The 142,082-nt window shown below is 47.9% G+C and overlaps 4 protein-coding genes across 4 annotated transcripts; 2 read left to right on the forward strand and 2 right to left on the reverse strand.

Annotated features, from left to right (window-relative positions):
• Nucleotides 1-27,414: 27,414 nt before the first annotated feature.
• On the forward strand, nt 27,415-39,845 carry SRP9 (signal recognition particle 9). The gene is made up of 3 exons (XM_049776638.1): nt 27,415-27,597; nt 33,552-33,620; nt 39,165-39,845. Exons 1-3 carry the CDS (start codon nt 27,526-27,528, stop codon nt 39,282-39,284), a joined length of 261 nt encoding a protein of 86 aa, XP_049632595.1. The 5' UTR covers nt 27,415-27,525; the 3' UTR covers nt 39,285-39,845.
• A 32,367-nt stretch (nt 39,846-72,212) lies between these two features.
• EPHX1 (epoxide hydrolase 1) lies at nt 72,213-88,844 on the forward strand. The gene is made up of 9 exons (XM_049776520.1): nt 72,213-72,400; nt 76,635-76,822; nt 77,089-77,269; nt 81,773-82,000; nt 82,415-82,544; nt 82,917-83,125; nt 85,117-85,225; nt 87,814-87,939; nt 88,632-88,844. The coding sequence occupies exons 2-9, from the start codon at nt 76,640-76,642 to the stop codon at nt 88,831-88,833; spliced, it is 1,368 nt and encodes a 455-aa protein (XP_049632477.1). The 5' UTR covers nt 72,213-72,400; nt 76,635-76,639; the 3' UTR covers nt 88,834-88,844.
• An 863-nt stretch (nt 88,845-89,707) lies between these two features.
• Nucleotides 89,708-121,252, reverse strand: TMEM63A (transmembrane protein 63A). Its single transcript, XM_049776441.1, has 22 exons — nt 121,002-121,252; nt 119,399-119,478; nt 116,518-116,581; nt 114,924-114,961; nt 109,648-109,790; nt 108,670-108,721; nt 108,268-108,376; nt 107,059-107,132; nt 103,952-104,032; nt 103,606-103,729; nt 103,384-103,517; nt 102,012-102,149; nt 100,242-100,395; nt 96,203-96,309; nt 95,982-96,068; nt 95,613-95,675; nt 94,296-94,458; nt 93,498-93,603; nt 93,217-93,384; nt 92,295-92,410; nt 91,944-92,006; nt 89,708-89,999 (listed from the first exon to the last, which is right to left on the reverse strand). Exons 1-22 carry the CDS (start codon nt 121,191-121,193, stop codon nt 89,823-89,825), a joined length of 2,433 nt encoding a protein of 810 aa, XP_049632398.1. The 5' UTR covers nt 121,194-121,252; the 3' UTR covers nt 89,708-89,822.
• A 9,048-nt stretch (nt 121,253-130,300) lies between these two features.
• LEFTY1 (left-right determination factor 1) lies at nt 130,301-133,916 on the reverse strand. Its single transcript, XM_049776546.1, has 4 exons — nt 133,673-133,916; nt 131,758-132,004; nt 131,416-131,661; nt 130,301-130,664 (listed from the first exon to the last, which is right to left on the reverse strand). The coding sequence occupies exons 1-4, from the start codon at nt 133,914-133,916 to the stop codon at nt 130,301-130,303; spliced, it is 1,101 nt and encodes a 366-aa protein (XP_049632503.1).
• Between the last annotated feature and the right edge of the window lie 8,166 nt (nt 133,917-142,082).

Here is a 142,082-nt window from a genome sequence, read left to right on the forward strand (position 1 = left end):
GCAAAAAGAAAAACCTTTGCGGGCCCGGAGAGATAGCACAGCGGCGTTTGCCTTGCAAGCAGCCGATCCAGGATCAAAGGTGGTTGGTTCGAATCCTGGCGTCCCATATGGTCCCCCGTGCCTGCCAGGAGCTATTTCTGAGCAGACAGCCAGGAGTAACCCCTGAGCACCGCTGGGTGTGGTCCAAAAACCCAAAAAACCCAAAAAAAAAAACCCAAAAAAAAAACAAAAAAAAAAACCTTTGCAAGAAACACAGATTAAAGGACTGGATGTTGTATGTGTATTGTATATATACAATTGTATTTATGTCTTTGTGTATATACCAAGAATATTTATGCACTTATTGCATGTGGTAGATCCCAGTCAATTCCCTGGTACCATCTAGAGTTCCCCATTATCACCAGGGGTCATTTCTAAGCACAGAGTCAGGCAGAGCCCCTGAGCACAGCTGGGTCTGGACCAACCCTTCCCGCAAAACAACAACAAACTCCACAGATTTGAGTGAAACTCAGATTAATAAAGTGACCAGACAAGGCTCTCCAACTGGCATATGCCCCAAATTTTACCTTTTCCTTCAGTCATTAAAGGGTGAGATTAAAAGTGGGAAGCCTGGGGTGGGAAAGGGGGGGGGAAAAAAGTGGGAATCCTGGGCCTGGAGCGGTTACGCTAGAGGTAAGATATCTGTCTTGCAAGCGCTAGCCTAGGATGGACCGAGGTTTGATCCCCTGGCATCCTATATTGTCCCCCCAAGCCAGGAGCGATTTCTGAGCAAATAGCCTGGAGTAACCACTGAGTGTCACCAGGTGTGGTCCAAAAAACCAAAACAAACAAACAAAAGAGTGGGAAGCTTTATTCCTTTCTGACCTTCATCTTGTTCTGATCTCTAGCTTATCAGAGAATCATTTTCAGGGAGTAGGGGATGGGGGGTTTAGCAGGGCTTTCCTGGGTGCCTCACTCAGCCCCACCACCCTGCTGGTACCCTTTTTCTAAGTCCAACCCCAAAGCTGCATGCATGGACCTTGTGTGGAGGGGCAGCTGCTGGCAACAGTCCTGTCCCCATGGTCATATGCAGGGAAGCAAATCACAGAGTGTCAGGGCCCTGACATTTCTGCGGAGTGTCTTGCTTCTCTCCCCCAATCCCACACTAAGCCTCAGTGGCAGGGTCCTTGAAATTTTGTTTCACAACTGCCTGGCTCATCTCGGGCAGAAGAGAGTAAGCCCTAGTGCTGGCGGGGCTCCCGAACAGGCCCCAGTGCTTCTGGCTCCCAGCAGACTTCCTCCTCCCCAACAGCGTTGCCAAGCCAGCAGGCTTGTAATCTTGGTGGTGAGCTCGGAAACCTTGCCAAGGAGTCTCTGTGGGACCTGGGAAGACAGAGTGGGATAGTGAATAAACTCAGAAGGGCTCCCAGCTCCCCTTTCCAAGCAAATAAATCCTCCTCCTCCTCCACTGAAACATGTATTGTAATGGTCCCGAGACAGCAGAAGATTGTGGACATTGGGATGAAAGAGAGAAAAGAAACCTTGTGAAATCTGTACAAGGAGACAAGTAAAGAGGGACAGATGAGAACGGAACTGTTGTGAGTTTTTTTTGTTTGTTTGTTTGTTTGTTTTGGTTTTTGGGCCACACCCGGTGACGCTCAGGGGTTACTCTTGGTTATGAGCTCAGAAATCGCACCTGGCTTGGGGGACCATATGGGAAGCCGGGGGATTGAACCGCGGTCCGTCCTAGGCTAGCGCAGGCAAGGCAGGCACCTTACCTCTAGTGCCACCGCAGGCCCCTGAAAATTTTTTTTCAAATAGAATTTTATTTTGTTTTGTTTTGTTTATTTATTGTTTTTTTGTGTGTGTGTGTGTTTTTGGGGTCACACCCGGCAGTGCTCAGGGGTTATTCCTGGCTTCACGCTCAGAAATTGCTCCTGGCAGGCACGGGGGACCATATGGGACGCCGGGATTCCAACCGATGACCTCCTGCATGAAAGGCAAACACCTTACCTCCTTGCTATCTCTCCGGCCCCTCTTTATTTATTGTTATTATTATTATTTGGTTTTTGGGCCACACCCAGCGGTGCTCAGGGGTTACTTCTGGCTCTGCATTCAGAAGTCGTTCCTGGGAGGCTTGGGAGACCATATGGGATTCGAACTACCATCTGTTCTGGGGCTGCTGCATGCAAGGCAAATCCCTACTGCTGTGCTATCACTCCGGCCCCTAAAATAGAATTTTTAATTTATTGTTTTTGATTTGTTTGCGGACCATATCACCATATCCAGCTATGCTTAGGTTTTATTCCTGGCTCTCCACTCAGGGATCACTCTTGGCAGATTCAGGAAACCATATGTGTGGTGATGGGGATCAAACCCACATCAGCAACTTGCAAGGCAAGAATCAGGCCTGCTGTACTATTCTCTGGCTCTAATTGGGCTCTGTCTGAGCTGCCTTCAAAGTTCAAATGAACAGGTGGAACTGATAAGATACTTCTGAAACATACTATTAACTTGGGCCTTTATGTACTAGAGAGATAGTATAGTAGGCAGGGTATTTACTTTGTGTGCTGCTCATCCAGATTCAATCCCCTTCACCCTACAAGTTCCCCTGAGCTCTGCCAGGAGTGATCCTTGAGAGCAGAGCTATACTATCCTCTGAGCACTGCTGGTTGTGGCCCCCAAACAAACTAAATTTGGACCTTGAATTGGGCCAACTTTAAGGTGCCTTCTAGAAGTCACATTTACCAGTCTGTGGCCTTCTCCAGCAAGGAGCCCTTTATCTCTCCCTCTGTAGATTACTTTCTGCCACCTGCAAACAAAGAGAAACAAAGGAATTTTCTAGACTGCTACTGTTTTTCAGCTAATCCTAAACCCTGTCTTAAGTAGATCATGGCCCACTCCTCTACCTTTTCCTGCTAATTGAATTGTATGTTTTTACTGCCATGGTGTAGACTCTCCCCCAATAAAATAATGTTGTCATTATAAGAACTTGGCTTGAGTCCCAAACTGAAAAACATTCAGATACAAAGAACAGTTAGAAGCACTCTCAGGATTCAAACTTTCTATTATAACTACCTCCGTGTACACACTCGAGCTGCACGCAGGAGCCTTGCGGAAGTGGCGAGACACAGACAAGCTCATAAAATGCAGAGGAACCTGGTCCTGCTCTGGGGAATGTCTGTGCTTAACGTGTCTGATCTCATGACTCTCAGAGGCCAAGTTGTGGCCTCTGAGAATCTCAGCTCATCTGAATGTGCTTTTGATGCTCCCAGATCCTCCTTCTGCACAAATCACCAGTTTCCGATGAGGTCACGAGCTTTAGTAGTCAGCTTGAGAAAGTGCACGGTGTAGAGAGGTGATGAATCACATGGAAGTAGAACAGAGCCCCAGCAGAGTCTGCGACCATTAGTCAGAAACAGAGCCTGCCTTTTCTGGCAGCTGTCAGTTGCCTGTGCTTTGGCCCAGGGTGGGCAAAAGTGGAGCGGAAATCCACTACCCTGTGTCTTGTCCATTTAAAACACACTGGACTGGAGAGGGAATTCAATGGGCTGAGTGCATGCTGCAGATCCAGGTTTGATCCCTGTCACTGCCTGATCCCACAGTACAGACAGTAGGAGTGAACTCCTAGCATAGAGCAAGGAGTTAAAGTCCCTGAGCACCACCAGGTGAGGATTACTCTCACTTTACAAAGGAGCAAAATGAAGCCATAATTAATTATTCAAGATAAAATGCTTCTATTAGTGCCAGAGTAATAGTACAGTTCTCTTGCACCCAGCCAACCCGATTCAATCCATGGCATCCCATATGGTCCTCCAAACCTGCCAAGAGTAATTCCTGAGTGCCCCTGAGCATCACTGGGTAAGCCCTGAGCCCTGCCCCCACAAATTGATTAATAAATTTAATCTCCATAAAACACTAAGGCAGGTCTAATCATTATTCATATCCTACAACTGAGAATACTGAAGCACTGTGTTTTTGCAAACCTTTTCCCTACACTGATGTAGCAGAGCAGGAACCTGAGCCCAGTGGTCTGTCTGGAAGTCTGGGCTCTTGGTCACCACATGACACCAGCTCTTTTATTGTTAGTTTGTTTGTTGGGTTCACACCCAACAGTGCTCAGGGGTTACTCCTGGCTCTGTGCTCAGAAATTAGGGGACCATATGGGATACTGGGAATCAAACTGGGGTCTGTCCTGTGTGGGCCGCATGCAAGGCAAATGCCCTACTGCTGTGCTATCGCTCCAGCCCCATTACACCAGCTTTCATTTGCTAAGCTTTGGTTCTGTGTGCAGGTTTTTGCAGTGCCAGCAACTGAACCCAGGGTATCATACATGCGAGGTTAGTGCTCTACATTCAGCTGCACCCCCAGCCCTCTTTCTCACTTTGTTATTCAGGCATACCAAATTTTAGTTCACTTTACATCACTGTGCAATTATAGTTTGAAGATTTTACTAATATTTCAAACATTTACAATAGTATTTCATTTTTATGGCAGTTTTTGATCAGGGATCTTTAGTTTTTAGTTTGCTTATTTTGGGATCTCTCACCTCGGGGTACTCAGGGCTTACTCCTTGCTCTGAGCTCAGGAATCACTTCTGGCAGGTTTCATATAGTTTCCTCAGAAAATTATATGGGGTAATCAGGAATCATATTGAGTCAACTGTATGCAAAGCAAGTGCTTAGCCCACGGTACTATCTCTCTGGCCCCCCATGATACTTTGAAATTACTATTTTAATTGTTTTTTTTAAATTACAATTACTTTATTAAACACCATGGATATAAGATTGTTCATAATACATTTGTTGTTTTTCCACAGTTAAAGTCATACAATATACAATACCCTTTACCAGTGCACATTTCCCACCACTGATGTCTCCAATTTCCCTCCCATCCTCCTTTATGCCTTCTCCCCTGCCTGTCTCTGGGACATACATTTTTTTCTTTTCTCTCCTCTCCTCCACTCCCCTACTCTCTTCTCCCCTATTCTCCTTCTACTTCCTCCCTCTCCCCCCATCCAGAATGTATGGACTAACTTTAACTAAATTGAATCATCCAGAGGAAATAAACATAGTTTTAGAATCTCACAGCCATTCAAGACTAATGGAGCAAATAGCAAAAAACACCAACAGACATATTCAATTAAAGATTTAGAGTCGGGGCCGGGTGGTGGCGCTAAAGGTAAGGTGCCTGCCTTGCCTGCGCTAACCTTGGACGGACCGCGGTTCGATCCCCCGGTGTCCCATATGGTCCCCCAAGCCAGGAGCAACTTCTGAGCACATAGCCAGGAGTAACCCCTGAGCGTTACTGGGTGTGGCCCAAAAACCAAAAAAAAAAAAAAAAAAAAAAAAAAAAAAGATTTACAGTCAAAGGAGCACTGTTAAAACAGTGTTAGAATGGCAATTATTGTTTGCATAGGCCCACCAAAGTATGGGGGACATGGAAAGGAAAAACATTGGCCTAAATACAAGAAGACCTTACCCCTGAAGTTTCCTGACATAAGTCCAGTTCTAGGCTCCTGGCAAACTAGTTTGTCCAATCCAGGTCATTGTCTGTAGTGCCATTACAGTTTTATTTTTCACACAGTTTTTGTTGTTGGTATCATGTTTCTGTATTGAAGATCCTGAAATCTGTATATCCTACATTGAAGTTAGGATGGTGCGTAGCATCATCTAATTTCAACTCACAATTAAAGGGCAATGCAGAAAGCCCTGTCCAGTACGCAAATCATTGTTGTTGTTTAAATCTTCTCAATATTAAGGGAAGACTCTTTTGAGTAAATTGATGTCAGAGCAGCAGTAGGGTCTTCCCTGGTAGAGGATTGCTTCCAGGTGATGTCATAGACAACTTTGGATTTTCATAGATGGCTTCCCTGGTTCAAGGGTGAATGGAGAAAGCCCAAACCTCTGAAGCCTGTGCCAGGTCATCATGTCAATGTTCAGGGTGTAAGGTCCCATTGCACCACAGAATTTGTGTGTTCCTATCTCCATTAGATAAGAACTTATATGTATGTATAGTATTTTCCATTTTAATGTGCCCATGCAAACAAGGAATAATGCCACCTGGCATTATCAGTGTATAAGGGGAGCCACAAGAACATGTCCAACAATCCCCGTGACCTGCTTCAAACATAAGCATTAAACTGAGGGACTCTTTCACCAAAATTCCTTATTGAACAGTTCACAAAGAGAAAAGAAGATAACAAGTGGGGAAAATAAGCAATCTAACTTAAGACAGTGGACACAATTGTCACCATTTAAGGGGATATTCAATAATAGTTATAGCAGTTGAGGGAATATATCTACAATATTCAAATATGGTACCCCCACCTGAATTGGTCTCTTTTCAGCCGGAGAGTCCATCCTCCCATTTTTATTTTAAATATAAATGGGGGCTAGCGCCCCTGCACGGTTTTTGAAATGGAGACCAATGAGAAAAAAAAAATACCAGTGAATGTCACGACATAATGTCCCAACATACACCAGTGCTATATCGGCCCGCCATCCACCCCATGTGTTCCCCCCCCTTAGTGTAGGGAGAGAAAGGAGGAAAGTCTGAGGACCACTATAGTGTCCACCTGGGCCAGCAACTAGGGAAAGCCTGGAGTAGGAGAGAAATAGGGGAATGGCTGGGGGCCTGCCAAGCCTCCCAACACCCCCCCAAGCTAGGGAGTAAGCCTCCGGAATGGGGTGTCCCCTAACCCCATACCTGGGAAGAGCTGGCTTCCAGGATCAAGGCACTAGAAGCCAGCTATCTGCCCGGCCCCTCCCTATTGTAATTGTTTTTGAAGCACTATAAACTGAGTGGTTTTAGTCAATAAAAGACTGATTCGTCTATCTCCCTCTCCTCAGACTAAAACATACAGTTTTGTAATTAGGCCAGTTAAAAACCCCATCATGGGCCCAGAAAGATGGTTTGAAAGACAGGAGGGTATGCTTTCCATGCCTTGGGTTTAATCCCAGCACTGCATAAACCCCCGGGTACTAGCAGGAGCTTCCCCTGAGCTGGGAGTAGCCCCTGAATGCTGCCAGATATAGCCCAAAACCCAAAAGATAAAGGGAGGAATAAAACAACCCTCACCAATAGTCTCTAAATGTTCCAATAAGAGGCAAGAGTCACATGTGATTCTCTCATTCAGAATCAAAAGCTAGAAATTATTAAGCTCAGTGAGTAGGATTGGGCCTCTTGCCTCAAAAAGCCAAGCTGTGAATACAAAGAAGAAATTCTGGAAAGAAATTAAAAGGGCTATCCTAAGAGGACAAAAATGATAAGAAAACGAGCCTTAGTGCAGAGCTGGGGGAGTCTGAGTGGTCTGGATAGAATATCAAAACATCCACAGCATTCCTTTAAGTTGAAGCTAACTCAGAGCAGAGCCCTAACTCTCTTCATCCCAAGGAAAACTGAGGGAGGTGAGGAGGCTGCCAAAGAGAAGTTAGAAGCCATGAGGTTAGAAGAAAGAAGCATCGAAGTGTCAGCTGAAGCAGCAAGTACCAAGGGAGAAGCTGCAGCGAGTCAGCCAGAAGTAACGAAGACGAAACAGGTTTGAGATGTCGATGAAACAGCCATAGTGAAAATGCCTTCTTTTTTTTTTTTTTTTTTTTTTTGGTTTTTGGGCCACACCCGGCGGTGCTCAGGGGTTACTCCTGGCTGTCTGCTCAGAAATAGCTCCTGGCAGGCACGGGGGACCATATGGGACACCGGGATTCGAACCAACCACCTTTGGTCCTGGATCGGCTGTTTGCAAGGCAAACGCCGCTGTGCTATCTCTCCGGGCCCGAAAATGCCTTCTTTATAAAGAAATCCAAGTAGGACTTCCACAGCTAAAGAGTAGTCAATGCCACCCTCAGGTTTCACGGGCTCATTCTCCTGTTAGGGGCAAATGCAGTTGGTGCTTTGAAGTTGAAGCTAATAACATTTATAAAAATCCTCGGAACCCTGAAAAAATGGTGCTAAACCTGCCTTTCCTGTTTCTATATAAATTGAACCATGAAGCATTAGATGACAACACATCTGCTTACAACATGAATCATGGACTATTTAGGACCTATTCCTTAGGAAAGGGGAAAAAAGTGTTCAAAATATTACTTCTCATGGGGCTGGAGAGAGCTCAATGGAGAACATGACTAGGTCCAATTCCTGTCACAGCATATCATCCCCCAAATTCCACCAGGAATGACCTCATAACACAGTCAGAAGTACTCCCTGTGGATCCAGAAAGATAGCATAACAGTAGGCCATTTTTCTTGCAAGAGTCCGATTCAGGACAGACGGTGGTTCAAATCCTGACATCCCATATGATCCCTATACTTGTCAGGAGTGATTTCTGAGCACAGAGCCAGGAGTAACCCCTGAGCGCCAACAGTGTGACCCAACCCCCCAAAAAAAGTACTCCTGGGCACCACTGAATGTGTCCCCCCAATCCCTCAAATAAAAACAAATATAAGTAAAAATAAAATATTACTGCTTGCTGACAATACTCCTGGTCACCTGGGCTCTGATGAGTATGTAAAGATAAATGTTTTAATGCCTAAAACACAATATCCATTCTGTGGCACATGACTCAAAGAATAGTTTTGACTCCCAAGTCTCTTTTATTTAGAGGGAAGGGCCTTCCAAATGGTGTTAAGGGGCCCCAGAGCCAGCCCCAGTGATTCAGCCAACCAGCCAGAAGTCTCAATGAGAAGGTTCAGGGATGAAGTGGTTCTCTGGCTCTGAGGTGCTAACCCCCCAGGGTCAACCCAGTAGTGTGTGAGGGCCTCTGAGACTATGCCCAGTGGTACTCCAGGGACCACATGGTACCAAGGCTTGAACAATGAACAGGTACATCCTAACCCCTGTAATATCCTCCTAGTCTCTCAAGTCTTATTATTTAATAAGTCTTCTAAGAATATAGGGCTGGGGTGATAGCATAGCATGTAGGGTGCTTGCCTTGCAAAGCCAACCTGGATTCAATCCCTAGCATCACATATCGTCCTCTGAGCACTGCCAGAAGCAATTCCTGAGTGCAGACCCAGGAGCAACCCCTCAGCATTGCTGGGTGTAGCCCCCAAAACTCCAAACAATAACAACAACAACAACAACAACAGCCAAAAGAAGACTATCTCTCCCATAAATAGTGATTATTCTGTTGAAATAGAAAACAATTCACTATTGTTGATACCATTAAGAATATCTGTGGGATCAAAGTGATAGTATAGCAAGCTGGTCACTTGCCTTACACAAGACAATCTGGATTTAATTCTCAACATTCCAAATGGTTCCCTGAGCACCACTAAGAGTAATTCCTGTATGCAGAGCCAGGAGTAACCCCTTTTCCTTGCATGTGGCCAACCAGCCCAGGTTCCATCCCCAGCAACCTATATGGCTCCTCAAACCTACCAGGAGTGATTCCTGAGAACAGTCAGGATGCCCCTCAAAAAACTCACAGAAAACAACATAAGCATATATATTCATAACCCTAGATTGATCAGTGACTTCCTTTTGTGACTAAGTCATGAAAGGAAAAGAGGGTAAATTGGACATCATCAAAATGAAAAAAAGTTTGTTGTTGTTTTAAGGCTATATCCCTTGGTACTCAGGGACTACTTCCTAGCACAGTGTTCAGGGGTCCCTTCTAGTCATCTGGGGATCAAACCCAGGCCTCCTACATGCAAAGTAGGTACTCCAGCCTGTTAAAATAACTCTATTTCTCTGGCCTCCCAAATAAATACTTTCAATCTCAAAAGATACAATCAGAGGCTGGATAGAGAATAAAGTAGAGTGCTTGCCTTGCACACAGTCAACCTGGGTTCAATCCCCAGCATCCCATATGGTCCCCTGAACCCTGCCAGGAGTGATTCCTTAGCACAGAACCAGGAGTAAATTCTGACCACATTTGGGTGTGACCCAACTGCCCACCCCAAAAAGGACACGTTAGAGAGATAATATAATGGGTACGTCACTAGCCTTGAATGTGTCTGACCTGAATCCAATTTCCAGCATCGCATACGCTCCCCTGACCCTCACCAGGAATGCTCCCTGAGCCCTTGGTCATAGCATCTGCCAGGGATCACACACACTTTCTCCTTGCAGAAAATTAAATTCTTGTCCTGGTGCTTGCACAAGTTAAATTGTTGTGCTAACCAGGAGTCAAAAGCTGTGATGCTCTTACATCTTTGTAGTTGTGAGGCTCACCAAGGGTGGCGCACTTTTATTGTCATTTCATAAACAGCCTGTGCCAGTGATGGCTAGGCTTTGGCAGAGAGTGGAGAGAGCCCCAGAGCCACTGCCAACACTTCCTTTGTTATGCAGGATGGAGGAGGGGATGCCTCCTTGTGAACTCCTGGCTTAACCATTTAGTAATCCCCTGAAGGTCCCTTTCAATAGATATTTCTTGGATAATATTTATAAATATCCAGTAAGCGGGGAGGAGGGAGATTCTGGAGACCAGTTCTTGCCAGGTATGGGGTTTCAGGAGGCCCCATACCAAAGCCCTTCTCCCTGCCCTGGGGAGTGCTGGGAGGCTTGGCAGGCCCCCAGCCATCCTTGTCTTTGTCCCCTGACTCCAGGCCTTCGCTGGATGCCAGCTTAGATGGCCAGAAGTGGGTTCAGGTGGACTCTTAGTGGTCTTCAGGCTTCTTCCCACCCTCCGTACTCTAGGAGGAAGGTACATGGGGAGGAGGGCAGGCAGACATCTGGCCTCTGGTTTCTTCTTTGATTCTGGAGACCAGCTCTTGCCAGGTATGGGGTTTGGGGAGGCCCCATACCGGAGCCCTTCTCCCTGGCCTGGGAAGTGCTGGGAGGCTTGGCAGGCCCCCAGCCATCCTTGTCTTTTTCCCCTGACTCCAGGCCTTCCCTGGGTGCCAGCTCAGATGGCCAGAAGTGGGTTCAGGTGGACTCTTAGTGGTCCTCAGGCTTCCCCCCTACCTCTCCCTACACTAATGGAAATGCGCTTTGGGAGGAAGGTGGGCCATTTTAGTAGTGGTTTATGTTGGGACAGTCACTGGAATTTTTTTCTCCTTGTTTTCCTATTGATAGTATTGTATGCATATATTTTATATATCCATAACATCCATCTTGTATTGTGACCTTGATACCGCCCTACAAATCTCATTTCTAATATTTTACTGCCTCAGTCCCAACCCTTATTTCCCCGCATCTTCCCATGTAGGTGCAGCTCATGACATGAAGCTCACAACATAGAGTGATAAGTGCAGTTAGAGAAATAACTACACTGAAAACTATCATAACAATGTGAATGAATGAGGGAAAAAGAAAGCCTGTCTTGAGTACAGGTGTGGGTGGGGTGGGGAGTAGATAGATCTGGGAAATTGATGATGGGAATCCTGCACTGATGAAAGGGGGTGTTCTTTACATGACTGTAATCATACAACTACAATTATATTTGTAATCACGGTATTTAAATAAAGATAATTTATATAAAAAAAGCAAATATCCAGTAAGCATCATCCACCATCATAAAAATGTAAATCAAAACCACCATTTCACTCCACACCTTCAAGGATGGCTGAAAGCAGAAAATAATAGGGCTGGAGTGATAACACAATAGGTAGGGTATTTGCCTTGCACACATTCAATCCCCAGCATCCCATATGGTCTCAAGTACTACCAGAAGTAGTGCCTGAATGCAGTCAGTAGTAAGCCCTGAGGGTCACTGGGTGTGGTCCAACAACAATAACAACAATGACTCCCTCCAAAAAACAACAGCAACCAAGTGAAAGTGTGGAGATAAAGGAACCCTAAGATGCTTCCAATCAGAATATCTAGTCATCCAGTACCTTTAGGAAAGTATGGAGATTCTTGAAATGGTTCAACAGTTAACACATGCCAAAAGTTTCACTCAGGTATAGAGCCAAAGGGAACAAAAACACATGTGGAGGAAAGAATCCATAAAGGAATGTTTACAGCAACATTTTCCAGAAGAGCCAAAATGTGGGAAAATAACTCAAATTTTCATCCACGCATGAATGGATAAATAAAATGTAATCAACTCATACATAGAATACCAAATAGCTATAAAAATGAAAGAAGTTCTGGGACAGGCTCTAGCCTATGGGTGAGACTCAAGTACATTTTGTAAAAGTACAGAAGCCAGGGCCCGGAGAGATAGCACAGCGGCGTTTGCCTTGCAAGCAGCTGATCCAGGACCAAAGGTGGTTGGTTCGAATTCCGGTGTCCCATACGGTCCCCCGTGCCTGCCAGGAGCTATTTCTGAGCAGACAGCCAGGAGTAACCCCTGAGCAACGCCGGGTGTGGCCCAAAAACCAAAAAAAAGTACAGAAGCCAGTCACTAGGAATTACATACCATTTCTAGGGAATGCCCAGATTGGCAAAGGCTAGATAGACCAGGGGCCGGGCGGTGGCGCTAGAGGTAAGGTGCCTGCCTTGCCTGCGCTAGCCTAGGACGGACAGAGATTCCATCCCCCGGCGTCCCATATGGTCCCCCAAGCCAGGAGTGACTTCTGAGCGCATAGCCATGAGTAACCCCTGAGCGTCACCGGGTGTGGCCCAAAAACCAAAAAAAAAAAAAAAAAAAAAGGCTAGATAGACCATAGAGGCCAGAGCAATAACACAATGGTGGGACATTTGCCTTGCATAAGGCTGACCTGGGTTTGATTTTCAACATCACATATGTCCTCTAACTCCTTCCAGAGGTAATTCCTGAGCACAGAGCCAGTGGTAACCCCGAAGCACTGCAGGTGTGACCCTAAAACAAACAAACAAAAAAAAGAGGAAATAGACTGTAGATGCTTGCTTGGTTGCTAGGCCTTTGTGTATTAAGAAATTGGAGAATAATTCCGGAGGAAGTGGAATTTCCACGGAGGAGTGAGAAAATTGTCCTAAAGTTCATTATACTAGTGGGAGAACAAGTCTGACTGTACTAAAAAACTCTGGATTATGTGATTTGGGTGGACAGTATAGTATGTGAGGTATTTCAAGAAAACCATAAAAAATTGAAGATAAATAAATAAGTTTCCCCAGTCAGCCATCCTTTAGCAACCCCAGCTCTGCCCTCTGTCCATAGCATTTGCCCAGTAAGAAGATTCCAACCAAGCAGTATTTATTTATTTATTTATTAGACAATAAAATTTATTTTAATACTAAGATATGTTTCTTCTTTATTTTGTTTGCTTTGGGGACAAAGTATTGTTTTATGTTTAATAGTCTACAGTGATGTATAAGTGTAACATTGTTTTTGTTTTTTTTTGTTTTGTTTTGTTTTTTGGGCCACACCCATTTGATGCTCAGGGGTTACTCCTGGCTAAGCACTCAGAAATTGCCCCTGGCTTGGGGGGACCATATGGGAAACTGGGGGATCGAACTGCGGTCCTTCCTTGGCTACCGCTTGCAAGGCAGACACCTTACCTCTAGCACCACCTAACCGGCCCATAACATTGTTTTTGTTTGGGGAACCACACCCTGAAGAGCTCAGGGGCTACTCCTGGCTCTGAATTCGAGGAGAAGTCTGAGAAATGCACAGGAGACCCTTTATGCTGATGATTCATATTGGGCAACTACATGCAAGGCAAGAATACGTATTATACTCCGTGTACCCACTTCTCTAACCCAGCATAATTTTTAAGTGTTCTGTGTGACTGGCTTTATTGTGGTATTTGCTTTATGATAGAGACTGGAACAAAGCCTGCTGCGTTTTGAGTGATTCCTGTGTCTGCCTATCTCAGACATTAGTCAGTAGGACCCTGGAAGGTAAGATTGTTTTTTTATTCTTAGTCCTGAGCACTGAGCACAATGTCTGAAACAGCAGCAACTTAGTCACAGGATAAACCTGAGCTGGGGAAGGAAGGCTACCAGAGGTAGCTCTTCTCTATATCCTGAAATCTCAGAGCTCAAACACTCCAAAACTCTTTGCACTGCTCTTTCCTACTCCCATTACTTAGTTTTCTCTTAAGCCAGTCAAATTGAGCAGTGGGGGAGTTATATATCAACTTTTGTGATACTAATGTTAATAAGTTCTGATAAACCATCAGACTAGCCTCCTACTCCCATTATTGTATGAACTTTGAGTAACTAATTTTCCCAAAGGCAGAACTAGCTTGCTGGGTCCTTTGGACCCCCCAGAAGACCCCCAGAGTTTCTTGAGAAGGGCACTTCTGTATCTTGGCTCTAGACTAAGAGTGTCTTCAGGGGTTGAAGAGATAGCACGGGTAGGGCGTTTGCCTTGCAGCCGACCCAGGATGGACAGTGATTCAAATCCTGACACCCCATATGGTCCCCCAAGCCTTTCAGGAGCGATTTCTGAGCGCAGAGTGAGGAATAACCTCTGAGCACTGTCGAGTGTGACCCAAAAACCAAAAAAAAAACCAAAAACCAAAAACCAAACAAACAAACAAAACCTATCTTCACTTAAAATAGAAACAAACCTGCAGCTTTGGAGCTCACTGGCCAAGGGAAATCAAACAGTGAGGGCTTTTCAGAACATGCGGGTAAGTCAGATGGTCGGGTTGGACAAATCTAGAACATGTACCCCTCAAAAGGGTGACTAGTTGCAAATTGAGCTCTAATATGAGCCATCTGGTCCGGAGGAATGGCCAGCTGGAGGGCACTGAAAATTGCCCAGAGAGCAGACTTGGGGGTGGGGGGAAATGAGTCATCTATGCCCAGAGACAAAAGCCTTGAAAAAAGTCTCTGTATGCTGCCCCCAAACTCTTTATAGAGCAACCAGATCAGGGTATCCAGGCTCCATTTATCATTGGGGTCACTTCTTCTGAGAGGCCCAAGTTCAGCAGGAACATAGAGCATGGACATAAGAGCAAGCTTACACAGTTGGTTGGGGATAGCCTGGGGCTCAGAGAACCTCTTAGCCAGAGGTATGCTAGGTAAGGCACTGGTGCTAAGTAAGCCCTGGACTGCATGGGGCAGTTTCATGTTGGTCCTGAGGACAACTTTCTTCCTTTTCTTCCCTTGGTCACATCATTCTTCACAAAAAGTCAAAAGCAAACCAATCGCCAGATCAAAAGATCTGCCTCAGTCTTCTTCCTGGCAGCCGCTTCACCAAAATGTTGCTTCACCAATACCTGACCCCCCAAGTCCCAAGTCAGTGAGAAGACTCAGCCCCATAGGAGCAGCTGTAAGGCTTCCTCACAGGGCACAAGGGTTCAAGACTAGAGCTTCAAAGACACCCCTTCCCTGAGAGCTTTGGCCCTAGCATCTGGATGAGGTGAAATAGAGGTGCTGACCCACTGGACCAGGTCCAGAACATGACACCATGGCCTTCGGCATCCACTGCCCTAATTGCCACCCCCACCCCAGGAAGTTCCAGGCTTCTGAAAGTTCTGTTAGAGCTTGTAGTGGGAACTCCAGGTCAGCGAGCTCCTCTGCCATTTCTGTCTGGGCTTGTTTACAGTTGAGCAGTTTCCAGCTGGGCCAGAACATAGCTGAGGGGCTCCTGGGAAGTTTCTTGGATAGAGGATTCTGTGAGAAAGGGGGTGTCTATAGAGAGGGGAACTCTGAGGCAGGGGTTGAGAGGAAGGGGCTCTCTGAATGTGGGGGGCCATGAGGGGAGCTTTGAGTGAAGAACTTTGAGGGGAGAGGGCCCTGCGGTGGAACACTGAGTGGAGGGAAACTTGGAGGAGAGGGGGCCCTGAAGGGAACAGGGCTCTGAAGGGAGAAGAACTCTAACAGGGATACTGAGAGGGATTTTAAGGGGTACTATGAGGAGAGAGAGCTCTGATGGCGTTCTGAATATCTCTGAGGGTAGGAGAATTCTAAATTCTCTGAGAGGAGAATTCTAAAGAGCTGGAACTCTCTGTGTGTCACTGTGCACTGGTACACTCGTGACTCTGCCCTCTGATGAGGCTCTCCAGCCTCAGAGAAGAAGGCTGCTGACAGCGCTCCCGGACCTCTCTGATGGCTTCATGTTGAGTCATTCTCCAAAGCTCCCAACCACACTCCATCCACTGTGCAGTGCCAGGAAAAGGCCCAGGCACAGTTCCCTGGGCAGTTAGGAAATCCAGGAAGCAACTGGGGTGAGGCTGGGATAAAGTTTTCAGAACAGGCAGGTACTGAGAAATAGGGCACAGAATACTCCCAGTTCCACACAGATACAAGCCAAATTTGTGCCAGGAGAGCCTTCCAGCAAATGGATGGGTTTCAGCTGGAATAGATGGAAGGTGATCTCATAAGCATGTTGGTGATCCAGACCCTACAAAAAGGAAAATCAGAAGTTAAGGACACTCAGAAGTTAAGCTGGCTGTGCTTCCCAGTCTTCACCCTAGTGTTACATCAGCCTCAAAGATCTCAATACACTAAAGTGTATGTATTACCAACTGAGATGTGTGCTGACAAAGGGCCTGCCATCCCAGAAGACAGAGTATGAAAGCACCTTGCTGAGTAGGGGACTGAGCCACCAGGTCACCAAGCCACCAGTCATTTGGGCTTGCCACTATTCAAACCCCAGATACTTTATTCGCCTTCTTTGTGCTGGAGACAAAAGCTCCATGTTTTACTTTCTCCACCTCACACTGGCTGGAACACTGGAAAGGGGAAGATGGGAAGAGAAGCAAAGGAGAGATATTTGGTGAGAGTATAATGAGACCTGGGGAGAGTGATAATGGAGTAAGAGGCAGGGAAGCTGAGGACTAGTTTGAAGACAGGAGGGAAAGGAGAGGCCATAGGCCATTGTCTCTATTCTGACCTAATCTTTCCTTCTATCCTCCTGGTCACCCTGAACTCTGGGCTTCTACTTTCCATCCCCTTCACTTGGAAGATTTTACTGTTGTCCTGGTTCCTCCTGCTCAGGTGGCCACACAAAGCTCCAGGCCCTTCCCTTGCATCCTGTCCTCTATCAAGGATGGAACCGATGGATGGGAAAGATCTTTCCTGACCATGTTTCCTGTGTCACTGACAGCTTTGATACCCTCTTTGTTGACCAGTCACACTAAGACCACCTTAGTCCTGGGATCCCCAAATCCCCATCTGTGGGTGGGTAGGGGGCTGCTCCTATTCCTTATAAGCTTATTTCTGTGTCTGTTCTTTCACTGTCTGCTTTGGTGGACTTTTTTGAGAGGGAAGGATCAAAAATCATGCTCAAGACTGAACCTAGCATTTCATGTAAGGATTATTTGACTTGTATTTTCAAATTTGGATGCAGAGAAACAGTGTAAGAGCTATAGCTAACCCTGGTTTGGTTCTCTGAGCATCACTGAAAGGCGACAAATGTGGCCCTGGGGTTCCCTGCGTCCCTTAAGGTGGCCCAGGTGTTCCACAGGGCCCAAGCAGCACTACATTTTTGGGTCCCCATTCCAGTTAGCTGAGAATGCCTGGGAGGAGTCCATATGCCTTCTGAGCACCACTGGAAGATTCCTACCCACCCACACTCAAAGAAATTTCTTTTAGTTTAAATTTGGGGGGGGGGTCACAACAGGAATCGAACCCAGGTCTGTCCCAGGTTGACTGTGTATAAGGCAAACATCCTACCGCTGGGCTATTGCTCCCGCCCCTCTTTTAGTTTAATTTTAAAACAAAACAAAATTCAGCCAGGGGATGTGACTCAGTGCCAAAGTGCATGCCTTTTATGCACGAGGCCCAGGTTAAATTCCCCTCTACCCCAGTACCACAAAAACAAAGGAAACAAAACAAACACCAACCCCTCAGTGTCTTGTCTGGATTCTCAGCCTGTACTCAGGAACAGGCACTTCACTCAATGGGCTGTGTCCTCCACCAGCACGTCCAGACCAGGTAGATGCCTCTGGAGGAGGCAGAGCTGATTGACATGTTGGATGGAAGGAATGAGGACGTGACAACTGTGATCCACAGTCCCCCATTTCCCAGGCCACCCGGAGAGTTCTCACAGGAGACCTGGCTGCTGACTGGAGATGTCATCGCATTTATTAATTAATGCAAACACCGTTCATCCCAGTGCTCTGGGGCATGGTTAAAAATAAAAGACTCAGAACATTTAAAAAGTGATAAAAATAACCTCTAGCAGCCTAGAAACCACTGAAGTTTAATTCCACTTCAGAGCCTTTTGTCCCAACAGGGAGTCCCACCAACCACCCCTCAACCCCACTTTCCCAACTCCCCACTGGGCTGCTTTGGGATAAATAGAATGCCTGCTAGTGATCGCTAATTGGGTTAATGGAGTGACTGTGTAATTGTTCTCACACAGCCCAACCCTCTGCACTGGCCCTCTTCCCAACTACCTGCCTCTCCTCCATTCCAGGATCACTAAGATACAACAACTTCCATTGTCGTCCACCTCTGGGACCTTGGGACTTGAAGTGAGTCTCCCTGAGGCAGAGAACAGAAGATGCTGCTATTTTGGTTTGTCTCAGCGACAATGGAACCATTCTCCGGTGTTTCTGGGCAGTTGGGGCTGGCCCGGGGAAGAGGAAATCTGAGAGGTGAAGGGGACAGGCCAGGGAACTGTGCGCTGGTGGGTGGGGGGCGATGGTGAAAAATTCTGACCTTTTCTAACCAGCTACTTGGTTTGCATTTCATTTTAATCAGTTTCAGATGAGACTCACAAGTTGAGAGCTTCTGGAATTTGGGTGTCCTTGGCCCCTCCTGATCTCTAGAACAGCCAGCAGCCCTCTGGCTTTGGGCAGATCTGACCTGATCTGACCCCACCCCTAGCCCCCAGAGGAGGCAGCATGGAGATGGCCTTTCAAGTCCCCACGGCTCAATGGGAGCTGGGGCCAATCTCAATGCCCTTGGAAAAAACAAAACCTTTTCTTTTCTATTGTTTTTTGAGGTGTGTTTTTGTGCTTGAAAACCTGTCTCACTTTAAAGGGATTATTACCTGCCCAAAGTGTGGAAATGTCAGCATTCTTGGAATAGGGTGTACTTGGGACAGGGAGCCGCCTCCAGGAACTTGGAGACTCTGTTGGGGGCCCTTGGCTGGGGGAATGGAATAAGGCTGCAATCCATTACACCCTTATGTCTCTGAAAAGGAGTTTTATTTTTTATTTTTGTTTTGTTTGGGGGCCACCCCTGGAGGTTCTCAGGACTTACTCCTGGCTCTGCACTCAAGAATCACTCCTTGCAGAGCTGGATCAGTGGGGCAAGCAGTAGGGCGTTTACCTTCCGTGCACTAGCCAGGTCAGCCATATGCAAGGCAAGTGCGTTCCTTTACTATCTCCCTGGCCTCAGAGGGGCTTTATTTCAAAAAGAGTGATTTCTATATCCACCTTGACCCTTATTTCTCTCTAACTCCCCATCATCAGGCTCAGTCATTCTTTCTGGGCCGAGCCAGGATTTCTCATTTTAGAATCTGAAGTGCTAAAAGTAGTTCATAGGGAAGGATCTCAGAAAATGTCCAGAGAACTGGTTTTGGTACTTCTTACCTTCTGTTGTTTTTCTCTCTAAGTCACCACTTTCTAGCCAACCCCTCCCCTTCCTAAGAACCCTAACACCTGAGTGGTCAGGGATGCTTTGACCTACATGATTTTACCCAATGTGATTTGTCCCCTTACTCCATGGTAGCTATTTCTGTCTTCAGCTTTGATTTGCAAACTTACCCGACTTCTATCACACCATGCCTGGCTTTGTCCTCACTGGAATACGCTGAGAAAGGAGACGGAAGGGGAATTTAGATAAGTCATCGTTGAGTTAAACAGGATTGGGAGTACCTGGACATCAAAGAGAAGCCGAGGCACTCTGGAATGCAGCTGAGACTGAGCAAAAGGTCACCAAACGCACCCACGCCTTCCCCAGCAGAGCTGGAGGCAGAGCAGACTGAGGTGCGTTTCTGCCCTTTGTATAAGAGCGCTTATGAACGCGCACCACTGCCCTCCACTGGACACGGGCCGAAGTGGCCCCAGACCCGCTCGGGCTGCTCTAGGCACCTTCAGGCTTCTGGTCGCTCCGGACACAGATCCTGGACAAACCCGGTTTCTAGATTGTTTCTCTTAGCAAGTTCGATTCACACACACACACACACACACACACACACACACACACACACACACACACACACACACACACACACACACACACACACGACAAACCCGGTTTCTAGATTATTTCTCTTAGCAAGTTTAATTCACACACACCACACACCACACCACACACCACACACACACACACACACACACACACACTTTGCCACCCCGGAATGTTTCACACTGAATCCGTGAAACCTGGGACACAAACCCGCAGCATCTTTAACTCCTGGCATAGAAAGAATCCCACAGGGGCCGGAGAGATAGCACAGCGGTGTTTGCCTTGCAAGCAGCCGATCCAGGACCTAAGGTGGTTGGTTCAAATCCCGGCGTCCTACGTGGTTCCCCGTGCCTGCCAGGAGCTATTCTTGAGCAGATAGCCAGGAGTAACCCCTGAGCACAGCCCGGTGTGGCCCAAAAACAAAAAAACCAGAAAGAATCTCACAAATCCTTTTTATGTCAAGTTTGAGAAAAATTTCACCCTTGTACCTGGTTCGTAGACAGCGTGGACAGCACCGCTCACTAATGTGAAGATCTGTGGCTCGCTGACAGGACAACCTGGATAAGAACCAAACCTGCTCTCTGTCTGGACCAGCAATGGCCCTGCAGTTTTAGAAGTGAAAGAAGGGGCCGAGCCTGCCAGGAGCAATTTCTGAGCATACAGCCAGAAATAACCCCTGAGGCAGCCAGGTGTGACCCCCCCCCCAAAAAAAAAAACAAAAATCAAAACAAACAAAAAAAGAAGTGAAACAAAGGAGTTTCCAGAGAACAAAGAAACAAGTAATTTCTATATAAGCAAAGAATTACCCCTCTATCTAGACTCTACAGTAATGACTTTTCCTCTGGGAGAAGAGATATCTCTCTAGGGGAGGAAACACTCGGATTGCCAACCCTGTTGGATTTGGTGGCTCTCATGAAGGCGATGACTCACAGTCTTCAGGTATAGGTCTTTGCAAATGTGCCCTGTTATCTCATCCTGTGAACCTCATTTTACAGGCCACTTTGCCCCACCTAAGTTGCCCTGTAAATACTCTAGTTATTGAATCTCTGGCAATCAGATAAACTGTGTGAGTGCGTAATAATCTGCCAATGGCACTAGTAAAGTAAGTCTAACAAAAGAAATAAAACAACATTGTATTGATTACTTATCAATTGCTTCAGCTTGCTGGATTAAATGTTTTCATGACCCACAATTCACACTGGGATTTGCCCTGAACTTGGTGGGCATTTATTAGTATACATGGATATTTGAGGACCCATAACTAATGTAGGAAGGTAAACTTAAGCTGAGATCTAGGAAAATCTCAACTTGAGCAGAGGTTCCCAAATTTATGCAACCTACCACACACCCTTTTCAAAAAAAAAAAAAAAAAAAGGAAAAACAAAAATCTTTGTGTTTTCCTGGAAATCTACCATCTATAAGCAAACAAAAGGATAGTACCACCCCTTCTCAACTGAATGCATGGTCACTACGGCATCCTGCTGGATCATTCCAGCACTTCTTCCCATGGCCAGTGTTGCCCAGTTTGGGAAACCTCCACAGTGAATTCAAAACATAGAAGTGGGGGATACAATGCTGAAGCCAAGATGGTAAAAGAGGGTCTAAGACAAGAGAGGTAGAAGGAGCAGAGAATAGTGTCACAATAGCCAAGAGTCTGGGAAGGATCACACTGGTCAGTGGTCTCAAGAAAGCTGCATGATTTCATCAAAAGACTACTGGGGAGTCAGAGAGATAGTGCAGCACTTGCATTTAAGTGGCATTTGGATCGCATACAGTTGCAATGCATACAGTTGACTTGGGTTCCTGGTATGTTACAAGGTGCCCTGAGCCCAACCAGGGGTGATCCCTAAGCACAGAGCCATGAATAAGCCCTAAGCACAACTAGGTGTGACCCCCAACTGCCCTCTTCTGCAAGAGAGAGAGAGAGAGAGAGAGAGAGAGAGAGAGAGAGAGAGAGAGAGAGAGGAGCCCTTTGTGAGGCTCATTGGCAGAGACCTGCATAAGGCTGAGAATTCCATCTACGGCAGGCCCCTCATCTCCAATGGCCAGTGCCAGCACTGTGGCTTTATTCCCAGCATTCCCACAAATGCCAAATTTCCAAAAGCAGGGGCCGGGCGGTGGCGCTAGAGGTAAGGTGCCTGCCTTGCCTGCGCTAGCCTTGGACGGACCGCGGTTCGATCCCCCGGCGTCCCATATGGTCTCCCAAGCCAAGAGCGACTTCTGAGCGCATAGCCAGGAGTAACCCCTGAGCATCACCAGGTGTGGCCCAAAAACAAAACAAACAAACAAACCAAATTTCTAAAAGCAGAAAGCAGACCAGGTATACAACCCCCATGCTGGGAACTGCTGAGATGGGCAAAACAAGTCTGTAGTTTCCTTATAAAAGAAAGCAACTATTCTAGGGAATATAGTTCAGCAGGGTGCATGCATGCATGCTTTACCTTTTTTGTAACCAAGAAAAAAGACTTTATTGCTCTTGTTTCTATTAATTCCCTTTTTCCTCCTTCCCACCACCTCAAAGGCACTGGCAACTCTTCCTGTTTCAATTCAGCTATGCCTTTGGTTTTTCTTTTCTTGCTTCCCAAGATCTTTCTGCCTCTTGTATTTTTAGAGTCTTTATCTCTCTTTTATTACACACTCCAACTCTCTAACTTTTGGGACCACACACCTGATGATGCTCAGAGGCCATTCCCAATGGACAAAAAGGACCATGGGAGACCAGGAATTGAACCCAAGATTCCCACATGCGAAGTATGGACTCCAACTCTTTGAATTGCTAGCTCTCCTGCCTCCTTATCATTTATAATTCCTTCTCTGAAAGTTGTAAACAGATCTAAGGCTTATTCTATCATTTTGTTTTATTTTGTTGAGCCATACCTGTTGTTGCTCAGGGCTTACTTCCAGCTCTGTGCTCAGGGATCATTCCTGGCAGGTTTGGGGGAACCTTATAGGGTACTTGAGATCTCATATAGTATCCCAAGTCCTCCTGGAGTGATCCCTGAGTGCAGAATCAAGAGTAATTCCTGGGGCCAGAGCAATAGCACAGTGGTAGGGTGTTTGCTTTGCATGCAACCACTTCAGGACGACGGTGGTTCGAATCCCAGCATTCCATAAGGCCCCATGCCTGCCAGAAGTGATTTCTGAGCGTAGAGCCAGGAGTAACACCCGAGCGCCGCTAGGTGTGGCCCAAAAACAAAAAACAAAAACAAAACAAAACAAAACAAAAGAGTAACTCCTGAGCACCGCTGAGTATGAACCCAACACCTCCAATAAATAAAAACAAATAACACTCCAGGGTGAAGGAGATGGTAGACCACTAGGAGTAGCCCTGAGCACTTCCACATATGAGCCCAAAACAAAACCCAACTAAAAGATGCCCCACTCTGCCTGTCCTTCTATCAGCTTATCACTCCCTCTTCCTTGAGCACTCTTGAAAATGAGTTTTTTCTACCTTTTAAGGCTCTTTCAGGTGATTCTACTCGACCCCTAGCCTGACTAATGAGATCATGCAGTATGTTCCAATGACTTAGTCCATTGATGTCTCCATTCTCTGTACTTGTGGTCCAACAGCCCCTGACATAATGAATGCTCCGTTCTCAAAACCTACTACTCCCTACATTGCCCTGAGAATTCTTTTATTTTTATTAATATCTTTATTTAAACACCTTGATTACAAATATGACTGTTGTTGGGTTTCAGTCATGTTAAGAACACCTTCCCTCACCAGTGCAGCATTCCCATCACCAGTGTCCCAAATCTCCCTCCTCCCCACCCCTCCCCCGCCTGTACTCTAGACAGGCTTTCTACTTCCCTCATTCATTCACATTGTTTTTTGTTTTTTGTTTTTTGTTTTTTTTTTTGTGGTTTTTTTTTGGGGGGGTCACACCCGGCAGTGCTCAGGGGAAACTCCTGGCTTCATGCTCAGAAATTGCTTCTGGCAGGCACGGGGGACCATATGGGAAGCCCGGATTCGAAATGATGACCTTCTGCATGAAAGGCAAACACCTAACCTCCATGCTATCTCTCCGGCCCCATTCACATTGTTTTTTTGTTTGTTTTTGTTTTTGGGCCACACCTGGCAGTGCTCAGGGGTTACTCCTGGCTGTCTGCTCAGAAATAGCTCCTGGCAGGCACGGGGGACCATATGGGACACCGGGATTCAAACCAACCACCTTTGGTCCTGGATCGGCTGCTTGCAAGGCAAACGCCGCTGTGCTATCTCTCCGGGCCCATCATTCACATTGTTATGACAGTTCTCATTGTGGTTATTTCTCTAACTGCACTCATCACTCTTTGTGGTGGCCCTCTGAGAATTCTTCTTTGCACAGACACCATGCCCTTTTTCTCCAATCCTTTTGCAGCTGCTTTGTCTTTTCTTAGGCATCATCCTCCCTCAGGAAAATTCAGTTAAGGCTTCTCTGCAGATAAGCTCTTTCTCATAGCACTCCTGGAGTCTCAACAGAGATCACCAATTAAGCTATCAGGCAGTGCCTGATATCCAGGATTTTGATAACCATCTTCCTCGCCCCACGATCTAAAGGCATCCACACATCTCTCAGAAGTCATTCTCTTTCTTCTCTTGCATACTTCACACCTTTCATAAGTGAATCCCCTCCTTTTGTCTGCAAACAACTTTATTCTTATCCATATCTGATTCACTCCATATAATCTTAAGAAGTTTTCCAACCTCTAGCGTTATACTACTTCATTTCAGTTTTGATGTGCAACTGGAGCCCTATAAAATTAAAATGTGCTTGAAGCCTTTCAATAGATAGAGAAAATAGTAACAAAGAGCAAATCACTGATTGGGGGCAAAAGGAAATGGGGTCAAGGTAATTGAATATAAAGACACATGAGGGAACTTTCTGGAGAAAAAGTAGTGTTCTAAATGTTGGAAATTTAGGGGCTGCAGCAGTGGCGTGGAGCCGTAAGGCATCTGCCTTGCTGGCCCTTGCCTAGGATGGGCCACAGTTTGATCCCCGGTGTCCCATATGTCCCCCAAGCCAGGAGCGATTTCTGAGCACATAGCCAGGAGTAACCCCTGAGCATCACCGGGTGTGGCCCAAAAACAACAACAACAAAAAATGGAAATGTAGTATATAGTTTATACTCAACGGGTATAAAAATACTGCCAAATTTCTTCCACCTGTATGTTTAAACCTGCTATTTTATTTTTTTGTTTTGTTTTCTTGTTTTTGAGGGGCCACACCCAGTAACACTCAGGGGTTACTCCTGGCTATGTACTCAAAAATTGCTCCTGGCTTGGGGGACCATATGGGACACCAAGGATCGATTGAACCGTGGTCTGTCCTAGGTCAGCCATGTGCAAGGCAAATGCCCTTCTGCTGTGCCAACACTCTGGCCCCTAAACCTGCTATTTTATTATACAAAAATATACATCAGGGGCCAGATAGATAGCATGGAGGTAGGGTGTTTGCCTTGTATGCAGAAGGACAGTGGTTTGAATCCCGGCATCACATATGGTCCCCTGAGCCTGCCAGGAATGATTTCTGAGCATGGAGCCAGGAGTAACCCCTGAGCACTGCCAGGTGTTACCCAAAAACAAAAACAAATAAACAAATATATATATATATATATATATATATATATAGTTATAGGAGTAGAGGGAGGGAGGGAAGGAGGGAGGAAGAAAGTTACCAGGAGACTTGAGGAATAATAAATATAATAATATGGGGCCAGAGCCGATAGCACAGCAATAAGGCTTTTGCCTTGCACGTGGCCAACACAGGACAGACCCTGGTTCGAATCACAACATGGGCACATAATATAATAGGGGCTGGTGCAATAGCATAATGGCAGGATACTTGCCTTGCATATGGCCAACCTGGGATGGACCTGGGTTCGATCCCTGGCATCCCATATAGTCCCTTGAGCCTGCCAGGAGCGATTTCTGAGCGCATAGCCAGGAGTAACCCTTGAGCATCACCGGATGTGGCCCAAAATACAAAACAAAACAAACAAACAAAAAAGAACTTGTGAGTCTCAACCACGAGTGTGAGTCCTGGTGAATATGTGTGCAGGAACTGCAGCTACAGGATGCAAGTCTCAGTGAGCATCACTCTTGTGTGAGCACCACAGCTTGATGTATAACCCCTGGTGAGCACAATAGCACCAACTACTACAAGGAGAGAGGCAACAATATTAAGGATAATAAAAGTTATGTCCCACCATTAAATTATCTTTTGATGTCTCCCTTCCTTCCTTCCCTCTTTTTCATTCCTTCCTTCCCTCCTTCTCCTTCCTTCCTTCCCTCTTTTCATTCCTTCTTTCCCTCCCTCTCCTTCCTTTCTTCCTTCCCTCCCTCCCTTTCTTCCTTCCTGCCTTCCTTTCCTCGTTCATTCCTTCCTTCCCTCCCTCTCCTTCCTTCCTTCCTCCCTCCCTCCCTTCCCTCTTTTTCATTCCTTCCTTCCCTCCCTCTCCTTCCTTCCCTCTTTCATTCCTTCCTTCCCTCCCTCCCTTCTTTCCTCTCTCCCTCACTTCCTTCCTCCCTCCCTCCCTTCCTTCCTGCCTTCCTTCCTTCCCTCATTTTCATTCCTTCCTTCCCTCCCTCTCCTTCCTTCCTCCCTCCCTCCCTTCCTTCCTTCCCTCGTTTTCATTCCTTCCTTCCCTCCCTCTCCTTCCTTCCTTTCTCCCTCCCTCCCTTCCTTCCTTCCCTCTTTTCATTCCTTCCTTCCCTCCCTCTCCTTCCTTCCCTCCCTCCCTTCTTTCCTCTCTCCCTCCCTTCCTTCCTCCCTCCTCCCCTCCCTCCCTTCCTTCCTCCCTCCTCCCCTCCCTCCCTCCCTCCCTCCCTCCCTCCCTTCCTTCCTTCTTTCCTCCCTCCCTCCCTCCCTTCCTTCCTCCCTTCCTCCCTCCCTCCCTCCCTCCCTCCCTCCCTTCCTTCCTTCCTTCCTTCCTTCCTTCCTTCCTTCCTTCCTTCCTTCCTTCCTTCCTTCCTTCCTTCCTTCCTTCCTCCCTCTACTCCTGAACTGCACACATTCTACACCTGAACTACATCCTTGACCCTGAGAATAAAAAAGGAGAGAGAGAGAGAGAGAGAGAGAGAGAGAGAGAGAGAGAGAGAGAGAGAGAGAGAGAGAGAGAGAGAGAGAGAGAGAGAGAGAGAGAGAGAGAGAGAGAGAGAGAGAGAGAGAGAGTGAGTTTCCGGTTGCAGTCTTCTGTTGATGTCTATCTCTCCTTTGGTGTCTGTGATCACGGAACCCTGTTGTTTCCATTCTGTCTCTCCTGCACTCATTCAATCTTCCTGAAAAGAACCTGCGCCAGGCGCCCTAAGTCCCGCGGGAATGCCCTCGTCTCTACTCCAGTCCTACAGGGGGCGCTGTGCTAGCAGCTCTCCGTCTTCCGACTCTATCGCCTTACTTCAACTCCTAGAGCGGCACGCTCAGGACCACGCCCCTTTGGCAACATCCCCTCTCCTCATTGGGCGAGAGCGAGCGGACGTCCAATGACGCGTGGCGTTGCTGCGAGGCGGCACCACCATCTTCGGCGGCGTGAATCCGGGCATCAGGCGGCGGCGGCTGCGGAAGATAGGTAGGTCAGTCGGTCGGTGGGGTCGGCCGGGTCGCACCGCTCGGGGTCCCGGCTGGCCTGGCCGCCCAACTCCTGCTGCTGCCGTGGGCCACCACCATGCCGCAGTTCCAGACCTGGGAGGAATTCAGTCGCGCGGCGGAGAAACTCTACCTCTCTGACCCCATGAAGGTAAATGGACCAGGGTCTGAGTCCCTGGCCTTGGCAGGGTGCGGATGGGCAGAGACAGGCCCTGACATTGACATTGACGTTGACGTTGGTGACAGTCGGGGTCACTTGAGTGTCCCGAGTGGCTCTGCAGTCGGTCTCCTGCCCCCCATCCCGAACCTTCCTTGGGGCCTCTGTTGGTTTACGTGTCTCTCCACCCGAGCTCCTCCCCCTGCAGCCTCCACCTCGTGCCCCTCAATTGTCTGGGTGCCCTTTTTTTTTTCTTTTTTCCCTCCTGCCAGGACCAAATGTGGAAAGGTAAAACGGTGTTTACTCCCTCCCCGCCTCCTGTCACCCGATGAGACGTTTTTTCGAGGGAAAAAATGGATTAATTGGGCGCCACTCATACTCCTTAAGGTTTAGAGAATGGGACAAAGTATGAGAGGAACGACATGGTTTTTGCAGCCTTTTCTCTCTCCTCACATGGGCTCCTCACCAAGTGCACACTATTTAAGGGGAATCTTGGACACAAACACACCCTGGGAATTTTTTTTTCTCTTGGAACAAAAATTGGAAGTGAATGCCAGGGATCAAGGTTATTTAAAAGCAAAGGAAACCCTGGAATTTAGCATTCACATCTTTTTTTATATATAATTATCTTTATTTAAACACCGTGATTACAAACATGATTATAGTTGTATGATTACAGTCATGTAAAGAACACCCCCCTTCACCAGTGCAACATTCCCACCACCAATTTCCCAGATCTCCCTCTTCGCATCTTAATTTTGTCCTCCCACCTACGTTTTTTTAAGTTTTACAGTTTTATACAAATTGTTTGAACCAGCTAGTTAAAAAAAATAGTGCTAACTTCAGTTGAATAATAAGACTCCAAAACATGCTTAGTTCTATTCTTTACAGTAAAATGGTGGTAATAAATTAACTAGAAGCTTTGGAAATGGAATACTTTGCTTACAACACGCAAGATTACTGCCTCCTCCATTTGATTGTCTTTTTATTCCTGGGGCCATTTGTTACTTCATCCAATTAGTAGATCTTGAAAAGAGAACAGGATGTTTTCCAGAAGTGCCACGGTATGAACTGAAAAATATTTGAAGAAGGGCGATAGCACAGCGCTAAGACATTTGCCCTGCCTGCTGCTGTCCCAGGTTCAATCCCTGGCATTCCATATGGTCCCCTGAGCACTGCTGGGCATGATTTCTGAGTGCAGAACCAAGAGTAGCTTCTGAGTGTCACCTGGTGTGATACAAAACAAAACAAAAACATAAAATGAAAGAGAATAGGTGAACTCACATCAAGTATAATTGTGTTTGAGACAGATATTATAGGGAAGATGAAAACAAAGTGGTAATTACAGAGCATGTAATTTTTAATTAAGCATGCCAGAATAAGCACAGAGAAAACCTTTCAGCTCTTTACCCAGTCAGTAGATCCCAGGGGTCTGAATTCTCTTGCGTCCTTAAGAAACCTACTGGAGGGGCTGGAGAGATAGCATGGAGGTAAGGCGTTTGCCTTTCATGCAAGAGGTCATCGGTTCGAATCCCAGCGTCCCATATGGTCCCCCGTGCCTGCCAGGAGCACTTTCTGAGCATGGAGCCAGGAGTCTGAGCACTGCCGGGTGTGACCCACAAAAAAAAAAAAAAAAAAAAAAAAAAAAAGAAACCTACTGGAGGGGCAGGAGTGATAGCGCAGCGGTAGGGCATTTGCCTTTCACGCAGCTGACCCAGGGTGGACCTAGGTTTCAGCCCTGGCATCCCATATGGTCCCCCAAACCAGGAGTGATTTCTTTTTTTTTTTTTTTTTTTCTGGTTTTTGGGCCACAACCAGCGTTGCTCAGGGGTTACTCCTGGCTGTCTGCTCAGAAATAGCTCCTGGCAGGCACGGGGGACCATATGGGACACCGGGATTCGAACCAACCACCTTTGGTCCTGGATCGGCTGCTTGCAAGGCAAACGCTGCTGTGCTATCTCTCCAGGCCCCCAGGAGTGATTTCTGAATGTATAGTCAGGAGTCACTCCTGAGTTACCGGGTGTGGCCGAAAAACCAAAAATAAAAGAAACCTACTGGGAGGGAGGGTAGTCTTAACAGTTTCATTGGATGCCTTCTGTGTACAGGTATTTTCTATCATAAGTATTTGTGTTAGGTTTTTGTAGATGTATAATTTTTATAACAACTCGAGTTACATAAGTAATCATGTTTATTAAGTGATTTGCATAATCACTAAGAGAGTAAGCTAAAATTTGAACCCAGTCCTCTCAAGCTAAAATTTGAACTCAGTTCTCTCAAGCTTCTTTCTTTGGTTTTTGGGCCACATTCAGCAGTGTTCAGGTCTTACTCCTGGATCTTTGGTCAAGGAATCACTCACTTGGGACCATATGTAATACTGAGAATTGAACTCAGGTTAGGCATTTTCGAGGCAAACCTACTGCTATACTATCATACTGAACCTAACTATAGAATATCACATTAATTATGGAGTCCTGGATGGGGATGGATGATGGTGAGATGGATGGAGAGGCCTTTCTCTGCGCCAGGCCAGTCCTCCAACTCCCTCCAGGAGGCCAGTCTGAGGGTTCAGGATAGCCATGAGGTAATGATCCACAGTCAGTCAGATTTCAGGAGACATCAGCTTTATTACGGCCCTAGCCACCACATGTGGCTCCTAAGCTTTAAAACCTTTTACTGGGGCCGGGCTAGAGGTAAGTTGTCTGCCTTTCCTGCACTAGCCTTGGACGGACCACGGTTTGATCCCCCAGCGTCCCATATGGTCCCCAAGCCAGGAGCGACTTCTGAGTGCATAGCCAGGAGTAACCCCTGAGCGTCACCGGGTGTGGCCCAAAAAGCAAAAAAAATAAATAAATAAAACCTTTTACTCCAGTTCCATTCTCAGCCCTGACATCTCAACCTCTTTCTGTCCTCTCTTCCTCATCTCCTGCTGAATCCTTGAATCAATCCCCTTCCTGCCCCTGAGGCAATCCTTTTGTTACCTCGCAAGGACCCTTCCCAGAAGTGGTAAGGTTACACAGGAAGAATGAGGGATGGGGTAACACCTAACTTCTGCCAATTCTTTCTGGCAGGGCTAAAGAAGAGGAATGTCTGAACTCTTTTGAGACCTATTTTAGAGTATTCTCTGTCTTCTCTTCCCACTCCATTGAATCTGTTGGTTGAATCCATCAGGGATCAAATATATAGTGATATATGATTTTATTTATTTATTTATTTGCCTTTGGACCAAATGCTCAGGTTAATTTTGGCTTTATACTCAGGAATTTATCCTGGTGGTATGCAGTACTTCCAGGCCCCCAGAGAAGCCCTCTCAAAACGACTTTTAGAAGATCTCTTTGGTGTATCATTTCTATACACTCATAGTACAACTACTAATTCTCTCAGTTTTCTGCTTAATTAAGTCTCCTGCTTATTCTGTGGAGACTGTGGAACATCATATGGGTGAAACACTTATAGACATACACATTTATAATATATATGCATATATTATAAAATATAGTAAATAAAAATGTTTTCTTTTTTTGGTTTTTCGGGTCACACCCGTTTGATGCTCAGGGGTTATTTCTGGCTACATGCTCAGAAATTGCCCCTGGCTTGGGCGGACCATATGGGACACCAGGGGATCGAACCGTGGTCCTTTCCTTGGCTAGCGCTTACAAGGCAGACACCTTGCCTCTAGCGCCACCTCGCCGGCCCCTAAAAATGTTTTCTTAATAAACTTTCTTTTTTGTTTGTTTGTTTTTTTGGTTTTTGGGTCACACCCAATGGTGCTCAGGGGTTACTCCTGGCTCCAAGCTCAGAAATCGCTCCTGGCAGGCACAGGGAACCATACGGGATGCCGGGATTTGAACCAATGACCTGCATGAAAGGCAAAGCCTTACCTCCACCCTATCTCTCCAGCCCTAGTAAACTGCTTTCTTACGGACAAGTGCAAACTGCCAGCTTACTGCCTGACTTTCTCCTTTCTGGCTTTCCTTTCCCATCCTCCTCAGCTTCTAGATGCTTGAAGCTGCTGAATTCTTTGTACTTTATTCATCCAACTACTTCAGCCTTTCACCTTCCTTCTTCCCTCAGGAAAGTTATTTCCTGGGCATTTTTAGAATGGGAAGTCTTTTACATTGCTCTTTTCCCTCAGTCTGAAGGACTTGCTTTGCCTGAGTCTTGCCTTTATTCATCTTAGTTCATGCTGTCATACATTTTGGTTGTTTGGTTTGTTGAATTTCTAAGAAACAAAGAATCTTGAAATCTTAAGTGCCATTCTCTGTCTCTGTCTCTCTCCCCCTCCCTCTCCCTCTCTCTCCCTCTCCCCCCCTCTTCCCTTCTTCCCTCCTCACCCCTCCTGTGGCATCTGATATAGTAACTCAAGTGCCCCCTGAGTTACAGAATGAACTCTTTGGTGACACCATACCTTTCTGTGCTGTGCCCCCCCCCCAATATACAGTCAATAAGGATTCTCTTTAACAGTTAAAACTTTGCTTGCAAGCAAACACCCTTCCTAGTTCTCCATCACTCTGGGCCAACTTTTTTGTTGTTGTTTTGTTTTGGTTTGGTTTGGTTTTTGGGTCACACAGGCAGCGCTCAAGATTACTCCTGGTTCTGCATAATCACTCCTGGCAGGCTTGGGGACCATATGGGATGCTGGGGAATCGAGTGCAGGTCCGTCCTGAGTCAGCTGCATGCAAGGCAAACAGCCTACCACTGTGCTATCTTTCCGGCCCCTATTTTTTTTCAATCACAGCAGCACAGAGAATAGAATCAGGAAAATTATTAAAATCCTAATAGTCCTTTAAGTTTAGTTTCTGCTGTTGTTTTGAGGCTTCTGGTTTATGTGAAAATCACGTTCCTGGGTGCTGAAGGTGATATAACAGTGAACACATATATGTTTTATGTACATGAGGTCCAAGTCTGCTTCAATACACTATTTTGAATGTGTCGTTAGAAAACTTCCTGGAAGATGTAAAAATCTTGGGAGCTAGCTTCTTTGAAATATGCTGCTATTTGAATCATTTTTTTTGGCTGCCTAACTCTAAACTATGGAACAGTAGGTATAGCACGAAGCGCTCTGTAAAAGAGATTAATCAAGCTTTTGGAAAAGTTTTTTTGTTTTTGTTTTTTTGGTTTTTGGGCCACACCCAGCATTGCTCAGGGGTTACTCCTGGCTGTCTGCTCAGAAATAGCTCCTGGCAGGCACGGGGGACCATCTGGGACACCGGGATTCGAACCAACCACCTTTGGTCCTGGATCGGCTGCTTGCAAGGCAAACACCGCTGTGCTATCTCTCCGGGCCCTTGGAAAAGTTTTTAATAAAGACTTCATCAAGACAGTTCTGCCTTGGGGCCAGAGAGAAGCATAACAGTAGGGCATTTGCCTTGCATGCATCTGGCCCAGAATGGACCTGGGTTTGATTCCCAGCATTCCATATGGTCCCTTGAGCCTGGCAGGAGTGATTTCTGAGCACAGAGCCAAGAGTAACTATTGAGAGCCGCCGGGTGTGATCCAAAAACCAAAAAATAAATTAAAAAAGACAGTTCTGGGGCCAGAGAGATAGCATGGAGATAAGCTTTTGCCTTGCAGGCAGAAGGATGGTGGTTTGAATCCCCGCATCCCATATGGTCCCCTGAGCCTGCCAACAGCGATTTCTGAGCATAGAGCCAGAGTAACCCCTGAACACTGCTGGGTGTGTGTCCCCCCCCAAAAAAAAAAAAAAAACAAGACAGTTCTGCAATCTTATTGTGCCATTAGGATAAATAAATGTTCTTGCTGAATACTTGCTTCCTACAAGCTTCTTGAAAGCCAGAGGAAAATGTCATGTCTTAACTTTGTATCACTGTTTCTTGAGGATTAGATTTGAATTACTTTGACTATTCTAAAAGTCATTTCACCCGAAGATTGAGCTATTTGTGAAGAATGTCTTCTAACTTCATGTTTCTGAATATGTATTTTTATTTCAGGCCCGTGTGGTTCTAAAATATAGGCATTCTGATGGGAGTTTGTGTATGAAAGTAACAGATGATTTAGTTGTAAGTATACATTTTTATTTGTTGCATACTTTTATATTTTGAGTAAATTGTTTAAAATTATTTATGTATCATTTATGCAATTCATCCATTAGGATGCATATTTTGCATTTTGATTTCAAAATCAATATCTTCATTTTAGAAACTAATTTCATAGGCTCTTGGAGAAGTACTTGCTTCAGTATTGCAGTATATAAAATGTAGTTTAAAGTTTACTCTTTTAAAATATTAAGCAAAAAAAAAAATACCGTGTATTTGGAGCCATGGCGATAGTAGAGCTGGTAGAGCGCTTGCCTTGAATAGGGCCCACCTGGGTTTAATCCCTATCACCACATGTCCCCCAAGCCCTGCCAGGAGTGCTCCCTGAACACAGCCCCTAGCACCCCAAAACAAAGCAAACAAGTGAATATTTCCTTACAAGCTTATGAGAATTAATGATAGTACTTGTACACAAGTTCTTAGATCTCTCTCCATCTCATTTTGCTTCCTCTTATTTTTTCTTTGTTTTGGACCATACCCAGAAATCCTCATGGATTACTCCTAGGTCTGCACTCAGGACCTTATAGAATGTAGAGCCTTATATGCAGCACTGTCTCTCCAGCCTCCATTCTCATCTTATATTTGGATTTTGTATCACACCCAGCAGCGCTCAGGGGTGACTCCTGGCTGTACTCTCAGAAATCATTCCTGACAGGCTCGGAGGACCATATGGGACTGCGAGATTCGAACCACCGTCCTTCTGCATGCAAGGCAAACACCCTACCTCCATGCTATCTCTCCGGTCCCCTAATTTTATATATATTTTTGTTGTTGTTGTTTGTTTGTTGTTGTTTTTTGGTTTTTTTGGGGTCACACCTGGCAGCACTTAGGGGTTACTCCTGGTTCTACGTTCAGAAATCACTCCTGGTGCATTTGGGGAACCATATGGAATGCTGGGATTTGAACCACCAACCTTCTGCACGAAAGGCAAACGCCTTACCTCCATGCTATCTCTCCGGCCCCTCATTTTATATTTTTAAAAAAGGCATATAGAACTCATTTTTTGGCATAGATAGATCTTATCTGGGTGTTTTGGGTTTTGTTTGTTTTTTGGATTTTGTTTTCTGATTATTCATATTCAGCCCTTTTTCCGGTCATTAAGCCTAGTACTGCATGTATTTATCTATTTTGTTCTTTCTGTTTCTTTTCTCATTTCTTGATTAGCTCTGATCTGAATACTTTACCTCAGGCAGTTGTCACCATTTAATTTGTCTAGTGTGGAACTCAGCAGCTTTTCTCAAACTGGCCTTTTAAAAATTGTCCCTGTCTCTGATGCCAGGGATTGAACTCAGGGCCTCAGGTAGCAAGTGTCCTACCACTGAGCTATATACCTGGCCCCTCACTTTAGTTTTCACTGTCATCCACCTACTCAAAGAAATCGGAGGATTAAGTCAAGAACTCTTAAGGACTGAGTGCATACTTTGCGTACTGGAAATAGGTTTTTGATTTTCACACTGCATGACCCTCTGGGCAACTCCAGTGGTCACTCCTGTGTACAGAACCAGGAATAGCCCCAGCACTGCTGGGTATATTGGGTATGGCCAAACTCCTACCCTCCTCCCAAATACACTTTGCTGGGCATATGAATTACTAAAACATACTTCATTATCTCATTCCTGTTACTAATGTCTTTAGTTTAAGATATCATCATTAGACTATATAGTCTCCCATGTCCCTATTTCCAGTTAATGACTATCTCTCTCTGGCCCTCTATTATTGCTTTTTTAATTTGTTTTAGTTTTTGTTTTTTTTTCCCATATCTTGAAGAACTGAGTTTAATGTAATTGAAAATGTGAAAAGAAAAACACAAATTGCACTGTAGAATGTTAGGTTTAGGGATTTGAATCTTGGGTTAGCCCACTTATCAGTGTTTCAGCCTGAGGAAAGTTTAGCCAGGAGTTTGACTTTGGGGCCTTGATTTTTTTTTTTTCCATCTATATAGTGTATTGTGATAATCTTTCTGTATTCCTAATTGTAAAAAGTCCACAAAATATATGAGAAGTATCTAGCATTTGTGCTTGCACTTAGTAGATTCAGTAAATGGAAGCCGGGATCCTGAGCAAAGTTTACATAGAGGGAAGTCTGAGTTTCAAAGTAGATATATCTTAAAGAGAAACTTTCTCTTTTAAAATATACTTTAGGGACCAGAGTGATAGCACAGTGGGTAGGGCATTTGCCTCACACGCAGCCAACCCAGAACTGACCCAAACTGACCTGGGTTCAATCCCTGACATCCCATATGGTCCCTGAGCCATCCAAGAGCTATTTCTGAGCACAGAGCTAGGAGTGACACTTAGCGCTGCCAGATATGGCCCAAAACATCAGCAAAAAAAAATATTTGGGGGGTGGCCACCCCCTAGTGACTCTTAGGGGTTACTCCTAGCTGTGACTCAGAAATCACTCCTGGCTTGGGGGACCATATGGGACACTAGGGCATCGAACTGCGGTTCGTCCTGGGTCAGCCATGTGCAAGACAAATGCCCTACCACTGTGCCATTGCTCCGGCACCAACAGCAAAAATTTAAAATGCACAATTTTGTTGAGGTTATTGTTGTTTTTGTTTTTGGTGTTTTGAGTACACCCGGCAACAGTTGGGTTACTCCTGGCTCTACGTTCAGAAATCGCTCCTGGCAGGCTCCAGAGACCATATGGGATGCCGGGATTCAAACCACCATCCTTCTGCATGCAAGGCAAATGCCCTACCTCCATGCTATTTCTCCCATCCTAAAATGCACAGTTTTAATACAAAAGACTTTTTTTTTTACAAAATATTTTTATCTACAAATGTAATTGTAATGTTAATGTAATTCAGGAGTCCTACTAGGTAATACTAAAAATAATTTGAGTTAACATTGATGATTCCCTTGACAGAATCTAAATCTTGGAAAGATACTTTTTATTTTCTTTCTAGAACTACTGATAGTTGACTCTGGAGCAGTAGCACAGCGGGTAGGGTGTTTGCCTTGCACATGGCCAATCCAGGTTTGTTCCCCAGCATTCCATTTGGTTCCCTGAGCCTGCCAGGCATGATTTCTGAGCAAAGAGCCAGGAGTATCCTAACCTTAAGTGCTCCCAGGTGTGACCCAAAAACCAAAGCCAAAAAAGATAATAGTTAAGCAGTTATCTGAAAGGACCAAAGATGCAGTCAGCCAATCTTTCTAATAGTAAATCATCTCCAGCAGGATAAATTTATTTTCTGATCTTTCATTAAAAACTTTGTTTTTGTTGTTTTTTGGTGAGGCCACACCTACTGATGCTCAGGGGTTACTCCTGGCTATGAATTCAGAAATCATCCCTGGCTTTGAGGGACCATATGGGATTCCAGGATCATACCGAGGTCCGTCCTGGTTCAGCCACTGGCAAGGCAAAGGCCCTACCACTGTGTTATCGCTCTGGCTCCATCTTTAACTAGAAACTTTCTTTTGGGGGGGGGGGGGGCACCCGTTTGATGCTCAGGGGTTACTCCTGGCAAAGCGCTCAGAAATCACCCCTGGCTTGGGGGAACTTTATGGGACGCCGGGGGATCGAACCTTGGTCCTCCCTTGGCTAGCGCTTGCAAGGCAGACACCTTACTTCTAGCGCCACCTCACTGGCCCCATAACTAGAAACTTTCTACTAAAAGAAAGATTTATAGTCTTCCCTCACTTTTTTTTTTTTTTTTTGGTTTTTGGGACACACCTGGAGCCCCTTGGGTACTCCCAGGTCTGCATTTTAAAATCGTGCTGGGAGGCTTGGGGACCCATATGGGATGCTGGAGATAGAACCCAGGTCTGTCCCGGGTCGCCATGTGCAAGGCAAGTGCCCTGTTGCTATGCTCTTGCTCTGGCCCCTTCCCGTACTATTTTTTAAAATCAAAATAACCCTTGGATTATGAGATATATATGTATTTATATTTAAAGTATTAAGTCATTTTAATAGCTTAAGAAAACTCAGCCTTAGAGTTAGTTTATTTTATTGTTATATAAATTGGTGTGGGTTTTTTTTTTTTTTTTTTTTTTTTTTGGTCCCCTGAGCCTGCTAGGAGCAGTTTCTGAGTGCTGAGTGCTGAGTGCAGAGCAAAAAATATGACATGGCATGCAATAATCTGATATGGTTTAAAGTTGTAAATTCAGGGACCAGAGCAATGACGCAAGCGGTAAAGTTTTTGTCTTGCGGCTAACCTAGGATGGACTGAGCTTTGATCCCCCAGAGTCCCATATAGTCCCCCAAGCCAGGAGCGATTTCTGAGCACAGACCAGGAGTAACCCATGATTGTCACTGGGTCTGGCCCAAAACTCAAATAAATAAATAAATAAATTGTAAATGCTATGAATATATATGAATATTTTGGAAAATTAAGGTTGGACAGTTATATTTTATTTAATTTAGATGATGACCAGCTCTAGACTTTTGTTTTTGTTTTGAGTCACAGATTGCTAAAGAGTTGTTACTTGCTCTGCACTCGGGAATTACTCTTAACAATGCTCTGGGATGACTGGGATCAAATCCAAGTGAGCTTTGTGCAAGAAAAGCATCCTATTGACTGTACTATCACTCCAGCGTGGGAGGGATTTTAGATTTAAAAAAATTACTGGGGCTGGTGCAGTAGCGCAGCGGTAAGGCATTTGCCTTGCACATGGCTGACCCAGGACAGACTTCGATCCTCAGTGTCCCATATGGTACCCAAGCCAGGAGCGATTTCTGAGTGCATAGCCAGGAGTAATCCCTGAGCATCACCGGGTGTGGCCCAAAGCCCCCCCCCACCCCAAATCACTGTGGGGCCTGAGCGATAGCAAGCAGGGTAGGAGGGCCTTTGCCTTGAATACAGTTGACCTGGCACTGACCCTGATTTGTTCCCCCACATCCCATATGGTCACCAAAGCCTGCCAGGAGTAATCTCTGAGCACCACCCATGTGGTTCAAAAACCCAAAAGAAAAATATTACAAATAAGAGAGGTTAAGATTTCTGTGGTCTTTTTCTAAGATAGCCTGATTTCACTCAGGGAGAGAATATCTAACTCTAACCCTTGAGTTCTCTTCAGTTCATAGCAGGATTTAACCGAATACTTACTGGTCATTTTTGAGAGAATTCTGAATTGCTTTATCCAACAGCAGTGGTGTTTAAAGGTTCTCTAGAGGATTGAAGCAATAGAAAAGTGTGTGTGCCTTGCACACAGCCTACTTGGGTTCTCCTGGCATCCCATATGGCTCCCTGAGCACCACTGCGAGGAGTGATTCTGAAACAGAGCCATGAGTAACCCCTGAGCATCGCCAGGTGTGACCCCAAAATTAAAAAATAAAAGAAAGGTGCTCTAGAATTATTTAAGAAGTGTAATTCTTGGAAACTTGTGTCATTTCTTTAGTGTGACTACAGAAAAGCGGCATAGCAAAACACCAATAGGAAGGACTCCTGTTTTTACCTGTAGATTTACTAAAAAAAAAAAAAAAAAAAAAAGACTCACAGATTTACTAAATGGTCAGTAATCTAGTTTTATATAGCTAATGTTTACTTTCAACATTTTCTGACAGTGTTTGGTGTATAGAACAGACCAAGCTCAAGATGTAAAGAAGATAGAAAAATTCCACAGTCAACTAATGAGGCTTATGGTAGCCAAGGAATCCCGCAGTGTTGCCATGGAAACGGACTGAATTGTTTGAAATGAAGACTGCCATGTTCTTAGGAAATAAATATCTTTTTGAATTTGAGAAAGTTCTGGGACAAAAATACTTTATGTAACTAAGTGAGCTATTCAAAAGCCTAGAAATGGCTTTTGGAGGAAAAATGTTTACTCTAGAGAGCTAGGAATGTAAAAGCTTTCCGTTAGAAAGCCTTTATTTATTTTTGGAACTAAAACAAGAAGAGCATCTATCTTGGAAACGTGTTGCAGATTACCTAATGTTGGGAAAATTATAATTATTTCTCAAATTTGTATTAGTTATTTGAAAATTAGATATCAAGAAAAGCCAGTTCTATTAAATTAGTTTTATCTGATTAGAGAATTTATTGTAGCCTCTTTTTTTGCTGGATTAATATTTTTGGAGTATAAAATTTATGCTGATGATGACCAACAAATATCAAACAGCAATCAAAATTAACTGTACAGCAGTTATCTATAATAGTATAATCCAACTATATGTGAAATTATGAAGACAAGTATGCTTTAAACCTTTCAAATTTAAACTATATTTTTAATATAAGGGATTCGTTGAGCGAAGACTTACTTAAAATTTAGTTTTCAGTCCTCAAAAGCAGCTGCAGTCACTTTAAATGCATGAATAGAATGATCGCTGATGGGCCGAAGCCCCACAATATTATAGAAATCCTTGCCGTATATGTCCTGTGCTACCTGTAATGTCGCAGAAGGGCTAAAGATCATTCAGACTATTGGATCTTTGCATACCTCTAACCCCCCCCCCTTTCTCTACTTAACCCTGGGGTTAAGCATGACTGTTGCGACTGTTATATGTTCATAAAAATGTAATTTTTTCCTATTTGTTATCTGACTAAATGTAACAATTTACCACCCAAATGTCATATCCCCATGTTGATTCTTACATTAAAATATTCTTACATTAAAATATTTTTTTGTTAGGAACCTATATTGAGCAATGTGCTTTTTTGTTTTGTTTTTTTGTTTTGTTTTTTTTGGGGGGGGGGCCACACCCAGTAACTCTGAGGGGTTACTCCTTCTCAGAAGTTGCTCCTGGCTTGGGGGACCATATGGGTCGCCGGGGGATCGAACCGAGGTCCATCCAAGGCTAGCGCAGGCAAGGCAGGCACCTTACCTCTAGTGCCACCGCCCGGCCCTAAGAGCAATGTTGTTTTAACTTGGAAATTTCCATTTAACCAAATGAGTTTTGTCATGTTTCACAAGAGCTCAGTAAATAAAATATTATATACATAGTTTCTCTTTGAAGTCATTAATTTCTCAGTAATTGTCATTCTCCTGTACTTGATTTAAAAATTACCAAAAAGCTGTGGCTGGAGCAATAGCACAACTGTAGGGCTTTTGCCTTACACATGGCTGACTCAGACCCAGGTTGGATGTCTGGCATCCCATATGGTGCCCCGAGCTTGCCAGGAGCGATTTCTGAACACAGCCAAAAGTAACCAACCCTGAGTGCCATCGCCGAGTGTGTCCCCAAAACAAACAAAAATTACCAAAGAGCTAGTAAGGGTTTTTTTTGTTTTTATTTGGTGGAGGGGCGGGGTCATGCCGGGAAGCACTTAGAAGTCGCTTCTGGCAGGCTCAGAGGACCATATGGGATGCTGGAATTTGAACCAGGGTCTGTTCTGTGTTGACTGCATGCAAGGCATGCTATTGCTCTGGCCCAAAAGCTAGTAAGTTTTGTGTGTTGATTTTTGGTAGTTTTTTAAATACTCCTGGCTCCATGCTCAGAAATCACTCCTGGCAGGCTTTGGGGACCATATGAGATGCTGGGAATCGAACAGCATTTGGCCCCGGTTGGCCGCTTACAAGGCAAACACCTTACCGCTGTGCTATCTCTCTAGCCCCTAATTATGTCTTTAAATGCAGGAAATGTTCTTCTAGTCCTCTAGTGTGTGACACCAGGGGAAATCAGATGTCTATACCTTACCTGCATGAGATTCCTGTCTCTAGCACAGAAGCTTTGAGGGGCAGTGCAATGCTAACATCTCCTGATCCCTACTTGGATGGCTTAAAATTTTTTTTTGTGGGGCCGGAGAGATAGCATGGAGGTAAGGCGTTTGCCTCTCATGCAGGAGGTCATCGGTTCGAATCCCGGCGTCCCATATATGGTCCTCCCGTGCCTGCCAGGAGCAATTTCTGAGCCTGGAGCCAGGAATAACCCCTGAGCACTGCCGGGTGTGACCCAAAAACCACAAAAAAAAAAAAAAAAAAAAAAAAATTTTTTTTTGTTTGTTTTTGTTTTTGGGTCACACCTGGCGGTGCCCAAGGGTTACTCCTGGCTGTCTGCTCAGAAATAGCTCCTGGCAGGCACGGGGGACCATATGGGACACCGGGATTCGAACCAACCACCTTTGGTCTTGGATCAGCTGCTTGCAAGGCAAACACCGCTGTGCTATCTCTCCGGGCCCTAAAATTCTTTTTATAACATAATCACTTAGAGCCAATGGAAAAATAACATCTATTTGTTTTAAGCCAGTCAAATTGAGCAGTGGGGGGAGGTGGTTATATAAAAAAAAATCTTTTTAAAGAATATAATGAGGGCCCGGAGAGATAGCCAAGAGTAACCCACCTGAGCACCGCCGGGTGTGGCCAAAAACCAAAAAAAAAAAAAAATCAGGGACCTCTCTGACATCAATGATAATGCTTCCCTGTCCAGCTCAAGGAAACACTCAGCATAAAAGATCTCAGCCCAACAATCTTCAGTAGTGATGCACTTGAAATAATTTCCTCTGAAGACATCACTGTCACTCTGGGCCAATGTTCTTATAAGTTGAAAATGAGGATAATGGGACCCATCCCCCAGGCACAGTAGGTTTCATTTTAGGAAGAAGTAGCCTGCCTGTTAAAGGCATTATTGTTCATATAGGAATCATAGACTCGGATTCTCTTGGAGAGATTATTGTGGTTTTTAACGATGCCAGTGACCTGGACTATACAAAGAGGGAGAAGCGATATCTCAGCTGCTCTTACTGCTGTATATAATGCCTGGGAAAACAGAAAGAAAAAGAATTGGTGATTTTGGCAGTACCAAGTACCAATCCTGAGCATCCACTAATCTTTTTTTTTTTTTTTTTGGTTTTTGGTTTTTGGGTCACACCCGGCTGTGCTACTCCTGGCTGTCTGCTCAGAAATAGCTCCTGGCAGGCATGGGGGACCATATGGGACACTGGAATTCGAACCAACCACCTTTGGTCCTGGATCGGCTGCTTACAAGGCAAACACCACTGTGCTATCTCTCCGGGCCCCTACTAATCCATTATTAACATTAATTATCAAGCTGCCAGATGAAAACCCAATGCTAACACTTGAACTTCAGGGCAAGACTCAATGGTCTTGTAGCTACAGGGCACACATTACTGTAATTTCTCTAAAGGACTCGCCCCAAAACTGGCCTCCTCAAGAAATTCCATATTCTTTGTAGAGAGTAGCTGAAATTATAAACTCCTCACAACAAAGTACCAGGTTCATGGTATGCAAAGGTCCTGAGGAACAGCAGGCTATAAATAAAACACATGTGGGCCCAATTCCTTTAACTTTATGGGAAAATGGTCTACATAGGTAGTGGTGTGCAAATTTTATATCCTTCTTGCTCCAGCAAATCCCAACCTACCCTCTAATTTAAAGACTCAAATTTTTTACTAGGGCCACTACCATTAAAGATACCGCACCAATAAAGATAGAGTGAAGGTCTAATGACTTGGTATGGACAGATCAGTGTCCCCTAAAACCTACTAAGTTAGAGGTGCTGAAAAAAATTATTGGATGAACAGTTAAAATTGGGACATATTGAGACCCTTTTCTCAGTGGAACTCGCCTATCTTTGTAATCCGGAAAAAATAAATAAACCAGGGAAATGGCAATTTTTCATGAATCTTAGATCTGTGAATTTATCCATGATCTCCACTGGTAAACTGCAAACTGGCCTACCTTCACCTGCAGTCATCCCGAAGAATTGGCCCTTGATAATAATAGATTTAAAAGACTGCTTTTACCATATTTCTATACAACCATATGACAGGAAATATTTTGCCTTTTCTTTTCCTTCTTACAATAATCATGCTCCAGCTCGCCATTATCAGTAGAAAGTGCTCCCTCAGGGCCCAGAGAGATAGCACAGCGTTGTTTGCCTTGCAAGCAGCCGATCCAGGACCTAAGGTGGTTGGTTCAAATCCCGGTGTCCCATATGGTCCCCCGTGCCTGCCAGGAGCTATTTCTGAGCAGACAGCCAGGAGTAACCCCTGAGCAACGCCGGGTGTGGCCCAAAAACCAAAAAAAAAAAAAAAAAAAAAGTGCTCCTTCAGGGGATGACCAATTCCCCAACAATATGTCAGGTTTTTGTGGATAAGATATTGAGCCCTGCTCTTGAAAAGTTTCCTCAGGCTCTAATAAATTATTACACTGATGACATCTTGTTAGCCAGGCCTAGTCAGAGAGACTTGCAAAATTTGTATTCGTTTATTACTGACTTCAGGGTTAAAAATAGCAACAGAAAAACTCAAACATTGCTACCGTTCCAATATTTGGATTTTATAATATATTGAACTTTGGTACACCCTCAAAAGATGTCCATAAACCAGAAAAACCTCAGAACTCAATGACTTTCAGAAACTCCTGAGGGACTTGAATTGGGTTTGCCCATCCCTTGGTATTTCACATTCTGAGATGACTAATCGTTTTCAAACCCTGGAAGGAGACCCCCACCTTGAATAGCCCAAGGTACTTGAATCCTGCAGCTCAGAAAGAATTGGACTTTTTCTTGGACAGACTTCAAAATCTTTCCAGGTTTATACCTGGAGGGAAGATATATCCTTTGATATTTCCAATACCTGATTTGCCAATAGCAAATCAGCTCTCACTCAGCTGTCTGGTCCTTTGGAATGGGTTTATTTACATAATAAACAATATTTTTTGTAATGCCCCATTTAGCACAGATTTCTGCCCTTATCATCAAAGCAAGGCTCAGAATGGTTTCTTTATTAGGTTTTGACCCAGACACAATAATACTGCTAATACCTAAAAAAGAAATTGAATCAATTTTTCCCCTCAGTGAGCCTCTTCAAAGAGCTTTTTCAGATTTTTTTTTTTTTTTTTGGTTTTTGGGTCACACCCAGCAGCACTCATGGTTACTCCTGGCTCTACGCTCAGAAATTACTCCTGCCATACTCGGGGACCATATGGGATGCCAGGATTCAAACCACTGACCTTCTGCGTGAAAGGCAAACGCCTTACCTCCATGCTATCTCTCCGGCACCTTTTTTTTTTCTTTAGATTCTTTTTTGGGGGGGGGCACACCCAGTGACACTCAGGGGTTCCTCTGGCTATGTGCTCAGAAATTGATCTTGGGGGCCGGGCGGTGGCGCTGGAGGTAAGGTGCCTGCCTTGCCTGCGCTAGCCTAGGACGGACCGCGGTTCGATCCCCCGGCGTCCCATATGGTCCCCCAAGAAGCCAGGAGCAACTTCTGAGCGCATAGCCAGGAGTAACCCCTGAGCCTCACAGGGTGTGGCCCAAAAACCAAAAAAAAAAAAAAAAAAAGAAATTGATCTTGGTTTGGGGGACCATATGGAATGCCACAGGATTGAACTGTGGTCCGTCCCGGGTCAGCTGCATGTAAGACAAATGCCTTACCACTATGCCATCACTCTGGTCCCCTTTTCAGACTTTTCAGGAGAAATATTTTTCTATTACCCAGCAGGAAATTCATGGGATTTTTTTCAGAAAAAAAATTTATATTGTTATTTCCTTAATTATTCGGTCCTCACCAATACTTGATGCCGCATATTTTATACCAATGGATCATTATCGGGGAAAGGTGATATCTGGATATATCTGGATCTTCACTAAAAACAACATGTTTTTTGTTTTTGTTTTTGTTTTTTGTTTTTTTGGACCACACCCGTTTGACACTCAGGGGTTACTTCTGGCTAAGCACTCAGAAATTGCCCCTGGCCTGGGGGAGACCATATGGGACGCAGGGGATCGAACTGCTTGCAAGACACCTTACCTCTAGTGCCACCTCTTCGGCCCTAAAACAACGTTTTTTTTTTTTTCCAGATTATAAATCTGCTCAGCAGGTGGAGCTTGATACCCTGTTCTATTTACTGTTCCATATAACAGGACCAAGTAACATTGTAAGTGACTCAGCTTACATGGTTGGTTTGTTCCCTGGTATACTTACAGTCTGCCTCAATGCCAATAACTAGATAATACAGAATTTACTCAAACAATTGCAGTATATTCTCAAGAAACATTCTGAGCCCATCTTCATCACTCACCTAAGAGCCCATTCAGGTCTTCCAGGACCAACAGCTCAGGGGAATAAGATTGTAGATCAATTGCAGTGGCTATATATATATATATATATATATATATATATATATATATATATATATATATATATATATATATATATATTACTCTTGGCTCCACACTCAGAAATCTCTCCTGGCAGGCATGGGGGACCATATGGGATGCAGAGATTTGAACCAATGACCTTCTGCATGAAAGGCAAATGCCTTACCTCCATGCTATCTCTCCTGCCCCAGGCAGTGGCTATATTTAAAACACTTTCTGGGGCCCAGAGAAATAGGATAGCACAGCAGTAGGGCATTTGCCTGCATGCAGTTGATCTAGGGAGGACAACAGTTCGAATCCCAGCATCCCATTTGGTCCCTTGAGCCTGCCAGAAACAATTTCTGAGCACAGAGCCAGAAGTAACCCCTGAGCGCCACCGGTAGTCCCCAAAACAATAAATAATAAATAAATAGATAGATAGATAGATAAATAAATAAATAAAACACCTTCTGAAGAACATATAGCTCTTCATACAAATGCCCTCCATCTATATGTGAACTATCATATTCCATGGACGCATACCAGGTAAATTGTAGAAGAATGTACCATTTGTGCACCTCTAAATTAAAAAACTCATGTAGGGGGCCAGAGTGGTGGTGCTAGAGGTAAAGTGTCTGCCTTGCAAGCTCTAGACTAGGACAGACCACGGCTCGATCCCCAAGTCCTATATGGTCCCCCCAAGCCAGGAGCTATTTCTGAGCGTATAGCCAGGAGTAACCCCTGAGCGTCAACGGATGTGGCCCAAAAACAAACAAACAAAAAAACCTTATGTAGTTGGAACAAATCCTGGAGGTTTACAGACTAATGAACTTAGGCAGATGGATGTTACTTATACAGACTAAAGTAGTAGAATATTCAGTATTTTTCTGGGAAGAAGTGGCTGATCTATTTCATTGGTATTTGGCCTGGTTCTTCTCTGGGGCAGCTGCAGGGGGAGCAATTTTTACCATCCTAAAGTATTAGATAATGGAATCATGGTAGAAGAGAGTACTCAGTGGTCACTCTGTCCTGTGTCTTTAGTTCACTGAAGCAGGCTCTCTGACGGTGGTTTCTTGTCACTGTCTGTAGTTCTGTCCCTTCTTTGTCGTGATGCATTGCCCTGAATTAAGCATGGAAGGAGAAATCATCATGTCTAAAGTTATTCTAATTGTGGCTCTTTCTCTATCATTTGATGCATATATGTAACTATAATATGTATGACTATCTGGGGGTTGTTGGGTTATGCCCAGAGGAGTTCAAGGAATATTTGTGATCCTGAGTGGTACTCAGAATCTATATCTGGTAACAAAGATTGAAACAGGGTTTCACAGTGGCATGCCAGACAAGTGCCTGGCCTCTGCACTATATTGCTTTAGCACCATAATATATATGCTATCCCTTGATTCTTCAACCATCCATTTATATTCTCATTCTACCAAACTTTAGGTCATTCAACAAATTGTTACATACAATACATTCATTCATCCAGTACTATCACACCAGACCCAATATTCATGATTTTTAGAACTTGAGAAGTCTTTGTACCCAAACAAAAAGAATCGATCAAAAGCCAGCTATAAAGGCTCCTCACGCTGTAATCCCAGCTTGGGTCTGGATCAGGGGTTGCCACAGGAAATAATCCAAACCAGGCTGAGGGAGTAAAACATGTAGTCTGATAAGCTTTCTGCCTCATTGAGCAGAGAATGAGCTGCCTGCCGGAACTGCAGTTTTTATTGAGCACAGAGAGCAGCCCCCAGTAGTGGTCTAGAGACAAAAAAAAACCTATCCTGAGCCAGTCCCATACAGGTATTCTTGAGACAAGTAAAATAAGATGGTAAGGAAATCTGTTTTAGGGCCAGCATGATAGCGCAGCAGTAGGGTGTTTTCCTTGCACGTGACAGATCCAGGACAGACCTGGTTCAATCCCCAGTGTCCCATATGGTCCCCTGAGCCAGGAGCGATTTCTGAGCGTATAGCCCGAGTAACCCCTAAGCTACACTGGTTGTGGCCCAAAAACCAAAAAAAAAAAAAAATCTGTTTTGGCTGAAAGTAAGTTGTAAACAAACAGTACAAAGAAACCAGGGATAATCTGTTTTGGGTGAAACCAAATTGTAAATTGTGAACCAACAATTATAATTACTAATCTCAATGACTACAATGATGTACTTCACGATATGAAGCATCAATTTATATGAATTAAAATAATTAAGAACATTGGAGTTCAGGCATGACCAAAGCCCAGTGCTCTGGAGACTGCCTGAGAGAATGCTCCAGGACTAGAGCAAAGGCCTTGGAACAGCATTTGATGAGTGACTCAGATAAGCTGCTCAGGATCAGACAATTCTTTGTGTGCTGGCAACCTATCTTCTTTCCATCTTCTTGCAACAGATAAATATCCTTATTTTTGTGGGCCCCCTTTCCTGCTATTTCTATTTTTTGTTTGTTTTTGGGGTCACACCTGGCAGCGCTCAGGGGTTACTCCTGGCTCTATGCTCAGAAATTGCTCCTGGCAGTTTCAGGGGACTATATGGGATGCCAGGATTTGAGCCACCGACCTTCAGCATGCAAGGCAAATGCCTTACCTCCATGCAATCTCTCTGTCCCTCCTTCCCCTGCTATTTCTCAGAATGCCACAGAGGTATCAGCCAGGACCAGACTATGTGGGAAGTACCAGTAGCCATTATTTTCTTTTCCATACAATATTTTTAATTAATGGATGTACTGGAAATGCTTCAGAAATTTGTACAGGAAGTCTTTAATCCTTTTTTTTTAAATTATGTCATGTGCCACAGAATCCCAATGTACCTAGCTTTTTTTGGGGGGTGGGTAGAGGTTTTGGGTCATACCTGGCAGTGTTCTGGAGTCACTTCTTATTCTGAACACAGGAATCATGCCTGGCAGGCACATACGGGGTATGAGGAAATTGAACCCAACTGGGTCACATGAAAGGCAAACTTCCTACCTACTGCACTTTCTCTCTGGCCTCTGTGTACTTATTGTTATGCTCCATAACACATGTCAATGGTTTTGATCAAACACAATGGAAACCTGACTTTCTAAATTTTACCCTGTTAAATTGGACTAGGATTTATATAGTCACTGAATGCCCTGATGTAAATTGAGCTTTAAAATATCTTGTACTGGGAGCCAGAATGATAGCACAGCAGTTGGGTGTTTGCCTTGCACATGGCTGACCAGGACGGACCTAGGTTTAATTCCTGACATCCCATTGTTAGGGGAAAATTTATAAAATAGATATTGTAATAACTAGATCTGTGATAGATACTTGTTAAGCCCTTCTTCACCCCCACCTTGACCAGATATAGATGCCGGCTAAGCCTTTCTTTGCCCCGCCTTTTTGATCCCCCTTGATCTGGTATTTCACCTTGAGGCATCAGGCCTGCTGCCATCAGCCAATATTCCTCCTAAGAGGAACTTGACGTATTTGAGTCTTATTTGAAAAAGGATAAGCTTACCATCTGATTGGACATTGTGTTTAAACCTGGAATAGGGACAGGCCTAAGGTTCCTTAAACCTATAAAAGACACCTTCCTAGATTACCTGGGGCTTCTGGATTCCTCTGCATGGTTGTTCCTGGAGCCCCAGAGCTCTGGAATAAACCCTGCTTTGCTTTTGCATTCTCTGAAGGTATGTTTCGTGATCTTTATTGAGGCAATGGGCTTCCCTGGACCTTGGGCCTCCCCAGGCACTATGCTTTCTTGGTCCCTTTTAACACCATATGGTCCTCAGAGCCTGACAGGAGCGATTTCTGAGCATAGAGCCAGGAGTAATCCTTGAGCAATGCCAGATATGCCCTCCCCCAAAAAGAAATGCTTTGTACTATTTACTATTTCATATTCCAGTTCTGGGTGATGATCTGAACAAGGAGGGAAACATTACACTATAGCAGTGAGGAATTAATTTATAGCCTCACTTCAGCTTTTAAATACAAAACAACCTTGTTGAAATAACCCACATATTATAAGATTTACCCTTTTATTTTATTTTATTTTTGGTTTGTTTTGGGGCCACATCCAGAAGTGCTCAGGGTTACTCCTGGTTCTGTGCTCAGAAAATGCTCCTGGCAGGCTCGGGGGACCATTTGGGATGCTAGGTATTGAACCCGAGTCAGTCCCGGGTTCGGCCGCTTGCAAAGAAAAATGCTCTACCACTGTGCTATCACTCCAGCCTTAAGATTTACCCTTTTAAAGTGTAAAGGGGTCTGGGGAGATAGTGCAAAGGACTATGGAAGCCCTAGGATCCATCACCAGTATCAAATGCTTCCCTAGACACTGTTGGTAGCAAATCCTAGGCACTGCTCTCAGAGCAACCTAACTGGGGGTCACACCTGGCAGCACTCAGGGTTTACTCCTGGCTCTATGCTCAGAAATTACTCCTGGCAGGCTCAGGAGACCATATGAGATGCTGAGATTCGAACCACTGTCCTTCTACATGCAAGGCAAACGCTTTACCTCCATGCTATCTCTCTGGCCCCACTGGCTATATTTTTTGTTTTGTTTTGGGCGTTCTTTTTGTTTGGGGGCCACACCCAGCAGTATGTAGGGTTTATTCTTACTCTGCACTCAGGATAAAACCCTCACTCAGAGAATAATAATATGGTATGCCAGGGATAAACCCTTGTCAGCTTCATGCAAGGCAAGTGTCCTATACTTTACTGTCTCTCTCACCCTCACCAGGACCCAAAACAAACAAAAAGTGGCCAAAGGGTTTGCAGGTTTTGTTTTTGTTTTTGCCTGTTTATTTGGGCCACACCTGGTAGTACTCAGGGCTGTCTAGAGTTCTGTGTTCAGCTGCCAGACTAGGTTTTCTGCCTGCTCAGTGCATTGAGCTTCCTCTCTAGCCTTACAAAGATTTTTTTTTTTTTTTAAGTTTTTGAGTCATATCCGGCAGCGCTCAGGGGTTACTCCTGGCTCTATGCTCAGAAATCGCTCCTGGCAGGCTCGGGGGACCCTATGGGATGCCAGGATTCGAACCACCATCCTTCTGCATGAAAGGCAAATGTTTTACTTCCGTGCTATCTCTCTGGCCCCTACAAGGATTCTAAAATAGTTACAGAGCTGTGGTGCTGCAGCTATTACCACTATCTAATTTGAGATCATTGCATCAAACTTCTTGGTTGCAGGGGATCAACCAGCCCAGGGCCTCACATAGATAACGAATATTTTCTAGCACGAAGCCACATCCTGTCTCACTGCACTTTTACAAAATTTTAGTTCTTTGGGGAAATGACCAAAGAAAAAACTATGGACAAGATTGTTAGGTTACACCTTATTTTACCTCAAACAAAGATCATTCCTAGTTCCTTTGTATATTTGTTTACAACTTGGATTTACCCCAAAATAGAGATTGTCTTACTTGTAAACCTGGGTGGAATTGGCACAGGATAGCCAGAATGTTACCCCTCCCCAACTCCCTGTGTATCCCACCTATATGGGCAGACCCACCCACACCTGGGAGGGGCTGCTGTTTGAGATAGAGGATAAGAGGGCTGGCTATATTTTATATTTTAAATTAATATAACACCAGGCCAACAGGTTTGTTTTCTTTGTTTTTTTGGTTTTTTGGTTTTTTGGTTTTTGGGCCACACCTGGTGATACTCAGGGGTTACTCCTGGCTATGAGCTCAGAAATCTCGCCTGGCTTGGGAGACCATATGGGATGCTGGGGATCGAACCTAGGTCCGTCCTAGGCTAGCGCAGGCAAGGCAGGCACCTTACCTCTAGCGCCACCATGCCGGCCCCAGGCCAACAGTTTTGAGGGTCAGAAGATCAGGTACTGCTTGAACGCTCTGGTGTCTGGGATAACCAGGACCTCCAGGACTGCACCTTCTGATACTTGGAGATTCATGTGGTGCCAGGGATGGAGCAGGGTTAACTATATGCAAGACACTCATCTTAGCCCCTGTTCTATCTCTCTGGCTTACCCATGTTCGGATGCAGAAGGACATTTGAGTAGTGACATGGAGTGGAGTGAATTGAGTGTCTCCTCTCCAAAATGGAACGCTCTTGGACATGGAGATCTCCAAGGTTTTAAGCCAGTGAGGGTGAACTTTTTCCAGAAGGAAAGCGCTCATTCTCAAGTCTTTCTCCACTAAGCTGTTTTCCTTCTTTGAAATAGGCTTGTTCCAAACAGGTGGGATCCTGGCTTGAGTGTTGAAATTCCTGAGCCCAGTCTTGTACTGGACTTATTATGCAGGATTATTTCCTGCATCTACATTTGTTTCCAGACCTGCGTCTTTCCAGGTTCTAGTTTTGGAGCCTGGGGCTCCACTTATATCTTCTTTTTTGTTTGTTTAGGTGCCACACATGCAGCATGCAGGGGGTTTCTCCTGTGCTTATAAATCACTCCTGACAGTACTTGGGGGATCATATGGGATACCAGGGATTGAACCCAGGTGGGCCACCTGCAAGACAAATGCCCTACTAACTGTGCTAACACTCCAGTCCCAGTTTTTCCCTTCTTTCCTTCCTTCTGGTCTAGTGGTTGACACATGTTGCAGAGGTCAAGAGCCCCCGTATCTACTGGCCTGGGCCCCAACAAGCTCCTTCTTGAGAAGATTTACTAAGCAGCTATTTTCCAAGACCAAAATCCAAATCGTGTATCATCAATCTGTTGCTGGAGATCAGTTTCAGGAGATCAGTGAGTCCCCTGCTCTTCATACATGATGACCTGTCAATCTTATGTGAATGTCCATCAGGCTCCACCTTAAGTCCTCTTGAGCTGCATGGCCTGAAAATTAGCCTTGCCACCCTAAGTATTAGGGAGCCTAGAAACTTAGGCTGGCTGACATGAGAGTTAACCTTTTACTGCTGCATAAAGAGAAAGGGGCTTGAGAGATTATATAGTGCGTAAGGTGCAACCAACTTGTTTAACTAAACCCTGACACCACCTATGGTCATCCAAACCCTACAAGAAGTGATTCTGGAGCACAGAACTAGGAATAAGCCCTGATAACTATCAGTTATGACCCCAAAACTAAAACAAAGATGATAGGAGAAATAGGAAAGAAGCACTAACCCAAATTGTTCATGGTGGTGTCATTCCCAGATGGCAAAAGCAGTGGAGATGAAAGAAATTCAGAGACCTGGTGAGCTCTTTCATAGACCTGGGTAAATCCCAGCCAGCTCTGTGTGGGCAGCCATCAGACTGCCCACACCCCATCTGAGTGCCACTTGATCCACATGGTTCAGGAACAAGTTCCTGCCTCTGAGATTCAGGTAGCCACTAAACTCAAGCAGAGGCAAGCTGCTGCTCTTGATGGAGGTAAGAGAGCCAGGGGTCTCAAACTCAATTTACCTGGGGGCCGCAGGAGGCAAAATCAGGGTGATCCTTGAGTGCAAAGTCAGTAGTAAGCCTTGAACATTGCGGGGTGTCACCCAAACAACTAAAACAAAGCAAAACAAAAAAAGATTCCTCTAGGGCAGGGCCACAAAATGTTGTATGGAGCGCAGGCTGAGAGTTTGAAACTGAGCTCACCTGGAATGCAGGCTTTTATCTTCACTGTGGGAAAACACTGAAAGAAAAGAGTATAGGAGAAAGCAGGAGAATTGAAGATGCATGCACTGAAGACATGGGTCTAGCAACTTTGAAAGAACAGTCTCTGGGGTGCTGGAGTCAAACTTTTCAGACATGATTTAGCAGCAGATTTAGGGGGAGGACTATGCCTACGGGGCTGGGCATGAGTAGCATGGTTGGGGTGGTGCTATAGATTAGATAGATGTATGTAAGACTACATGCTTGGGGCCGGAGAGATAGCATGGAGGTAAGGCGTTTGCCTTTCATGCAGAAGGTCATCTGTTCAAATCCCGGCGTCCCATATGGTCCCCCGTGCCTGCCAGGAGCAATTTCTGAGCATGGAGCCAGGAGTAACCCCTGAGCACTGCCGGGTGTGACCCAAAAACCACACACACACACACACACACACACACACACACAAAGACTACATGCTTGCTCATATATCACATAAATTATTGTGTCTTCTTATGCAGCCAGGGGCATGTGAATTATTATGTATCTTGACCTCAGTGAGGAGGAAAGTGAGTCTAAGCCTGGGTGGGGTCTGGATTTCAGGTCTCCACTATCAGGATATTGATAATTCCAAGGCTGTTGAGCTCAGGACCTCAAGGCCTTTCTCACTTCAGTCACATTTTGCTGCCCTTGGTGCTTCTCACAGCTGTTTCCCATCCTGCCCTTCCCCCACATCACCTTGTGCCTCCTACTATCTTACTGTAGAACTTTGCCAATGTGGCTCACCTGTGCCCAGTGCTCTGCCCTCAAAGGCTCCTGCTCATCTTCAGATTTTATGTCACAGCCACCCCCCTCAGGCAGCCACTCCTACCTATCCTGTGTACCCCTCATTCCTTGTCACTATCACCTTATGCAGCAAGAGACTTGTGAGTTATAATGCATTTGACCTTAACAAGAAGAAAATAGGGGCCGGAAAGATAGCATGGAGGTAGAGCGTTTGCCTCGCATGCAGAAGGACAGTGGTTCAAATTCCGGCATTTCATATGGTCCCCTTAGCCTGCCAGGAGCAATTTCTGAGCACAGGTGTATGACCTAAAACAAAACAAAACAAGAAGAAAATAAAATTGGGTTCAGGGTTCTCACCAGGCATTTTCAAATGAAGGGTAGAACTGGTTTTTAAGGTCAGCTTTATTTTTCCTTTTTCAAATTCTGAAGAGATTTTATTTATTTATTTATTTATTTATTTATTTATTTATTTATTTATTTTGGGCCACACCCGGAGGCGCTCAGGGGTTACTCCTGGCTGTTTGCTCAGAAATAGCTCCTGGCAGGCACAGGGGACCATATGGGACACCGGGATTCGAACCAACCACCTTAGGTCCTGGATCGGCTGCTTGCAAGGCAAACACTGCTGTGCTAACTCTCCGGACCTGAGATTTTATTTTAAAGAAGGAAGGAAAAGATGGCAGAAAGAACCCCATAAAGTACTAGGGTCTGCTAAGCAGGATTGTCCAGAGTCCTTTTTTAATCAGGGATTTGATGACATCCAGGCTGTTGGGTTCAGGCCTCAAGCCTTTCTTCTCTCTATTACTATCTGTCGCTTTCTGTGTGTGTCTCTTTCTCTCACTGCTGAGAATCAAACACGTAAAACTAGAATTCTAGGGCTCTAGAAATAGTTAAGCCAGTAGGGTGCTTGCATAGGGCAACCATGTGCTATGCGATTTCTGTATGGGGTCCCCTGAACATTACCAGGAATGGTCCCTGAGCACAGACAGCAGTAAACCCTGAGCATCACCACCAGGTACGTCCCAACAACCAAAATAAAAGAGTTCTTCCACGGAGCTGCTCTATCTTTGGCCCCCAAGGCCATAATTTCTTTGGTCATTAATCCCTGTAGACAGCCCCTACACTGCCTCCCCCCATCCTTACAGCAGAGAGCTTTCAGCAGGTTCTTCTTTTGGTTTATTTCAGTATTTGCTGTGCTCTCCAGACATCTGGAAGCAAGGCTGGCCTTCAGGTGCATGAGGCCTTGTACTGCACTGCCGAGTCACATCCCAGGCTCCAAGTACATCAGCTTCAAGTTGAGAATCAAGTTAATGATTTTCAGACTGTGATAACACAATCTTTTTCTTTTTACTAATCTGGTAATTTTTACTAATCTGGTCCTCAATGTGTGTTACATACCCTCATAATAAAATATTAGAAAAAAAAGTATGCTACATCCAAACTTGGATTTAATTGGCAAAGTTACTTTGTCAATTATTCAATTGACAAAGAGCTTTTAAGTGGGACTAGAGAGGTAAAGTGAGTGGGGTGTTTGTTGTGCACATGACCAACCTGGGTGGATCCCTGGCATTTTATATAGTTCTCTGAGCACTGCCAGTGCAGAGGCACAGGTAAGCCCGGAGCACTGCCGAGAGTGCCCCCAAACAACAACAAAACAACAGAAAGAGTTCCCAGGAGTGGTCCATGATAGGAAGCTTGCTGCAAAGGGGATGAGGGGAGTGTAATTAGGACAGAGAAGGGACCACTATAGATCCTGGGCTGGAAATAGAACCTGAGTTGGAACTGATCATCTGGACAAGAACTGGGTGCTGAAGGAAGATAAAGTGCAATGCATGGTACTCCTTCAGTAACACTGCTGCAAACGACAAGTGAAAAAGTGTCTATGATAGAAGGCAGGCTTGGGAGGGAAACTGGGAGTTTTGATGATGGGAAATGTGCACTGGTGAAGGGACAGGTGTTGGAACATTGTATGACAGAAACTCAGAAACTCAGTCATGAACAACTTGTAACTGCCTAAGTCATGGGATTCAATTAAAAGAAAAAAATTTTTTTGTTTGTTTGTTTGCTTTGTTTTGGGGCCACACCGGGCGGTGCTCAGGGGTAACTCCTGGCTCTGAGCTCTGAAATCGCTCCTGGCAGGCTCCGGGAGGCCATATGGGATGCCAGAAATTGAACCTGGGTTGGTGTGTGCAAACGCCTTACCCGGTCTTTTTTGGGGAGAGGGGGGTTTGGGTCACACCCAACGATGCTAGGGATTACTCCAGGCTCTGCGCTCAGAGATCGCCCCTGGCAAGCTCGGGGAACCATATGGGATGCCGGGGATGATAGAACTGGGATCCAGGGTTGGAGCGTTTGGGCCATTTGGGTTCAACCCCAGATACCCTAAAACGCTCTCTGAGCACTGCCAGGAGTGACCACCACCGAGCCTATAGGCGCTGTGAGCGCGGGAGGAGCCGGCAGGCGGACTTTTCCACATCACCCCGCCCCGGCCCGGCCCTCGCGACTCGCCTGCGCCTTTTTTTAGCGCCCGCCACTTGCAGTAGAGCTGCGGGAGCCCCGGGAGCTGGAAGGAGCGCGTCGCACCGGAGCCGGAGCCAACACTGTAAGCGCCCGGGGCTCAGCTTCCAGGGTCCCCGGGGTCCCGGCTGCGGAGTCGGCCCTGGATCCCTGGGGTAACTAACTGCCTGGAGACGCTTCGGGGGGCTCCCTCTTGCCCTCCGTCCTTTTCTTGCAGCTCCATCCCCGCCCGAGGGGTCTCCGGAGTGGCGGGAGGCTGGGAGGGATGGGACGGGGTCGTTTCCGAGGTGCATCTCGCTCCCCTCTCCAAGTGGGCCCAAAGCCCCCAGATATTGGTCCAGTCTTTGAGCTGCGCGCCCCGGGGCTGCCCTCCCCCGAACCCCAGCTCCAGCGCCCCGCCTCTGGATGGAAAGGAAAGTGGAGACTCTCGGAAGCTGGGCCTGGGTTTAGAGTTCGCCGGGGACGCAGAATTTGCCCAGCAGCGGTGGAATTTGAACTTTTTTTTGTTAGGGAGCCACTCCCGGTTTTGCAGGCAAAGATCAATACTCCAGACCGTCTGGGGTGCCAGGGATGGAACCCAGGCCAGCCTTGTGCAAGGAAAGAGCCCAACCCGCTGTTCATTCTCAGGGCCCTTGAACTTCTCCCCTCAACTCAGACCTTGGTCTTGTGGAAACTCTGGTGGTGGGGTCCTAGCAACGTTCTGATCCCATTTTTGGTTTAGTTTTTTTCTTATTTCCCATCCCCCGTTTTCCCAACCCCTACTTCTGTGCTTTAGATAAACTTCTAGGCTTTGGAAGCCTGGATCCACCCCCTGGCTGGCTCATGAAGGCCCAGACAGCCTCTCCCCCCAACCCCCTCCTGACACCAGTCTCTCTCCACTCTGGCAGAACCACCTGCGGGCTCAACAAGCATTGAGGGGGAGAGGGTTGGGGAATGAGAGTGGCCCACGCATTCGGTCTCTCAGCCCACATAGCCCCCAAGACGGTAATGTTTGTACCCATTCTGATGTCCTCCATATTCTCTCTGAGGGTTAGTTTATGCTATCAATTTTGGGGGGTGGGTGGGTTTTGGGTTTTGGGCCACACCCAGCAGTGCTCAAGCCTTATTACCACTGACTCTGGGTTCAGGAATCTCTGGCTGGCTCAGAGGACCTTATGGAGTACCAGGGATCAAATCTGGGTCAGCCAACATGCAAGGCAAGTGCCCTATCCATGGTACTATTGCTCCAGTGTGTCAGTTTTTAAAAACTGTTTCTAGGGACCAGGAAGGTCGAGCAGTGGGTAGGACATTGTCTTACACATAACCAATACAGGGTCCAATCTTGGCACCTTATATGATCACCTAAGCCCCGAGTCATCTCTGAACACAGAGCTAAAAGTAATCCCTGAACACAATTGGGTGTGGCCCAAAGTCTCCCCGCACCCCAAAATAAGATAAACATTTCCAGGGCTCAGGGAGATGGACCCACAGTGGGAACACACACTTTACATGAAGGAGGATCTAGTTGATTTGATTCTCCAATATCACATGGTCTCGTGAACTTGTGAGGACAAGCCTGTACATGCCCAATAACTGGGCACCAATTGGGTGTGTCCCCTAAGCAAATAACATTCTGGAAGCTCTGGAACTTCAGAGAACAGCTTTGCCTCCTGGTGTGAGGGCTGCTTTCTCCAGGGTCTCAGGCCTTGGGAGACATTGTGGGGAGCCTGCACAGGGTCTAGCTTTGCAGGAAGCGGTGGAAACATCCTTAGATGGCTTGGCTTCCCCACTGTTCCTGGGCTGACTTCCTGGGTATCAGGGGCAGTGTGGCCCTCAGTATGTAAGTTCTGCCCAGCACGGTCTTCCACCCATTTTGGGGTTCTGTTGGGGAAAGATGACAAACTGGAAAGGGTGTAAGTGAGAGAGCATGATAAAGCAAAGTGTGCTATGGAGAAACACAGCACTGAGGTGGGAGGTGTCAGAAGGACTGGGTCTCCAGAGGTGACATGGGAGAGATACTACTGGGGCACAAGGCTGAGGGGATTCCCCGGGACAGGCAGGAAGGAGCTGGTACCTGAGCAAAGGACTGTGCCCATGGCTGCCCCTGTGGTGTGAGACCTAGGCAGATACGCCCTTCCTCCCCCATGCATATGCACACACTGGAAAGACACACACATACCACACATACTCAGAAAAGACTTTCTCACAGAGACAGGAACAACACAGGAAAGACTTTCACACACACAGGAAAAACTTTTCTCTCCTCTCTCTCTCTCTCTCTCTCTCTCTCTCTTTCTCTCTCACACACACACGCACACACACACACTCACTCAAAATAACTGAGCAGTGGGGCCACCAGGGTGAACCTCAGCTCCATCTGGTGCAAGTCACAGTCAACATGAGCCGGGGCTGGCCCAGTGCTGCCTCTTGCCCGTGGCTGTCTGTGGATAGCAACTAATAATGGGCTCTTCAGGCCTGACACCTCTAGACAAAGAGAAAGTGAGGTCCTTCCCCTGTCTTCTTGTTCATGTCTAATATCTAAATCTAGCACTGTGGGAGTCCCCACATATCTAATGCACAGAAGAGCCCCCAGACTGCCCAAGCTCTGTGACTGCTACTCTTTCTGCACCCTGGTCTTTCCTGACTCTGCTGTGGGGTTGCAGATTCTCTTCCCCTTGTAACTGCCAGAACCTAGGCAGGATTACTGTAAGGCAAGCCTTTGAATCTTGTGCAGTTGAGTGGGCTGTGGGAGAAGCTGCCCAAAGCACAAACTTACAGACATAGCTGACAGAGCTGGTAGTGGGTGGTTATGGGGCCTTGAAGCCGGAGAGATAACTTTAGCAGAGTTTAAGGTACTTCCCTTGTATGTGACTGTGGCATCACGCATAGAGCCCCTAAACACCAGCACATGTGTCCCTGAGTACAGAGCCAGCAGTGACCCTGAGCACCACCAGATGTGAGCCCCGCAAGAAAGAAAGAAACCCATTTCTGATGGCACTTTAAGATGACTCATTCCTTCGATTTTTTTTTTTTTTTCATTTTTGGTTTTGGAACCATATCCAGTGGTGCCCAGGGCTTACTCCTAGCTCTGTGCTCAGGGATCACACATGGTAGGGCAGAGGGGACCCTGTGGGATGCCAAAGTGAACCTGGCAGCCATTAGCAAGGCAGCACCTTTCTACTACTGCACTGTCTCCAACCCCTTAGTCATTCCTTTGGAAGTGAAACAATGTGTAAAGGGCATTGGTTTAGAAAGAAGCCCTGGTTTCTGGTTGGTTTTTTTCTGGTTGAATTACACAGTGAAATTCCTTGTGGTCCCATCTGTCAGGAGCCCAGGCTTCGGGCATCCCAAAGAAACTCTAGGAGAGGGAATGTGTGCATGTGTGTGTTGTGTGTGTGTGTTTGTGTGTGCAGTGGAGTTTGATGGTACATGAGTGAGCCAGTGCTCTATTCATCAAGGGAGGTTCAAGGGGACCAAAGGACCTGCCTGGTCCCCAGAGGTCAGGAATTCAGGGTTGAGATAGAAGGGGTCACTTTCTGTCCAGATTCCTGGGATCACCTATGCAGGACCTGGGACTATTGTAGGCCTATAGCTGGCAGTAGTGGGGTGGGGCAGTGGGGGAAATTGCAGCCAGGAAATGTACCCTAGCAGCTCCTCCAGGAGGGAATCAAATTTTACCAGTGATTTAGCGACCCAGTGGTCCTCAAAAAAAAAAAATTTTTTTTTTTTTTGGTTTTTGGGTCACACCAGGCAGTGCTCAGGGATTACTCCTGGCTGTCTGCTCAGAAATAGCTCCTGGCAGGCACTGGGGACCATATGGGACACCGGGATTCGAACCAACCACCTTTGGTCCTGGATCAGTTGCTTGCAAGGCAAACGCCGCTGTGCTATCTCTCCGGGCCCGGTCCTCAAACTTTTTAAACAGGGCCACTTCACAGTCCCTCAGACCATTGGAGGGCTAGACTATAGTAAAATAAAAAACTATGAGCAAATTCCTATCCACACTGCATATATCTTATTTTGAAGTGAAGAAACAAAACAGGAACAAATACAATATGTGGGAGGAGGAGTGGGTGTCCTAGAAGAACTCCCTGTGACAAGGTGAGTATGTCAGGCCTTGTCTGGTTACATAACAGGCATAAGGTTGTCCAACTCAAGCTCTGGCTGAAGCAGGCTCCCCCTCTGCTTTGTGTATTTTCCCAGGACTGGGCATAGTTTGTCCCTCCAGGGAGAGTGGCTCTGGGTAGTTTCTGCAGCCTAACCACAGCTCTCCTCCCCATAGACTCAAAGACCTGATGTAAGGTCTCTGTGCCCACTGAACTCCACTTTCTTCTTCCCATTGCCTGACTGGTGTTGGTATAGGGGTTAGTGCTTTTTTTGATGCTGCAAAGCCACACCTATCAGGTTCCCCAAGGCCAAACTAAAAGTGGGGTGGGGGTAGAGGGATTAGAGGGGAAGTACTACTCTCTGAGGAGCTAATGATGTTCCAGAAGATACTCTCTCAAACTCACAAATAAGGACCATGTGCCTTGTCTTGGTTGGGAGCAAGAGTTTTGGCTGCCTTTAGTACTTGGGAAGATTGTTTAAACAGATTGAATTTGTATGTTCTCTTGGCACAGAACAGCTGGGTTATGCAACTTGAACAAACTATGTAGCCTTTCTTTGTTGTTTTTTAAATTTTGGGGTGTTTTCTTAGTGGTAAGGGGTCACTCCCAGTTTAGTGCTCAGGGTTTACTCTTGGCAGTGCTTGAGGGACCACAAGATATTGGGGACAGAACCCAGGGTTCCTACATGTAAAGCTTGTGTTTTGGACCTTTGATCTCTCTCTCATGCCCTTTTCATGGTGTGTTTTTGTTTGTTTTGATGGGGAAGGAACCACTTCCATTTGTGCTCAGGGCTTACTCCTGCTCTGTTCCCAGAGGTCACTCCTGGTGGTGCTCAGGAGACATAATGGATTCCAGGACTTGAATCCCAATCAGCTGCATGCAAGCCAAGCACCCTATTCACTGCATTATCTCTCCAGCCCTCTTCTTTAGTTTTATTTTTTTTCCTCACCATTTTTCTCTTAAACCTTTTTATTTAAAGGACTGTGATTCACAGAGTAAATGGTAGATGAGTTTTAGGCATATAATATTTCAACACCCATCCCACCTCCGGCATCAACTTCCATCACCAATGCTCCCATACTCCATCATCTACCCCCACCTCCTGCCTGCCTTTTTGTTTTTAAAATCTCTTAGTTGTCAAGGCTATAATAGTACAGGAAGGATGTATGACAGAATCTTCCCTCCCTGGCTTCCATCCTGGGCTTCTCAGGTTTTCTCATGGGAGCTTAGGTTTGTCAGTGACCCGGAAGAGGTGCCACCCTCTGTGGCCTGTCCTACTGGTGGCTAACACCAAACTGTGGGCCTCTGAGTGCTTTGAGAGGCTGAGGACTAAGAGCCAGAAGTCCAGATACTTCCAGAAACTTCATGGAGCCATGCAGTATCCTCCCAAGGGGTGGAAACAGGCCCTGCCCCTTTCCCACAGCCTCCCCATAGCTGACCTGGGACTTGGCATGAAGTGCCCTTTAATCCACCGGGTGTGACTCTCCCACTGCATTCTTTCCTCTTCTCATTGGAGCTGAGGGACTTGTAACTTCTGGAAAATAGAGAAATAGTTGGGCTCCAGTGCCAAACCTCATGATTAACCCATGTTGTGACAAGGGAAAGATAAGGAAGGGCAAGTTCAGAAATCTTATTTATCCTTGGGGAGAAGGGACATACTCTCCACTCACCACTTTTGTTGTGTTCATTTTATTTTATTTTGTTGGTTTTTTGGGGGGTGGGGTTTTGGACCTCACCTGCAATATTCAGGGGTTACTCCTTGCTGTGTACTCATGAGCTTCTCATATAGGTAACTATATGGGATACTGGAGATTAAACCCAGATCACACTGTATACAAGACAAACACCCTGTTCACTGTGCTATTGCTCCAGTCCCTTGTTTTATTGTTTTGCCTGTGGTAGGACCTACTTGCTGGGCCTCCTTTCCCCGTGAAGGGCAGGGCCAATCCCCAACCTTTTGCTGATCTCTTACCCCCTGATCCCTGTTCTTAGAATTTCTCTGGTCCGAAACACACTGGCCCCTGCATGGTCTTTCTGACAAGAAACACTATCCAAGTTACTCAGCTCAAGTTACTCAGCTAGCAGCACTCTCCTATTAAGAGACTGAGAAGGGGGGCCGGAGAGATAGCATGGAGGTAAGGCGTTTGCCTTTCATGCAGGAGGTCATCGGTTTGAATCCCGGCGCCCCATATGGTCCCCCGTGCCTGCCAGGAGCAATTTCTGAGCCTGGAGCCAGGAATAACCTCTGAGCACTGCCGGGTGTGACCCAAAAACCACAAAAAAAAAAAAAAAAAAAGAGACTGAGAAGGAAGTTTTCAGACTCTGGAGCTACCCTAAGTGTGGTGATTGGTGGGAAGGAAATAGAACGGTGAATTCCCTGCCCCGCCTGTTTATCTCCAAACATGAATGCCACATGCTGAAATTCCACAGGTAATGCTTCTACCACAGGTTTGTATCTGCTCTCACAATGAGCTGTTCTCCATGGTCCCAGTGGTCCAGTGTCATGGGAGACTGTCTCTGGTGTGCGTAGAGCTGTCTCTGGGGTCTTAGAGGTGCTCAGGAGTCAAACCCAGGCCTCCTGTCTGCCAAGCATGTTCTTTGTTGAGCTCATTATCTGGCCCAGACCCAGTGGAAAACTGGGTGGCTCTTGTTTTCCCTGGCAGCACATAAGGACAAGCAAGGCATAAAGTCTAGCATGAGCATGTGAAGCTAGCAATGAGAAAGCAAGGCCCTGCACACAGCCCTCAGGGAAGATTCTGCGCATGAGGTTGGGATGGGGTGTTTGCAGCATCCCCTGAATACTCTGGGCTGATTGTTCCATCCCAGGAACAAGTCCCCAGGGCTCTCCCTTCACTCACCAACTTTCCACATACCCCTACGCAGTTCCTGATCCAGCACCTGCTCCTCCTCCCACTCTACTTTTCACAGACTACTTCTTCCCATGTTTTCCCTGTCCAGACATAGGCATCTTGGTTTCACTGCAGCTACTCTCAGCAACAATCTCTTAGGAGGCCACTCCTGAATGTCCTCTTGGATTCAGGGCAAATTCCCTCTGCTTCACTCTAAACCGTGATACCCCTCCTTTAGCATTCTCAGCATTTAAAAACAAAAAGTAAAAGCAGTGCTTATGGCCAGTGTCTGGCTTTTTTCTCTAAATTAATGTATTTATGTACCTGGGCTACAGATAGGGAGACTGAGGCCTACAAAGACAGTCTGGCCCAAGATAAGAGGATAGGCACATAGTAGCAGAGCTAGGAATCAATCACCAGCATCCAGGCTGGCCTCAGAGCATTTTTATCAGGCTAGAAATCACTTGTGAGGTTTCTTTATGGGTAAAAACAGTAAGTGCAGGACCAGAGAAACAGTATAGTTGTCTTGCTGCAGCTAGCATGGGTTCAGGTCCCAGCGCAACATATTTCCTGCGCACCACCAGGAGTGACCCCTGAGAAGAGCCATTTCATGGCTTCCCAAAAATAAAAAATAGGGCAGGGGCAATAGTATAGTGCTTGCCTTGCATGGAGCTGAGCCCTGGTTCTATCCCCAACATTCCACATGGTTCCCCTAACCCTGCCAAGAGTGGTCCCTGAGTACCAATGAATGTGACAATCCAAAACCAAATTAAATAAATAGAATTGAAGAGATGCCCCCACTCCCAACACACATACACACACTTCCTCTCCCTCCCTTCACTCCCCCCTCTCTCTTCCCACTCCCCTCCCTTTTTTTACTTCCCCTTTGTTTTTGCCAAGAAAGAACATTTTCCTTTTCCCTGGGGTGCTGCTCTAGGCTGTGTGCCCAGGACTTGGCTAAAGGAAGGCCCAGGAGATAAGTAAGGCCCTGCCTGGTCCGGTCCAGCTGGTCACCTGATCAGCTCTGGTGGGCACTGGGCTCCAGGACTATAGCTGAGGGATAGAGGCTGACCACATGCACTCTGGGCAAGTGCAGGGTCATGGAGCCTACCACCCACTCACCCCGAGTGACCACTGCTCCAGGGCGCAAGCCAGAGAGCCTTACAGCACAGGCACTGGAATGATTTGTTCCCTGCTCTGCTCTTCATGTTTCTCTCCAGAGAAGGGTGACAAGCTTGGAGGATGGTGAGAGGCTGGGTCTGAGGAAGTACACCAACTCCTAGACCCCAAGATCTGACTCAAGATTTGTGACCTGACCACAATGTTCCCCACAGTTTCTACTACAGAAAGACATCTGCTATGAGCTGAGTGCTTGTGAGTGAAGTGTCAGCTCACTGAGGAGGGAAGAGAGGTCAGGAGCAGGAAAGGACTGCCCATTCTCTGTTGTTGAGGAACACTTGCACGTTCCACCTGGGACGTCCTTGGTCCGGTTCAGGCTCACTCTGAGTCCCCAAGCACCTGTCTGCAATCTGAGTGTCATGTTCTGATATACCTTGCCACTTGCCTGGCTTTGAGGGAGACTCACCCCTCATTTTGTTGAACGTGATCCTGAGTCTGACCTCATTCTTTTAGTTCCTGAAGCTGACTTTGTGGTGAACCTGGGATGTTGGCTTTTCAGTCTTCCTTTATGAGGGAACTTGTCACAGTACTGCACGTACCTCACCCGTACTCCTGAGCCTTGGATTATTTTCTATAAACTGGACCAGAGGTCCTCAAACTTTTTTTTTTTTTTTTTTTTGGTTTTTGGGCCACACCCAGTGACGCTCAGGGGTTACTCCTGGCTATGTGCTCAGAAGTCGCTCCTGGCTTGGGGGACCATATGGGACGCCGGGGGATCGAATCGCGGTCCGTCCTAGGCTAGCGCAGGCAAGGCAGGCACCTTACCTCTAGTGCCACCGCCCGGCCCCTCTCAAACTTTTTAATCAGGGGGCCAGTTCACTGTCCCTCAGACCATTGGAGGGTCTGACTATAGTAAAAAAAAAAACTTATGAACGAATTCTTATGCACACTGCATATATCTTATTTTGCAATGAAGAAACAAAACAGATACAAATACAATATGTGGCCCGCGGGCCATAGTTTGAGGACCACTGAAAGTTGGAGATATATTTTTCCATAAGGAGAATTTTGCCAGCCTTTTTGTTCATGAGTACTCACAGTTGTCAGGCAAATATTTGTAAAGTTCATTTATTCATTCAATAGTACTACTAGGCGGCCCATAGATGCCAGGGACTAGGGAGGTCACAGAGGGTGAACACTTGCTTAAAAGTAGTAGATCAGGGGCTGGAGAGATAGCATGGAGGTAAGGCATTTGCCTTTCATGCAGAAGGTCATTGGTTCGAATCCCAGCATCCCATATGGTCCCCCGAGCCTGCCAGGAGCGATTTCTGACCCTGGAGAGCCAGGAGTAACCCTTGAGCAATGCCAGGTGTGACCAAAAAAAAAAAAAAAGTAGCAGATCAGAGGCTGGAGTTAAAATGTACAGATGTTAAAATGCTTGAATGCTTGCCTTTCATGAAACCAACCTAGGTTTGATCCCAGCACTCTACAAGGTCCCTAAGCCTGCTAGGAGTGATCCCTAAACACAGAGCCCGAAGTAAGCCGTGAGCATAGCAGGAAGTGGTCCAGAGACAAACAAGGCTAGTAGCTAATTTCCTGTGTGGAGCCAGGAGCTCCCTGATCTCTAGACCCAATTCTGGTCTCCAGTGACAGTACCCTGGAACATGGGAGTTTGGGCTGCAGTGGGATACAGGACTTGAAGGCCACGTGAGCCAGTGTTTCTTCATCCTAAAGAGCTTGTGAAGCCTGGCTAGAGTCCAGGACAGCCATAGGAATCAGACTAGAGGTTCATGGCAATGGAGATGAATTTGGAGATAAGAGGTAAAGATTTGAACGCAGGGGTCTCAAACTCGCGGGCCGCAAACTGCCCTCCATACAACATTTTGTGGCCCTGACTTAGAGAATCTTTTTGTTTTGTTTTAGTTGTTTGGGTCACATCCCCCAATGTTCAAGGGTTTTTTGCACTCAAGGATCACCCCGACTTTGCCTCCTGCGGCCCACAGGTAAATTGAGTTTGAGACCCTTGGAAGGAGAAGGAGAGGAGGTTGGTTTCAAGATACAGTCAAGTGTGTATGTAGTATGGCAGAAGGAGGGTAGTGAGTGCCATTTAGTGGGAACCTAGAAGAAGTCAATACAATTCCAGTTGCACTCCACAGTACAGTCTGGCTGGCAGGTGGGAGCTCAAGTCTGGAGCTCTGAGGTTCAGTTGAGAGACAAATGCCTGTCATTTGTACACAGTGGCTAAAAGCACAGCCCAGTTAGATCTTTGGAAACTGCTGCTTTACTAACAGCTTCACCAGCACATGTCCTGTTTCACCTTTTTACAGTCTCTGGCACTCAGATTTGTGGGATTCTAGATTAACCCTTGTCCCAGCCATTGCTTGGCCACTGGAAAGTCTTAGCTGGCTCCTAGTCCCAGATGCTACAGCACTTTTAGTGGGACTGAGATGTTCTAGGGCACCTTATTGTTGAAATGGAATCACCCATTGTTTGTGGGTTTTGTTTTTGGGCCATACACAGTGGTGCTCAGGTGTTATTCCTGGCTTTACACCCTGGCTCAGAAACCATATGGGGCATAGGGAATTGAATCTGGGACAGCCATGTGCAGGGCAAGAGCCCTAACCACTGTTCTCTCTAGCCCTCCTCCTTATTAAACAAAACAAGTAACTTTCCAGACAAAATTCAAATAAGAGCTGGTTTGAACTTTTAGTGTAAGTCTTAAATTGTTTTTTAAAAAATTGCATTTTTGCTTCAGATGTAACAAATATTATAGTTAAATTATGGGACTGATTTTCCTTTGAACAGTCAGAAAAACAAAGTACCCTCTTGACTACTATATTTAAAATTGTCCTTTGTAAGCCAGACCCTGAAAGACAATAGAAAACTAATGAATGCAAGGAAATGATTTACTCTTTTAACTTTCACTTGTCACTTGTCAAAGGTTTGACATTTTAGTCACTCTCTAAGGGTAAAGGTCACCTAAATACACCCTGACTTGCTTAATTCATTGCTGATTTCCCCCCAAGTTTCATACAGGCACGCTCAGATCAGAATTTCTTTAGAATTGGGGATTAGTCTGGTTTAGAATCTGATTTTCCTCTCAGAGTCAGCTCTGCTGCTAGTCAGGCTTCTCTCTAATCTCAGCACTAACCATTAAATGACCTCTAGCCTCCAGTTACACTTTAAAAAAAATCAGTCTGCTTTACAGTCAAATGAATTATCCTCATTAGGCAAGCTAATCATTTTTAGGAAAGGTAATTGCAATTTCCAAGATAAAAAGAAAGGTCCCATTGAGACTAAATTTTGTTAGTATGGGGCCAGAGTTGCCACAGAAGCAGGGTGTTTGTGTTGCCAACCCCGATGGACCCCAGTTCAATTCCCAGCATTTCATAAGGTCCTCTCAGCCTGCCAGGAGTAATCCCTGAGTGCCACCGAGTGTGACCTCTCCCCAATTTTTTTTCTTGGTATTTGACAACAGTGAAATGAGGAAACAAACCTAAAAATGTAACACAACATTTATGTTAATATGAACAAAAAAACGCATATAGGGAGTAGGCCTACCCCTGTTCAAATCCCAGCAACTCTGAAAGTGATCTCTGAGTAGGAAGTCTGAACTTCACTATGTCTTATCATCCCTTTAAAAAAATTGGGACTAGAGCAATAGCACAGCAGTAGGACATTTGCCTTGCACATGGCCGACCTGGGGCCACCTGGGTTTAATCCCCGGTATCCCCTTGAGACTGCCAGGAGTAATCGATTTCTGAGCACAGAGCTCAGGGTAACCCCTAAACACTGCTAGGTGTGGTCCCAACCACTCTCCCTCAAATTGTAATGAAACCATAAAAAACTGATATACATGACTCCACACACATCCTGCCCCACCCTCCCTCTTCATTTTACTTATTGTTTGGTTTTGGGATCAGAAAGAACTCCAGTATGGCCAGAAGGGCAGCACCTCAGCCACTGCTGGGAGGCAGGAGCTCTCCTTTTACATTGGGTTACCTCCGATTTTCTTAGTGTTTCCACTACTGTTGATATTTTGTTTTTGTTTTTGTTTTTAAGTGATTAGAATGTTTTTTACCTCAGCAAGAACTGACCACCTGGAAGAGATAGAGCTGCTGGAAACATGAAGGCCTAGGAAAGAGAATTTTGCCTCCTAATGCTCAGAATACAGCTATAGCTCTTCAGAACAGAGAGGAAAGGCTGCCTCAGACACAGATTGCAAAAAGCTGATAGCCAGACTCGTGCATGGCCTTCTGCTTCCCTTCCTCTTTTCGAGCCACTGCCATGTCCTTGATGAGAACGGTAGATGTGCCCAAACCACAGATGGTCATCACACCATGCCTTTTTCTGGTTCCAGCCTGTTTATATTCACAAAGGCTGCAATGGGGTGCTGAGGCCTGGCCTCAATAATCTGATAGGGTCGTGGGCTCCTCCAGGGTCTCTTCCGGAATGAAGAGTCTCTGTGTTAAGAATGGATGTAGGGGAAGAGGAAGTAACAGATCTTGATTGAAGGCCAGGCAAGCCTCAGGAGCACTCCAAGGTCACCATTATTATCTTTAATCCTTAAGATCAAACACAGAGAGGCCAGAGATAGCATGGAGGTAGGGTGTTTGCCTTGCATGCAGAAGGACGTTGGTTCAAATCCTGGCATCCTATATGGTCCCCCGAGCCTGCCAGGAGCAACTTCTGAGTGTAGAGCCAGGAGTAACCCGAGTGCTGCCGGATGTGACCCAAAAAACGAACAAACAAAAAATCAAACACAGAGCTATTTGATGACTTGCAAGATGACAGAGCTGCTCATGGAGCAATTCACTGGGAGTAGTATAAGGAAAGAGCAGGGCTACAATAGGTAGGAATACAGCAGGTGCTTGCCTTGCATGTGGATGACCCAGCTTCTGTCCCCAGGACTCCTGATGGTCCCTGAGCACTGGAGTGATTGGTCCCTGAATACAGAGCTCTATACCTTGAGTATACCCAAGTGTTACCTAAGTCCTCCATCAAAAAAAGGGGGGGATTTTTTGGAAATCTGGAAATGGGGTCAGAGAGATAGGACAAGGCATTCACCCTGCATGTGTTCAGCCCCAGTTGGACCCTCTGCAACCTCTCTCCTATGCATAACTGGGAGTAAGCAGAGAACTAGGAGTAGCCCTTGAACAGCCACTCTACCCAATCATAGATTACTTCCTAGTTGACTTTTAGTAAAAATAGTCCTAAGGAGAGAAAGCAACAAAAAAGACCCTTTCATAGTTCTAAGAGGTCATGTCTAAGCAGGAAACTTTTTTTTTTGACTTGAACATGCTTTTATTTTTTTAATATCTTTATTTAAGCACCTTGATTACAAGCATGATTGTAGATGGGTTTCAGTCATAAAAAGAACATGCCCCTTCACCAGTGCAACATTCTCATCACCAATGTCCCCCAATCTCCCTCCTTCCCCCCCACCTGTATTCGAGATAGGCATTCTACTTTTCTCACTCATTGTCCCCATAGTTGTCAGTGTAGTTATTCCTCTAACTGCACTCACCACTCTTTGAGCTTCATATCATGAGCCGGTCCTTCCGGCCCTCATCTCCATTTATCTGGGCATTAATGTCTTTTATTTTTCTTAAAACCCATAGATGAGGGACAGCACAGTGGCACAAGTGTTAAGGCATCTGCCTTGCACGTGCTAGCCTGGAACAGACTGTGTTTTAATCGCCTGGTGTCCCATGTGGTTCCCCAAGCCAGGAGCAATTTCTGAGTGCATATCCAGGAATAACCAGAGTGTCACTGGGTGTGGTCAAAAAAGAAACAAACAAAACCCATAGATGAGTGAGACTATTCTGTGTCTGTCTCCCTCAGACTTATTTCACTCAGCATAATAGGTTCCATATATATCCATGTATAGGAAAATTTCATGACTTGATCTTCTTGACAGCTGCATAATATTCCATTGTGTATATGTACCACAGTTTTTTTAGCCATTCATCTGTTGAAGGGCATCTGGGTTGTTTCAAGAGTCTGACTATTGTAAATAGCACTGCAATGAAAATAGGTGTGAGGAAAGCATTTTTAAATTGTATTTTTGTGTTCCTAGGGTATATCCCTAGGAGTGGTATAGCTGGATCATATGGGAGCTCAATTTCCAGTCTTTTGAGGAATCTCCATATTATTTTTCATAAAGGCTAGACTAGACAGCATTCCCACCAGCAGTGAATGAAAGTTTCTTTCCACATCCCCACTAGCACTGATTGTTCTTGTTCTTTGTGATGTGTGCCAGTCTCTGTGGCATGATAGTACCTCATAATTGTTTTGATTTCCATCGCCCTGATGATTAGTGATGTGAAACATTTTTTTTCATGTGTTTTTTGGCCATTTGCATTTCTTCTTTGAGAAATTGTTCATTTCTCCTCTCCATTTTTGATGGGATTAGATGTTTCTTTTTTTTTCTTGTTAAGTTTTGTCAGTGCCTTGTATATTTTGGATATTAGCCCCTTATCTGATGGGTATTGGGCGAATAGTTTCTCCCACTCAGTTGGTGGTTCTTGCATCCTTTGAGGTGCAGAAGCTTCTCAGCTTAATACAGTCCCATCTGTTTATCTCTACTTCCACTTATTTGGAGAGTGTTTCCTCCTTGAAGATGCCTTTAGGGGGCTGGAGAGATAACACAGCAGTAGGGCTTTTAAGCGCTGATACAGGACTGACATTGGTTTGAATTCTGGCATCCCTTATGCCCTCCCCCCTCCCCAGCCTGCCAGGACCGATTTCTGAGCACAGAGCCAGGAATAACCCCGAGTGCCACTGAGTGTGCCCACCCTAAAAAAAAAGATGATGCCTTTAGTCTCAAAGTCATTGAGTGTTTTACCTACCTGTTGTTCTATATACTACCTTATAGTTGCAGGTCTGACTGATATCAAGATCTTTAATCCTTTTGGACTTGACCTTTGTGCATGGTGTTAGATGGAGAACTGAGTTCGCCTTTTTGCAAGTGGCTGAACCAGTTATGATAACACCACTTGTTGAAGAGGCTTTCCTTGCTCCATTTTGCATTTTATTGCCCCTTTATCAAAAATTAATTTGATTGTATGTCTGGGGGAACATTCTGAATACTCAAGTCAGTTCCACTGATCTGAAAACATTGTGTGCTAGTAAAATGGGAGTCAGTTCAGTCCACTCTTCTTCGCAGTGTCAGGAAGAAAGGTCATCCAGGGGAGGTTACAGCCTCCTCTCCAGCCTGCTGGGCGAATTCCAGAGTGGGGGGACGTGCCTCTACATCACAGAGGATGCAGTTGCACTGAAGGTATCCCCATGGTTACTAAGTCGTCAACCAAGAGCCCAATGGCGGTGGGAAGAATGCGGTTGGCTCCATCCTCTGAGGACGCAGTTTTAGGAGCTGGATTCTAGGTCCTGAGCCTCAAAACTTCACTTTCCTCCTACTCTAAAACTAAAGCAGCAGCCCTGGCCGGAGAAGAAGGGGTATGGGGTGCTCCCGAGGCCTGAAGACAGGCTTGACTCCCCCTGGACGCCGACTAGCGAGACCTTAACGCAGCTGGATGTGAAGACCAAAGGTGGTTTCAGTCACCTGAGTCCTGATTGGTCGAGCTCCTAGGAGGCCCCGCCTCTTCCGGGGCGTGCTGGGCTTCCCGGAAGGCACTTGCTTCCGGTCGGGGGCGGGCTCGTTTCTTCTCTAGACGAGAAAAGTACTTCGGGGGAGACCCGGATGTAAAGGTCTGCGTCTGGTGCGAGAGGAGGCCAGCTGGAGGCATGGAACCGCCTGGATGGGAAATTGGGTTTTGCTCAGTTTTTTTCTCTTTCTTTTTTTAAGTTAAAAGCAGATTTTATTCGAAGTACTGAGGAAGGGCAGGAGAAGATAAGAAAGGGAGAGAGTAACGCGCTTTAGAGGGAACGCAAGCTTCTCAAAGGTGGTGGGAGCCCAGGTATATGCATGAAAGGAGAGTCCCAAATCAGGGACAGAGATGCGAGCTCCATGTGCATGCGGGCACCGAGGAGCAAATAGGCTTTTTGGTCCCATTTTCATTTTTTCTTTTGCTTTGAGATCATGTTCTGCGGTGTACATTGGCTGCTACCTTCTTGGGGGATAGTGGATCCAGGCCTCCTGCCTGCAAACCTTGCGCTCTAGCTCAAAGAGCTGCTATCCTGCAACCCCGTGGCTAACAAATTTTAATCCTCGTGGTTAGATAGTGTAGTGGATAGAGAACTTACCTTGCTTATAGTCGACCCCGGTTCAGTTCACAACACCCCATACAGTTTCTTGAGCTACTAGGGTGTACAGGGTACAGGGATAAACTCTGAGCGACACCAGGTGTGGTCCCCCCCAAAAGACAAATTCACATCTTTATTGTTGAGCATGGGTACTCTGATTCTCGCCTTACGTAAATGAAGAAACTGGAGTGATAGTATAGTAGGTAGTGTATTCTAATCCAGTTTTGATCCTCAGCATCCTGTATGTTCCCCCAAGCAACAAAAGGAATAAATCCTGACCATTTCAGGGTGTGCACCCCAGAAAAGGGAAAAGGAAAGGTTAGTTTGATGAGGTGTGGTACCTACGTGGGTAACTTGTGCATATGTACAAGCTATAAAAGTCCACATTGGGGACCAGAGCAATAACAAAGCGGTAGGGCATTTGCCTTGCATGCCACAGACCCAGGACAGAGGTCCCGGACATCCCATGTGGTCCCTCAAGCCTGCCAGGAGCGATTTCTGAGCACAGAGCCAGGAGTAACCCCTTGAACACCAATGGGTGCAGCAAAAAATAAAATCCACCTCAGACAGTTCCATCCTGCTAGTTAACACCATCAACCTCAAACACCATACTTTGCCCACTTTTAATTCTCACTATTTCAAAATGGGCAGTTTCTAAGTGGCAAATAAATAGTCACTTTGTGTTATAATCTGAGGCAGTGACTCTAAAACATTTAAGAGCCAAATTCTGATAGTCTCATGACCTTAGTTGAATGTAAGAGAAAGGACATGAACATTTCTTGAATCGGGTACTTTCACTGTAATGCTCTGCTATAATGCTCTGGCATTATGGTGATCTTTGTTCAGGATTCCCTGCAAGTAGAAGGTATACTCTGGCACCATCATTTCAACAGTTTCTGGGTCAGCCCTGGTTTATTTTGCTGTTTGAAGTACACAGTTGAGAATCATGTTGTACTTACAAGATCAGTTGAGTTAGCAGAGCCTTTAACAACCCACTGATGCCACCCCACCCCTCCTGCAGGCCAGTAGGCGATCAAAGGGCAAGATGACTTGACTGTGCTCCTGTGAAAGTACTGGGATCATCCTGGTCAGAGAAAGGGAAGTTAAGCATTATTTGTACCCCAAAAGCAAAGACCAGGCTCCTGTAGGTCTCTGTGTGTGAGTCAGGTAAGGAGCTGGTCTGTAACAATCATGTGGAGACTGGAGAGATTGATGCTGGTTAGGTTTTTTTTTTTTTTTTTTTTTTTGGTCATACCTGGCAGCGCTCAGGGGTTATTCCTGGCTCTGCACTCAGAAGTTGCTCCTGGCAGGCACGGGGACCATATGGAATGCCAGGATTCGAACCTCTGTCTGTTCGAATCAGCTGCGTGCAAGACGAATGCCCTACCGCTGTACTATCTATTCGACCCAAGAAGTTGGTTATTGTTGATTGCACTTGCAACTCTCTTGACAATGTACAAAATTGGTCTCCTTTGTTCCTACTGTTTCACTGCACAAATACCATAGCTTTCTTGTTGGAGGTATTATACTGGCCACTAAGTCTCCAGTCCCTGCTTTCCTATGATGCCACTGCCATGTGAACCGTGTCGGTCTACTGCTGCTGCTGGAGGCCTGACTCATTCTGCACCCCTTCCCATGTTCTTTTTCTGGGGGGGGGGGGGCACAACTGGCAGCATCCAGTTGTTACTCCTGGGGTTGTTACATCCAGGGGTTACTCCTGCTCTGTGCTCAGAAATTGCTCCTGGCAGGCTTGGGGACCATATGGGATGCCGAAGATTGGACCCAGGTCCATCCTGGGCCAGCCCCATGCAAGGCAAGTGCCCTACCGCTGTGCTACTTCTCTGGCCTCTTTCCCACAGGTTCTTTTTGTTTTGTTTTGTTTTTCGGGCCACACCCATTTGATGCTCAGGGGTTACTCCTAGCTAAGCGCTTAGAAATTGCTCCTGGCTTGGGGGGACCATATGGGATGCCAGGGGATCAAACCACGGTCCTTCCTTGGCTAGCGCTTGCAAGGCAGACACCTTACCTCTAGCGCCACCTCGCCGGCCCCACCCATAGGTTCTTAAGGTGCTCCCAGCACCTATCCTAGTTCTGCCTTCAAGCCCCCTGGGTGGGTCAGAGAACTCTAGGGCTAAGCACATGCATGCTTTGCCTAACAGAGTTTGGGTGTAGTCCCTGGCACCTGTGGTTCCCCAAGCATCTAGCAAGGATGAACCCCTGAGCACTGATATGTGGCCCAAACAACAAATACTACAGTGGCTTGGAACTCACTCTTTAGATTCTCAAAGGAGAGGATTTCCGTGCTGCGTACCAATTATTTCTCTGGGAAAAAACGTGATCTGAGTGCTGAGACCAGGGGATGAGCAGAGCTGATGAATGTATATCAAGATCAGGGATCAGAGGGGACTTTAGGGAAGGACTGGTAGGGCCAGTGTGGAAATGGGCAGAAACAGTGTATCTTCCTCGTTATTGAAAACGGGTGGGGAGGGTGCCTGTGGAGTCTGCACCAAGTCTCAGTTTACAGCTCAGATTTTAGCCCAGAAGGGCTGCTCTTGACAGGAACAAATCTGAAAGTCTCAAGAAGGCCCTGGTGTGGGGAGTGGAGACCACTGGGGTGGGCTTACGAACAGGGGCTTCTTCCTGCCACCAAGACAGGTGGAGGAGCTTAGCATGTTGCCGAGATTCCTCATAGACACCAGTCTGTCCTCTCCGATTGGATCCCCATCCTGCCACCCACAGACCCCCATGGGCTTTTACATAAGGCCCGTGTCTGTATTTGTGCTCTTCTCTGAATGAAAGTTTGGGGTCAGTGCCTGAGGAGCTTAGTAACAGAACATGACACATGCTTTCTGCTCTTGGCTGCAGGCCTCATCTCAGTTCTTCTCTGCTCCCTTGCTGGTTGAAGGTGAGGAAGGTACACAGGTGGAGATTTAAAGAGCTGAGTTTATTGGAAATGGAATTAGCACATGTACAGAGGCAGAGTGGGTTAGAAGGTGCAGAGCCTGGGTAGGTGGGCCCACCAAAAGAGATGCAAGCTGAGGGGTGTTTCTGTGTCTGTGACTAAGAGTCTTAGATTGTAGACTTTTAAAAAGTTGAATTGTAGAGTATGTGAATTCCATATTTAATTTCTAAAAGTTATATAAGATTAACCACTAAGGGCCGGAGAGAGAAAAGATTGGGCTAAGACATTTGCCTTGCATGTGACCAATGCAACTTCTGTCCCTGCCACCACGTAGGATGTTCCCTGAGCACAGAGACAGGAATAGACCCTGAATGTCAAGAGATGTGGCCCCACCCCATTACCTCAAAAGAAAATAAGAGATAGCTCAATGGATTAGTGCAAAAGGTGCAGTTCCTGGTGCCACACGATTTCTGAACACTGAGTTAGTCATGTCTGAACAGTTGAAGGTATAACACACAAACCAGACCTAATGAGTAAATCTGGGGCATGTCACCATATGGGAGCTACCTCATCCCCCAACCCACTGACCTTCATCTTAGATCTGCCCCCTTCCTCTTGTTTACATTCTGACAGACTCCCCCTCAAGCAGCAGCACTTAAGGAGCTAATTTCAAACTCCTGAGCCCACGATTCAGAGAAGTTCTCGGAGTGGGGGGGAGGGGGATTCAGGGTTTGAGAAAAGCTGTTGATATACCTGGAGCAAAACTACTCAGGGAAATCAAAAGCTCATAAATGCAGCTCCTCCCCACAAGCCAAAACACTTCCTTACTCAGTTTAGTGAAGGAGTTCCATAGCTCCCTGGGCTGATGTGAATTTTGGTCTCCTATAGTTTGCCCAGTTTTTCATACAAGGTGGTTTGTTCATTTTTATTTTTTTCCAGACAAAGTACATGTAAGCAGAGTCTATGTTTGACTCTCTGCCCAGGAGGTCGGGGTCTAGGCCTGGTAGGATGTCCCCTGGCTCATGGCATGCATTTTTCCTTCCCAGGAACCATGTTGCTGGAAATTCTCCTCACCGGTGTGCTGGGCTTTGCCATCTATTGGTTTCTTTCCCGGGATAAGGAGGAGGCATTGCCGATGGAGGATGGGTGGTGGGGGCCTGGGGTGAGGCCCACAGACAAGGAGGACGAGAGCATCCGGCCCTTCAAGGTGGAAACGACAGACCAAGAGATCAAGGTGAGGTATTCATGCCAGATAGGGAGAATTAAAGGATGTGGGGAGCCCAACCTCTGTTTCTTCGGGCCCATAGGCTGGGAGTAGAAGTAAAAAGGTTCCAGTTCCCCACCCTACCCTTTCTGCCTCTGTTCCTCCTCTGGGCCCCATCGGTGCCAGGTGGGGCCTGCTTTGCACTTCAGGGGTCATAGAAAACAGTGCGGTTTGCTCTTCTGGAAACGAACATTTTCCTTTTCTTTGCCCATGGCCTCTCTCACCTTGGGCCCCAGGATTTACAGGAGAGGCTGGAGAAGGTTCGCTTAACAGCCCCGCTGGAGGACAGCTGCTTCCACTATGGCTTTAACATCAATCATCTGAAGAAAGTCATTGCCTATTGGAAGAGCGAATTTGACTGGAAGAAGCAGGTGGAGATTCTCAACAAGTACCCACACTTCAAGACCAAGATTGAAGGTACGTTTCCTCAGTCTACGCCCGTGTGCATGCAGACACACACATACATACACGCATGTACACACACACACACACACACACACACAAACATCCCAGCATCACATAGAAAGAACCTGGTCCATGTAGGATTTGATTGTTGGCATTGCAATATATTTGTAGGTATAACCACGGGGTTGCAAAAATAATTCCAAGGCCAGAGTTTAAGGCTCTTACCTTGCACATAGCTGACGCTAGTTCAAATACATGGCACGATATAGAGTCCTCCAAGTACCAGCCATCATGAGTGATCCCTGAGTGCAGAGCCAGGAGTAAGCTCTCAGCACCGCAGGATGCTTCTTATGACCGAGTTTATAATACCATGGTGTTAACACTGTCATCCACCTAACTATACTCAAGTCCTAACAAATTCAACTACTTTTAGAGAAAGAAAAACGTCGGGGCCGGGCGGTGGCGCTAAAGGTAAGGTGCCTGCCTTACCTGCGCTAGCCTAGGACGGACCGCCGTTCGATCCCCCGGCGTCCCATATGGTCCCCCACACCAGGAGCAACTTCTGAGCACATAGCCAGGAGTAACCCCTGAGCGTCACCGGTTGTGGCCCAAAAAAACCAAAAAAAAGAAAAACGTCAATATTTTCTAAACCAGGGCCAGAGAGATAGCATGGAGGTAAGGCGTTTGCCTTGCATGTAGAAGGACGATGGTTCGAATCACGGCATCCCATAATGGTCCCCTGAGCCTGCCAGGAGCAATTTCTGAGCACTGCTGAATGTGACCCAAAAAAACAAAAAAAAAGTAGGATACAGCTCAGTGATGGGACAGTCTTTGTGGGACCATCAAGACAGCTCAAAGGTGAGCCCAGTGCCACAGGACAAGGAGCTCCTCCATTGCTAGCTTATAAAATGAAAAGTTGGGTCTGCAGCAGAAGGCCACAAGTCACAGGGACTTCTAGCATGTGGCTGTAGCATGCAGCCACTGTAGTGGCTATAATTCTTTTTTTTTTTTTTTTTTTTTTTTGGAGGGGGGTCACATCTGGCAGCACTCACGGGTTACTTACTCCTGGCTCTATGCTCAGAAATTGCTCCTGGCAGGCTCGGGGACCCATATGAGATGCCGGGATTCGAACACCGTCCTTCTGCATCTAAGGCAAACGCCCTACTGCTGTACTATCTCTCCGGCCCCTCTCAGAACTTGAAGTATGTGGAGACATTTCAGTCAGGTCACAAAACTTCTTTAAAATGTTTTTGAAATAATAAAGTATTTAAAAGACTGTCCTTGAGCAAGTTAAGAAGTGCAGATGCCATTAATCAATGGTCACTGGAGAAGAACTCAGCATTTATTAGACAAATTTATTAGACAGATAGGACAGGATTTGTAAACTGGACTCAAATGCCCAAAAGAAGAACTAGACTTTTTAAATGTGCAGTTTCAGTTAAGGAACATAATTTTGGAAGCCAATGCAGTCCGGGAATATCCTCTTTTAAACATTAAAGTTGCACCAGAAGGGCCAGAGAGATAGCATGAAGGTGGGGCATTTGCCTTGCATGCAGAAGGACGGTGGTTCAAATCCCAGCATCCCATATAGTCCTCCGAGCCTGCCAGGAACGATGCCTGAGTGCTACCGGGTGTGACCCAAAACCACCACCACCACCCCCCAAAAAATTAAATTGCACCAGAATTGCACTCACATGGGTAGTATAGATGTTACATTACTGTGGTGCTGGGTGTTGTCTGGCCCTTGTGGTTGAGAAGAGATGATTTATTGCACAAGTGGAAAAGAATAGGGACCTCAGAGTACCAAGGTTGCTTCTGACCCTTGTCTTCTGAATAGGGAGGTTGGGGCCTTGGAGAGCAGGTGGGATGGGAGGAGAGCGGAGACACAACATGTATCCCAGGTGAGAGCACTTTCTAAGCTCAGCCTGCAGCAGGAGGGAAACATGAATCCACGGATGCTTGCCTAGCTCCACTGAGATCCACTCTACCCTCATGTTAGAGGGTAACATTCATAAAACTTTGCTGTATTATGTTAGGAGTTTAAGACATTGGATTTGTGTTCTTTAAGCCATATTGAAGTGAGTCTTTGGTGGTATACACAATGTCAGTGTGCTACTGAGAAAACTGAAGTCATTCCAACCAGCTTCTTGTATATGTCATCCCTAGAGCACGGATCCACTTACATGTTTTTTTGTTTTTGTTTTTTGCCCCCAATAAATACAGTTAGCCCTCTATGTCCTTCACAGAGTAAACCAAACCTGCCTATTTGGATGGTTGACTCTGTGGCTACAGAGTGAGGAAACTAAGTTGCTGTGGATTCTAGTATCCATCATGGGGACCTAAAATCAAGATAACTAGTTTAGTATGGTCAGCAGTTAGATTCATATTTTGGGTGGAGGGCATGGGGGTAGGACCACACCGTATTCAGGGATTACTCCTGGCTCTGCATTTAGGGATCACTCCTGATAAGCTGGGGATTGAATATGGATCAACTGTGTCCAAGGCAAATGCCCTACTCACCAGACTATCTCTGTGGCCCCATCAACACCTTTTTGCAGCATAAAACCTCTCTCCAGGGGCAACATCCAGCATTGAGTTCGCCCTAGATAGCAGTAGCCTGATATAACTGAATCCTGTCACTGAATCCTGTGTCTGTCACTTTTGCAGAACTTAGGCTGTCTACCCAGGTCTCTCAACCTAAACTCCACCGCCAGCTAGAACCCCCCACAGGTCTTCCCTTTCCCTGCCACTTCCCTATTGTGAAACTTCTAGCTCTCACCCATGTCCTGGGCTCCATCCCTAAGGAACAATGTCTGTTAGAGTCTAAACCTGTGGTCGCCCCAGAGGTCTTGGTGTGCAGGGTATGGCCCATAACACAGGGTATAGGAAGTTACCTGGTGCACAGGGAAGTGGAGACCTCACTCTCTGCACTCCCACCTGTCCTCCTCCATCCCTTTCTGCTATTGTCCTGTCCAGCTGGGGCTGTGACCTCCTACCCAGCCAGGTCCAGTGCCACCATTAGGGTCCAATTAGGCTCATCAGTTCTGCTCAGGCAATGTGGACTGCTGGTGGGAGGCAGGATGCACTTCTCCTCCTTAATGCAAAGGGGACCCAGTGGGCACATTGTGAAGTTTGAGTTCAAGATGTTACTTTTTTTTTTTTAATTTGAAGAATTCAAATATTAAAAATTCTGAAAGTATAGGGGAAAGGGCAGTTAAAATGCCAGTGGAAAGGCAGGCAGCCTCCTATTGGAATCCCCCCACCCCCAAGCCCCAGTTTCCGCCCCAGGCAGGAGAGTTAGCATGCATATACAAAACAGAAGTGAGGTTTGGGGCTAAATTTAAACTCAGATGATAATGTGATAGAATTTGAATTAAAAAGAATCGCACATCATGCTGTAAGTTCCAAAGGAGATAAGATTACCCATTGGAATAAACTTTGGAACTGGCATAAATTTAGCAACAGGGAAGGACACCCAGGATGTATTGTTGGGGGGAGGGACCTAAGGTTCCAAAATAGAATGTATGCTGGGTTCTGTTTTTGCTTAGAGAGAAGTTATGTTCTCCAAGTATTTCTTGAAAGCTTGAACTGGCACAAACCACCAGGAACTTAAGGAACCATGAGAGGTCACTGCTGTGGCTTCCTGTGGGATCCTGGGAGGAAATAAACACTGTGGAGAGAGAGCAGTAGTATGGTGGTTAGGGCAAATGGCAATGTTCAGGATTCTTATGATTTTTGTTTTTGTTTTTGGGTCACACACAGTAGTGCTCAGGGGTTACTCCTGGCTCCACGCTCAGAAATCGCTCCTGGCAGGCTCAAGGGACCATATGGGATGCCGGAATTCGAACCAGTGACCTTCTGCATGCAAGGCAAATGCCCCACCTTATGATTTTTTTTAGCCAGAGATGATTAAAAAAAAAAAAAGAGTTGACCACATGCAAGACAAGCATCTATATATACTTCAGCCCCTGAACGCTCTCCAGTCTCCTTTATTATCATTTTAAATCTTTATCATAATTCCAGTATATTTCATTTTTGGGCTATACCTGGTGATGCTCAGGGGTTACTCCTGGCTCTGCCATCAGGAATTCCTCCTGGCATTGCTCAGGGGACCATAAGGTATGTCAGGAATAGAACCCTAGTTGGCTGCTTGCAGGCAAGTTCCCTCCCCATTGTACTATCTCTCTGGCCCTCCAGTATACTATTTACTTAGTTTCATCCTCTGTTGCTGCTCAGAGCAGGTTTTCCCCACCTACCTACAGATCTAGACTTTCTCTGAATTTCTGGAGCCCCACGATAATCTAATAAATGTGAGGTGCAGACCTGTCTTGGTCTCTTGGGGCTCCAGTTCTGATGTGATGGGGCAAAACAGCCAGCCTGGCCATGGGCTCTGTGATAAGTGCTCTGGGCACATGGAGGGAGCCGGGGCTACTGAGCCTGGTTAGACCCTGGGACTACATGTTTCTCCATTCAGGGTCCTTCTTCCCACCCTATATGTGTTCTGCCCCCCCTCAGGACTGGACATCCACTTTATTCACGTGAAGCCTCCCAACCCCCCTTCTGACTGTACCCCGAAACCCTTACTGATGGTGCATGGCTGGCCCGGCTCCTTCTACGAGTTCTATAAGATCATTCCTTTCCTGACGGACCCCAAGAGCCATGGCATGAGTGATGAGCTTGTGTTTGAGGTCATCTGCCCATCTATCCCTGGCTACTGCTTCTCAGAGGCATCCTCCAAGAAAGGTAAGGGGGCCTCAGGAGGGTTGTGGGAGGCTGTGTTGATCTAAGGGTGAGGCAGTGAGACCAGAACAGTATCCCTAGAACCTGGGAAAAGGGGTTGGGGAGGTGGGGGGTGGGACTCCTTGTTCTGCCCCGGGGCCAGCATGACACGTGGGGGAGAAAAATCCAGCTACTCAGGGCTGGTCCCTCAGAAACTGGGACCACAGAACATTCCAGGAGGACCCAGAACCTCACGGAGACTGGCCTCTCCAGGTCCCCACTTCCTAAGGCATGCTCAGGGCAGGTCACTTTGGGGCTCCAGGACTCTTGCTCCTCCGAGCTCCATCTACCTCAGCCACAGACTTGGGGTGTTGAAGTATTTCCTGGAGCCCAGATGGCCCCACCCAGTGCCCTGTTTTCTCTCCTCCTCACCACCAGGCATGAACTCAGTGGCCACTGCCAGGATCTTTTACAAGCTGATGAGGCGTCTGGGCTTCCAGGAATTCTACATTCAAGGCGGTGACTGGGGGTCCCTGATTTGCACCAACATGGCCCAGCTGGTGCCCAGGTGAGGGTGTCTTTGGGTTCTAACTGACAGGTCTGCACCTGGGGATGCCCCCTGACCAGTGTTCAGCCAGGTCCCCAGCTCTTTGGCATCTGTCCTTCTGTTCATCCTATTCTGAGCTGGAACTCAAGTTAAAGGGCAGGGTGGATGGAAGCAGGAAGATCAGGGATTGGACCTTTCTGATAGGAGAGACAGTGGAACTTTCTAGAAACTTTTTTCTTCCAGTCCCCTCCTCTAATCCATGTGGACAGCCCAGAGGGACAGTTGTGGAAGGGGACTGGTGTGAGGCTCCTCCATGCTGGCCCCACCTGCTCCCCCATCCCACCTCCTCTCCACACCAGCCCTCTCTCACCTGGCCCCTCTTTCTGCCCTCAGACACGTGAAAGGCCTGCATTTGAACATGGCTTTCCTTTCCAAAAATATCCACTTCTTCACCCTTCCCTTGGCCTTACGTTTCCCGAAGCTTTTTGGCTACACGGAGAGAGACATGGAGTTGATGACCCCCTTCAAGAAGAAGTATTTTTACAGCATCATGCGGGAAAGTGGCTACATGCACATCCAAAGTACCAAGCCTGACACCGTGGGTGAGCAGAGCTGGGCTGGGCTGGGCTGGACTGGGTGGGGTTGTGAGCTTCCAGTTGGAGCTAGAACAGGTCCCTGTATGCATAAATATCTCATGCAAGGAACCTGGAACTCTTCAGCCTCTTGAGCTGTAGTTCCACCTGGCTGACCCCCTTAGAGGCTCAGTATTCTACCGGTGACCATTCTGCCATGCTGGTGCTGATGTGCCCCTGGGGAAGCAGAAGATGGGGGTGTTGACAACTCTGGAATTGGTGTAGGGGTGGGAGTACCTGAATAGTCCCACACAGAGTACAGGAGAGCTTAAGCCACATTTTCTGTCATCAGGGGCATTAAAGGATAATTTCCTTTTTTAACTTTATTTATTTTTTGGATTTTTGGGCCACACCCGGTGATGCTCAGGGGTTACTCCTGCCTATGAGCTCAGAAATTGCTCCTGGCTTGGGGGACCATATGGGGCATTGGGGAATTGAATTGTGGTCCATCCTAGGCTAGCACCAATAAGGCAGACGCCTTACTGCTCTGCGCCACTGCTCCGGCCTCTATATTTTTTATTTATTTATTTTGGTTTTTTTGGTCACATCCGGTAGCACTCAGGGGTTACTTCTAGCTCTATGTTCAGAAATCGCCCCTGGCCGGCTCGGGGGACCATATAGAATGCCAGGAGTCAAACTACTGTCCATCCTATGTTGGCCATGTGCCAAGCAAACACCCTACTGCTGTGCTATATATCTGGCCCCTCTTTTTTTTTTTTTTTTTTTTTTTTTTAATTAAAACGTTAGCCCAGAGCTGTAGCACAGTAGGTAGGACACCTACCTTGCATGAAGCTGACCCGAGTTTGATCCAGTTAGTTCCCACTGAGAGTGATTCCTGAGCACAGAGCCAGGAATAAGCCCTCAACACTACCAGGTGAATCTCCAAAGCCCAAGGAAACAAAAATATTAAAATGCTAATATCCTAGATATATAAATGATTTTGTTTCCTGTAAAGGAACCAGTAAAATCTGAAGGTAAACAGGGTGAGGGCTGGGAGAACTGAGCATGTTGGATTCCAAGATTTTGCATGCTGGAGGTCAAGGGTTCACTTCCTGGCACTGCACCACTAAGAACATCCCCCAAGCATGGAGCAAGGTGTACCTCAGAAATGCTGGGTATGGCCTAAAATAAATAAACAATGCCAAGGCAATGAGGATCCTTAAAATAAAATAAGCTTAATTGGGGCTGGAATGTGGTGCAAGCAGTGAGGCCATCTGCCTCGAGCATGCTAGCCTAGGACAGACCTTGGTTCGATCCCCCTACGTCCCATATGGTCCAAGCCAGGAGCGATTTCTGAGCGCATAGTCAGGAGTAAACCCTGAGCATCATTGGGTGTGGCCAAAAAAAAAACAAAAACAAAAATAAAAAAGTAATAAGCCTAATTACTGAAGAAACAGTACTGGCTTAACTTGCTTCCCTTGCATGCAACCCACCCCAATTCAATCCCCTGATCACTTCAGTAAGTTCTGATACCACAAGGTCTAGGCCAATACAAGACAGTGCTAGCCACGGAGATATGAGAATCTTTAAAAAAATAACAGTCATGATGGGGCTGGCAAGGTGGCGCTAGAGGTAAGGTGTCTGCCTTGCAAGCACTAACCAAGGAAGAACCACGGTTCGATCCCCTGGTGTCCCCCCGAGCCAGGGGCAATTTCTGAGCGCTTAGCCAGGAGTAACCCCTGAGCGTCATATGGGTGTGGCCCAAAAAACAAAAAAAATAAAAATAAAAAATAACAGTCATGGGCTGCAGCAATAGTCCAGTCGGTAAGGCCTGGATTCGGTCCCTTGCACTGTATATGATCCCCAAACACTGCCAGCAGTGACCCCTGAGTGCAGAGCCAGGAATAAATCCTGAGCACTGTCAGGTGTGGCCCCCTGAAACAATAACACTTAAGAGGATCAGAACTATCCCAGAGTTGATCACCAGACCTGAGCCTTTCTCCTTCTACTTTCCTCACCAGGCTGTGCCCTGAACGACTCTCCTGTGGGCCTGGCTGCCTACATCCTAGAGAAGTTCTCTACCTGGACCAATCCAGATTTCCTGGCCTTGGAAGACGGGGGACTAGAGAGGTGAGCGTGTCTACCCTTCTTCTGCCCTGGGTCAGTAGTTGCCACACTCTGCTTCATTCCCCTGTGGGGAGGCAGCCAATTCCCTCCACTGTTGGGTGATCCAGAAATCCTCATCTGGAAACCATGCAACCTCAGTTTCTGGATGATGAGTCTGAGTCAGCTCAGTATTATGCTGACTTACCCTAGGTTCAAGAATAGGGTGCGGGCCCGGAGAGATAGCACAGCGGCGTTTGCCTTGCAAGCAGCCGATCCAGGACCAAAGGTGGTTGGTTTGAATCCCGGTGTCCCATATGGTCCCCCGTGCCTGCCAGGACCTATTTCTGAGCAGACAGCCAGGAGTAACCCCTGAGTACCACCGGGTGTGGCCCAAAAAACCAAAAAAAAAAAAAAAAAAAAGGAATAGGGTGCAGGGCCAGAGCCATGGTACAGTGAGTAGGACCACGTGTCTTGCACATAGCCAAACCTAGTTTAATCTCCAACATCCCAGATGGTCCCAAGTAAGGCCAGTAAGTAAGTGATCCCTGTGTGCAGAGCCAGGAGTAATCCCTAAGCACCACTGGGTATTGCTAAAAAAACCAAAATCATGGGATGCAGGGACTGGAGACCTGGACAGGGATTAAGGCACTTGCCTTGCATATGGATGACCCCAGTTTAATCCCTGACATCTGTATATGCTCCCTGAACACCACTATGGTTACCTACTCCCTTTACCCCCAACAACAAAAATAGGGCACTTGTGGTGAACAGCCATTTCCTGGGGTCACACAGTACAGAGGGCAGTGGGCACCCCTGGACTGCCAAGTCTCTCCCTTAACCTTCGAGGTCTTGGCAGCATGGTCACCAGATTGTGAGGGTGACCAGACAATGGCTGCAGAAAGCCTGGGCGGGGGGGGGGGGGGTGGTCAGGGGCACAGAGACCATAGGTGCCTGCTGTGCTATGGCCTGCTATCTCTGCTGTCTGTGGCTCAGACGTCAAGTTAAACATGGCCTTGGCACCTCTTTTTGAGTTTTTGTTTTGGGGCCAAACTCAGCAGTGCTCAGGGCTTTCTCCTGCCGCATGGATCACTTCTGGCAAGGCTTGGGAGATTGTGAGTGGCACTGGAGATTAAAGTCATGTCTGCAAGGCATGTGGCCCCCTATCCTTCCTGTACTATCTTCCAGCCCCTTTTTATCCCTTAAGGCTACAGCAGCAAGTACAGGATAGGTACGAGCACATATCTTGGGGCAGGACTTAGTCTAGGCACTGGAGCATCATCAGGCAGGAAGTAAACACACTATGATGGATGGACTCAGAGACACATGCAGAGGACTTTCCCCATCTGAAGGGCAGGGAAGGGAAATGGCTGGAGAGTCTGTTTGAACCCAGCCTTTAGGAACGAATAGGAGTTAGCCAGATGAAAAAGTAAAGAAAGGGAATTTAAGTAAATAGAAAACCAAAGACTAGAATGGTTTAAAAAATAAAAAAAGGGGAGTGCTGGAAAGGATGGCAAAAGCTAGAGGTCACAGATGAAACACAGTCCTGCAGGCAAGAATCTCTCTTAGTGACACAGCACTGGGAGCACCTCAGCCAGGGACTTGCACAGAGGGAGGCTCCACTGCACCCTCCTCCAGTCTCCCCACAATCCTGCCCAGCTACAGGGGTAGCCAGGGCAGTCAGGACCAGATCCATGTTCTAGAAAGTTCACTGCTAGCAGCAGGGTGCAGAAGGTCATGTTTGTCTTTAGGCTGTAGTCAGCTGCATTGGAGAAGATACCCAGGGCCGCTTGTTACAGGCTAGCCACAGGCTTTAACTTGATTGAAAGTGCTCATTTTTTATTTTGTGTCCAGTTCTGGGGAGGAGACTTGAAAGCAAAACAAACAAACACTTGCTTTGCATATATGAGGAAGCCCTGACACTATCAAAGAAATATTAAAACCAAGTTATTTGTTTTATGTCAGAAATTATATTTAATTCATTTTTGCTTTCGGGCTACACCTGATAGTATTTGGGGATCTTGTGTTGGTAGGTATCAAACCCAGGTCTCCCACACTCAAAACACATGCTCAGCACTTTAAGCCATCTTCCAACCCTAGAATCACATTCCCGAGGTTCAGTTTAACTGGGTGCCTGTTTGCTGTAGGCTGCTGCTGTAGGTTTCGGGACAGGAGGGACTGAGGATGAAGAATAGGTTCCTGACTTGTGTTCAGGAACCTTCCAAAGCTATGAGGATTGACCAGCAAGCCTGCCTCAGTCCAATTATACTATCTACTCTTCTCACCTGGGCTGTACCTCAAGTAGCAGACCCCACCCTAGGAAGGGAGCTACTGACCTTGGGCTGAGCCGCCTGCAACCAGGGATGGGATAGCACGTCCAACCTGGCAATGAGCCCTGCCTGCGTGGGGCCTGAGGTGGTCCTGGTGTGAACACACTGCCTGGGAGGACAGCTGCTGCTTACTGTTATTTTTGTTTGAAGCCCCACCCTGTGGGGGATCAGAGATGGCTCCTGGGGATGCTCAGGGAACCAAGTGGGACCCAGGAAGTGCCAAGTCTCCTGTTTTTCACCCTGGCACTGGCGCTGAGGGTGGGCCTTCTGATTCTGCTTTCCCAGGAAGTTCACCCTGGATGAGCTGCTGACCAACATCATGCTCTACTGGACCACGGCCTCCATCACCACCTCCCAGCGCTTCTACAAGGAGAACCTGGGCCAGGGCTTCATGACCCAAAAGCATGAGCAGTAAGTCTGGCAAAGTGGGGCTCCTGAGGAGGCACCTCCTTGGCCGGGAACAGGCAAATCATTGGGGCTTAACTCCTGGGAGGGCAAAAGCTGCCTCTCCTGCCTGTGCACAGGGTGTGGGATCGCACACACTCCTTAAGGGGGAGACAGTTCAAGGGCTGAGCACACGCTTCACCAGCTTTGGCTCCTGGCACTGTATGGTGCTCCTAGCACAGAGTTCTGTCCCAGGTGCTACTGACAGCCATTGCCCCGCCCCCCCTTGCCCCAAGTAAGATCCGAAATCATCAGGACTCGCTATGCTCCTGATAAACTCCCTGTGCACTATGGAAGCAGTCCTCTACCATGAATAAAGAAAATGCTGGGTGTTTGGGGGAAGTCCCTGTGCTTTTAGAATTAGCTCATGGAGGGAACATGGCCAGGCCCCAGACATCCCTGAGTCTCCGAGGCTGCCTTGTAGGTCACTTCACCCTTTCTTTTTACATGTCCTGGAGGCCTCAGGGGTTGGCAGAGAGAGGGGACAGGTGGGCAGGTGTTGGCCTGTCCCAGGGAGAGGACTTGAGGGACTGAGACAGGAGGCGGGGGCTTGGTCCTTCGTGACTTCACATGGATGGTCAGTCTCCCCTACCCTGGATGCTCTGCTGTGGGGAGAGTAGCAGCCATACCCCTCACCAGGTCTTCTCCCACTCCTGCAGTATGAAGGTGTATGTGCCTATGGGCTTTGCTGCCTTCCCCTGTGAGCTGCTGCACGCGCCTGAGAAGTGGGTGAGAAGTAAGTACCCGAAGCTCATCTCCTACTCCTACATGGCCCGAGGAGGCCACTTTGCCGCCTTCGAGGAGCCGGAGCTGCTGGCCAGGGACATCCGCACATTTGTGAGGCTTCGAGAGAGGCAGTGATCCCACAAGGCTGCTCCCGTCACTGCTGCCCCGGAATTCCCTTTCTTTCTGAGGAATTAGTTGGCCCCACTCCTTGCCCATGCCTGTACCCTGTGCTTACCCCTGCACCCCACATATTAAGTAACGTGGCTTTGATAATAAACGACTTTACTTGTAGGTATATAACTGGAGCCAGTGGCTTCTGTGTGGTCCTGCCAGCAGAGCCGCAGGTCAGCATCAGGGATGGGTCCCAGTGACCCCACTGGGACCTCTCACTGGGGAGGGCAGGGCAGGCAGCAGGATGGGGAGCAGCTCAGCACTGGCAGGCAAGGCTGAGGCACCACTGGGGACAGGGGTCACTAAGCCAGGCTAGAACAGGGGCTGTTGGCCCCTGCACTGGCCCCCCACATCTCTGGGTCCATGGGGGGCTTCTCCAGGAGACCCAAACTTGTCAGCCTAGTATTCTCGGCCTTCTCCAGCCAGAACCTCCAATACCCTCTCCCTGGCTCTGAGGAAGATGAGCAAGTGTAGTGAAGGAAGGGGGAGAGCCTCATATGCTGTCCTCATTGCCATGTGCTATAGGCACTACCAGACACCACAAGGCAGGTGAAAGCAGGAGCTACCCCAGGCTGGACCTGAACCCGCATTCAGACCCATGGAGAAGAGCACTTTGGTTCTTAGCTGTGTGTGGAGGGGGCGACAGTACTGGAGGAGGGGGGGTTTCCTATGACCTGAGAGAGTCACCCCAAAGCCTGTGAAGCTAGAATAGTCAGGCTCTAGCAATGATCTCAGCTCCAGAACTGGGCAAAAGTGGGGGTGAATGAGCCCTAGTGTCCAGGCCGTCTGGGCCCTCCAGCTGTTGGGCATTTGGGCAAAGAGAAGTTGTCGGCCTCCATTTCTGTCCCCAGCTGTCCATAGGTGGAGAGAAGACAGTTCTTCCCCAACATCTCCACCTGTGTCTCCTCACATCCCGGCTCCCTGGCCCAGACCAGTGCCCCAGGGTTCCATGTTCAAGCCTCAGGGCAGGCCTCTACCCCGTTGTACTCCTTGTGCTCTGAACTCTGGGCCAGGCTGGGCTTTGGGAGGGTCCCGCTGATGTTGCAGATGGCCCCATAAGTCTGCTGCTGCTGTGCGGATAGCGCTGTCCTCTCCGAGGCCAAGCTGTTCAGAATCCGAGGCACGTAGGGCTGTGAGCAAATGGTGTCTGTCAGTGCCCCAGTGTGGGCCATGTGCTTTCAAATCCCGTAATCCCCCCCCCCTTACTCCCTCTTCCCACAAGTACACAGAAAGGACACATCTTAAAAAATAAGGATGGGGCCAGAGTGGTAAAGCATCTGCCTTGCCTGCACTAGCCTAGGAGGGACCACTGTTCTATCCCCTGGTGTCCTATGTGGTCTCCTGAGCCATGAGCAATTTCTGAGCGCATAGCCAGGAGTAACCCCTGAGCGTCACCGGGTGTGGCTGAAAACCCAAATAAATTTATAAAAGATGGAGGGAGGGGCCGGAGTGATAGCAAAGCAGTAGGGAGCCTACTTTGTACATGGTCGATCCGGTACAGATCCAGGTTCAATCCCCAGCATCCCATATAGTCCCCTGAGCCTGCCAAGAGTGATCTCTGAGCACAGAGCCAGGAGTAACCCCTGAGTGCTGCTGGGTATTCCTCCCCCCAACCCAAATAAGGATGGAGAGTACAGGGTTAAGTTGCTTTTCTGGCCTGCAGTTTCCAGGTTTGACATCTGGTATGGTCACCAAGTACCACCATACCACCAGGGGTCACCCTTGGGCACAGAGCCGAGAATTAGCCCTAAGCACCATCTGGTGTGGTTTAAACCCCAAAACAGATGGAAGTAAATGGAGCTCAATGGGCTGGAGTGGATAATGTGCAGGAAGGGATCTTGAGTTTAAACCAGCACTGCATGCCCCCCCAAGTACTGCCAGGTGTGACCCCCAACAAGACCAAAACAAAATACTGTGGATCATCAGGATAGAAATGCTCACAGGGCAGCAGTTCCTAGCTTTCAGAGCAAAGCAGAGAATGTTGGTGTCGTGGGCACCAAGGGGGCAGTATGCCAGTTTCTCGACGGGAAGCAAGTTTGTTCTAGCACTGAGTTCCAACTGATTCGCTGTATAAAAAGATCTGTCTCCTTGAATGAGAACACTGGCTGGGACTTCTAAGATAGGAGGGAACTCAGCGGTTATCTTCGCCCTCAAAGCCAAGTGCCTGCTGCGGCCCCCCTGGCAGAGCCTGGCACTGTTTCTCACGACCAGACCAGTGTGAAGACAAGTCATGTATGTCATCCACCAACCTAGCAGGCATAATCATGGGGGCTGGGGACAAAGAATCTGAACCTTCTAAGGGCTGGGATGAACCTGCAAAGGAGCAAACTTAGTAGAGCACCCCATCCAAATAAGGGAGAACAGAGGTTAGCTGTGCCATGACCCAGAGCTCCCTGCTCCTTTCCTGTCTCCAGCATCAGCACAACAGGATCCAGAAGATAAGAATAAGAATAAGAGTGGGACCTGACACTGAGCCCTACCCAGAGCAACAGCTATGTCCATTTGCTGAATTCAGAGAGGACTGAGCTGAGTCCAGCAGAAGAGGGGTTCACAGATACTGCTGATTAAACTCACCACCAACCCTAGCATGACTAGCACTATAAATTCAGTGCTTCTAAGGAAAAAAAAAAAACACCTAAGAAAAGGGGCTCAGAAGACTTGTGTGTATGTGTTGTATGTAGGAGCCCTGATTGGGTCCCTGGCTTCTGGACCACTGCCAGAAATGTCTCCCGAGCACTATGCCAGGAGTTACCCCTGAGCCCTGCCAGGTTCCAAAACAAATAAACTATTCAGCCTCACATACAATATGACCTATACATAAGGCTGAAAGGTAGGATCCCACCAAAGCCCCCCCCCCCCCATCATCAGGCACTGAGCAGAGGAGATAAATAGGACCCTGGGGTGAGACTGAGGTGGGGCACACAGCAGGGCCAAGTTAGCTCTTCTCAGTGGCCTCTGTAATGGGGTGACACATCCTGATGGACATCTCTAGAGGGGCCTCTCAGGAATTGACAGGGAGCAGGTACATTCTACAGAGCCCATGGTTGGGGTGCTGGGCACTGTGGGTCACTCACTGTCAGCGGGGCAGGCACGGGCACCTCCGTCTCACTTCCTTTGTCACTTGCCACTTCTTCCGTCTGCAGAAAACAGCAATAACTTGCAGTGACCCACAAAATGGCCCTTCTGGACTCGGACCAAGGACCCAGGCAGCAAGTGAGCACCAGCAGGCACTACACATTCCTGCCCACCCCACACCCACTGAGAAATGGGAGATAGGGTGAGGATGTGGTGTGGCAAGGAAAGTGCCCGGCCTCCTGGGACCCTGTGCCTTTCCTGCAGGGGGATGTAAGGGCTGTGCAGGGAAGGGTGTGGAGGGAACCCTCCACCTTCTGCACCAGGGTTATGGCTGCACAGGGGGGCTTTACCTTGTAGTTCAGGGGGATGAGGTGCTTGAAGCAGCCAAAGCAGGTGTAGCCCAGGCAGACGAGGATGGTAAGCAGTAGGACCAGGAAGGTGAAAAGTGTGAGTGGAGCCTTCAGACCTGGGACACAGGCATGTCAGCCTCCTCAGGGAAGAATAAGGTGGCATAGATCCCTCCCAGAGTGGGGGTGCCTGGGCAGGCACTAGGTGGGTGGGAGTCTTCCATAGGTAGAAAAGGTAGGAACCAGGGTTCTTCCTGCCCCAGCCAGTGGGATGGCACTCCCAGCCCAGAGCAATGACCCGTTGGGACCATGTCCCACTCCAGATCAGTGACCCAGGAATTGCTACCACCCTCGTAGCATGGCACAGTTTAAGTGTGTTCCAAGTCTAGGGCAACTTGCCCACTTCCTTGCTGCATTAGGAGCCTCCAGGACCTGGGACCTAGGGTCAGGGGATTCAAGGCTTTCCCCACCTAGGTTGGGACACCTCAGGGCCACCTGCCTCTTCCACCCTTTGCTTTTCCCCAAGAGCATCTGTTTTTGCTCCTTCTCACACTCACTTCCTCTGAACTGAGGTGAAAGGCCCAGGCCTATGGTCTATCCTAATCTGCAGATAGACCAGCTTCCCTATGCCCTTTGCCTCAGCAGCCCCAGAATTCATAAAAGAGGAATGCACTGGACCAGCCTTCATGGGATTTCCCCTTCTGATTGGATACCCAGGCTCCTTCTGGGTGCCAGGTACCTGAATGGACACCCAACCAGATTTAACCCTGAGATACCATCTTCTGATTGGACATCCATCCAACTATGGATTGGTTACTTAGCTAATGGTATTAAAGCAGTGAGGGGTATAATTGGCTACTATGGACTATGAGGCTAAGTGCTGCCCTCATAAACCCCACCTCGGCATAGGCAGAATGGCTCTCACCTAGGCGTAGGAAGGAGAAGAAGTAGAGCCAGAAGAGACACAGGATGGGGGCGGCCAGGGCCTGGTTCACAGCTGCAAAGTGAATTCTCTTCTCCAGCTTGGTGGGGAGGTAGGCAAAGTAGAGGTTGTGCCTGTCTACCATGTGCTTGAGTAAGATGTAGATGAGGCCTGTAGAGGTGGGTTAGGAATGGAGTCCTGGCTGGCGACAAGAATCCTCCACATCCTGGGAAATTGGGGAGGTGGTTATCAGTGCCGGGGGGACCCTACTTGGGGCCACTCACCAAAGGGTGCGATGATAGGGCAGGTGATGCTGTAGGCCATGATGACAGTGAAGATACACAGCATCCAGGCATACATGGCTCCAAACTCATATTCAAATGCCTGGTTCTGTGAGGAGGAGTAGGAAGTGTTATAGGTAAACCTCCTTATTCTTCTTATCCAGACCTCCCAGGACAGCGAGTCATGGTTTTCTAGCATTTCTCCTGTCCAAATCATGTTTCCCCCAAAAGGACTTGGGGAAGCCTTAGGGGAGACAGCTGGTATGTCTGTGAGGCTAAAAGGCAGTGGTTCCCTCACAGACTCTGGCTCCAGTTGGCTCAGCTCTGCTCCTTCTATGACTTAGAAGGTGTGTCTGTGCAGTCAGAATAGCAATTATTCCATGCTTAGGATGGAATAATTCCATGGAATAAAAGCATGTAGTGGGCTGGGGCTCAGGAGCTCTGCCATGTGAGGTCCAGGGTTCTATCCCCAGCACCACATGGCCCCTAAGCACTACCACCAATAGCACAACTTCAGAAAGAGAAAGCACTTCCTCCCCAGCTTGCCTCTCACAGGTCTGCTCAGTAGAGATGGAAGGACAAGCTCCCACCAGCAGTTCAAGGAATCATGGAGCAAAGGCCCTATGTGATCATCTTAAGAATTTAGGCGGGGGAGGGCCAGAGCTATAGGACAGCGGGTAGAGTGTTTGTACACTGCTGACCCAGTTTGATCCCAGGCATCCCACTACCGAGGGTGGCCCTGGTGACCCCTGGCACCAATAGGGCCTGCATGTTACATCACTGCCCTCGCCCCGCCCACACCTGCTTGACGTTCCTGCGCTCAGCTGCAGACTTGGCCATGATCATTCGGAAGGTGTAGAGGATGAGGCCGGGCAGCCGAAGCAGTTCCATGCCATTGCCGATGAAGGCCGAGGCGATGACATAGTTGACAAAGAAGGCCCCCTGGTCGGGCAGGAAGACGCACCTGGGTGGGCCGGGCAAGTGTGGAGCCCATTAAACGAATACCCCAGTTCCAGGTGAGGCGGTGGGACCTTCCTGACAAACAACCCTTTGGAAAGTCAATTCCAAGCCTCCAGGGCCTGGAGGCAAAGGACTGAGACCCAACACCAGCTCTGTAGCCCAAGCAGCTTGTACTCAAGGGCACACACTATTCCACATCTCTGAGCTTCATTCTCTGTAAAATGGAGACAACTGTAATGACCTCATAGCTTGTTGTAAAGGTTATGTGAGAAACAGAATGAGTGTCCTTTTAAATCATCCTACAAGTAAGTGGGTAAAGTACAAGCTTAAAATATTGAAAAGGTGGGCCCAGAGAGATAGCACAGCGGTGTTTGCCTTGCAAGCAGCCGATCCAGGATCAAAGGTGGTTGGTTCGAATCCCGGTGTCCCATATGGTACACCCCCCCCCCCCCCCCCGTGCCTGCCAGGAGCTATTTCTGAGCAGACAGCCAGGAGTCACCCCTGAGCACCGCCGGGTGTGGCCCAAAAACCAAAAAAAAAAAAAAAATATATATATATATATTGAAAAGGACACACTCCACAGTAAAATTAAAACATCTCCTGGCAAAAACAGACCAGACCGTCATTCTTGTTGCAACGTTCAAATATTTTTCTTGGGGGCTGGAGAGATAGCATGGAGACAAGGCATTTGCCTTGCATGCAGAAGGACTGTGGTTCAAATCCTGGCATCCCATATGGTCCCCCCGAGCCTGTTAGGAGAGATTTCTGAGCATAGAGCCAGGAGTAACCCCTGAGCACTGCCGGGTGTGACCCCACCCAAATTTGTTTTTCTCTTGCCCTCTCCATGGCATCACCAAGATCAACTGCTCCTTCTCCCCTATAGGTTCCATCCTCTATACATTTCTCAGGATGAATGAGATGCAGCTAAATGCACTTAGGCCTAGAAGATTAACCATGTTCCAAGGCAGGGAGCAGGATGTATCTAGCCCCCAGGGCTTGGCCTAGCCCAGTTATGATGCTGAAGGCCCAGGGCAGGTCTCTAGGAGGAAGATGTCTGCCTTGAAGCGCAAACTATACCTACAAACACCCCTAACCCCATCAGTCCCAGGGAGGAGAGTTACCTGGAAGGCTCCCAAACTCAGCATGGTTGATACTTACTCCAACCTGATAGAGGCATCTGCGGATTTTTTGTCAAAGAGCCACCGGAAGAAAAAATCCAGACTGTAAAACAAAGGAGTTGACAGGAATTTCTTTGCAATCTGGAATCACTGCACAAGTTTCCAATGTTTTCCTGCCCTCCGCAGGCCAACATCAAGGAAGACATTGTCTTTGAAGACTACAACTGTCCTGTGACTTAGCTGGGCTTCTAAGCAGTGCTCAGGAGGCACTCGTATGAGCACACACAATGCTGGGTGTGAGCGGCTGAAATGTGGGGGTTCACATTCACTCCCAAACCATCCCATCTTCTGGTGTCAAGCTCTCCATCTACGACCTGGATTCAGTTCAGAGTAGGAGAGGGTGAGGTACCTGGTGAGGCCAAGAGAGGGCAGGATCAGCACCATGAAGATCAAGAAGATGTAGACTTTGGTCACCATGATCCGATTCTCCCCTGACCTGCAGGAAGTTAGAGATCAGAGCTCAGGCCCCACCCCTGCCCCACAGAGTGTTCTGGGTGTCCTCCATCAGGCTCCTGTTACCCCCACTGTTTGGTATGGGGCAAAGATCCCTCCTTGGAGCCTATTACTCACTTGGTCCAGTGAGACTCCAGCAGCGTTGAGTAGTAGACGATGGTGGGAAGCAGAGCTGAGAAGGACCACAGGAGGAGAGTGGGGAAGAACTGGCTGATGATTGGGTTCTAGGAAACAGTGTATAGAACAATCAGGAGGTCCACTGGGTTGTTGACTCACTGAGATCCTGGGGTCAGCCAGAACTAGTACTATGGTTTGTTCAGGGGAGGGAGAGCAGGATGCTGGCAGGCTGGCCAGCAGCACCTTACAGAGCTGACTTAAGAGCACAGGTGGGACTGGAGTGATAGTACAGTGGGGAGGGCACTTGCCTGGCATGTGGCTGACCCAGGTTCCCTGACATCCTATGGTTCCTCCAAGCACACCAGGAGTGATTTTTTTTGTTTGTTTTTGGGCCACACCCGGCAGTGCTCAGGAGTTACTCCTGGCTGTCTGCTCAGAAATAGCTCCTGGCAGGCACGGGGGACCATATGGGATACCGGGATTTGAACCAACCACCTTAGGTCCTGGATCGGCTACTTGCAAGGCAAACGCCGCTGTGCTATCTCTCCAGGCCCCAGGAGCAATTTCTGAGCGCATAACCAAGAGTAACCCCTGAGCATCACCAGGTGTAGCCCAAAACAAAACAACAAACAAAAACGAGGAACACAGGTGTGGACTCAGTACCACTGACATGCTTGTTGCCAGACACAGTTGATCCTTCCTTTCATGAGTTCAGAATCCATAGGGTCAGCAGGTAAGGTACTTGCCTTGCATTCAGCCAACCCAAGTTTGATACCTAGAATCCCATATGATTGGCCATGAATGATGCCTGGCACCGCCTGCTCCCCACCCCACAGCACCCGTGGGTATAGCCCTGCTGTCCCCTAAGTACTAGTAGGAGTGATTCGGGTGGTCCTGGAGCTGAGTATGGCCTCCTGCAATAGCAGCAAACTATACCCCCACACACACATTGATAAGGGCCCTTATTATTTATTTATTTTTTTTTTTTTGCTTTTTGGGTCACACCTGGTGACGCTCAGGGATCACGCTCAGAAATCGCTCCTGGCTTGGGGGACCTTATGGGACATGAGGGGATCGGTCAGTCCTATGTCAGCGCGTGCAAGACAAATGCCCCACCGCTTGTATCACCACTTTGGCCCCAGGGCCCCTATTTTTTAAAAGTTTTTAAAAGTTTACTCCTGGGGCCGGGCGGTGGCGCAAGAGGTAAGGTGCCTGCCTTACCTGCGCTAGCCTTGAACGGACGGACCGCGGTTCGATCCCCGGCGTCCCATATGGTCCCCCAAGCCAGGAGCAACTTCTGAGCTCATAGCCAGGAGTAACCCCTGAGCGTTACCGGGTGTGGCCCCAAAAAAAAAAAAGTTTACTCCTTTAACGAAAGACTCACATTAGTCTCATCTCCTTTGGCCAAAAGAAATTCAAAGAGGAGTTTGTGTTTATGGCAACTCAAAGCAAAAGCAGCATCTGCCTTTGTTTTGCAACAGCCAGTCTAGAACTGTAGCTCCCTGAGCACTGAGAGTCATCTGCAGAACATACAGGCAGTGCCGTTCTCATGATGTTCCTTTTATGTCTATTAGTATGCTTCTAGGCTTTATGTGTAATTTAATGTGAATTGGCTGCGTGTAAGGCAAATACGGTACCATTGTGCTATCCTCCAGCCCTAGATAAGTTATTTTGTACCAGAGAACATAAACAATTTTTCTGTATAGATTAATGGCAATCATGTCTTCACTTAACATTATTTTAGCTTATAACTATTTCATAGAAATAATCTACTTTGGGGCTGGTGCAGTAGAACAGTGGATATGGCACTTGCCTTGCACACAGCAGACCTAAGTTTGATCCCTGGCACCCTATATAGACCCCCAAGCACTTCCAGGAGTGATTCCTGAATGCAGAGTCAAAAGTAAATCCTGAACACTGGTTTGTAGTCCCGAAACATACACACACAAAAACTACTGTATTTTCCGGTGTATAAGATGACTGGGCATAAAAGATGACCCCCCCCCGGTGGGGGGTGGGGAGAATAAAAAAGACAACCCCCTACTTTTCCTGTTAAAATATAAGGTTTGGGCTGTATTCGCCATATAAGATTACCTCTCTTTTAATGTACGCCAAATGAAAATTAAAAAACCTAAGAGAAAAAGAGTAGAATCCTCAAAGGTTAACAGTATATGTTTAATAAAGCTAGACTTTGGAGTACCAACAATCATTTTACATTTGTCATTTGTAGTGAGTGACTATGATTATTATTTTTTTTTTTTTGGCTTTTCAGCCACATCTAGTGATGCTCAGGGGTTATTCCTGGCTATGCGCTCAGAAACCGCTCCTGACTTGGGGGACCATATGGGATGCCAGGGGATTGAACCACGGTCCATCCTAGGCTAGAGCATGCAAGGCAGAAGCCTTATCACTTGCGCCACCACTCCATCCCCAACTGTGATTTTTTACTTTTTTCTTTGTTTTTTGTTCTTTTGTTTTTGGCTCAGGGGTAACTCCTGGCTCTATACTTAGAAATCGCTCCTGGCAGGCTTGGGGGACCATATGGGGGGCCAGGATTCAAACCACCATCCTTCTGCATGCAAGGCAAACACCCTACCTCCATGCTATCTCTGGCCCACTGACTGTGATTTTTTTAATTGTGATCTACATTGAGAGCAGGGACAGGGGACTCCTCCAAGAGCAGCTAGCTGGGGTGCAGTGATTAATAGGACAGCTAGAGGGAGACAGAGCTCCTCCTCTGTGTCCCATAAAAGCTGAGCAGAGGACTGAGAGCCAAAAAGCTGCATATCCGGCGGCTGGATGAGATGCAGCGTTTGGTAATTCAGCTCCTCTGTGTGCCCTGAAAGATGAATCAGGACAAGCAGAGGACTGAGTGATGACGCCTGGCAGCTGGATGGGATGTGGCAGTAAGAGGGGGGCAGATCACTCATCCCTGGAGCTGGAGTAAGTTTCAGCATGCCGCATACCAGCATATAAGACAACCCCCGGGGCCGGGAAGATGGTGCTAGAGGCAAATGCCTTACCTCTGTGCTATATCTCTGGCCTCACAACCCCCAACTTTTTTTTTTTTTTTTTTTTTGGTTTTTGGGCCACACCCGGTAACGCTCAGTGGTTACTCCTGGCTATGCGCTCAGAAGTTGCTCCTGGCTTGGGGGACCATATGGGACACCGGGGGATCGAACGCGGTCCGTCCAAGGCTAGCGCAAGCAAGGCAGGCGCACCTTACCTTTAGCGCCACCACCGGGCCCACAACCCCCAACTTTTAAGAAGTTTTTCATGGGTTAAAAAGTCATCTTATGGGGCCGGGCGGTGGCGCTAAAGGTAAGGTGCCTGCCTTGCCAGCACTAGCCTAGGACGGACCGCGGTTCGATCCCCCGGTGTCCCATATGGTCCCCCAAGCCAGGAGCGACTTCTGAGCGCATAGCCAGGAGTAACCCCTGAGCTTACGGGTGTGGCCCAAAAAAAAAAAAAAAACAAAAAAAAAAAAGTCATCTTATACTTCGGAAAATACAGTACCGAAAAGAAATAAATATTCTACTTTCAGGGGCTGGAGAGATAGGAAAGGGGTTACAGGGTTAAGGCATTTTCCTGGCATGAAACCATTCCCGGTCCTATACCTATCACAACTATGTTTCCCTGAGCATACTTGGAACCGACCCAGATCAGTCCTGAGTCAACCACGTGCAAGTCAAATGCCTACTGCTGTGCTATCTCTCTGGCCCCAGAGGTATGTTTTATGGCCCAGCATGTGGTCTGTCTGTTTTGGAGAAATGCCAAGAAATGCTCCTGAGTACAGAGCCCAAACTGTCCCCCACCATGACACTCAGACCACTGGAGAAGTAGCATAGAGCATTGCTATAAAATTATAATCATAAATGCGGTCTGCCTCTCTGCTCTGGACTTAAAGACACAGCCAGCCAGAGTAACACAGCACCTTGCCTCAGTGCCTCTCATAACCCTTAGTCCCCACATCTTTACCACCCACCATGCCTACTTATCATCAGCCTTTCTGGGATAGGCCCTGCAGAAAGTCACTCACATTCAGTGCATGGATGGGTTTGGTGACGTTGAACTTGTCCATGGTGGACAGGATGATAGACGGTGTGGTCAGGAAAAACAACCCCACAAAGAGAATGAAGTTGATGCCCAACCACTGCAGCCACCAATGGTAGCCCTGGATAGAAAGGTTCTTCCTGCAGAGGAAAGCACAGAGGAGATGGACTCAACACCCAGCTCACTGCCCTCCACACCAGCGTTGCCGAGATGTAGGGAGACATAGGGCAGGCGGCAGGCAGCAGACAGGCTGAGGAGTCATCTCAGCCTCAAGAGTATGGTCAAGTGCTGAGACATAGTATAGGCGGGGAAGGTGCCTGCATGCAGTTGACTCCAGTTCAATCCCCGGCACCCTATATTGTCCCAAGTACCACCAGGAGTGATCCCTGAGCACAGCCAGCTATAACCCCCAAAACAAAAACTAAAAGTATAGACAATCTTAAAGCACTGACCTTCAGCTACTGGAAGTTCGCATTTGGGCTCCTTGTGAGCACAAAGGGAAAACAAGGTCATTCATCATTCGCATGATTCACCCAGCTAGACCCCAGGAGATGCCACAAGCATGCACACAGCCCAAGTAAAGTTCAAGCGCAGCAGTTCTGAGGCAGAGCTGCAAAGGCTGTGACCTGGGGCACATTCTTCTGAGGGGAGCTCTGGCTGAGAGGTGGCGAGTGAGAGACAAAGACACCAGGCTCAGATGCAAATGCCTCAGCCTCTCTATTCCACCAAGAATAGACCAACAAGCAAAGTTCACCAAAGTCAAGTTCACCAAAGCCTATGGTCAAGGGCAGAACCATCACAGACTGAACTAGAGCCAGTGGTAATGAGCTCCCAGAGTTTACCCAAGTGCCCTCTCCGTCAGCCCCACTGCTTAATGTTTGCTGGATGCCTACTGGACACACTGAGCTCATTAGCAGACAGAGAGGAGGCTGGATCTCAGCTTAGCTTAGCGCATCTGATACAGTGGCCACATGCTACCTGAGGCTGCTAAACTCTGCAGCGTGGCTGGTGCAACTGAGCTGTGCACCAGGAGTGACACAGTCACTTTCCAAGATTCTAAGACACACCTGAATCTAAAAATAACAAAAGCAGACTACATGTTGGAATAATAATATCTCAAAATCTAAAATATGATTTAATTTTTCAGGTTTTTGGTTTTGTTTGTTTGCTTTTTAGCTGCATCCAGCAGTGCTCAGAGTTTATTCCTGGCTGCACTTAGAGATCACTCCTGGCTTGGGGGACCATGTAAAGTGATGATGATCAAACCCAGGTCAGCTGCATACAAAGCAAGCACACTGGCCACTGTACTATGACTCCAACCCCAAATTTCTCAGTTTCTCTGACTTTCTCAATATGGCTAACAAAAAGTTTTACTTATTTGGTTTTTGCTTTTGAGTTTGGGGCCATAGAAGTAGGCACTCCAGGCTTACTACTGGCAGGGCTTGGAGGACCCTATGTGGTCCCAGAGATCATACCCAGGTTAGCCATGTGCTTTAATCCCTGTGCTATCTCTCTGGCCCCTAAAAAAAAAGTTTAGAACAGCAACGGCAACTCACATTCCATTCATACTGAGAGTTACCCTGAGTGAAGTGCCGAGTGAGAACTCACAGGCAGACCACAGACCCCACCTGGGCCCCCAAACCCCCAGAGGTGTAGGGATTTCCCCAACCACAGGTCCCCCCTATGCTTCCAGGAGGCAGGGAATCAGCTAGCTGGTGCCCAGGCCTTGTGCCCACCCTCCCAGCCTGGGGCTCACCAGCAGATGTCCTCGGGGTAGGTGGCAAAGGCCACAGTCCACCTGGAGGTGCAGAGTTCGCTGCTGTAGGAGGATGGCTGGGTGTCCCCGCGGCACCGAAGGCCCTGGCACTTGCAGGCATTGAAGTCCTTCAGGATGCTGCCAGGAGCACAGACTGTGTGAGCACACAGATGGGCCCCAGTCCCACATCCTACATTGCAGGACACTGCTGGCTTTATTACTGATGGTGCCCGGGAGTTAATTACCACTCAGGACTGTCCTGAGACTCAAAAGGCATAGTTCACATGTGGCACCCAACAGGGAAGTTTTGTTTGATTCTTACACATCCGTGTAGGCAACAGATACTACTAAATTTTATAGGAAAGGAGACCAATGTGTTCTGACTCGGGGGTAGGGGGGTGTCATCCTGCCATGGCTCGGAGATACCCCCCCCCCCCGCTTGAACAGTCCCCGCACCCCATTCCACCTTGGGTTAGCCTCTCCAAGCTGCCCAGCAGACTGGACCTCCCACCAGGCCAAGCCCCAATCTTCCCTTGCTCTCCTCATGAGGCCTCCAGTGACCATCCCCTCCACACCACGGTTTCCTCCTTGGGACTCCCACCATCCTATCTTCACACCTCCTACTCCTCCCAACCAGCTCCCACTCCTGTCTCAGGCCACACTTTCCCTGCCCCTGGGCCTGCTCTTGGCCACAGGCCCCACTGCCAGGTCTGTAGGATGCTTGTGTCTGACATCTGTGGACAGCCATGCCCGTGTCCAGCTGCAGTGCCCCAGCAAGCCACATGGGCCAGGCCCTTTGCTTGGCCACCTCCCCTCTGCCCTGTCTTTCCCTCACTCCCTGTTGCTCCTGAGGTGAGGTAACCTGGCCACAGCACCCTGCTTTATAGCAGACAGAAGCACATGCTTGAAAGCTCCATGGTTCTGGAGGCTGGAGAGATAGCATGGAGGTAAGGCATTTGCCTTGCATACAGAAGGTCAGTGGTTCAAATCCTGACATCTCATATGGTCCCCTGAGCCTGCCAGGAGCAATTTCTGAGCATAGAGGCAGGAATAACCCCTGAGTGCTGCCGAGTGTGACCCAAAAACAAAACAAAACAAAACAAAGAAAAGGAAAGGAAAGCTCCATGGCTCTGTAGCAGAAATCTGAAGGACATTTGTCTCCATTCTCACAGGCAGGAAGGACATGGGACGCAGAGGCCTTCTAGGATTTCTGTGGCTCAAGTGGAATTCCCCACATTCATGTTAGCACAAACTAAGGAGCTGAGTATGGTGGCTGCCTTCCCAGGCCTGTGTCCCCTACACCAGGGAAGTACACAGAAATACTACAAATCACCCCAGCAGAGGTGACTATATGGGGCATGTCCATACTCACAGGGTGGCCATGGATTTCTCCTGGAAGGTGACAAAGGCCATCCCCAGGGGCTGGAACTGGACCCTGAGCTCTTCCTCGGCCATCCGCTCCACCAAACTACCCCTCATGCGTGTGTAGTAGACGATGGCATCTTCCTGTGGGGACATGCTGCTGTGAGATGGCCCTGAGTGAGCAGGAGCTCAGGAACCGCCAGGCGTGGTCCCATCCAGGCTGGGATCTCACCCGCTCACAGCCTGGCACTTCGCAGCAGCAGAAGTGGCCACACGGCTTGGGGTTGATGAGGGTCCTCTGGCCCATCTTGGTCTCCAGGTTTGTGTAATATGTCAGGTTCTTTTCGATTTTCTTTCTGCGGGATCAGGGGGCAAAGCGAAGTTCACAGTCATACCCAATGGCAAGACACCTGCCCCATTCCATCATTAATCACCTCAGAACCTGCAGCTGAGCTATGTGAAAGAGCCAGAAACAACCCCTATCCCTATCACTTCCCAGCTAGGAGGCCCCAAGGGGCAGGCACTGAGGAGCAGGATGAGGGGGTGCAGTTGGTTCAGCCCAGACCTCAGCTCCTTACCTCTCCTTGCACAGGTCTATCAGTGTAGCCACATCATAGCACAGCTGGACCTCCACCACCTCGCATGTGGGGTACGCATCTCTGTACCGGGTGGAGAGAGGGGTCAGAGACAAAGACAGTCATTGGAAAGATGCCCCAGTGAACAGACGCCTCCCCATGTCTCGAAGCATGGGAATCATGATGGTCTTTCTGTGTCAGAACAAAACTCTTTATTTTTTTGCCTTTTACCAAAGAGGGAACATTTTGAAATTTAAACAAAGAAGTTGAGCTGTACAAGCATATGTGTGTGACTGCGTGTAAGTGTGAGTGTGTGTGTGTGTGTGTGTGTGTGTGTGTGTGTGTGTGTGTGTGTGTGTGTTTTGGAGGCTACAGACGTGCTTAAGGACAACTCCAGGCTCAGAATGAAAGGTCACTCCTCAGGGTGCTCAGGGGACCATGAAGTGCTGGGGTTCGTCCAGGGCTTCTGCTTCTAAACCATCTCTCTCAAAAGAGCCTTTTATTTTGTTTTGGGGTGAGGTGGGCCATATGGAGTACAGGAGATCAAACCCAGGTCAGCTGCATGCAAGACAAGTCCTACTCTCTGTACTATCCCGCTAACCCCCAAGAGTCTCCAGGTAACTGCCTGCAACTGACTATAACTGGGCTATAACTACAATTGGGCTGTAGAGCAGCAGGCACTTCTCATGTGGAAAATGAGCATGGTCTATTATTCTGTGCCAAAGGAATAAAATTATTTTTTGCTGATGGATGGCTTAGTTGGCTTGGAGACCATACCTAATGATTTGGGGACTATACTAGACAATACTTGGCATAGTGCTCAGGGTACCATGTGATGTTCAGGACTGAATCCAGGGCTTCTGAATGCACAGAAGCCAATAGAGCTCTTTCTATTATGACCCAACTCCCTGGAACCCTCACTGAAATGCTGGTCAGTCTGTGACCTTTGTGAAGGTCACTGATCTTTTTGTTTATTTGTTTGTTTTTTGGGGCCACACCCAATGATGATCAGGAGTTACTCCTGGCTATGGGCTCAGAAATCATTTTTGGCTTGAGGGACCATATGGGATGCCAGGGGATCAAACTGAGGTTCAGGGCCAGAGAGATAGCATAGAGGTAGGGCGTTTGCCCTGCATGCAGGATGGTGGTTCGAATCCCGGCATTCCATATGGTCCCCCACACCTTCCAGGAACAATTTCTGAGCATAGAGCCAGGAGTAACCCCTGAGTGACACCGGATATGACCCCCCCCAAAAAAAAAAACAAAAACAAAAACAGGTTCATCCTGGGTCAGCCGCTGCAAGGCAAATGCCCTACCGCTGCGCTATTACTCTGGCCCTAAGGATGCTCAGCTGGAAACTTCTCACATGCATCATAGTCCTGGTGAGTCCCTGGGCATCTGTGGCATCTATGCTCAGAGTGGATAGGCATTATCCAAGTGCTAACTGGGCGATCGTCCTTTGTGTTGTCTTCACTGGGCAGAGGAGGACAACAGGGACTGGGGAGTTAAAATGAATTGGAGCCAGGGTCTCACAGCAATGGTTTGTGCCAGGAAAGGCACCCAAGTCTGTTGTCACCATGCAGCACTCGGTAACCACTACAACGCTCAGATCAACCATTCCCAGCACTCCAGTACTGCCCACGTGCTGATGTTGCTTTTTGTTTGTTTGTTTGTTTGTTTGATTGATTGATTCTGGGTCACATCCAGCAGCGCTCAGGGGTTACTGTTACTCCTGGCTCTTCACTCAGAAATTGCTCCTGGCAGGCTTGGGAGACCATATGGGATGCGAGATTTGAACCCACTGTCCTTCTTCATGTAAGGCAAATGCCTTACCTCCATGCTATTTCTTTGGCCTTGATGTTGCTCATTTAAGGCCCAGGGAGCCTAGACATCAGTCATCAGGTCATCAGAAGTCTATTTCAGGCCCAGGAAGAGTTCAGGTAAAGAGATCCAAGTACAAACTTCCCTGCTCCACGTATACTCAGCAGCATCCATGGGCAGCAGGAGTGCTTGGGCCAAGCTCCACGGGTAGGAGAGTCCAAATTTATATGAAGTGAAAGGATCTTTCCCCTCTGAGACTTTCTATCTAGGGGCCAGAGATAACAAGTGCCAAGCTCTTGTTCTGCCAAGGTGGGAAAAACTCTTGTCAGCTATGACTCCCCAAAACAAGCAACAAAAAATATTAAAGTAGAACTATGTTTCCAAATGGTGGAAGGCTCTTTTAAAGAAACTGGGAAAAAAAAAACTTCCAGCAATCAATGTGTGAATACACTTTAAACATTCATTTCACAATTCTGCTCGACAACTAAGTTCTTCAGCCACTGTTCCCAGTAAGCAGCAGAGGTGAGTGGGACTCGAAGCTGTCGTAGCCCAGAGAAAGTAGTGCCTGCTGAATTGGTAACAAAGGGATGGAGAAAACCTTTGTCCAGGGTCTGGAAGGTTCCTGGTCCTGCTTGCCTCACCAATACTCTTCTGATGTTCCTCTGAGACCCTCATTCCTGGCCCAGTCCACACAGTGTCTTTCTTCCAGAGAAGGAGTCTTTGATGTGGGTGTCCCTCTGCAGGGCGACCCTAAGCTCAGGGAGAGTAGTGTGGTATCTGGAGGAGCAGCTAAGCTAAATTAGCAACTACACGCATGCTCCAGGCCCCTCTGCTGCCAACCTGGCCTGGACTCTCCTCTTCTTCCCTCCTCTCCTTTTCATATCTCTCTCTCTCTCTCTCTCTCTCTCTCTCTCTCTCTCTCTCTCTCTCTCTCTCTCTCTCTCTCTCTTTCTCTCTCTCTCTCTTCTCTCTCTCTCCTCTCTCTCTCTCTCTCTCTCTCTCTCTCTCTCTCTCTCTCTCTCTCTCTCTCTCTCTCTCTCTCTCTCTCTCCCCTCCCCCCCCCACCATAAAGCTGTGTTCATGAGAGGAGACAGACCATTCCAGCCAGAGCATGTCCCCAGCACCAGTGGGAAGCCAGATGTGGCAGCCATCTGACACTCAGTGCTTCGCAGATCTCAGCGGAGATGTAAAAGGAAGAGAGCTGTGCACTAAGATTTTGAGCCCTGGAGATGACACTGGCCCTGCCTGGAGCTGGTCATGTTCCTCCCCTTCTGTTCCCACATTCCTACCGGAAGTGATTCTCCACTGTCTCCTTCCTAGCCTCTCTGGGGAGTCCTGTGATGAACAGTGTCCGCCTCACCTGCTGGAATAGCATAAGGACAAAGTCACCACACAAGTGTGCAGAGGTCACTTTTGCATATGTCCCCACCCCTCCCTGCTAAAAGAAAACAAGACACAGGAGGCTCAGGTGCTCCCTTTCCTAGGGGATAGCCCAAGTCATGCATTTATGAGGCATGTACAGGGGTAAAGGCACTTACTTTGTACACAGCCAACCCTAGATTGAGCCCTGGAACCACATATTAACCCTTGAAAACCACCAGGTGTGTTTCTTGAGCTCTGAATAATTCCAGAAGTCTCTTAGGTGTCAGGAGACCAAGAAGGAAAAAGAGGGGGAAGTGCTTGGAAAGGGGATATAACAGTGAGTGGGTTAGAGAACCTAGGCTGGAAACCAGGAGTAATGTCATCGCAGTACAAGAAAAATATAATAACTTCCGTCACTGCAACACTAGGGAGCTGGTCTCATCAGGCATCATTTTTACTGTAAGATGTAATTTGGGAGCAATTGACTGAGGACCTGCTATCAAAGAATCACCTTCTGCCTGTTCAAGCTGGGGGATGCAGAGAGAGAAGGCGGCTCTCAATCCAACTTAGGGGACATTATTAGAATCAATTGTTACAAGTCTGAACCTACAGATCTAAGAGCTAGTTAACAGACTGGAAGGGAAATATCTAAAGTCTAAAACAAACAAACAAAAAAACAACATGGAGAAGAAGAGGTAGCTCAGTGGTGAAGGATGTAGTGGCATGTACCAAGACTCACAGTTCAAACCCTGGGAACTCAAGATTCCCCCAAGTATCACTGGGGGTGGTCTGGAGGCCCTCAGGACCTCTGTGCCTGAGCATTGAATCAACTGGCCCAGTTGACCAAGAATTGTCAGGAATGGAGTCTTACTTACTTGGGAGACTCCAACACAAAATCAAAGAACCTCAGAGAAGTCAAGAAGAATAATGCCATATATAGTCCTCCGAGTCTCACCAGGAGTGGTCCCTGAGCACAGAGCCAGGAGTAAGGTCTGAGTAGAGCCAAGTGAGGCCACAAACAATAACCAAGAGATGACAAGGTGAGGGACTATGTGGACTCAGGCACCAAAGGACTCCGAGAGAAGGGGAGGTGCTGCAGAACCCTCCGTCCCCACACATACCCCAGACCCACTTACCGGGTTCTCCTCTGTGTACTTGATGGACTGGGTGTGGCAGCGCATGAAGGCCACAGTGAGGAAGAGGTAGATAATGGCGAAGATGGTGTGCAGCCAAAGGAGGTTGTTGCTGGGGGCAAGATACAGCCTTGTCAGGGTTTTGCTCCCAGCAGGGGGTGGAGTAAGGTCTGAGCTTGATGATTCTCATGGCAGAGGCTGAGGACCAGTGGCTTCAACCCAGTTAATGGCCTTCAGCCCACAAGGACAGGTTTGAAGAGCCCCCCCCCCCAATTCCAGTCAGCCAGAGGACCTCCAAAATCACACATTCCCCATCCCAATTTCCCTAGAACTTCCTGCAAAGTAGCATCTGTCAGGACCTGGGTTTTGGGTGTCCTCTTCTGTGCCCTCCTGCCCACCACTCACTTGGTCTGTAGGTTGGCTATCGTTGTCCTCCCAAAACTGTAAGCGTCTTTGTCTGCAAAGAAGCACAGCTGCTTAGTCCCAGGGCCCTGGGAGACCAAGGGGTACTACCAGCCTCAGTTTTTGTGGGGCTCTATGGAGGAGGCTCAGACAAATCAAAGGTCAACCAAAGTCGCTGTTCTCAGGCACTTTTCTCAGGCAAAGTTCTCAGCAACTTAGCCTCCATGGGGTAAAGCTAAAATTTCAGTCCCTCATATCAGGAGACTCCAGTACCATTCGCATGAGAAACCTAGTCATCTTGAGCTGTGCTCAAAAATCATGACTGGGAACCACAGAGACTAGCAGGCAGATTGATGTTGGCTGGCACTGAGGAAGCTGGACACCTGGGGTACCCTGGAAATAGTATTCCAAGCTCTGGCTTTAACTTGGAGCACCCCAACCTCAGCAGTTACCCTAATCATGGCTCCTTCCCATGGGTAAGGGCAGCAAAACACAAAACAAATCTTAGAAAGCCTTGGAAGGAATCAGTCTTGAGTTTTTTTTTGTTTTTGTTTTTGTTTTGTTTTTTTGTTTTTGTTTTTTTTATTCCCCTCTCCAACTTAGAACCAGGAATGGATATTAGGGACCCAAGTCTCTGCCCTGACTAAGGGACTTCTCTAGATTTTTACTAAAAGAGGAAAGTTCAGGAAGTACCCATGAATCCTTCTCACAACTGATCATTTTTTTTTTGTTTAGTTTTGGGGTCGTACAAGACTGTACTCCTGGTACTGCACTCAGGATCACTCCTGGAGATACTTGGGGATCATATGTGTCACAGCAGATTAGACCCAGATCAGTTGTGTGCAAGGCAAGTGCCCTGTCTGCAGCACGCTCACATCTGACTTTGAGCAGGAATACTGGGGTGGTCTACAAGACCCTTTTCCTGGGGTTGCTGCTCTGCCTGGCCCCCACCCCCACCCCAGCCAGGACAAGGGTCATTACCCAGGAGGTTTCCCGAAAGGTTGACGGGCAGGATGACAGCCAGGGACAAGCAGCTGACAACCACCAGCAGGAAGATGAGGTGTCTCTGGAAGGACAGGTAGTGGATGGCATCCTCCCCACACCATTCCAGGATTTGATCATCACTGCTCAAGACACATAGACAGGAGGGTGAGTGGGAGAGAGGCCTGGCACCCCATCTCCTCTGTCTTCACGGCCCTCCCAAGGGGGCTCTTATGGTGATTCCCTGCTTCAACAAGTGAAGAAATGGGTACACAACACCTGGCTGGCTTTGCTTGTACAGAGAATTGTTGGTGATGCTCAGGGCTCACTCCTGGCTCTGAGCTCAGGGTTCCCTTTTGGCAGGGCTGAAGGGACTCATGGAGTGCCAAGTGTGAAACTGAGATCAGCCATATGAAAGGCAAGGCCTCATCCCTGAACCTATCTACAGCCTGAACAAGGGCTGTGAGGTGGGCTCCAGTCTGTTCCACACCAGAGGCCACAGAACAATCAGTCTCTAGATACTTCCACGCCCCTTTTGCATGCAGGGCTGTGTGTCTATAAAGACTGATCCCCCATCCCATCCCATGAACCTGCAAAAACACTGTACAGAGTGGAGCTCCTAGGGCCAGGGAGACACCTCCAGTCAGGGGACCCTTGACTTCAACTACGTGGCCCCATAAGCACTGTTTGGTGTGAACCTGGAGTTCCCCAAATCTTGTCAGAGTAACTCTGGTACTCACCAAAGGAACTGAGTATTGAACAGCCCATCCCTGTGGACCCTGGGCCCCCTGAACACTTCTTGGAAGGTTTCCCCCAAAGGAGAAGACAGTTAGGGTGTATTCTGTTAGAGCTCCACCCTGGCCTCCAATCCCCTCAGCTACCAGTAACAGGCCAGATTCCTGCCATGCCCTGGATCCCTGCCCACAAGGTCTGCTCTGCCCTTCCCATATGTTTGGAGGTTTTGAGTCATGTAGTAACTGGAAATTCTGAGTTCTGACAGGCAGAGTTCTGTGCTGCCAGAAGGGGCTCCCTGTATTGGGAAAGTTGGGCCAGGCAGAGCTCAGGGAGGAGAGTTGAGAATTGAAGCACAGGCTGGCATCAGCTGACCATGGTGGACCCTGGTTTGTCTGCTCAGGAGCTGGTTGGGGCATATATGAAGCTGCCCCATGTCAGTTGCCACAGCTGCTTCAGCAGAGCTGGCAGAGGCTTGGGTCTGGGAGATGGCCAAGCTTCCTAGAACTAGCATTTTTGGCTGCTTATCTGCAGGGCAAAGCTGTGCCCGTTATGCCACTGTTCTCATGTCTAACTAAACTATCAAAGGAACACAGAACATGATTATAAAAAGATATTCACAGAGCCACAGCCATATCCCACAGCCGCTACCATGTAAATGCATCAGCCTTGTTCTACAGACTCACTATTCTCAGAAGAGATGCAAGCCACTAGAATCCATGGATTATGCAAGTATTCCTGCTGAAAACTCTAGGGTACCCTTGTGGGGGACGGCAGGCCCAGTCTTCACCCTGCTGAAATCCCAGCTTCCACATCCACTTTACTAGCCAACTTCCTCACTGCACAACTAATTTCTGCAGACAACAAACCGACAAAAACTCCAGGTATGCCAGCTTGGGGGCTGAAAACTCTGGGGTCTTCTTGAAGTGTTGGCAGGCAGCCTCCCTTCACCTCTGTACTTCCAGAAGCCCTGGCAACCACACCTATGTCCCACAGCTGCTGCCACCTCAGCTCATGGCCCAGCTTCACAAATCCTGGAGTTCTGGGATCACCTCCAAATTCTTCAACAATGACACCCCAGTAGGGTTGTACCAAGTCAGAAGAGAAAGTGTCATTAAAGTCACTTAGACCTCCAGACAAAACATAGAACAACTAACAGCAAACAGCTTGGTAAACCTTCATACAGTGATTTAATGACTCCACTGTGGGATATGACAATTTTCACAAATTTTCTTTTACTAAAGTATTTTTTTAAATCATTCCATTGCCATTTAGTTGTAACAAAATTATTTTGTGCCTGCCAAAGGGGCTGGCTTAGGGGCAGATGAGAGGGAAACTGGGGATAATGGTAGAGGAAAGATTGCATGCGTGGTGGGATTGTTGAAAAACTGAATGCCAGGCCCAGAGAAATAGCACAGCGGTGTTTGCCTTGCAAGCAGCTGATCCAGGACCTAAGGTGGTTGGTTCTAATCCCAGTGTCCCATATGGTCCCCCGTGCCTGCCAGGAGCTATTTCTGAGCAGATAGCCAGGAGTAACCCCTAAGCACTGCCGGGTGTGGTCCCAAAACAAACAACAACAAAAAGAAAAAAAAAAAACTGAATGCCAAATAAAATAGGCATTTCCAAGTTCAAAAAAAAAAAAAAAAGAAAAGAAAAAGAAAAACTGAGTGCCAAAAGCACCTGTCCTATGAGCATGCATTCAAATAAAATAATAAACAAGTAAAACAAAAATAATCATGGGCCCAAAGAGGTAGTATATCAGGTAAGGTGCCTGTCTTGCAAATGACAGGCCCAGGCTCAATCCTCAGCACCTTGCAGGGTTCCCTGAGCACCCCCAAGAGTGTACAAAGCCAGGAGTAGGTCCTGAGCACCACCTGGTGTGGCCCCAAACCAAACAAAAAATATTTACACAAAAATTGAAACCAACAGGTGCTCAACTCTGAACCAAACTTTTCTATGACTTCCTCTCACTGGGGAAGGCTACTGGGAAGGAAAAGGAGAAGCCTTCTGAAATGTCAGTTGCTGTGTTGGCCCCGATAGGCCGTTAATATTTAATTGCAGCTTCAGAAAGTCAAAGGGTAGTGTTTTCAGGACCAGAAGGGATGAAACACTGCCAGCCACCTGTAGAGGTACTAGAATCGCCAGAGAACACAGGGCATCCCTGTGTACTGACCCAGAGAAGGGAGGTGGGACAGGATCACAGCAGGTCAGGGAATACATACAGGCTATGGATCCAGAACACAGCACAAACCTGCTGGGCTCAGCTGCTCCTGAGAACAATGGGCTCATACTTCTGATTTGCCCTGGTCCTGGCTGGCTGAGGTCAGGGGAATGTCCAAGGACAGGGGCTGGTCAAAGCGAAACAGCCATGAGCATCTTCCAGTGGTCAAAAGATAATTGCTTCATCTTTTCTTGCTAATCTGTGTTTGCTTTTCAGGCCAGACCTGGTCGTGCTCAGGGGCAACTCCCAGACCAGTGCTCAGGGGGCAGTTACTCCTGGCAATGCTTAAGGGACCATGTAGTATTAGGGATCTGACACAGGGCTCCTGAATGTAAAGCTTGTGTTCCAGCCCATGAGCCATTGCTCTGGACTCTTAACTGATTATTTCATTTATCTGACTTCAGTATCAATGAACCATGTGATGTGATTTTGCGGGAGCAGGAAGGGGTGAGGCTGACTGATAGGCTTTCACTGATCTTTTCTCCCTTCCTTGAACCCCTTTCTGCTCCCTCCTGCTCACCAGTTCGCTGGCTGCTTCTGCTTCCTGCCAGTTCCTCTAAGAACAACATCCCTAAAAGCTACTCTCCCATATGTATTGGTGACAAGGGAGAATCCACAACTAGTGGTGCTTAAGGGCCACTCGTGGCATCTCACACATATTGTTAATTTATCTGAATTAGGTAGAACAAGTGCAATTTCCTTCCTTCCTTCCTTCCTTCCTTCCTTCCTTCCTTCCTTCCTTCCTTCCTTCTTTCCTTCCTTCCTTCCTTCCATCCATCCTTCCTTCCTTCCATCCTTCCTTCCCTTTTTTTTTTGAGAAGGACTTCACAACCAGCAGTGCTCAGGAATACCTGGTGGGCTTAGGGGACCATATGTGGTGCTGGAGATTGAACCCAGGTTGACTGCATGCAAGGCGAACAACCTACCCACTGTACTATTGCTCCAGCCCAAGCAGTTGCATTTGTTTTTTGGTTTCTGGGTCACACCCAGCAGCGCTCAGGGGTTACTCCTGACTCTATGCTCAGAAGTCGCTCCTGGCAAGCTCAGGGGACCATATGGGATGCTGAAATTTGAAGCAGGGTCTGTCCTGTGTTGGCTGCATGCAAGGCAAACCCCCTACCACTGTGCTATTGCTTCAGTCCAACAAGTTTCAATTTTTGACCCCTTTGGTGCTGTGGAAACAGGCCCAATGCCCTACAACTAGCATGTTTCATCATTTGTAGGATTTCCTTTCCATATTTCAGCATCTCTGAAAAGGAGCATGATCATAGTGTATTGACTAGTATTGTTCTCATCTTCATGCTATGTAAGTAACTTTATCTGCTCAAGATGGTTTCTAAAAAAGAAAAAAAAAAGGCTTCCCAGCTGCCATGGAACTCAGCAGGTCTGACTGGGGGTCAGTATTCTGATCACTAGGCACCTCTTTCAGCATTTCTCTCTATAGGGCCCCACTTTTTTCAGTTGTTTTTGTTTAGTGGCTGGTCCTAGCTCAGGGCTTGGGGTTTGTTTCCAGCAAGCCTCAGGGGATCTTACAGTGCCAGGGATCAAACACAGATCTCTCACATATAAAGTATGTGCCTAGCCAGTTGAGTCATCTCTCTGGCCAGGCCCTGATCTTTGAAAAGCAGAAAACTTGGCACCAAATGAACTCATAGCATAAAAGCAACAGCTATTATTTTCTGTGCTATTCACTGGTAAAATGGCCCAGAAATGGCTTCCATCTAAATATATCAAGGGCCAGAGTGGCAGTACAGCAGGTAGGACTTTTGCCTTACACAAGGCAGGCCCAGGTTGGATCCCTGGTATTCCATATGGTTCCCTGAGCCTGCCAGAAGTGATTCCTGAGCACAGAGCCAGGAGCAACCTGTGTACCATCAGAGATGGCCACCCTGAAACTCAAAATAAATATATCTGTCAGAGGGCCCGGAGAGATAGCACAGCGACGTTTGCCTTGCAAGCAGCCGATCCAGGACCAAAGGTGGTTGGTTCAAATCCCGGTGTCCCATATGGTCCCCTGTGCCTGCCAGGAGCTATTTCTGAGCAGACAGCCAGGAGTAACCCCTGAGCACCGCCGGGTGTGGCCCAAAAAACAAAACAAAACAAAACAAATTCAAGCAAGCTTGAATTAGCTTATGTGGATGTGTGGGGGGCTGCCTGGACACATGTATTTTCAGCCAATCACCATTTTGGACCAGAATTGGAAAGGCTTCAAGAGACCCCGCCTCAGGACCAGACACCTGGGCTCTTCCTTACTAATCAGACGAACCCCTAGACAAATCCTCCCAAACAGCCCCCCAACAGACCAGCCAGGGCCTCTACTTACTGCAAGCGGAAGATGGCAGTCAGCCAGGGACAGCATCCCTGGAAGAGAGAGAAGGCGATTACTTTCCTGCCGCTAATCATTGCCCTTAGCAATCAACTGCTCATCTCACCTGCTATGGAAAATAGCCCCACATTCAACTGGCTACCCCTTTGCCTCATGTGTCCTCAAGCCTGCATCACTCTCAGCCCTCCCAAATATACACACTGGTCTCAAATTTTGGAAGATCTGTGCAATTGCACAAGGGGCAATCATGAAATCCAAATGCATAGCTGAAGAAAGCTCAGGACAGTGCTGAAGAAGCAGGCAGATGTGGATTTCTGAAATCTTGTTTCAATATGACTGAGTTTTGGACATCAGAGGAACCAGAGCAACAACTGGATGGGCCCTGCCATGGAGTTTAAAGGGGAAAGTAGAGCTTGACATTTTCCTCTCTCTTTCTTCCTTCCCTCTCTTTTTCTCTCCCTCCCTCCATCCCTTCTTCCCTCTCTCTTTTCTTTCTTTTTTCTTTTTTTGGGGGTTTTGGGTTTTGGGTCACACCTGGCAGCACTCAGGGGTTACTCCTGGCTCTGCACTCAGAAATCACTCCTGCCAGGCTCAGGGAACCATATAAGATGCTGAGATTCGAACCACCGTCCTTCTGCATGCAAGGCAAATGCCCTACCTCCATGCTATCTCTCTGGCTCACATCTATCTTTCTCTCTTCTTTCCTTCCTTCCTTCCTTCCTTTTTCTTTCTCCTTCCTTCCTTTTGTTTTTGGGTCACAACCAGCAGGACACAGAGGTCATCCCCATTTCAGTGCTGGGGGTCCCCCCTCTGGCAGTACTCAGGGGACCATGCAGTGCCAGGAAACCTGGCCTCCCACACACAAACTATGCACTCCAGCCTGTGGCAATATCTCTCCAGCCTCCAGTGCAACCCAATTACATCTCTTTTATTTGTGTTGGTGCCACACCTGTCAGTGCTCAGGTTTTACTCCTAGTTCTGGGTTCAGTCATCACTTGTGGTGGGACTCAGGAGACTAAATGGGGTGCTGCAGATCAAACCTGGATCAACTGCATGCAAGGCAAATGCTTTGCTCACTGTACTATCTGCCTCCACCTTCCTGATGGCATCTCTTAACTTCCATATGCCCTAAAGCTGGAAGGTTACACACTGGGAAAGACAAATATTTGTGCTTCATTCAACAATTACTAGGCATCTCCTAACATCAGGTGGGAAACAGGATTGGATAAGGTTGGGCTCCTGCCCACAGTGGGCTCCGAAGCCAGTAGGTCAGTCAATTATTAACTGTCCCACAAAGCTGCCCGCATGATAAAGATCAGGGCTAGGACCGAAAGAGTGTGGCTTGGGAGTTCATGCGAGTTTCAGGAACTGCAGCACCCAGCTGTCATCCTCCCTGTGGAATTTCCCAAGTACAGGCGTCAAGTTCAGATGGAGAAAGCAGCTCTCGCCAGCACTTGTGACTCAAGGCATAGTTTCTAGGGTAATGATGGAACAGAAGACCAGCAGCCCACCCCCATTTATTGCCACTACCCCCACACCCCTCTACCCCGAACACCCCAATCCCAGGCACAACTGTCTCTGTGATACCAACCAGCTCGTTTTCAAAGTCCTGTTGCCCAGAAGAGGAAGAAGACAATCTCTGGAATCTGGACTCGCTAGAAACACACAGGGGAAAACAGGCAGAAACAGAAATTCTCTTTTAAGTCTAAAAATTTATCTCCAGCATCTGGCTGCCTCTTAGAACTTGAGACTAACGTTTTCAACAGTTGGGGCATGATATACTCACCCTGTGGAAAATATAGACCAGGACAATGACCATTCTGAGGCTTGAAAGACTTGGAGAGACCTTTGGGCCCCATAACTCTAAACCTCAGAACCAATCTATTAATCTTTTATATTTCTAAGCATAGAGAGTAAAACTTGGACTAAGATCTGGATTTTGTCAAATCTAAGGCATTGCAGGATGTAAGGATTCTGTGAATCACTGAAAAAGAAAAATGTCTGGGGCAATGGGAAGAACACTGCTTAGCATGCCAGAGGTCTGGGTTCCATTTCAGAAGAATAAAAGAAGCCCTCCACACACATCTCAGCAATGTCAGGTGTTGACCCCCAAAACAAAACAAGTAGCATTAGCAACTATACATTGTTTTTATGGGATTCCACAGCCTGTGGGCCACCATTAATAAATAGCATTCCAATACCAGAACCAAAAGAAAAAAAAAGCCACAACATGTTCATTTTAAATAAAAGGAAAACAGAATTGGGGGCGGGGGGCACACCCGGCAGTGCTTAGGGGTTACTCCTGGCTCTGAGCTCAGAAATCACGCCTGGCAGGCAAGGGGGATCATATGAGATGCAGGGATTCGAACCACTGTCCGTCCTGGATCAGCTGCTTGCAAGGCAAATGCCCTACCGCTGTGCTATCTCTCAGGACCCGGAAAACAGAATTTTAAGTTCCTTTATTAGCCTGTAAATCCAGCCCTCACACTGGAAATCATCAAGATGTTTGTGATTTGTTCACTTTTTGTTTGTTTTCCTTCTCTCTGGTTCTATTTCTCTCTCTCTCTCTTTTTTTTTTTTTTTTTTTGGTTTTTGGGCAACACCCGTATGACACTCGGGTTATTCCTGGCTATACGCTCAGAAATCGCCCCTGGCTTGGGGGGACCATATGAGACACTGGTAATCGAACTGCAGTCCGCCCTTCGCTAGCGCTTGCAAGGCAGACACCTTACCTCTAGCACCAGCTTCCCAGCCCCTGGTTCTATTTATCCTGGTAAGAGACACATTGAATTTAGTTTTGGGGTTTGGGGCCACACCCAGCGATGATCAGGTGTTACTCTCAGCTCTAAACACAGGAATCACTCCTGGCAGTGCTCAGGGAACCATATGGGATGCCAAGGATTTAATCCAGGTCAGCTACCTGCAAGCAAGTGCCCTAACCCTGTCCTATCACTCCAGCACTATACACTGAATACTAACCTATAAAGTCTTCTTCTCTGTCTTATTCAAATTTCATAGTACCCTGGTATCTTCTTTTTTTTTTTTTTTTGTGGTTTTTGGGTCACACCCGGCAGTGCTCAGGGGTTATTCCTGGCTCCACGCTCAGAAATTGCTCCTGGCAGGCACGGGGGACCATATGGGACACCGGGATTCGAACCGATGACCCCCTGCATGAAAGGCAAATGCCTTACCTCCATGCTATCTCTCCGGCCCCGTACCCTGGTATCTTATCCCCCAGGGATAACAGGGCAGGGAAACCAACCCCAATAAGTTTGGGAGCCTGATCAAGATCACATATCCAAAGAGAGGGCCATTCTTCTGTAGTCCAAGCTTTTCTCCCACTTGGGCCAGAGTGATAGCACAGCGGATAGGGTGTTTCCTTTGCACTTGGCCAACCCAGGTTCAATCTCCAGCATCCCACATGGTTCCCAGAACCTACCTGGAGTGATTTATGAGTGCAGATTCAGGAGTAACCAGTGAGTGTTATCAGATGTGGCCCAATAAACAAAATATAAACAAAAAAGAGAACCCTCTGGGTGGTAACTTTGCCCCCAAAGATTCCTCATATGCTGCCTGAGACCCAAGCTCAGTTAAGCTAAGGGGCCCCACCACCTCTACTACATTGGACACCCACCACTTTAGTAACTGCCAGAACAGTGACTGGTGGGGGGATACTCCACTTCCTCACAGGCACTTTTCACTGAGGAGGTGTCTGTGGAATCAGGAGCAGGTAGGGTGTCAGGGAGAGGTGTGAGGTAAGACAGTCAGGGCCAGACCCACTTAAACTCACTTCCTATTGCTACATTCAACACAAGCCCTGGTGTGTGCTACAGCTGGAAATTCCAGTTGTGCAGATCTAGAATTATATTTCCTCTCCAGCTGACTGAAATGAATGCTCAGGGTGGAGTGGGAAGGACTCATTGTTTGGCCACAGACTTTAGGCTTTGAACAGACTCGCCCAACACAGGTGGAGGTAGGGGCCACCAGTCAGTGTGGGCCAGGAGAGAGGGCCGAGCTCTCCTCAGCCCTGTGCTCACTGACTTCACAGACACTCCACTCTTGCACCTGCACTCTTGCATCTTCTTCCTGATGATGAAAGCCCCAAGAACCTAAAGCAATGAGTTTCCTGCCAGCTTGAAGCTAAGTTTTTCAGCCAGAAACCCCAGCAAAGAGCTGGCATGTGAGTGCTGTTTTTCCTCATAGGCACAGCAAGAGTATGAAGGCTGAGGTGGGTTCAGACAGGGAGGACATGACTTTCGGTACAGGACCAGTACACCAATACTCTTGGTGAACATGTCAGGTCATGTATAGGTAAATTCAATGTGGGTTCATGTGTCCCAGCCCACATCACATACAAGCATATACACACACACTCTCTCTCTCTTTCTGCCTATCTCTTTTTCTGTCTCTCTCTCTCACACATACACATACATACATATTCTCTCTCTCTCAAGATGATAGAAATTCTTTACCTGTTTCTTTCTGATACAAGAGCAATGCGGCCATAATCCCAGAATCTTCTTCTTATGAAAGAAAACACCAATATTAACAGCTGAAAGTAAAAGAGATACCAAGTAAAAGCCCATTGGGTGATTGCTGCCGAGAAGAGACAGGTATCTCTTGGGTAAAACCACCTGCCTAGACAGCAAAGCTAGAACATATTGGTGGTCACTGAGCTCAGAGGGACCGGCCTGCCATTGCCACACAGCTTAATGGTCCCATGCTTTGTGCACCCCTTCACTGGCACCCTCAGGCTGATGCCCAGATAGTCATATTCTGGATCTGGTGGCTGGACAGTGGCATCTTTCCTTGGCCCTGAGCCCTGAGCACAAAAGTCCCTGCTGGAGAACAGGCTTTCTCTCTATGGGGTATTCCATTCATTAAAGAACCAACAGTGCAGGGGCTAAAGTGATAGCCCAGGGGGTAAAGAGCTTGCCTTGCATTCAGCCAATTCTAGTTTGGTCTCTGGTATCACTTATGTTCCCCAGGCACCATCAGGAGTCACTTCTGAGCAGGACTGAACATGACCGGGTGTGGGCCAACTCCTCCCTCCCCCTCCCCAAACAAAGAATTAAGTTAGCAGAGCCCCTCCCCATGCAGCCTGCCTGTAGTGGAGCACTGGGGTGTCCAAGGACAAGGACAAAGGGCTCTCAAATTCCTCTGCGTTCTATAATCTTAGTCTAGAATTCTTTCCCCTTTACCAGGGCAAGTGCTTAGACCTGTTCCTGCCACTGACCCTCTGCTAGGGGGTCCCCTTCAGGGCTCAGGCAGACAGAGCTCTATCCCTCAGATATGGGGGGTGGCTCAGTATGGGCTGGGTTCTACAGGGAATCTGGGAGGCCTGATGCCTAGAGGGGCTGAGTTCCCAGGAACTGTTTGAAAGCCTGATGAGGAAGTTGGCGCCATGTTGTCTAAGGCTGGTGAGTCATGTAGCAGGATAACCACAAAGGAGTCCCGGAGTAGCTGCCACCTGCTCTGGCAGCTGCTAAGACCTTGGGCTACTCATGTGCCACTCAGCTTTTTGTTTTGGTTTGGCTTGCATTTGTTTTATGGACCACACCCACTGCTCAGGGCTTATTCCTGGCTCTGCACTCAGGAATTATTCCTGGGGGACCATATGTGGTGCTGGGCATAGAACCCAGGTCAGTACCATGCAAGAAAATGCCCTATCTACTGTATTATCGCTCCATCCCTTCCTACAACAAACATCTTGCAATATCCCCTCCACTCAGGGTGCTCCCCTGGGAAGAGACCTTCTCATCTCCAGGCTCTGTATCTACCTTCCTTCCTTCTCCAGACTCCCACTGGACCCCAACTCTAACCTTCCCCAGATGACAGGGAATATCACCAGCCCTCCCTCCTCTGTGAGCACCACCTACCCTCACCTGCCTGCCCTTCCCAATCCAGGCTGCTCAGCCTTGGGCTCTTGCCCAGTCTCTGAGGCCAGAGGGGACTACCAAAGGGACTAGAACTCAGGCAGGGTTGGTCTTGCATCCAAGTTCCCCAGAATTCACTGGAGGGCAGAGTTGCCACACACAGATGTGAGTGGGGAGCCATGATTCTCAGGGTGCTTACCAGGAAACAGCAGACGTCTATGAGGAGGACAGTTGGGACACCCCCGAAAGTGACCCCCTGGAGCACGGTGCTATTCTGGGCCGAGTTGTAGCAGTAGACATCCTTGGATGGCTGCCCGAGGCCCAGGCGCTCACGGACGGATACAGCTTGGGACTGCCACAGGTCCAGGGGCAGGGACGTGGGCACTGTCATCTTCCCTGGAGAACGGGCCGGGCAGGGGGTCAGGGTGCCAATGCTTTGCAGTCTCCCCAGATGCTGCCCCCAAGGGGGGCTCTCCTCTGGGCGAGGGGTGGGGTGTGAGGAGTTGTCACTGGAAACACAGATACCGGGACCCCGCGTGCCAGGCAGTCTGCAGAGAATAGCTCCATTGTGGCCAGTGTCAGAGTCAGATGGATGGAGCAGATGGCCTGTCCAGGACACTAGCAGAGTGGGTTTAGGAGAGAAAGGCAGGACAGGGCCCCATAGCCTCTAGGGCTACTGCTTCTAGGGAGTCATTCCTGTGGGGTGCAGGGAATGATGGCAGCAAGGGGTCCAAAGCAGGGGACAGGAACATGCAGAAATAAGCAAGTGATGGGAGAAGTAGCAACAGCCAAGACCCTCTCCTGATGAAGGTAGAGACAACTCCACCCATAGAGTCGAAATAATAGGCCCCAAGGTGAAGGGGCCTGCTGCAGAAGGAGAGCTGATTCTTTTTTTGCTCCCAAGCCCCACCTCCTGCCGGCTGACAGATACATTGCTCAGTGAGAGTCTATGCCCGGACAGGGAGAGATGGCAGAACAGGCAAACACAGAGCAAGGCTGGTCTGAGCCTTTCTGGAAAACAATATGGGCATTCCTAAAAAATCTAGGAATTGTGTTTCCATTTGACTCACAATTCCACTTCTTAGAATATACCCCATGGGTCCAAAAGCAAAATGGAGAAAAGACTTTTGCCCTCCTGTGTTCCATGCAGCACGATCCACTATAGCCAATATCTGAAAATCCATCAAGTGTCCAAGACTAGATGACTAGATAAAGAAACTATGAACATAAACACACAAAGCATATGTCCTGCCAAGGACACTAGCAGCTCCCCAGAGCAGGGAAGGGGGACAGGAGAAAAAGAATATTCCGACCATAATAAAAGACCAAATCAGGGCCAGAAAGATAGCATGGAGGTAAAGCATTTGCCTTCATGCAGAAGGACGGTGGTTCGAATCCCTGTATCCCATATGGTCCCCCGAGCCTGCCAGGAGCGATTTCTGAGCGTAGAGCCAGGAGTAACCCCTGAGCGCTGCTGGTGTGACCACCCCCCCCCCCAAAAAAAAAGCAAAGAAAAGACAAAGTTATGGAATTTGCTGATACCTCACCTGGGGGCGAGGGAGGAAAGAACGAAGAAAGGAGAGAGTGTGAGGAGGGGAGAGGGAGAGAGACAGAATGTCTTTCATGGGGCTGGCAAGGTAGTGCTAGAGGTAGGTGTCTGCCTTGCAAGCGCTAGCCAAGGAAGGACCGCAGTTCGATCCCCCAGCATCCCATATGGTCCCCCCAAGCCAGGGGCAATTTCTGAGCGCTTAGCCAGGAATAACCCCTGAGCATCAAACAGGTGTGGCCCGAAAAACCAAAAAAAAAAAAAAAAAAAAAAAGAATGTCTTTCATATGTGAGCTATAGGGAAACATAATGGCATAATGGTGGAATAACGAATTCCTAGAGACAGCGGAAACAAAGCGCATTAAACTGGTTTTCAGCAGGAAACGTCATTTGAGAGGACTGGGGGAAAGAACAAGGAGTGGGCAAGGTCTATGGTGAAGGGAAGGTTCACCCAGGAGGAGGAAGTGATACTGAAAGCTGGCTAAGTGTTATGTATGAAACCCTACCAACAACAGTACTGTAAACCAAAAACATATACTATGTTGTATAAAAACAAAACAAAACAAGCAAAAAAACCCAAAGGTGCCTCTTATAGAGACAGGCTGGTAAATGAGCGGCAAATGGGGGTGGGAGTCTATTGGAGGGAAATGGACACCAGTGAAGGGGTTGGTGTTGAAACATTGTACACCTGAACCCAATAATGAATGACTCTGTCATCTCACAGTGACTAAAAACAAAGAAAAATCAAGGCTGGTCTGGGTGAGGAGGGCATCTTGAGCCTCCTCGGGACCCCTGGGTCACCTCTTCATCTCTGGGGTGCTCCCTACCCTCCCTCACCTCGTGGGTTTGCCCAGCATCCTGGGGTGCCTTTTGGTCTCACTGGAAGGTGTGGCTTTTCCAAAGCAAACATGGCCCAGTCTGACTGCTGACCTTTCCCAGCACCCTGGAGACACTCATGGAAATCTCCAGTGTTTTTCTCCCCACTGCTGAGGCCCCTGAGTCAGGCCTGAGTCAGGCCTGGCCTGATTTTCAGACTGTCTCACAGAAAGTCCAGGAGAGAAGCTCAACACCTCCTTCCTCCACTTCCTAGCCCTAGTGCAGTTAAACTAAATGCCCAGGAAATTTTGTGATGCCTGTTACAAGGACACAAACCTTGGTATTACAAAAGAAGAAAACAGGGGCTGAAGAGATAGCTCAGCGGGTAGGGCAAATGGCCAACCTGTATTTGATCCCCAGAATCCCATATAGTTCTCTCAATTCACCAGGATTAATTCCTGAGTGTTGAAACAAGTAATTCATGAGCTCTGCCAAGTGTGGCTCAAAAAAAAGAAAAGGAAGGAAGGAAGGAAGGAAGGAAGGAAGGAAGGAAGGAAGGAAGGAAGGAAGGAAGGAAGGAAGGAAGGAAGGAAGGAAGGAAGGAAGGAAGGAAGGAAGGAAGGAAGGAAGGAAGGAAGGAAGGAAGGAAGGAGAGAAAGAAAGAAAGAAAGAAAGAAAGAAAGAAAGAAAGAAAGAAAGAAAGAAAGAAAGAAAGAAAGAAAGAAAGAAAGAAAGAAAGAAGGAAGGAAGGAAGGAAGGAAGGAAGGAAGGAAGGAAGGAAGGAAGGAAGGAAGGAAGGAAGGAAGGAAGGAAGGAAGGAAAGAAGGAAAGGAAAGAAGGAAAGAAGGAAAGAAAGAAAGAAAGAAAGAAAGAAAGAAAGAAAGAAAGAAAGAAAGAAAGAAAGAAAGAAAGAAAGAAAGAAAGAAAGAAAGAAAGAAAGAAAGAAAGAAGGAAGGAAGGAAGAAGGAAGGAAAGAAGGAAAGGAAGGAAAGAAAGAAAGAAAGAAAGAAAGAAAGAAAGAAAGAAAGAAAGAAAGAAAGAAAGAAAGAAAGAAAGGAAAGGAAGGAAGGAAGGAAGGAAGGAAGGAAGGAAGGAAGGAAGGAAGGAAGGAAGGAAGGAAGGAAAAAGGAAAGAAAGAAAGAAAGAAAGAAAGAAAGAAAGAAAGAAAGAAAGAAAGAAAGAAAGAAAGAAAGAAAGAAAGGAAGGAAGGAAGGAAGGAAGGAAGGAAGGAAAGGAAAGGAAAGGAAGAAAGAAAGAAGAAGAAAGAAAGAAAGAAAGAAAGAAAGAAAGAAAGAAAGAAAGAAAGAAAGAAAGAAAGAAAGAAAGAAAGAAAGAAAGAAAGAAAGAAAGAAAGAAAGAAAGAAAGAAAGAAAGATTAAAGTAAAGGGAAAGAAAATAGTATGGAGACCCCAAACTAGCTGGGAATGCTAAAGGGATGCACGAGTGATGGTGAAGGAAAGGGGAGGTAATGGGGAAATGTGATTCCCTAATCTAAATCCTAAAACTGCTAGACTGGGGGACCATCTCTCACACACACACAGACACACACATTTACACACACTTACACATTCATCCTCTCATACATACTCACATACACCCACTCACACTCATACTCAGACTCATGCACACATTCATATATATTATCAAAAACACATAACACATACATTCCATACACTCACACATATACACATCACCCACTCAGACATTTACACTTACACACATTCACATGAACACACACATTCACTGTCACATACATATAATCACCTGCTCATACATTCTCACACTCATACACAGGTGTAGGAAGTAGGGAAATGGGGAGGCTGGTCCCTGGGGTCACCTGGCTCCCTGGCCCTCTAAGGGATGCAGGGATGGAGTCAGAAAAGCCTCCCAGGGAGATATATGGGCATGGCCTCCCTCTTTTATACTCCACCCTATGGTGCCACCCCAATATCCCAACTCCCCACACTCACCTACCTCAGGGAAGATGGCGTCACAGAGCCGGAGGCTTGTCAGTGGGAGCTAACCACGAACCCACTCATTCCCTGCAGGGCCCTCACAGGGGTCTTCTCAGGCTCAGCTGAGGAAATGCAGATGACCTGTGATGTGGGGAGTCATTTTCTGATTGTGGGGTTCTAGCCTGGAGCCCTTGCACTCAGACTCTGCATTCAGATTCCTGAAAACAGTTCTCAGGACCTGCTACTCCCCTCAGCCTCTCCCCGTTCCAGGGGCTCAGGGCCCTGCTGGAGTGGGGGTTCCCCCCACTACAGTACATGCAATTGTGAGCTCAACCTTATATAGATCCTCAGAGCAGTAGTGCAGCACCCCCCAACACATACACACCAAGGGTTAGAATCAGGACCACAGATAAACTACCATCATGCTAAGGTGCTCCCATTGGAAGCACAGTCCCTGGAAGGAATCAGGACTGGTACTGGGGGGGTACTTAGGAGGGCAGAGGTTCCCCCAAGGGTTAAGGCCTGTCTTCCACCTCAGCCCCATCTCCTAATCACACTCTAAGTTACTCTCCAGTGGCCCAGCAGCCTCCCCTGGATTATACAAAGTCTGATGAGGAACCAGTGAAATTCATCAGCTCTGATGATGGGGCTGGAAACCTCAAGGAGTCCCATTCAGGCAGCCTGTCCCATCTGAAATCGTGGGGCTTCTGTTAAGACCTCTGTGGAGGGAAAGGGGCACGGCCCACCCAGAGCAGACTAAAAAGTGGGGAGAGAGGGGACTGACAGGAACCTGACAGGAGCAGGCTTCGTGGGCACTCTCATTGCAGTGCAGCCTCTTCAGGCAGTTCCCCTGGCAGCCTCCTTTCCTCTGCCCATTTTTTTTTTTTGCCACACCCTAAATTGCTCCAAACTTACTCTTGGCTATGCTCTCAAAACTCACTCCTGGTGGGGCTCCAGTCTAGTCTCACAAGTTCTGAAGTGAAGGTCTCTGCACGCTGCTGCTCAGCAAGGTGCTTTGTCACCAGCTTCCTTCCCAGTAAAATTGTATGTGTGTGTGTGGAGAGGGGGTAAGGAAGTATCAGGAGCAGCCCCCCTCCAGCCCTAAGCCCAGAGGACTTGGAAGGTCATTTCCTTTTAAGTCATCCCTAGATGGGTCAGACCTCCCGCTGATTTCGCGGTGCTGAGCCTGGAGCAGACAGGAGACCTTTGCACCCAAGGCTGACAAACAGGTGTGTGTACCAGAAGAAGCCACATCTCCAGGCAGAAGCAGCTGGTAGCAGGAGGCGAACCCGGAGAATTTCTCTCCTAATAATACCAGGCCTGGTGTCTCCCTGCCCCAGAGGGTGTCTGCACCCTCCATGAGCCAGGACCTCTGGGTGCCTCCCACATGTCTGGGAGAACTGGGACTGGGACCAGTCAGAGCACTCCCTTACGTGGCCCAAACCTCTGGTGCCACACAAATTGGGGGGCGGGGTGGCCAGAGGAATCATGGGGTCTAGTAGTTGTCTAACTTGTCCGAGGAGGCTATTACCTACACAAGGCTCAAAGTAGGAGTCTCCCCGCACCCCACACCCAGCCCTATCTTCTTTCCCTTCCAGGGCCACACGACCCCCCAGGCGTGGTCTCAGCTGAAAGGTATTTCTGCTCCCTGTCCCACCCTACACCCCACTATCTGGAGGTGGAGGCCTCAGTTGGCAGGTGGGGTTCCTCCAGCTTCCCAAATCCTACGGGTGAGGGTGCAGGGGGGTCCTCAACGTGGAGACCCTGGAGAGAAGTTAGCTTGCTGCAAGCCCCAAGAAGCAGAAGCTTGAAGCTGATTGGGGGGTGTGGGGTCTTGGGGGGAAAGGGTGGGTGTTGACCCTCTCTCCTCCCACCACCACGCCTCCCGGGCTGCGGGGCCAGAGGACAGCCCCGGAACCGGGCGATTGATTGGACCCCCGGGCGCAGCGTCTGGTCCCGCCGATCCCTGGAAAAGGCGCCCCCCGAGCCCCGCTCCCCAGCGGCCCGGGCACCGTACCTGCGGCGTGGGCCCCGCTCCCGGGTCGGGTCGGGTCGGGCCGGGCTCGAGTCTCCGGACTTGAAACTTACGAAAGGAAACTCGGAGCTTCCTGCACATGCGCAGAGCCGCGGCCACCGCTTGCTTAATTTGGAACCTTCCCGGAGCGGGCATCCGCCTAGTGGCCACCGCCTGGGCCCCTAGCACGCGGTGTGTACCTCGGCCCTGGCTGGCTGTCCCCGAGATCAGCAGGGCCCCAGACCTGGCAATGTGCACCCAAGGGTTGAGGAGGGCGCCTCTTAGGGAAATTCTTCTTATCAGCCCCCTTGCAAGTCTCCATACCTCTGACACTTCGGGGAGCCGACCTGGGCACGGGGATATGCACCCCGAGAACATCTGCAAACTCTATTGGGCCAAGCTTCCGTGATGGACTCGGAGCCCCCCAAAGGTTGCATGGGAGGTTCAGCTGGACTCAGCCTGCAGCCTTGAGGTGCCCATGGAGGATGGCACTGGGCCTCCCTACTGCTGAAGAAGGCCTTGAGGCCTGTGCGCTTGCACCCCCAAAAGAGACCCGTGGGTACAACAGCTCGCTCAGCGTGCCTTCGCCATCAGAATGTGCCAGGACTTTCCTTCCTCTGACCCATTAGCCGCCTGGGCACCTGAAGTAGTCCAGCATGTGTGTAGGCCAGGATTCAGGGTGCTGGGGAGGGGGGCACCCTGGGTGGCAGGAGAGCTTCCCAGACAGACAGTGCTTGCCCCTTCCGTCGATTTCAGTGTTTACCATTTGTGAAATACAGGGGTTACCCAGAGCTTCCATCCGCCCTTCTTCTTCAGAGACATTTTACATTTTTAGTGGGTTCACACCACATGTTCAGGACTTACTCCTGGCTCTGCGCTTCAGAATCACTCCGGGATTGAGGGAGTGTGCCGTGTCTAACCCAAGTGTGTATTTGCCACCCCTTCTCCACCCTCATGCAAGGCAAACCCATCTCTACCTGCTGTACTATTGCTCAGGCCCCTCCGTGGAGACTCAAATCCCCGCAGCAATTTCCTCTTTGCATGCAGCTTTGTAGCACCCCTTTCTTTCCCCCACTTCTTTTTTTTTTTTTTTTTTTTTTTGGTTTTTGGTTTTTGGGCCACACCCGGTGACGCTCAGGGGTTACTCCTGGCTATGCGCTCAGAAGTCGCTCCTGGCTTGGGGGACCATATGGGGACACCGTCCTAGGCTAGCGCAGGCAAGGCAGGCACCTTACCTCTAGTGCCACCGCCCGGCCCCCTTTCCCCCACTTTAGCTTTGATGAAAAGGGGATCTTCTAACCCTGATCCCAGCTCCATACTGGTGACCTCTCCTGTTCCGTAGCTGACCCCTTGACCTACTTCTCCCTAATATATGTGCCTGCTTCCCTTCCTTCCACCGCATCCCAGCTACAAGGAGTCACACTCCACTTCCCAGGGTTCCTAATGAGTCTTCTCATTCTCCCTATCCTCCTTATCTCCTCCTTCCCAGTCCTATTTGCCTGCTCTGCTCTGTGTAAATCTGTCATGGGATCCTGGGAAGTGTCATGTTCAGAGATCAGAATGGTGACCTCACTGAGGCACGGGTAGGAGTGAGATGGGGCAGTGAAGAGAATGAACAGGCAAAGCTGGAATTATTTTAGAAAAGACAAGGGGGTTCTAAATTTAATTTTCAATTGGTTGAGTTTATTTTAGAATCACGAAGTTATGATGGAAGGAACAGTAAACTGAGATGACTGTTAGGGTCCCTGCTATGTACCTGGCAGCACAGTACTTGTAAAAACACCATTTTCTTTTGTCTAATAAATGCATAAAAGTCTCTGTTCCTGTTTGATAGAAAGAAAATGACCATTTGTAGGATGGAGTTTGCAGCTGGTAAGAGCCTCACAGACTGGCAAGGACTCCAGGACATCTGTTCCCTAAGCCAGCAACCAGTATTCCAGTTTCAATTTAGGAGCCCCTGGAAGCTTGCTATTCTAGTGTTCTAACCAATATTTAATTTTTTCTTTTTGGGACTATGCCCAGTAATCAGGTTCTTACTCTTGGCTTTGCACTCAGAGATCACTCTTGGCAATATTAAGAGTACCATATCAGTATTGGGGATCAAATTATTGGAGTTGCATGTTAGGCTAATGCCTTAATTGCCCATGTTATTTTTGGCCCAGGGCCAACTTATTTATTTATTTATTTTTAGTTTTGATTTTTAGGCCATACCTGGAGGTGCTCAGGGACTGAATCTGGGTTAGGTTCATGGCAAATATCCATGAACTACCTACCACTGTAGGCCCCAGAGCCAATATTTTTAAAATTTGCTTCCTTCATCTGCTCTAAATCTGCCTCATCTTTTTTTTCTTCAGAATATAGAATTTGCTGACTAGAAAAGTCAAATTGCTTGCAGCTGACCCTGTTCAATCCCTTTCACCGCATATGGTCTCCTGAACCCCACTAAAAGTGATTCCTGAGTACAGAGCAGGGAGTTGAATACCACTGGGTGTGACCAAACAACTCCAGAAAGTTAAAAGTCAACAGTGACTAAAGATTTATACTTCAGGGTTAGAGCAAGAGTATAGTGGGTAGAGTATTTGCCTTGCACAAAGATGACCCAGGTTTAATCCCAGACACCCCAAGCCCACTAGGAGTATTTCCTGAACACTGGATCAGGAATAAGCCTTGAACACCACCAGGTGTAGCCAAAAACAACTTTTAATACAAAAACATAGTTCCTAGAACTTTCTATTCCCTTCCAATTTTCGGAATTCTAAGTAGAATAGAGAAATACAGAATAAAATGTGTTTTATTGGTTTCTTACCAAATTGTCCTTATGATCTGGATTGGGAATGAGTGACCCTTAGCCCTAGAGGCTTCTGGGTCTCCCTAAAGATTGGGCTCAGCCCACATCTCAGGGCAGATCAAGGAAAGAAACTGTGGCTTCTGGGCCTGGGTGCCAGAATTTACCCAGGTAAGTGCTTAGAAGACAGTGCAGCAAATATCAGGAACAGAAAACATGGGGCAGGACTCTGAGACATGGAAAAAAAGGTTGGCGAGTGAGTCCACAGGTCGAGACTGAATCAGAGCAGAGTGGAGAGCTTGGGATGCTGGTAGTTCGGTCATCTCTATGTCTCTGGAGCCCGGGCATTTTGGTCACATCCCATGGCGGCTGCCCACCACAGCTATGGCTCCAGCTTCCTGGGCACAGGTGCCCCATCTGAGGCACAGCTGCACTTCTGCACCCTCATGTTGGGCAGGCTGACCACCTGGGGCCTGAGCCGGCCACCCTCCTTGATGCTCACAATCATGGGTAGGGAGGTGGTCTCTGAGGCAATGCACTGCCGGGGACCCAGAAAGGGCCACTTGAAGGTCAGGGGGCCCGGGGGCTGCAGGCAGGTGCCCACACACTCGTAGGCCAGGAAGCCAGGGGGCTCCAGGACCCAGTTCTCGGCCCACTTCAGGCCCTGCAGGTCAATGTACTTCTCCTGGCGGCAGCAGCGGGTACCCCCGCTCATGGGTGTCTCGGGATCACAGTTGCCCTGGGCCCTGTGGGACAGAGGTCAAGTCAGTTGAGATGCTGGTGGGTCTTGTGGGACATTTGGAAGAGTACTTAGGATCTACCTCTCCAGTGCTCCAAAAGCTGGGTATCTGTGACAAATGGTAACTAAAAACCCAAAACCTATGAGCAGGGAGACGGCTCATTGGGCTGGAGCACATGGTGTTCAGAGCACCTCCAGGAGCAGTCCCCAGGCCAGAGCTGCAAGTAAAGCACCACCAGGTATGGCCCCCAAAACAGACAAAAGGCTGGGGTGTGGCTCTGGTGGAGCATCTGCCCTGCATCACGTGAGATGCTGCCTTGATCTCTGGCACTGAAAACAGACAACATACAGGGCCTGGAGAAATAGTACAATGGGCATGTCATGGCCAACGCCATTCAATCCCCAGTATCTCATATGCCCCCAGAGCCCCACCAGGAGCGATCCCTGAGTACAGAGCCAGGAGTAGTCCCTGAGCACTGCTGTGTGTGATCTCCTCCCCAAAAAAGAACAAAATTACAATCAAATTGGGGGTGGGGGGACAGAGAGCATGCCATGGGTTGTGGCTCCAACCCCTTTCCCCAAATCTCACAAAGAAATTGGATGCTTGGAAAAAGGATAACTAGAAATAACCAAGAAACAACGGGTATTACTCTGGCCGCAGGAAAGGGCTTTGGCGTATTCCATCCACACAGCACCCCGAAATGGTGCCGCTAGCGTGCGGGTACGAGTCTAGACCCAGCCCGGGCGCAGGAGCCTACCCATAGTCCTTGAGGTCCAGCGTATGTAGCTCCAGCTGCGGCTCGGGCCGACCCGGCGCGCCCTGGCCCTGCGCGGCGAAGCGAACCAGCCGGTGCGCGCCGGAGGCCTGCGGCGGGCCCAGATGCTCGCGCTGCACCGACACCTGCAGCAGCAGCGGCGGCCGCGGCCCGCTCAGCTGCTGCCAGAAGTTCACCGCCTCGGTCACGTCGAAGGTCTTCCAGCCGCTCTCGTGCACGGACACCAGCCTGCGGGAGGGCGGGCGCACAGCCAGGCTCGCCGCCGCCCTCCAGCCGCCCCGCCCGGCCCGGCCCGGCCCGCACCGGCCCCGCACCCCGGCCCACCTGGAGTCGACGAGCGCCGTGCGGTTGGAGCCGTCGGCGCGGACGCGCAGCCACTCGACGGTGACCCGGGCGCGGGCGCCGCGCGGGGACAGGCGCTCCAGCTTGCGCAGCGCCGCCTTGGCCACGGGCTCCTGGAAGAGGCGCAGCGCGGCCTGCACCAGCTCGTGGTGCGCCGGCAGCCGCTGCTCCATGCCGAACACCAGCAGGTAGGTGGACGCCTCGGACACCAGGGACCTGCCGGCCACCTCTGGGGTGGGGGGACATGCGCCGGGTCAGAGGAGGGCCCAAGGCTCAGGGCTAATGATCAGCATTTACCCAGGAGTCCGTAAGTAAAATTGGGGGCCTGGGAACCTGGTGGGTCAGGAAAGAAGTACATCCCACCCCCTGCCTTATAATCTTTTTCAGGAGTGAGAGAAATAGTACAAAAACTAAGGCGCTTGGCTTGCATGTGGCAGTGGCAGACCAGGACTTGATCTAGGACCACGCATGTTCTCCAAAGCACTACCAGAGGTAATCCCTGAGCAGAGTCAGGAGCAAACCCTAAGCACATCTGGTCCAAAAGGACGGAAGAAAGGGAGGGAGGCAAAAGAAAAGACAAAGGAAGAAGAAAGGAGGGTCGGAGAGATAGCATGGCAGTGAGGCGTTTGCTTTGCATGCAGAAGGACGGGGGTTCGAATCCCGGCTTTCCATATGGTCCCCCGAGCCTGCCAGAAGCTATTTCTGAGCGTAGAGCCAGAAGTAACCCCTGAGCACTGCCGGGTGTGACCCCCCCCCTCAAAAAAAAAAAAAAATCCTGCCCAGGCTAACAATGGTTTGTGTTGGGAATCTTAGCTAGCAATATCCCACCGAAATTGGCAATGTAGTTTTGGGATCCCCAAAAGGGACTGGACATGTAGGAAGTTCTTATGAAATTCCATCAGACAGAGGGGGCTGGACAGGGCAGGGAGGTGGAGAATGGGCAGAGAACCACCAATGGAAATTCGCAGCTGCAACTGGCTTTTTCTCAGGGCAGAGAAAGTGCTGAGTCCACCCTTACTTCCCTCTAATGAGGAAGTTGTGCCCAAAGAAAAGTCCCCAAAACGAGGAAGAAAGACAACATCTGTCTATCCCGTAAACTGTACTCAGAAGCTCCCAAGCAGAGAGTGGCCAATTCCTGCCTAAGCAGCTCCAAGCAAAACCTTAGACCATGGGGAGCATGGATTCCTGAGCATACAGGCCCTAACCCTTACAGCCCCCCTCTGAGGTGACTCCTCACCCCACTAGAGTTAGGGTGTGCCTGTGAGTAGAGTTCTAGTTCTGAACTGAGCTGACTCTTGCCCCAGGGGTGTGGGGCACTGGACAGGAACCAAAAACCATTCACCTCTCACAGGCTATTTCTTCAAAGGAGAATGTTACAAAAGCATTGTTCGTAAGCCTGGGATGAGGCCAGAGCTAATTCATCTCTTTCCAGAGAAACCAACAAACTCCAAGTTATTCAGTTTCTGCAACAGTCAGAGCTGCAGGGCCAGAGTGATAGCACAGCAGGGAAGATGCTTGCCTTCCCTTTTCTGAACTGAGTATAATCTCTGGCATCCCAGATTGTCCCCAGCATCACCAGGAGTGATTCCCCAGTGCAGAGCCAGGAGTTACCCTTGATTATTGTAGAATGTGGCCCCAAAATCAAACCAAACCAGTCAGCTGAGATGTAGACCAGCCCTTTACCTACTAATAGGAAGTTCTGCTCCAATCTTTTCTCATTTCCCACCCCCACCAACTCTGTGGAGCTGATCTTTTCTTGGTGTGGGCTCAGAGATGTGGGACTCTCCATGCAAGTGACACAGAAAGGAGCCCAGCCTAACTCCTTGGTCTCTAGATACCCCAACAGATGGGCAGGCCCAGTTAGCCCACCCCAGGACCTGAGGAAGGGCAACCTCACCTCGGAAGTGCTGGCTGAACCTCTTCCCTCGGGAGTGGGCCTGGTGGCTGCCCCGAAGCAGCGCCACGTACTGGGCCCTCACGTGGGCCGGAGTCACCAGCTGCTCCACTTCGGCCTGGTCCAGGACGGGCACCTCGCTTAGGTGCAGCTGCTGCAGCAGGCTGCCCAAGATCTGCTCCCCAGTCAGTGGAGCCCCTGGGCTGGCCATCGCCCACAGTGCCCAGCAGAAAACCCACAGCCTCATGGTGCTGCTCTAGGGAGCAATAGGGAGCCGGAGGGAAGAACGAACGGAGAGTCCCCTGGAAGGCTGGCGAGGGTCCCAGTGGGGTGAGGGTGAGTGGAGAGCCAGGAGGGACCAGCTTTATAGCAGCCTGGGGAGGGACTGGGGGAGGGGAGGGAGGTCACACCCCTCAGACCTCCTGGGAGTGTGGAGAGGAGGGTCTGTCTGGAAAGGGCTCAAAGAGCTGTCTGGCCTGTGGACTAGCTCAAATCATAGCTGGTTTCCTGGGGATGAAGTGTGGGGGGTCTCATTCTCTGTCAGATCCCCTTCATCCAGCCACCCAGAGAGAGGATGATATAGGGGGAAGCTTGTACTAAATGACCACATAATCCTAGAACTCTCTTTACAGTGTCAGGAAACAGTATTTTCTCACTGTTCTGAATAGGCTTGCAGTGTTGTGTGTGTGTGTGTGTGTGTGTGTGTGTGTGTGTGTGTGTGTGTGTCTTTCTAGGTATGGGGATCCTGTGACTTCTTAGCAAAGATGGCTGTTGGCAGTAAGGGATATTCGGTGACTGCAAAGGTCAGAGCTATAGGACCAGAAAGTGTTAAGTAGGTAGAGTGCTTGCCTGTTTTCTGGTATTCCAGATGAGGCCAGGAGTTTACCCTGAGCATTGCTGGGTGTGGCCCCAAAACAGAAACAAAAGAAACATTTCCCCTTGTCTTTTACTGACTACTCCTGGACACGGCCATTGAACTGTTTCTCCAACTATCCCCAACCCCTATGGTGGTCTGAGAAGCTGATACTCAGAAAGGGACAAGCCCCAGTTCAGGATGGTCCCAGTTTTGAATGGCTTCTTGCCTGCCTAAGGCCAGACACCCACCTCCCACTCCAATGTTAAACCACATCTGCACATTATTTTTTACCAAAGTCTCACTGACCCCCTAAAGCCCTGTGGACGAAATCCTGGTTGTCAGGCCTGGAAGAAGGGGTGGGGATCAGGCCTCGTAATTTCCTGAGCTTACAAGACCTGAATGTGGATTTAAAAAGTCACGTTAGGGGGGCCGGAGAGATAGCATGGAGTGTAAGGCGTTTGCCTTTCATGCAGAAGGTCATTGGTTCAAATCCTGGCGTCCCATATGGTCCCCAGAGCCTGCCAGGAGCGATTTCTGAGCCCAGAGTCAGGAGTAGCCCCTGAGCAATGCCGGGTGTGACCCAAAAACCAAAACAAACATACAAACAAAAAAGTCACGTTAGGGGTCTACCGACTGAGCAGTTTACATAGGATAAGGTATGCCTGCACATAGGACACACTTTCAGACACACCGTGCGCTCACACCGGGTAAGGGTACCCCAGAAACACAGGTCTTGTTCATCTGACAGTCACTTTTCTCTGGGAATCCTGTATTTTTATTTGCTAAATCTGGCTATGCTAGCCGGAGGCCAAAAGAAAGTGGATGTGGATTGGGAGACTTTTTACAATGGGCTGATTAGTCCCCACAGGAGGGCCACTGCCTTTGTCATGGAGACGTGGTTCCCCCACCTCCACCCCCAGGTGTCTTCAGCGGGGTCAGGGCTCAGCAGTTTCTGGGGGAGCCAGGCCAGAGGGAAGGAGCGAGTCTCTGGTAGCAGAGCTGAGGGCACCATGTAGGGTAGTGGCACCGCAGGAGGGATCCGAGACCACCTTTTGCTCCTGGCAAGTAGGATTTGACCACAGAGTTCGAACTCCTGGGTGAGGACACAGGAAAATGTAAGAGGGACACACAGGCCAGACTGGATTGAGGTCCAGAACCCATGTGGGTCAGATTCACTTCCAAACTAGAGCCCAGCATGGAGTGGCGGTGTCAGGTGTAGCTCCAACCCTTTCCAGCCTCTGGCCCAGCCCAGATGCCCCCAGAGGCCCCACCCTGACCCCAAGTCTAAGCACCCTTGTGGCTTTTAGGAAGTCTCAGACACTGGGAGGGGGGGCCTCCCAACCTCTTCCGGAGCAGCTTGGTTTCTTACACCAGATGGGTCTCTTGCCTCTGGGGTTGCCTGAGGAGCAGGACAAAAACTAGGGTCCACTCCATGACACCTTTCATGCAGCTGGTTCAGGCTGAGTGAGTCTCCTCTCCATTACTACTGTTGGCTTGTCTTGTGCCTGAATGGCCTTTCACTCAGAACTCCTGGGCTGCTTATTATTTCTGCTCCAGCCCACAGATAAGGACTTTTAGTAATGACCAGGTGATGAACTTATCCAAGGTCACCACCAGCCAAGATCGATCCCCCTCGGTGCTCTCATTAGCAACCTGTGACCTGGGGCAATTCTTAAAGGCAACTCCTTAGTTTAGATTAGCGATGCTTCCGCCCCCGCTGTGAGTAGGAGGAGTTGGAGGTGGAGGTGGTGTAATAGGCTGCCCCCAAGGGCCTTCCAGCACTTACAGTGGAGCATCCTGAAGCCTGGACAGGATATTCAAGGAAATCTTGAATTCCTGAGCACTGCTTTTATGGAATGTCCCTGAAACTCAGAAGGAACAAAGTGATCAATAAACTTTGGCTAAATTCCTGGATGCGAAGGCGAGAAGAGGAGCTAATGGAGACTTTCAGTTTCTAGAAGGTTTTTCTTCAGGGAAAATTTGGGGAAAGAGACTGATTTGTGTTACTGGTTTTGGTTTGGGGTTATAGCTCACAGTATTGGGGTACTACCATTTTGATGCTCAGGGGACCTTGAGATGCTGGAAGGGGGGCGGTGTGAACCCAGTTCTCCAGTCTGCAAAGCTTGCACTAGAGCTCTTCCAGCTATCTCCTGGCCCTAATGTTTGTGTTTTCCTTTGGGGGGCAATACATGGCTTTACTCAAAGCTGAACTCAGGATGAGTGCTCAGAGATCACTCCTGGAGGGGTTTGGAGGATCATTTGGGGTACCAGGGATGGATTCTGATCTGGCTGCATGCAAGACAAATACTTCAACCTCTTTACTGTCTGTCTGGTCTCCTCCTGCTTGTGTTTTTCTTTTCCTTTTATTCTGTTCTTTGGGAGGGAATTGCATACTCAGCAGTAAACTCAGAGCTTATTCCTGGCTCTGTGCTCAGGGATCACTCCTGACAGCCTCAAGGAACCACTTGAGGTGCTGAGAATCTAACCCAGATTAGCAGCAAGGTAAATACTCTACCCACTCTACTATACTGCTCAAGCCCCCCAGTCTCTTGGACTTTTTCCATTTGGGAAAAAAGCAAAGTAAAAGAGAGAATCCCCTAATCTGTGACTTTTGTGTCCTGAAAGGGGCCTGCAGGTTGGCTGCTTGGAAAGAAACACTTTCAGCAGAGTCAGCACATGTGGAAGGGGCCAGGGGCTCAGTAAATGGCTACCAGTGTGGGCAGTGAGTGTATCTTCATTCTGGACACAAGGCTTGCTGTCTCTCAGCAACCAGAAGAGGGGACAAAGCCAAAGTGCAGCCATCTGGGGCTTTATTTGTGTTTTTGTTGCTGTTGTTGTTTTGTTTTGCTTTAATCAGAAGCTGGTTTGGATTTTGGTTTGAGGCCAAAAAGTGCTTAGGGCTACTGCTGACTATATATCCAGGAGTGACCTCTAGTCATCCTCTGGGGACTGTGTTGTGGTTCTGGGATTCAAACTGGAGTGGGCAGGATGCAAGGCAAGAGCCTTAACCCCTGAGCTCTCTCTGGGCCCAGAAATCTGTTCTTGACTCATGGTGCCAAGTCCCAATTTGGGCCATAAGGAAGAAAAGACAAACAAACAAACAAACAAACAAAACCAAGATTGTGTGGACCAAGGGTTATTTGTGTTTGGTGAGCATTATTGTCTTACCTGCTTCTCTGAGTCTAGTTCTCTTTGTTTGGTTTTAGGTCATCTCCATGGGCTATTTCTGCAGGGTGCTTGGTGCTTAGTACAAGCATTCTCAGGGACCATACAGTGCCAAGGAGCTTGCCTATCTAGATCCTGAGTATACAAAGCATGTGCTCTGCCATTGGCACATCTGCCCTGCCCTGCCCTGGATTCCAATTCTATTTTTATGGAAATTAGTTTATTTAAAAACCATGTATCATGGGCCCGGAAAGATAACACAGCGGTGGGGCATTTGCCTTGCATGCGGCTAACCCGGTACAGACTCAGTTTGATTCCTGGCATCCTGTGTGGTCCCCCAAGCTTGCCAGGAGCGATTTCTGAGCACAGAGCCAGGGAGTAACCCCTGACATCGCTGGGTGTGGCCCCAAAACCAATCAATTAATAAATAAACTGTTTTAAAAATCATGTATCACATAGTTGATCATAATACATTTATTTACAGGTAAGTGGGAGTGAATTATTAAAAAATATAAGAGAAAGAAAAAAGTACAGCAACAAGAAAATTTGTGAAAATTATTGTATCTCCAATGAGGTAATTAAGTCATTATCAGATGGTTTAGTGAGCTCTTGTTGCTCTTGTTGCTAGTTTATCATTTTGTTATTTCTTTTGTTTCTAAATATTAGTTAGCTTCAGATACACATTCTATCAAAATTGCTGTGTTCCTACAGGAATGACAGTATTTTAAAAATAGATCCAGGGTTGCCGGGAAGGTGGCGCTAGAGGTAAGGTGTCTGCCTTGCAAGCGCTAGCGTAGGACGGACCGCGGTTCGATCCCCCAGTGTCCCATATGGTCCCCCCAAGCCAGGGGCGATTTCTGACCGCATAGCCAGGAGTAACCTCTGAGCATCAAACGGATGTGGCCCAAAAACCAAAAAAAAAAAAAAAAAAAGTTTAGGGCCGGGCGGTGGCGCTGGAGGTAAGGTGCCTGCCTTACCTGTGCTAGCCTTGGACGGACCGCGGTTCGATCCCCCGGTGTCCCATATGGTCCCCCAAGCCAGGAGCGACTTCTGAGTGCATAGCCAGGAGTAACCTCTGAGCGTCACTGGGTGTGGCCCAAAAACCAAAAAAAAAAAAAAAATAGATCCAGGCAGACCGGAGCGGTAACACAGTGAGTATGCACACAGCTGGCCTTGGTTCAATGCCCATCATCGCATATGGGCCCCCGAGCCTGCCAGGAGTGATTTCTGAGAGCAGAGCCAGGAGTAACCCTGAGCACCACCACCTAGGTGTGGCTCCTACAAAACAGAACAAAAAAATTGATCCTGGAATTCCAAGCACTATTGCTGATAATGTAGCTATGGTGGGATGTGGTTTGGCTGCCAGGGCTTCAGAAAGCTGGAAGGAGTGGAGAGGAGCTCACACACACTCCAGAAAGTCCTGGTGATATTAGTCCACATACTGGCATATCCGGAGTTTTGGTCAGATTGGTGTGTCTGCAGAGAGCTGTGGATGGGCAGGACCATTAGTGAAGTGGCAATTATGGGTGATGGGTGCCGCAGGTGTGGCTTTGGTAGGGTGGGGACTTGCCCTGCTCTCTCCTCCCAACTTTGGTATCTTTCAGCTGCACGGCTGGTACACCATTAATTTTTCATGGCTTGGTCTTTAGAGAAGAATGAGTCAATGGAGTTGGCCAAATGCAAACATCTCCCATTCTTTTTGTTGTTGTTAGGAGTGGGTAGATGGATATTTTGGGGCACACCCAGTGGTGTTCAGGAGCTATTACTGGCATTGTGCTCAGAAATGAGCCCTGATGGTGCTTGGGGAACTAACTATATGTGGTGTTGGGAATCAAACTAGTGTCATATCTACTGCAGCCACATATAAGGTAAGTGCTTTCTCTTCAGTCCTGTATCTCAGAATTTCAATTCTTTTTTATTTATTTATTTTTGTTGTTGTTTGTTTGTTTGTTTGTTTTGGGCCACACCTGGCAGTGCTCAGGGATTACTCCTGGCTCTGCACTCAGAAATTGCCCCAGCAGGCTCAGGGAACCATTTGGAATGCTGGGGATCAAACCTGGGTCTGTCCTAAGTCGGCAGTGTGCAAGGCAAATGCCCTACCACTGTGCTATCACTTCAACCCCCCTTAATTTCAGTTCTTTTGGGCAGAGTGAAAACACCCACATTGAGCCCCACCATAAAGAAGGCAAATGACAAACCCTTGAGATAGATATTCTTGAGTTTGAAAGTTGGGGGAGGAGGAGTTGTCATATTTCTCCTTACATACAAGCCAGAACTAGGTAGTCAAATTGTCGATTGTTTTGATTTGGATAACAGTCACTGTACCTGCCAGCTGTCAGAACTGCTCTGAGGAAGATACAGGGCATAGAGAGCATGTATTGTCACCACACACTAACATGTCTGCAGTGGGTCCCTGACTCAGTTTGATGAAGGTGCTCATGTCTTGTGCATGGCCAAGGAACAGGCACTGAGGAACAGGTGGTCTTAACATATTGCAAGAGCCCTGTCAGCTTTGAGCAGTTCTCACCTGCTGCTGGGCCTAGTAACACCAATATGCTTCAACAACAGGTACTGGAGTCCTGGACAAACGCAAGTCACTGATAAGGAAACGACTGCTCCAAAGCTGGGGATAGAGGGAAAGTTGGGTAACTTGACCAGTGGGAGCAGCTGTCACTTGACAGGCTCTAGGCAGATGGAATGGGGGTGGTCTTTAAGCTCCCTCTGGTTCTTCCCACCCACTCCTGGCTCTGTGCTCAGAAATTGCTACTGCGGGGTTGGCGAGGTGGCGCTAAAGGTAAGGTGTCTGCTTTGCAAGCGCTAGCCAAGGAAAGGACCACAGTTCGATCCCCCGGCGTCCCATATGGTCCCCCCAAGCCAGGGGCAATTTCTGAGCACGTAGCCAGGAATAACCCCTGAGCATCAAATGGGTGCGGCCCAAAAAATCAAAAAAAAAGAAAAAGAAAAAAAAAGAAAGAAATTGCTACTGGAAGGCTCAGGGGACCATATGGGATGCTGGGAATCAAACCATCATCCATCCTGAGTTGGCTGCATGCAAGGCAAATGCCCTACTGCTGTGCTATCTTTCTGGCCACACAAATCCCCACTTAACTTCCAAAATAGGTTCTTGGAAATAGTGATCTTAAACAATGGACAAATTTGGGGCCAGGAAGGTGGCGCTAGAGGTAAGATGTCTGCCATGCAAGCACTAGCGTAGGACAGACCTCGGTTCGATCCCCTGGCGTCCCATATGGTCCCCCAAGCCAGGAGCAACTTCTGAGCGCATAGCCAGGAGTAACACCTGAGCATCAAGCGGGTGTGGCCCAAAAACCAAAAAAAAAAAAAAAAAACAAAAACAAAAAAAAAACAAAAAACAATGGACAATTTGAGAGAAGCCAGAGAAAAGTAGCATCTATCTGGGTCCAGAAACATTGCCAACTGCTACAATGAGACCCCCAACATTTTGGGAGGCTACATGCAGCAGTACTCAGAGATTACTCCTGCCTCTGCACTCAAGAATCAATCCTGGTAGTTCACAGGGCACTATATGGGATGCCAGTGATTGTATCCAGGCTGGCAGCATGCAAAGCAAGAGCCCTACCCACAGCACTATTGTTCTAGCTCCAAGACCCCCAAGATTTCTAAGAGAAAACCTTCCTTCATTGTATGGACCCATTCAGCCTTTCCTTTCCCACCAGTTTATTCCAATGCAGAGTCCGTTATGGCCAGAGTCACCCAGCTCAAGGCACAAGGCAAGATGCAACCCCCAACAGGAAGCTCTTCTCTCACCAGGGACTCATTGGTGGGGGGGGCAGTGGCTCACCAGTGAGCCTCATATACACATCCTTGTGGTATGAGAAGAAACCCCGATACCTAGAGAAATGTATGCAAATCATGGGAGAACATGGAAACTCTACAGAAAGAGACCCAGGGCAGGAATGGACTTTTATTTATTATTGTTGTTGTTATTATTATTATTAGTAGTAGTAGTTTTTGGGCCACACCCAATGATGCTTGAAGGTTACTCCTGGCTATGAAATAGCTCCTGGCTTGGGGGACCATATGGGACACCGGGGTGGGGGATCGAACCAAGGTCCATCCTGGGTCAGCCACATGCAAGGCAAACGCTATACAAGGGCCGGCGATGTGGCGCTAGAAGTAAGGTGCCCGCCTTGCAAGCGCTAGCCAAGGAAGGACCGCGGTTTGATCCCCGGCACCCCATATGGTCCCCCCAAGCCAGGGGCAATTTCTGAGCACTTAGCCAGGAGTAACCCCTGAGTATCAAATGGGTGTGGCCCGAAAAACAAAACCAAACAAAAAATAAAGCTATACTACTGCGCTATGATCTGGCCCCTATTTTTTTGTTTTTGTTTTTGTTTTTGGGTCACACCCAGC

The sequence above is a fragment of the Suncus etruscus genome, chromosome 7, assembly GCF_024139225.1.
Source record: "Suncus etruscus isolate mSunEtr1 chromosome 7, mSunEtr1.pri.cur, whole genome shotgun sequence".
NCBI lineage: Eukaryota > Metazoa > Chordata > Mammalia > Eulipotyphla > Soricidae > Suncus > Suncus etruscus.

Bases quoted from the DNA above. Each gene is read 5' to 3' on its own strand.
- TMEM63A (XM_049776441.1), bottom strand. From the start codon at position 121,193: ATGACAGTGCCCACGTCCCTGCCCCTGGACCTGTGGCAGTCCCAAGCT. The intron at 100,396-102,011 runs GTGAGCCCCAGG...TTTCCTCTGCAG, and splicing joins TACCCCGAGGACATCTGCTG to GAAGAACCTTTCTATCCAGG. The intron at 90,000-91,943 runs GTGAGTGACCCA...ATTTGCTCACAG, and splicing joins CCGTGCCTGCCCCGCTGACA to CCCTACGTGCCTCGGATTCT.
- LEFTY1 (XM_049776546.1), bottom strand. From the start codon at position 133,916: ATGAGGCTGTGGGTTTTCTGCTGGGCACTGTGGGCGATGGCCAGCCCA. The intron at 131,662-131,757 runs GTGGGCCGGGGT...GCCCTCCCGCAG, and splicing joins ACGGCGCTCGTCGACTCCAG to GCTGGTGTCCGTGCACGAGA. The intron at 130,665-131,415 runs GTAGGCTCCTGC...TCTGTCCCACAG, and splicing joins CTGGACCTCAAGGACTATGG to GGCCCAGGGCAACTGTGATC.
- SRP9 (XM_049776638.1), top strand. From the start codon at position 27,526: ATGCCGCAGTTCCAGACCTGGGAGGAATTCAGTCGCGCGGCGGAGAAA. The intron at 27,598-33,551 runs GTAAATGGACCA...TTTTTATTTCAG, and splicing joins ACCTCTCTGACCCCATGAAG to GCCCGTGTGGTTCTAAAATA. The intron at 33,621-39,164 runs GTAAGTATACAT...ATTTTCTGACAG, and splicing joins AAGTAACAGATGATTTAGTT to TGTTTGGTGTATAGAACAGA.
- EPHX1 (XM_049776520.1), top strand. From the start codon at position 76,640: ATGTTGCTGGAAATTCTCCTCACCGGTGTGCTGGGCTTTGCCATCTAT. The intron at 82,001-82,414 runs GTAAGGGGGCCT...CCTCACCACCAG, and splicing joins AGAGGCATCCTCCAAGAAAG to GCATGAACTCAGTGGCCACT. The intron at 87,940-88,631 runs GTAAGTCTGGCA...CCACTCCTGCAG, and splicing joins ATGACCCAAAAGCATGAGCA to TATGAAGGTGTATGTGCCTA.